Here is a 114,361-nt window from a genome sequence, read left to right as displayed (position 1 = left end):
GAGAGCAGCAAGTCAGAGAGCGAGGAAGACGTTGTAGATCCAGATGACAATTTCAGAGGTGGAGCTGAGGAGAGAAACCCATACAACCCCAACCAAAAACACCTCAACGACTTGATCAGAGATCTTGGTTTCATCAAGTCCAATGCCGAGCTTTTGACGTCTAGGCTCAAGCAGTGGAACTTGTTGGATGAAAGTGTGCAAGTCGCAGATCAGAGCACGCGTCACCAACCTTTTAGCAGTGTTCCACGAGTGATCGATATTCGAACCGGGTCAGGATGAATGCCTCGCCATTCAGTGTCAGTCACGGGAGTTATTTGCCAATATTTCTGCACAATGGTCAGTGTGGTTTGGTGAAGTGAGGGCCCAGGATGGGTTCAGATAAGCCTCGCCACTGATGTTAGCCGTGGCTTGGAATGGAACGCTGGTCGCTGGTATTCCATGGCAGTGCGTGAACCACTTCTTCACCGCCAACCTGGGTTAGTCTACATACGTGCACCGTATATAATGTGGATTAACACGTTTTTCTATCTTTCAGAACACTGCCCAAGTAAATTGAGGTCATTAAATATGTTTTTTTCTGTTGGAATGTATATGTTGGACTTTTGCACCGTACGTAGCCAATCGAAGGCGCAGGGGGGCAAGGACAAAAAACTAAACACAAAAAGTAGTGATAAAGAAATGAGCTTTAAATCTAGATGATTTTAAAGTGCATATTTCCAGTGGCTTCCTAATATCGGAAGGAAGAGCATTCCAGACGGCCGCGGAAGCGCATCCGGAAGCGCGATGCAGCGACCGTCATTGTTCAATGACCAGCCAAAAAGCGGCTGCCAATATGAATTTCGAAAAACAATTTGGAATGCGTATTATACAAAAGGGGAATGAAAGCTGAAGAGAGAATTCTGGCGGGGGTTGGGGCGGGGGGGTTAAACACGAGTTGGGGGGGGGGGGCGTTACTCGCCTCTGCGTTGCCACCGAGGCCTCGCGTCCAGGGTGACCAAGAGAAGGGAGCGCTCAAACGAAGCTCCTCTGGCGTGAGCGCACGCGCCTGCCTGGACGACCAAAAACCTGAACCCTCGTGGCTCTGGTTCTTTCGGTAAAGTCACGTGGGTATAAAACAAAATAAATCACGACGTTTCCATCGCAACACAAGCGACCTGCAGTCACGAAAGTTTCGAATCAAGACTGAACCCTCGTGTTTACAAAACCGTGAAAAAAAGCGAGCAAAAATCCTTCTTTATAGCAGGATAATTGCTCAAAACATCGCCTCCTTATATATTTTCTTTTTACGGCAGTGTTGTTGAAAAATTGTTGGATCTTGCTTAAAAATGTTCGTTCGTCTAAGACAGTAAATACATAGCTAAAGCCGTGCGCTGATTTTCTAAGCAGTTAAAGACGGCGGCGTGAGTTTCATTGAGTTACGCACCGTGCTGAACCTAAACTCAACGGAGCGTGAGGTCTCCTTCCCTCCCATGGACTTGTCAAGGCTTGCGACGCCGCTGTTGCTTCACAGACGTGGCTGGCCTCTGTGTGGCCGCTACAAACCAGGCGCACGTCCGTGCCGCCACAGCGCTCGCCGTCACAGCCAGACACGTGTTTATCCTTCGCGGTTCAAGGTGGGATTTACCGCACTGACAAAGTTTGAAAGTTCTATGGCAGTCGCCCGTCACAATCCGCAGGCGTTAAATAAATCACCGGCTGCCGCTCGGCAAGGGGAACAAATGACTTTCGGCGTTAACGCGCACTCTCTATAGCTTAGATGTGTGTGTGTGTTTTTTTTATTTCGGCGGTAAATTTATCATCAGCAAGTTGAACGGCGGGGAGTTGCCTCGACTTGCAATGTGAATGGCACAATCGGCCACCGAGCACAATACACGCATTGTTTTGCGGCAATCGCGAGGCAGAGAGGGTTTCCGTGCGAGGTCCCAAGTGGGGGATTGCGTGGCGAAATGGTTATGCCATTGTGGAACTGCACCACGGTTAATAACTGCGGCCACGATTACGTCCCGCGTAACTTTTTTTTGGGTGACATTTAACAGTGTAAACCTTAAACGTGTTTCGACAAACTTTTACACAATGCTCTTTACGAACGTCATTTGAGTCCACGATTTCTGTGACTCCCCCCGTGACCTCCTTGGAAATTTTTTTTAGCTTTTATGATTTAAAAAAACGTAAGGGAACACAGGGTCCAAACTGTGAGATGAATGGAATACTGACATTTAAAAAAAATCTGGAATGTTGAATTGTCAAAATTGGATATATTGTATCTGCATTACATTGGACGTTGTCTTGCCCACTGCTAACTCTCACTCACTATAGCAGCGAGATCAAAACATCTGAAAATATGCAACCAAACTAAAAAGTTTCATCCTGATTAATGTTTTTTTTTCTTCTTCCATCATTTAACCAAAAAACACACAAACGTAACTTAAAGGCACCTCCTCGTTGGTACACAACCCACAAATCATTGTGATGGGCGCTGTGCGTCATTAAGTTTGGCAGGCCCTGGTATTCCGCCGCGTATCACAACACATCTCTTCAAAAGTTTGAAACGTTTGGCCTTTGAAAATGTCCACGTGCCCGGCAATCACAATAATTCACGTGAATGTCAGAATAAATGAATTAAAAAATAATAATTGTGCTGCCGCTGACAGTGTACGTCAATGGTACTCCCATAGGATTGGCATAACATACTATAAGGATTTCAAGTGTCATTAAAAAACCCAAAATCGATAAGAGTTGTCATTGTGCAGTGATTGGTAACTCGGCTAAAATCATCAACTCCATCACGACACGTTGAGACCCTGGTTAAATCACTGGCACCCGCAATCCAGATTCGAACCCAGAACTCAGCAATGCTTGGGGGCAGCACTGATTTCTGAACGGAACCTGACGACCTCCTTTTAATTCTTGACACATTGTTTTGCAGTCACTGGTGACCAGGTGGACACCATTAAGATATCTGTACTCGAGTCGATAAGAGTTCAACCCACAATCTCAGTTCCTCTGATGGGGACATTAGCTCTGTGTATTGTGTCATTTCGATAGGGACACTTCAATTGCTGTATATTTTCTACACGCACCGCACTTTGTATCATTTATCCAGCATATTTTCACAAGCCACACACACACATAGCAAACAAACGCTGGAAACTTCAACTTTTCACGATTAATTATATAAAAAACCGAGGTTTTTTTTAAATTAATGGAACACATTCGAAATTGTTCTACATTTGAAACTGTCAAGGTAAATAAACAAGACCGTGTTTTTGTACAAATTTAAGTAAAGTAAATAGACGTGTAATGGGCAAAGCTGGAAAAATTAGAGTTTGGTAAACACTGTTAATGACTTTGAGGTTTGCATAGTGGGAACATGTCCCCGTCGAAGTGGCGCATCGTAAGCCAGTATGGATAAGCACGGCATGTCATGAATCACTATAACTAATTAAGGTAACGCACCTTCGTTCACAATGTTACGTGGTTTTGTTGTAGTTATTGTTAGCGTTGTTCCATTCATCATGTGCTGCTATTGGTTTCATGAACTTGCACGCGGGAGCATACCTTTGTTTACAATTACAGTCACGTTTTGTTTTATTCCACAGTCGTTGCACCTGTAGCGGTGCTGTTATTAGGTCACATCGGTCAGCCCACAGTGGCTGATGGGTCGTTGGGTCGAGAGCGTGCGGCCTGAACTCCGTGCTGCTTGGCTCGCACGCGTTACAGGATATCACGACACTTTCTGTCACAGTTTGATGGCAAATCTGTCACGGTAGTTGCTAAGCCATCGATGGGCCACCATTTCGAATATCCTACGATGTAGCACCGCGATACACCGCCCCGAGCCAGACCCTCCACCTCCTGGAGAGGCACAGTTCGTATGTGTGTATGTATGTATGTACGTTGAACTTCTTTCGCACCGTACGTAGCCAATCGTGCTAATCGGAGGTGCGCATCGAGCGAGTTCTTTTTCGTCACGTCTCCCGTCCGACCTATATTGTCATTCCCCAGTATTCTGCACAAAATATCGAGCTCGTCGATGGTCCGTGAGCGACATCAGGTCGACAGCGAGCGTCCTGCTCAGGCGAGCCCGAGTCGGTGAGTGTGCTTGGGCAGCACGCGGCAGAATCGGAATATTTATTCATCCTGGGAGAATCCGACGAGCTTTGAAGCTCTTTTTCACAGAGGGACGATGGCCGATGGTCAAGAATAGTGACGTGGTGGCAGCCAAGGAATGGAATGCATCCAGGAGAGATGGAGCGATGGGATCGGCCTGTGTGTGCAGGTGCTGGGTGGAATGAAAAACGTAAATAAAATGGCTGGCGGATGCCTTAATTTAGCAGTGGATTGAGCATGGCAGATGATGATGGCTTAAAGCTAATTTTTTTGTAATGTTATGAACAACTGTACTTCAGAGATGGACGAAAACAGGAAAATGAAAAGTATGTAGTTGTTGTTGTTGTTTGGAAAAACGGAAGGAACCGGAAAGAGAGGATGACCTAAAAGAGAACGACTTGATGACGACACCAGTAGAGATTGGTGCCAGAAACACGTGGCCACTGCTTGACCACATTGGCACAGGACAGAGGGGAAAGTGGAAACAAATGACGGAATATGCAGTGGACATCTACGGGCTATCTGCCCACGGATCGTGATGAGGATGAGTTCTGAGAAATGCACTATTCCGGAATGACCATTTTACGATTGTCGTGTGTGCCCGTTCGTGGAGCGGAGGTCTCGAAGGGCTCCACGCATGGCTGGTGTCACTTTCAAGCGAATAGTCAGGACAATATGAACCGCAAGCTGAGATAGGGCCCGCCCGAAGTCTCGTCACCAACTGGACCCCAGCCTATTTGGCTCAAACCTGCAGCATCCCGGAAAACCACTGTGGTGTAATTACTCAAGAAGAAGCAGGGACAAAAAAAGTGATTTCCGCATCCTGTGTATAAAAAATGCACGACATTTTTCGTAAATAAATTCCAACACCCATGCATTCATCAGCCGTATGCTGCAAACCAGTGGCTCTTAACCTGGGGGTGCACGCGCCCCTTGTGAGTGTGGGATGCCCTTTCTGGGGGTGCGAGACGTGGCAGATTTTTCTAGAAGGTAAATAATCGAAACACAAATTAAGCGCGGGCACGTAAGTACAACTCCTCTGTTTCATCAAGCCTACGTGTTAACATTTTTTTGACGATTGAGAACCAAATGGGTGCCAGGCTGCAGTAAAGGTTAAGAACCACTGCTGTAAAAGGAGCGAGCGTGGAACGAAAACATCCACACGGCAGAGTCATTTTACCATCGGTAAGGGGCTCTCCGTTCACTTGTGCGCAGTTGTTGCTGATGTGCGCCTCTAATGGCTGAGACGGCTTCGTCTAAATGCATTTACTACAAGCACAATATTTATTAACGAGATATCCGCAGGCTGGAAGAAAAAAAACACCCATTCGTGAGTCTTCCTGTTTTACATGACCGAAGACCAATTGCCATTATCTGCGACAAACTGAAAAGAACGAACAATGAGACAAACTGTGCCACAGCTCACAGACAGCTAAGAAACAAACCACGGAAACATTGGGAGGCAAACTTGAGTCCGTCGAAGGGAAACGTTGACTCGTGCGTGGATAATTCAAACACTTGCAGAGCCATTGCAGTTATAATCAAGGTGACACGTAAAGCCACTGAAATACACAACTGTCCGACGTTTTGCTCCACATGCCGGATCCTGCTGCAGATGCTGAACTGGCTTCCGCGCAACTGGCAGTGCAGTACAACCCGAGAATACACACCAGAGAGCCGTGGTCACGAAACCGATTGGCTCCCAGCACGGTAAGCGGAACGGCAGCCTTCACTCCAAACAAACACGTATTGCACAAGCCGCTCCGAAACGCATCCAAGGAATCCACCACAGAACCACGAAGACTCGCGAAGTGGCATCACGCCAAACACCAGCGCCCAACCCAAGGCATTCATATAAACGATGCGGTAGGCGCGCTCTAAAGTACGCTTATATTAATGGTATTTCAGGTTGCGGTAAACATTCCGCAGAGACAACGGATTATATTTCAAATGACACGCGGCCATGAGCGCGCACTAAGTGAGCCTGTGTTAGGGACGAGGCCAGATGGTTTGACTGTTGGGGGGAGGGGTGGGGGGTGTCCACCACGTGTCACGGCGATGTGCATCTAATCATCGCTGTGGATCATTTTCAAGAGTAACGTTACACTTTATCCTGAGGAAAGAAAGAAAAAAACTCCCCACAAATATATATGATATTAAATTCTGTGGCCCTACGGCGAGCCCTTTCCAAATGTGTGCGAAGTTTCGCAAAATTAAACCGATCTGCAGATGAAACCCATGAGAATACCCCTAGCGGCCACACTGCCTACCTTTTTTTGTGCTCCGTTTGGTATCGGTGCCATTCGTGTAGCCCGAGGCTATGACGCAGGCGCTGTGTTCGCAGACGACTACAGTCGGGCAGGAGTTGTGCAGTAGGGGGCGATGTGGCTCGGTGGCTCTACCCAGATAGGTAATTTGCGGTGTTAATGTTCACGCTTGGACCGTGGCGCTGGCAAACAGCTTCCCACTCATTTTCGAACGACGTCACGGGGGGGGGTCTTTAACGTCGACGGCGAAGCGGACGGCGCGGATTATCTATGGGTAAGGGGCCGTCCATAAATGACGTCACGCACCTGAGGGGGGGGGGGGTCAGACATTTGTAACGATTAGTGACGGAGGGGGGGGGGGGGAGTTGAGAAATGTGACGTCACATCAAAATGCGCAACTTGAAATAAATATAGACTTGTTATATCAACACTAATTGTGATAACAGCACTCCTACAACATCAGAGTGCAGCGCCACATAAAATACGCACTACAATGACAATCGTTTAAAGCGATTTGAAGCATTTTTAATTTTCATAAATAGAAATATGGTTTGGGGGGGGGGGGCAGAGCTTTATGACGTCATATTTGAATCCACCACAGAACCACGAAGACTCGCGAAGTGGCATCACGCCAAACACCAGCGCCCAACCCAAGGCATTCATATAAACGATGCGGTAGGCGCGCTCTAAAGTACGCTTATATTAATGGTATTTCAGGTTGCGGTAAACATTCCGCAGAGACAACGGATTATATTTCAAATGACACGCGGCCATGAGCGCGCACTAAGTGAGCCTGTGTTAGGGACGAGGCCAGATGGTTTGACTGTTGGGGGGAGGGGTGGGGGGTGTCCACCACGTGTCACGGCGATGTGCATCTAATCATCGCTGTGGATCATTTTCAAGAGTAACGTTACACTTTATCCTGAGGAAAGAAAGAAAAAAACTCCCCACAAATATATATGATATTAAATTCTGTGGCCCTACGGCGAGCCCTTTCCAAATGTGTGCGAAGTTTCGCAAAATTAAACCGATCTGCAGATGAAACCCATGAGAATACCCCTAGCGGCCACACTGCCTACCTTTTTTTGTGCTCCGTTTGGTATCGGTGCCATTCGTGTAGCCCGAGGCTATGACGCAGGCGCTGTGTTCGCAGACGACTACAGTCGGGCAGGAGTTGTGCAGTAGGGGGCGATGTGGCTCGGTGGCTCTACCCAGATAGGTAATTTGCGGTGTTAATGTTCACGCTTGGACCGTGGCGCTGGCAAACAGCTTCCCACTCATTTTCGAACGACGTCACGGGGGGGGGTCTTTAACGTCGACGGCGAAGCGGACGGCGCGGATTATCTATGGGTAAGGGGCCGTCCATAAATGACGTCACGCACCTGAGGGGGGGGGGGGTCAGACATTTGTAACGATTAGTGACGGAGGGGGGGGGGGGGAGTTGAGAAATGTGACGTCACATCAAAATGCGCAACTTGAAATAAATATAGACTTGTTATATCAACACTAATTGTGATAACAGCACTCCTACAACATCAGAGTGCAGCGCCACATAAAATACGCACTACAATGACAATCGTTTAAAGCGATTTGAAGCATTTTTAATTTTCATAAATAGAAATATGGTTTGGGGGGGGGGGGCAGAGCTTTATGACGTCATATTTGAGGGGGGAGTCTGACTTTTAGTGACGCCGTGTGACGAGGGGGGGGGTCAAAAATCGTCCAAAATCGCGTGACGTCATTTATGGACGTCCCCATACAATGCGCAGCCCCCGCAATAATTAACCAGGGCGGCCGGTGCCCCCCCCCCCCCCAAGCGCAGCGAACCACGCGCGGCAGGCAAAGCAGGAGGAGGACGCCTCGGCCACTCCGGTGGTGGCTTGGTGGTGTTCGTGAAGGCGAGAGGGCACGCCCTGTAATCGTCCGGTTTTAATTGTCAGCAGTAATTCTATGAAATTGAAGCTGCGCTAAGACGGCTGGCTGATTCACAGCGCGAGGGCGAGAATTTGGCGCGTGCGTTTTATTGTTAATTTACTTCGCGTGGGTGTGTGCGTGCCTACCACACGCACGCCCGAGCTTCTTTCGCACCGTACGTAGCCGACCGTGGACATCGTGCGAGAGAAGCCATCGCTCGATACTTGTGCCATGCCTCTTACGGTACTTGTCAGACCACTGCCGGACGAAAAAGCCCTCTCCGTGCCACGTCGATCATGGGGATATTTTGACCCATCGCTCAGTCACCGCTGGTCGGTGCGGGTTGATCGAGCGATGGCCTAGGACGGGTTCAGCTGTCACATTAACTGTGGGAGTTGTTTTTTGTTTGTTTGCACCTGTGCTAACCACTGCACCACCGTTCCACCACCATATGCACGTACACCCATGAACAGAACTTGGATGCAGTTTCGGAAAGCGATGGAATCGTGCACCAAAGTTTTCTATTCAGAGCCCAAATGTCTTGTTACATTTCGATTTAAAGCTTTCGTGACTGCAAGGATTCATCTTCTTTGGTTCTTTCGGTAAAGTCACGTAGAATGAGAATAAAATAGTGAATTAATAAAATAAAATAACGCAATAAAATTAAATTCTCACGACGTTTCGGCCACAACACAAGTGGCCTTCTTCAGGTGAAAGGAACAGACCTGTCGGGACGACAGAGCTTCAATGAACGTTGTTAAGATTCGTAGCGTCTTTTAAGCTGGTTTAGAGAAGTGAGGCACCTTGACAAAGGGGTTTACATCACTCAGCTATTTCAATGCTAAATTCTCCTGCTTTATATGTAAACCCCTTTGTCAAGGTGCTTCACTTCTCTAAACCAGCTTAAAAGACGCTACAAATCTTAACAACGTTCATTGAAGCTCTGTCGTCCCGACAGGTCTGTTCCTTTCACCTGAAGAAGGCCACTTGTGTTGTGGCCGAAACGTCGTGAGAATTTTATCGTATTATTTTATTTTATTAATTTCTTATTTTATTCTCATTCAACGTGACTTTACCGAAAGAACCAAAGGAGATGAGTCTTGTTACATTTTTGTCACGACTAATATGATGATGTATTGTGATTTGTGTAATGGGCTCTCCTTAAAAAAAATCATTCTGACAGGTGCCTCCTTGTTCTTTGAACACAAAACAAAATTCCTACACATTTCCCATAAATAGCCTTAGGTGATGTCTTCAGACTCACACACCCACAACTATTACATACCATAATTAATCCGAATACATTTTCTGTAATTCGCTCGTACCGGAACAACAATGGTACGCGCGAACTCGTGAAGAGGTTGCAGCTGCATAAGGAGATATTTAAAAACACCGAGATGAAAGGGCAGTGAGGAGGAGGCTGTGAGAGAGTGAGTGGCAGGGAGACGGACTAAAGGAGAAGGGCCCTGTGGAACGCACGTGTGGATCTTTGTCTTTCCTCACATGCAGGATCGGCTGTTTAATTCCAAGCCTGGTACGAAAGAAAATGGAATGAAGGCTTGGGATTCCTTGGCAAACGCAAGCCAGATGCGAGATGGTGTGCGTCAGCACTCAGCGCAGACACTCACCAGCACAATGAGAACGAAGCCCGAGACGTAACGGTGGAGTTCAGTGCGAGGCTGTAATGAGGAAAATGTTGGTACCTTGAAGATGTCATTTTCGAAATGACTTTTGTTACTTTGGCGTGCAACGCGGGACAATTTGTTGAGGTTGTGAAACATTTGACGTTTTGGCGTTTGCCCACATTTTTCATTGTCTTCGTCGGTAGCCCACTGCCGGACGGATGACTCCCCACACCGTGTCGGTCTGATTTGACCATACTTCACCGCCTTGGTCAGCGCAGGTTTGGTGAAGGGGGTGCCCAGGACCGGTGCTGATATCACTCGCCACTGATGTTAGCCGTGGCTGGGAATAAAATTCGGGTCGCCGATTTCATCGTGCAGTCAAACTAACCACAGTGCCACCACTCGCAACCCACACTAGATTATATACAGAAAACATTGATTGAAAAACAATTTTTTTTGTTTAAATCGAAAGTATTTTCATTAGCCAAGTTACACACAACTGCTATCACCAAAACCCGTGACTCTCCGACCCCATGTAACGAATTAGCAGAAACAGAAGCAGCCTCTTCGTGCTTCACGTTGGCTTTCAAGATCCTTCAAGCAATTTTTTTTTACATCGCAAGCACGAACAGATATCGAACCGTACCTTCACGAAGAGCAAAGGCAAATGTGAAAGCTCAAGAAACAAACACGTCTAACGTTTTACGACGTCTCAGAGGAGTGTGTGCTGCTCCCTGCCTGCACTGCCGCGGTGGAAATACACGAGTGGCATCGAACGCGACACTTAGAGGGCTTTATTATTCTTTATTATCCAGGAAAGCCTTCAGAGTCTCGAGAATCATTTCCAGAGGGCCGCTTCTTTTAGGCTTCGCTCCCATCTGTGCGCTTGTGGGCCACGTGCGTGCATGCGTGCTTGTGCACACCACAAGATGTTGTATTTCCTTCGGGAAAACCAAGTGCAGAGGACCGCGGTGTGAACGGTGACCAGGGTTTGAAGGTGACCAGGGTGTGAATGGTGACCAGGGTGTGATGGTGACAAAGGTGTGAATGGTGACCAGGGTGTGATGGTGACCAGGGTGTGATGGTGACCAGGGTGTGAATGGTGACCAGGGTGTGAATGGTGATCAGGGTGTGATGGTGACCAGGGTGTGAATGGTGACCAGGGTGTAATGGTGACCAGGGTGTGAATGGTGACCAGGGTGTGAATGGTGACCAAGGTGTGATAGTGACCAGGGTGTGATGGTGACCAGGGTGTGAGCGGTGACCAGGGTGTAATGGTGACCAGGGTGTAATGGTGACCAGGGTGTGAATGGTGACCAGGGTGTGATGGTGACCAGGGTGTGAATGGTGACCAGGGTGTGAATGGTGACCAGGGTGTAATGGTGACCAGGGTGTGAATGGTGACCAGGGTGTGAATGGTGACCAAGGTGTGATAGTGACCAGGGTGTGATGGTGACCAGGGTGTGAGCGGTGACCAGGGTGTAATGGTGACCAGGGTGTAATGGTGACCAGGGTGTGAATGGTGACCAGGGTGTGATGGTGACCAGGGTGTGAACGGTGACCAGGGTGTGATGGTGACCAGGGTGTGATGGTGACCAGGGTGTGAATGGTGACCAGGGTGTAATGGTGACCAGGGTGTAATGGTGACCAGGGTGTGAACGGTGACCAGGGTGTGATGGTGACCAGGGTGTGATGGTGACCAGGGTGTGAATGGTGACCAGGGTGTAATGGTGACCAGGGTGCAATGGTGACCAGGGTGTGAATGGTGACCAGGGTGTAATGGTGACCAGGGTGTGAATGGTGACCAGGGTGTAATGGTGACCAGGGTGCAATGGTGAGCAGGGTGTGAATGGTGACCAGGGTGTAATGGTGACCAGGGTGTGAATGATGACCAGGGTGTGATGGTGACCAGGGTGTGATGGTGACCAGGGTGTAATGGTGACCAGGGTGTAATGGTGACCAGGGTGTGATGGTGACCAGGGTGTGATGGTGACCAGGGTGTGAACGGTGACCAGGGTGTGAATGGTGACCAGGGTGTGATGGTGACCATGGTGTGAATGGTGACCAGGGTGTGATGGTGACCAGGGTGTGATGGTGACCAGGGTGTGATGGTGACCAGGGTGTGATAGTGACCAGGGTGTAATGGTGACCAGGGTGTGAATGGTGACCAAGGTGTGATAGTGACCAGGGTGTGAATGGTGACCAGGGTGTAATGGTGACCAGGGTGTGATGGTGACCAGGGTGTGAACGGTGACCAGGGTGTGATGGTGACCAAGGTGTGAATGGTGACCAGGGTGTAATGGTGACCAGCGTGTGATGGTGACCAAGGTGTGAATGGTGACCAGGGAGTAATGGTGACCAGGGTGTAATGGTGACCAGGGTGTGAATGGTGACCAGGGTGTGATAGTGACGAGGGTGTAATGGTGACCAAGGTGTGAATGGTGAACAGGGTGTAATGGTGACCAGGGTGTAATGGTGACCAGGGTGTGAATGGTGACCAGGGTGTAATGGTGACCAGGGTGTGATAGTGACCAGGGTGTAATGGTGACCAGGGTGTAATGGTGACCAGGGTGTGATGGTGACCAGGGTGTGATGGTGACCAGGGTGTAATGGTGACCAGGGTGTAATGGTGACCAGGGTGTGATGGTGACCAGGGTGTGATGGTGACCAGGGTGTAATGGTGACCAGGGTGTAATGGTGACCGGCTGCAGAGGATGGTGATGGAGCAAGCGAGACCGGAAGATGCTCGGGGAAGAGGAAGACCACGATCTGGTTGGACGTCAATCACAAAAACCCGTGTGGTGGTGGTGGTGGACACGCGACACGTGCCTTTTGGCTGCTCGCCATCAAACAAAGACGCTCACCGCATCGAGTGCATTCAGAAGCGCTTCTGCGGCCGTCTGGAACGCTCTTCCCTCCGATATTAGGAAGCCACTGGGGCTCTGCACTTTTAAATCTCGACTGAAAGCTCACTTCTTTCGAACTGCTTCTTGTGTTTGGTTTGTTGTCTTCCCCGCGCACGTCCGATTAGCGCGGTTGGCCTTGTACAGCGCGAAAGAAGTTCAACATACATGCCCTCTCATCCAGCACTGAGGGTTGGTGGGTCACCACATGCACGTTGTGAAACTCCCTTCCCTCGGGGCATCGAGGTGCCACAACCCTGGCTCGCCGGGAGAATACAGTACAGCAAGTGGACCAATCGCCATCTCGTTCCATCTGTACGGAGATAGAGCGTTGCTCGCCCCGCAGTGCGTTGCTTATCTACGGTTTCCTCCCACTTGTACAAACGCTCGCTCGGTCATTGGCTGAAAACATTTCAAAAACAAAAAAAATCCCAATCCAGGGACCCTCCTGACAAAAGTCCGACGACTCAGTGTGGCGCTCCTGGTGGAATAAGTAAAATATAAAATCACACTCGTCCAGGTGTGTCTGTCGTGGGGGTTGTATGGCCATACTTCGCCAAGTTGGTCAGTGCGGTCCAGGGCAGTGGGAGAGGGCCGGAGTCGGTCCAGCTGTCCCCATTGTTGGTGACGCAGACAAATATTGTGGGGGTGGAAAGGAAACGTCTCACTCCTGGATGGTGCCCGCTGCTTCGCCACACTCGAACGAGCATCAGAGCGGCGTTCATCGCCACCGATGTCTCCGAGCGAGCGGAAGGAAATTCCACATTGCTGTAGCACGGACCGTCTTCTCGATAGCAGGGAAAAAACCCCCACACACACCACGCACTGTCGCCTTTCCTGCAGCAAGTGGTAACAGGGCCAGCGTCAGTGGCGGGCCCTACCCTACCCAGTGTCCTTGTGGCACCACCCAAGTTCTCTCTCTTGAACGGTGAAACTGTTATGGTCGCACCAAAGACAAAGATCCCCCGTATAGCCTCAACAGACTGTTGGGGCAAGCGCTGTTAGCAAGCACCTATGAAGGCCAGAAGGGCACACGAGGCGGTGGTTGGCCAGCACCACGCCCGGCCGCTTTTGTCTCCCTGGCTGTGATGTTTTTACGCACCGCACCAAGGCCGGTCGCACACCCCCCCCCCCTTCCCACGCACGCACGCACGCACCAGTTTTACTGGGCCCCAACTCCCGTCAGAGAGGAGATGGAGCCAGGCCTGCGTGGGTTTTCACTTTAATGGGATGATAGGTCGCGTTAACCCCCCCCCCACGCCTAGGGTTTGACGCAATGTCCTTCTGTTGGTGAGTCAGGTGCTCTCACGTAGAAGATCGTAACATTGTGTGTTTAAATGTACAGCACGAGGCTGCAAATAATGCCCACAAATAAAACAAAAAGGCACGCAATTGCGAATTTTCACACGAGTGAGTCATGGGCTATTGCCACGATGTCCCGGTACGGCCCAGAGACGCACTCCCACAGACAGCGCCGCAAACAGCACTGCCCACTGTCGCCCCAACTGCCCACATACGTGCAGATCCAGGAGATGTGTATATATATGTACACGTAACATCAGTGGAATAAGAATCACATTTCAGTGATTTATAGCCCTTTCCTACCTCGCTGCTGGATCAAGGTCCCCTCCTCACACGTGTCGGTTATGTTTGACCATACTTCACCACACTAGGTAGTGGGGGTTATTGAAGTGGTGGGGTGGGGGAACCGGTACAGATTTGACTCTCCGTTGACGTGAGTGAGCCGTGGTTGGAAATCAAACGTGGGTCACCGGGTTCACGGTGAAGTGCGCGATACCGCCGGGCCATCTCTCCCCATCTCTTGGCGAATAAACATTATTGTCAGCAGCTGAGTATATGGCGAGTATACGGGCAAGGTGAAATGGCAGTCCTGCAATTGCTCGCTGCCACCACTGCGGACGAAAGGGCCTCCACCAGAGGGAGCCCGAAGGGGCCCTCTTGCGACTCGCAAGGCCAACAGCGCCGTCTTTATGAGCGTGGTGGTCACCCATCCAAGCACTACCCAGGCTCAATGCCCGCTAAGTTTTGGAGGTCTGGAAGAATCGGTTGCATTTCGGGTGAAGTTGTTTGTATGTGTGCAATGTGCTTTTTGTTTTGGTGCCATTTCTTCATTTGTAGTGGTTAGCGCTACGCTGCGTTACGAACCCAGTGGACCCGAGTTCGATTCCCGCTCACGGTCAACACCAGTGACGATTATCTGAATCGGCCCTGGGCCTCCCCCCTATTTCGACTCAGCCTCAAATGAGTACCTGGTGCGATGTGTAAACATCGCTACTAAGGAGACGAAGGCGGCCGGGCGTGGTGCTGGCCACCCACCTCCTGGTGTGGCGTGCCGGCCTTCTTAGGAGCTCGTTAACAGAACTTTCCCCAACAGGTTAAGGTTATACGGAGGATCTTTGTCTTTGCTTTTTGTTTTCGTGCAATTTCTTAATTTGTTTATTGGTTTTAATTTGCTTGGTAGTTGCTTATATGCGATTTGGTCCCTTATATATATAATTAACGGACAGAGTTATGGAATGTTAGTAGAAATAATGACGCTGGATAAAATCAAAGTATGAGTGAGAATAGGGTTTCCTCTTTTTTCTGGCAACAAAACAGGTGTTAAGATGTTAAGACACAAAACTGAAACCTTTACAAGGAATAATATCTGCATTAACCACAATACTTGTGGTCAGAATGCAAAAAAAAAACCTCTGATAATATACGCATTGTCTTTTAAACTGATTGGTCCACACCAGAGACAGCTTTCTTTGGGGCCTAGTCTCAAACGGTGTTAGACCAGAGGACGCCAAAAAAGGAGAAAACCTATTATCATATTTTGGTACTGGCAAAGGAGGTCCCATGATGTAAAAGTATGAGTATTATGTTGAACTTCTTTCGCATCTTACGTAGCCAACCGTGCTAATCGGAGGTTCGGATTGGTTGTAAAGCTGTGAATACATTATTTAAACATTTCAGGGATTTTGATATTTACGGGTAATTGACGATCTTTTTCGGAGTGCTGTGTTTACATTGTACGACATTTCACCGTTTGTTTGTGCTAAAAGCGACGTCGTCTGATGGGAAATGATTTTATCTTTCGGAAAAAAAATCACAAATTTGGATCGGGGCCTGATTTTTGTAGATTTTTTTGTTGGACGAACTAGAAATTGTAGTGCACATCCCATGTGTAATTTAAATGAGAAGTGGGTTTGTCTGTGGTGTAGATTAACATCTATTGATTGGTAACGATCACTATGAAAGTAATGGAAGGATGGACAGAAGGATTAAGTGATTCCAGACAGCAGAATCAGCAGAAGAAAAGAAGCAAACACCCACAAATCAGCTCAGTGCATGTATTTACTTCAGTAATCCGAATGCGTAGGTTTATATAGCGTCATCGTTCATGTCAAGTCCATCTCCCAATCGCCGAGGAACCACAGAACCAAGCTGGAAGGCAGCAGCCAGGCGGTAAGCTGGCGCAAAAAATTGCCTAAGATCTGCAGACCTCGCTATATGAATATGTTTTCGCCAAATTCACGAGTGTTTATCACACGTGGGCAGAAACCAGGGGACCTGGAGAAAAACCACGTGTGTATGGGGCAACACAATATCCCATTGAGAAGGAACCGATGGTTTTCATCTGCACCTTGCCTTATCGCCTTCTCCTGGCGAGCCAGGGCACATCTCCTCCTCGACGCCCACGAGAGTGTCACACCATCTGTCTGTAATCCACCAACCCTCGCTGATGCTTGCCTCCACCAGCGCTCGATTTCAGGCCACGTGTTTAGCCACCACCGCCGCCCTGAACCAAAATAGCTGTCATGGACATCGTTACACACATTTTAATCCTGCCAGCAGCCACATCTGTGTGCGATTGTAACGTTTTTGTACCCACCCATTGCCTCATTCACATGCCAGGTAGCTCGCAGCCAATCGATCCGGCTGACTTTCTTGAGAGAATCTTTAAAATAAAAAAAAAATGTTTTGTGGCTTCCAAAAATTGTATCCAGGCTGTGTTATCGGCATCACGAGACTCGGAGAGCAGTTTAAAACTCATCGTGCTGATGGCCAGCAAAAGCGGGCATCAAAAGGGAACCCTTAAATTTCCATGCTGCTCTTTCCCACCCGCTTTGCCACTGAGAGAATACATTGTTCATCGCATGACAGTCACCCCGCCCCCATGTGTTTGTGTGTATGTGTTTTTGTGTGTGTGTGTGTTTTTGTGTGTGTAGAAACATTTAGGCTAGCCTGCCTACGATTCATCTTGGGTTTAACCAGGCTGGATTGTGTGAGGAGCTCACAAATCCTTGAAAGATCTGGGCAAGGTCCCATCGCTGAGCTCCTCCGGCAGGCAAGGCTGCGTTGGCTGGGTCATGTAGCCCGCATGCCCAGCCACCGCATGCTGAAACAGCTTTTGTTGGGCCGGATCGAGGGGGTTAAACGGGTGCGGCACGGGCTAGAGAAGAGATGGAGTGATGTGGTACAGGAGGACGTGGAGTTGAGTGGACTTGCCGATGACTGGTACCAGCGGTGTCAAGATCGGCCTCTGTGGAGGATGCTCGTGAAGGACGCTACTGGGCAGTTGGAGGCAGTCGCCCTCCAACAACAACGGAGGGCGGAGGAGCGACGCTCACAACAACGAGCGGAGCGCCGGTTGGCTAAAGCACAGCAGGTTGGCACAGTAGGGGGCACAGGTGGTGCATCAGCCAGTCATCTCAGTCATCTTAGTCAGTCGACCCGTGGCACTAGGGTCTGCCCCGTGACCTGCCAGCGGGCGTTCGACACTTCACGTGGCCTCAAGGTGCACATAGCCTGGCACAAGCGTCGTGGTGACGTCACCGCCATTTAGTGGCGAATGGCGGTTGTTGTTGTGTGTTTTTGTGTGTTTGTGTTTGTGTGTGCAATCAGTCATTGGCGACTGGGCTGAGACCGTGAACTCACTGCACTTTCCAACTGGGTCCGATCACGGACGGCTGTCTGGATTAAAGCCCAGGCTTTCTGCGGTTCAAGGCCACCTCCGTTCAGCCACCAGACCACCTCCTCGTTTGAGGAGGAGGTTTTTACTGAAACGTGGCCTATAGTTAGGGAATAAGCGTTGTGATTTTAACTCAAAGCAAACACACATTTAACAACCCCCCCTCCACGCCCCAACAGCTTAAATGAGCACAACATATCCCTCAATCATCACAAACGTTGCGATGAACCCAGATAACCTCCGACGAGATGGCCCACAAATCAACTTTGTTGACACCATTAACCGCACGCGCGCACACACAGGGCGCTTCCAGGGCTCGACGAACGCACGATTAATGAACAGGAACAACAACAAACCCCCCACCGCGCGCGCGCCCCGCTTCGAGATCCTGCGACGCCACTTTTTGTTTGAACCTAATCCAGCGGGATGCGGCGGACTAAAGTGGAGAACGAGTGGCAGAGTCGTTCCAGTGAGTCGTTGTCCGGCGACGTCACCGGGGAGTGTGGATGGGGGGCACTGGGGACCCGGGGCTGGCTGCTTCTGATTTCACTTTGTTGGCGTGCCCAGGTGTTTTGTTCCATCGGAGGACACGGCGTGCTTAAAGGGGCGATGTCTGGATGCGGTTACGGAGTTGATTGCCGGCAGTGTTTCAACTTCGGCGCAGGAATTTTCATTGTCTGCAGATTGTCTTGACGAGAAAACACTTTCGACGCGGTGCCTGCACACCGCTTTCTTGTTTTTTATTCAATTGCATTGCGGAGCGATACATGCATATTGCCATGGTATGTTTGTATTGTCTACAGGATTATTGATTGGGTAACAATGTCGTCGTCGTCGTCACCAGCCACGATCTATCGACTGTTGAACGGAGGCATCTCCGATTCCACCGCACGGTTGGATACGTACGGTGCGAAAGACGCTCAACACGCATACACGAACAAGGCCTTCCTAAGCCGTTGCCATCTCTCACGCCCCTGCGATGCCACGATCCACCCAGCCCCTTGCTCACGAGGCGAGCTCGTCGCTCCATCTCCTCGGCTGACGTCCTCTCGGGCGCGTTTCATCCTTTTGGTAGCCGCCGTTCCCTTTTTTTAACTCGACCATCGGCCCTCGTCCCTTCGAACGACGCGCCCTGCCCAACTGGACTTACTTTTCCAAGCAGTCGATGCGACGTCTCGAACTCGCATTCGTTCTCTGTCCCGACGTCTCTTCCTGTCCCTCAAAAGTGCGATTCCATGTATTGCACCCGTCCATGCTTCGTTGCACATTTTTCAGCTTTTGCTTTATACATGAGAGGTGTTTTTTTGGGTTAGATCGTGTGAACATATAAATGTGTCGTTAAACCCGCCACCACCCGACACAGGCAACTAGTAAGGGTTGTCATGTAAAGAGAACTTGCCAATTCGTCACGAGTACAGCACACCGGTGTTTTGGAGAGCCAAGCTACAAGATTTACAATCTAAGTACGACGTTTCGCCAGTAATTACAACTAGCTTCATCAGGCGACAACCAGATTTGTGGGGAAGTCCACCTGTTTCGTTCCTTCTATAGAGGCGTAGAAGTGGTGCGCAAAGTGGGCGATTAATGAGTGAACATACATTATGCATGTGCATTATGCGAGCCCATTGATCATGTCCATCCTGTCCATTGTGTGCTAAAATAGCCGTACCAACCGTATTCCCTATTGAAGTATGGTGACCTGTATAGGCACGCAGGTAAACAATGTATTATTCGATTATTCGCTTCCACGTGGCAATAAGTTGGTAGCTATCGGAACGGTTAAATTATTTTCATCTTGATTTGAAGCTTTCGTGACTGCAGGAATCTTTGGTTATTCGGTAAAGTCACGTAGACGCTTGTGTTGTGCCCGAAATGTCGTGATTTATTTTATTTCATACTACGTAACTTTTCCGAAAGAACCAAAAAGTATTATTGTCATCTCTTTCAATTTCGATAGATTATCTAATTAGCATTGGCCAGTAGCAGCAAGTTTTGCACAGAACTTCAACATTATCAAAATCAATTGAGTGTCCTTGTTGGCACGCGTGTTCTGCTACTGCTGATAGTTGTATATGGGAGTATTTAATATTTCTTTGGTGTTCTTTTAGTCTCGTGCTGATCTTTCGTCCTGTTTGCCCAACATAGCATTTGCCACAAGTGCAATTAATCCGGTACACACCTTCTGTTGTTTTATATTTTATTAATCAGTACCACTTTCTTATTCTGATGTGTGCATTCGTCACAGCGGCCAGCATACACGGATTGGGGACCATCTGCTTTGTGCACGTTGGTTACGGTGCTTTACATCATCAAGTTCATGGACAAGTTCATGATAAAGTTCGTGATCACGTTCATCAGATGGTGGGCAACTCCCAAAGCCAGTTATTAGAATTTACAGTCGAGATTAAAGCGAGGATTGTAGAGGTGGCCGAGAGGAGGCTGGAGTGGTTTTCAACAAATTATAACGGTAAACTGCAGTTTAATTACAATTAATTTACAACGCTACGTATTCACACTAACATGGTGGTGGCGGGTTTAACGACACATTTATATTTACACGATCTAACCCAAAAAAACCCCACTCTATTACGGATACTATTGGTCGCGAAAGCCTACGTGTTAAACTCACACTGACATGTTAAAAAGGTAAAGTACGCGCCGCAAAAATAAGTTCGGAATGCAAATTGCTTAAACGATCACGTCACTTCCATTGCCGTTGCTAAACTTTCATGTCAGCTTCATGAAATGCGAATTCACGAGACGGCTCCAAGATGTGTAACAACATTGCTGGCGGGTGTCCTATCGTCACGTCTCTCATTTAAGAAACGTTGCTTTGATTTGAGAGGCTCAACAACTTAGAAAACTAGAATTAGGGGACCGAACGGATCATACTTAAATACGCCAAAAGTGGAGACTTTAGTGGAGATCAACCAAGCCAGCGTTGCACAACGTATGATAAAACACCTTTACCAACCATCTCATAAGCACGTAATTGTACCTTTTATGTTTTTTTTTTTTCTGCGCTGGCGAGCCTACAGTGGCACATTGTTTTTTTCGTATGGCTCACTTTGATGTCGAGCTACGACTGTGATGCTAGACAATTGCGTCAGGAGTCATGAAGGGTATCGCTGTGATGATGCCACCCTCACATAGAACTGTGCGAGTCTAAGGGTCTCAGTGTGAATATCTGGTTCTCAGTGTGAATCTATGGGTCTCAGTGTGATTCTATGGGTTTGGGTGTAAATCTATGGTTCGCAGTGTGATTCTATGGGTTTGGGTGTAAATCTATGGTTCGCAGTGTGAATCTATGGGTCTCAGTGTTAATCTATGGGTCTCAGTGTGAACCTATGGGTTTGAGTGTAAATCTATGGGTCTCAGTGTGATTCTATGGGTCTCAGTGTGAATCTATGGGTCTCAGTGTGAACCTATGGGGTTGGGTGTAAATCTATGGGTCTCAGTGTAAATCTATGGGTCTCAGTGTGAATCTATGGGTCTCAGTGTGGACCTATGGGTTTGCGTGTGAATCTATGGTTCACAATGTGAATATATGGGTCTCAGTTAGAATCTATGGGTCTGGGTGTAAATCTATAGATATTGGTCTTCTTTGTACAGCTGACGTTGATGTACTGGGTGGTTCAAATGTCTTGTGACCCTCCCCCCCCCCCCCCCGATTAATTAAAACTGAATATATTTGCATACCAATGAGTGTGAAAACATACATGAATAAGCAAAAAAATTTAGGGGTCAATTCAGTGTGGGTTACAAGACATCTGGACCAACCTGTAGGACGACAGCTAGAATTTGACATTGAGTTGGTTGAGCCAGGCAATTAGGTAATGAGTAGCGGAGAGGCGCATCACTGTGATGACGCCTCAGGGTCGCCACGGTGGCTAGGAGATGTTAACTACCTCGCTTGGTATGCAGGAGGTCGTGGGTTCCATCCCAACCCTGACGCCTGCTGTATAATTGGAGTTTGCAGTGTCTCTCTCTTCCGGTGGTGGTGTGGATTTTTCTCCGGATCCTCTGTTTTTTCCCTCCACATTTATAAACATGCGTTTAGAGTATTTAGCTGCTCTACATTTCCACGTGATGATAAGGTACTCCGTTCAGCTATCATATGTGGCCAGGTCGCTTCTGAAAAAGAGCTCTATAGCTAAGTGGGCCTTATCTCGTAAAATAATGTATATTGTTTGTGAATTGGACATTGAGTCGTTATACGTTCCATAGTTCTGTTCTGGGTGACCACAATCGCACACGGGAGAGTTTGTAATGTTCCATTTGTGCATCAAGTATCCAAATCTGACGCTAACACGGTTTGTCCTGCGGACGCGGTTCAGGGGTTGTGCCCCGCAAGCTTTACGGAATGTCAAAGGTCAGGGAGAACCGTTAACCACATCCGCATAAACCCACTGACGAACAGTCACATTTCCCAGACAGGTAATTATTGACTCCCTCTCTGCTACGTGAAGAATTATAAATATTCAGGGTCACCATTCCACTCAGAAATCCGTTCTATCGGGGCGCCCATGGTGTATTAGTGCAGTCTTCAATTGTGAATCGCTCGATATGTCTGGCCTCTCTCTCTGCTACGAGGAAGAGCCCTTGCCCCTTAATGAAGAGCGTTATTGAGAAACGTGTTAACATGTTGTTGCTTCTAATTGGGTTGCCTCTCCAATGCAGGATCACAATAGTTCCTTTTGTTGGTTTATCATTTGTTATCTCGCTTGCGTGATCCGATTTGTTGTCCTTTATATATATAAAAAAAACATATATTGAATCATATAAAATGGGAATTAAACTAAATACACGCGAGTAACATATCAGCTCAAATTGATGAATCCATTAATTGGCGCGGAGATCTTAAGATTAGACAAGGAAATCATGGTTGTGGAGGTAGTTAACATCACGGTGGCGAGATGTTAACTACCTTCGCCTGGTATATGGGAGGTCGTGGGTTCGATTCCGACCATAACGCCTGCTGTATATCGGGAGTTTGCAAGTTCTCACCGTGGTCGCGTGGATTTTTCTCCGGGTCCTCCGGTTTTCCCCTCCACATTTAGAAGCATGCGTTTAGAGTATCTGGCTGCTCTACATTTCCACATGATGATAAGGTACTCCGTTGAGCTATCATTTGTGATAGCCAGGTCGCTTTTGAAATAGAGCTACCATATAGCCCAGTGGGCCTTACCTGGTAAAACAAAACAAAAATAGTTGAAATAGTTTCATAGAACGCGCGTCTAAGAAGACGTCCATCGAGTGTGTAGGTGCTTCACTGCATCGGAGGATCGCGAGAGATTTCCCTGCAGCCTGTGCGAGGCCTTCATCCAGCAGTGGATTGACCGTGGCTTGAGGATGCGGGATGTATCACGGAAGGTGGTGATGATGAATCGTGTGCTCGGTGAGCGGTTAAAGAATTCCATCAGCCTCCAACTCCTTTAAATGCACAATCTGGAGGTCACGGCCCTCACTGCAACTTGATGTTGGCAAAGGGGTTAATCGAGAGGAAAATAGAGATCATATTGCGGTTCATATAAATATTTCTAACACACAGCAGGCGGACATTATTGCGTCTTCTTGCCTCTCAATTACGTGCAGGCAAGTTCAACCTTTGCATGGGTCGCATTGCCACGTGGTTTGAAAGGCATATTATTTTGTAAACAGACAATATCCAAGGAAAACCATTAGCCAAGCGAGACGTGGATAGGCAGCCTCAAACAAGAACTTTAAAGATATGCCTTCCACACAAACAGCATTGTCATAAACTTTTGCCAGTATTCATAAACACTCAGTCGATGGAAATACTGAAGGCAGTAGATGAACCGACACGCAGGTTTACAGGATACTTGGTTGTACAAATGTGACGCCAATGCACGACATTCACATGCTACTCGGCTCATTCCGCGGATTAAACCGGCATAGAGATCTTCGGTCAATTGCAATACTTATGGAATGTGTTGTTTTGTGTTACAAATGGGAACAAACTGGATTCGGCAGAAATATAAATATTCCCCGCTCGCACCCGAGTGTCTGCCGGACGTGTTTAAGCGCTGGAGGGGTCTCATCGTGGCCTTGGGCCGTAGGAAACGAAGTTGTGGACCGTTGCTGCCGCCTCCCCCAGCCCTGCCATTCATATGGTGGGGGCAACACGGTGGCTAGGAGATGTAAGCTCCCTCGCGTGGTATGCAGGAAGTCGTGGGTTTCATCTCGACCTTGACGCCTGCTGTACAGTTGGAGTTTGCGTGTCTCTCTCGCCGTGGTCGCGTGGATTTTTCTCCCCGTCCTCCGGTTTTTTCCCTCCACATTTAGAAACACGCGTTTAGAGTATTTGGCTGCTACACATTTCCACACGACGATAAGCCACTTCGTTGAGTTATCATTTGAAGCAATTGGTGGGACCCCGAGGTCCCATCACTGCCCCGGGGTGGGAAAAACCGCGTAGCAACACGAGTCTTGCCTTACCGACAACAAAACTAGCGTCAATCGATTGGCTACTCGGGGCACTAAGTTTCGTAAAAAGTTGAAAAATTACATGAACACGTTAAATTCACTGCCTGGGGGGGGGGGGGGGGGGGGGGGCGGGGCTCGCCTTGGCAAAGAAGCTGAGGATCGACGGCTGACCGGAGGGCGTCGTCGCCGCGCGCGACTGCGGCGGACGCCCCCCGGGGCTCGCGTTTGGCCGGTGGGATGGCGCCCATCGTGTTGATCGCCGCCTGCTGGCGCTTGTTGGCGCGAGTCTGGGCGGGCGGCGCGTAGCTGTCGGGGTCACGAGTGGGGCGGACGGAAAAATAATAATTATTGACCTGATTTTTGTGGGACCCCGGGGTCCCGCCAAATGATTCAATTGTGGCCAGGTCGCTTCTGAAAAAGAGCTATACAGCTTAGTGGGCCTAACCTGGTAAAATAAAAATGTTTGTAAAATTATTAGTAGTTTACATTCAGACAGGTGACGAAGTTCGTTCTTACGATGGTCGCTGAAATGTCTCGGTGTCCCCCTTAGCTTGGGACATCGGGGCTTTAAAGGCCTCCACACGTCGTCACGTGACCGATTTTAGGGAGTTGCGATGAGCTGGAAGTTGCGACGATTGACCTCAGGGCTGTAGTCGGGGACTACACTCTGCATGGAAACTGGCAAGGACACGCGTCCATGGAGTCGCAACTGTTTTAACACTGAAGATCCAAACCCGTCGCACGTCTCACGAAATTGTCGTGGTCAGGTACGCTATCTGGGTGGGGAGATGTTAACTACCTCGCCTGGTATACAAGAGGTCGTGGGTTCGATTCCGATCCTGACGCCTGCTGTTTGCTTGTCTCTCTCATCATCATCACGGTGGCGAGATGTTAACTACCTCGCTTGGTATACAGGAGGTCGTGGGTTCGATCCCGATCCTGACGCCTGCTGTTTGCTTGTCTCTCTCATCATCATCACGGTGGAGAGATGTTAACTACCTCGCTTGGTATACAGGAGGTCGTGACTTCGATCCCGATCCTGAGGCCTGCTGTATATTTGGAGTTTGCTTGTCTCTCTCTCCGGTTTGTTCCATCCACATTTAGAAACATGCGTTTAGAGTGAGTGGCTGCTCTACATTTCCGCATGATAACCCACTTCGTTGAGCTGTCATTTGTGGCCAGGTTGTTTCTGAAAAAAGAGCTTCATTGCTCATTTTGGACCTTACCTGGTAAAGTAAAATTATAGTTTATTTCAACTTGCAGCCCATTCGGTGGGGGCAGTGTCAGCCGCATTCGTGGCGGGGGGACGGGTCAAGATGAAACTTCGCCCCGCGGAGCCAAATCACCGTCAGCTGAGGCTCTGCGCTCATCGGCCATGCATCTGTAGACTTAGTGCAGGGGTCACCAAACTACGGCCCGCGGATGCGGCCCGCGACGTCAGTCCATCAGGCCCGCCGACGGTACTTGGATTTGGTTGATAAAACGTATGGAACACGAGACGTTGTGATACAATTTATTTTTAAATATTATGTTTAGAATACTAGGAGATATTCGCGCGTGCGGAGACCTTTTAACTGCTATGCGCCTTAAATTTAATATTTTAAATTATTGTATCTAGATTTTCTTGTTTATTGTAATGTTTGCTTATTTCACGCCGTCCCAAGTCCTTCCCCGGCTCGTGGTAGCTCCGTCTACGCTCTGACGTTATCATGGTTTCCATGTCAACACACACAAATACGCATCTTTCCCACCCCCAAGTATTGAACAGAATGATTATGCGGCCCGCGCTCGTCATTCTATCAGTTATCCGGCCCGCTGTGAAAAAAGTTTGGTGACCCCTGACTTAGTAAAATTGGTGTAGGGGGGGGGCAGATGTACGCGTGGGTCGGGGAAATATCGGACGCAGGGTGCCGATGATCATCCGAGAGAGAGAAGAATGGGTCAATCTTGCCACATGCTGCCATCTATTGGTGGAGTTGTGCAGCATGATTGTGCGTGTGGATTAAAAGCGGACAATCAAAGTATTCCGAATTTGTCGCCGCAAATTCGGAGTTTTTGTTTCACGTACGGCACCGAAAGGAAGGGCGGCCGCAAAGTGGGTATCTGTGCTCTGAACGTATTCATCAGCTATCCGTGATATCTCAACCAGTACTGGATCACCCAACCCGCACCAACACAGCATGGCGAGGCTATTGTACAGCGATCAACCCGTCACGGACGTTGTTTGGGAAGCCTTCATCCAGCAGTAGATTGGCACTGCTCTGTAAAATAGTGATATCACTGTCAACACAGTAATAATAATAAAAAATACGTGAATATCGACTTTACATTTTAAGTTTTTTCTTTAAACTATTACTCCATGCGAGAACGAACACTGACCGTTACGGTCTTTATTTCGTGAGAAATGACCTCTGTGATGTACGGGGTGGTCCGGATGCTTTGTGAACCCCCAATTAATCCTCTAAAACGTACAGTTATGGCTTATTTTAAACAGACATCGATATGCAAACGGGGAAAAAATGTGAGGGGTCAATTAATTGGGGGGTGGGGTCACAAGACATCTCGACCACCATGTAGATCACGTTAAATTGTTACGTCTGTCAGGATGTTGCTCATACCAGGGCTGAGCTGAGACAAAAATAAAACAAAACTTGCTTGCCACAGCTTCCTCAGACCTTTACTTCCCTTTCTCTGCGGCCAAACGACCACGTGGTTGCCTCTGAAGGTCTCTTGGTTCTACCAAAACATGATCTTGTTCCAAGAGCACCTGTACAGTCCGGATGGTTCGTAATCTTCTTGTCATTTGTTCTGCAGCCGATTGGTTGGTCAAGTTGGTCGATCTTTCGGTGGCATCGCGAACCACTTCATGACGATGATGCAGTGAGAGGCGCTGCAGTGGCTAGGAGATGTTAACTGCTTCGCCTGGTATACAGGAGGCCGTGGGTTCGATCCACGACCCTTGACGCCTGTTCTATATTTGGAGCTTGGGTGCCCCTCTCCTCCCCGTGGTCGCATGTATTTTTCTCCGGGTCCTCCGGTTTTCCCCACCAACGCTCGTTTCAGAGTATGTGACTGATATACATTTCCACACGATGATAAGCCACTTTGTTGAGCTATTGTTTGTGATGGCCAGGTCGCTTCTGAAAAAGGAGCAATACAGCTCAGTGGGCCTCACATGGTAAAATAAAAACATAGTTTAATAGTTTTAGTTTATCATACGAGTGAGTTGAAACTATCTGAATGTCCAACCAGACGAATGTACAACTCGTTTCAATCTTTGTACGAATATTTAACCTCCCGCCCTCCAATAAGTTTGTCGCGAAATATATTGGGTTTCACGAGCGAGTTTGGCAGGTGTTCCGTGCGGCAGAAGCACTTTGCGCATGATTTTCCAGTTTTCGAAGAAGTGGGCCCACGGTGAAGACAAGATGGTCTGACTGGTTTGACTCATCACCAGACTACAGGGAGTCGATTGCCTGGCCATTCTTATGGCCTCATTGGGAGAGCAGAGTAGGCACCTTTGTATGTTGAACTTTTTTCGCACCGTGCATAGCCAACCGTGCTCATCAGTGGCGGATGATTGAACTGCTGCTGCTGTTGGTGTGGAGCTTCTCTTGCGCAGGCTTGGGCAAGAAACTACACACAAGAGTCCTTTTAAATCCATGGAATGGTCGCAATATTTAGTGCTGCGTGCATTGGAGTTTCAAAGGTAAATTGTAAAATGCACTCTTCAGTTACAGGTATTTTACCCAGTGTAAACAAAAAAACCGGAACTGAAAGTAACCAGAACATGAATTCCTGAATTGCTGTGCACAGAAAGTATTGCAACTTACAAGAAGTGATATTTACGTACTATTTGTGCAATAAATTCATTTCTTTTTTGGAGTCCGAGGAGAGCGATAATCGGTCGCCGCGTTTGTGGCAATCGTCGTGATTTCTCACTCACCACGTGGAGGCTGCTGCTAATCTTCTTACTCGTGTGCATAAACCACGGGAAAACCATGGAAGAGTTTGCATGTTCTCAGACTCTTTTTGGCTTATTTGGTGGTTTAGTGTCGCCGGCGAAGGTCGGGTGGGAACCCGAAACGTCGCGACCTCCCCGTGAGCCTGGGCGAGCCGAGGGAGCTGGGAGACTACACGAGACGAGGCTCCGTCTGTCTCAGTGCCGTGCGGGACGCTGGTGGCAGCCACACTCGTGGTGTTACATTTGGCGAAAGGTTGAGACCTGCAGGCTCGGCAAACCTGCTGTTCTGGAGCAGCATGCGGCTCTTTTAAAGTACTGCCTCGTGACGATTTTTATCCAGGACCACCGTTTTCTCACCCCCCCCCCCCCTCGCCTGCTCTGATGAGTCCGGTGTGCCTGACGTCGATGCAACTGGTAATTCCGTCCAGAATGTCAGGATGTTGCAGTGTATGTGAGGATGTGGAATAAAAAAAATATTTCGTAAACTAAAAGAACCACCGTCTCGTATTCACATTGCATTGCGGCTCTTGAAATATTGAGGATTTTTTTTCCTTCCGAATTTGAAACAAATGGCTAATTGTTATTTTTGTTACCGACGCCTGGGTAATTAACTTATCTTATCCGTAACAGTGCAGACATAATATGGTGTGAGCGAGAGACTCAACATTAATATTGTTGTGTGGCGTGGGAGGGCGTAAATCCTCGCCACACATGCACAGTAAGGAGTTGCCCAATGCTGTACATGCATGGGAGGATACATTGTTTTGGACATGTCACTGTAAGATTATTTTAAGGGTCCGTTGTTGGGTCTTTTTGAATTTGTGATTTTAAAAATTGCCTGTCACCTCAATACGACTGTACCATTAAAACCACAGCGTGGCCTTTAAGCCCCCGATGCACTACGAGTCTCGTGCGAGCGTCGCTTGGAGTCCTCCTTGGCTTCCACCACCCCAGCCAACCGATCCAGGAACCCGGCGACTCCCACGTTGGGACTTTTTCAAAAGACGTGCGCGGTGCTCCGGACGTCTTTGGAAGACGATGCGGCGACAAGGAGCGGCCCGATCTCGGCACAGCAGCGCTCACGAGTTCGAGAGACAAAATTGCACGGTGAATAATTATTTGCACCGCGAATGTAAGAGAAGCAACATTTATTTTCGTTTGTATTGAATGAATGAAATGTCAAAGGGAAAACTCGGTTCACTGAAATATAAAAGGTTCAGCTTAACACGTAGGCTTTCGCAACCAATAATTCGTAATAAAAGGTTTTTGGGTTAGCTCGCGTAAGTATACATGTGTCGCAATTCTCCACCGCACATAAACAACACACACCAACAAGTTACTACTTCAGCCCACCGGTGTGTTGGAGAGTAAATCCACCGGTGGGCTGAAGTAGTAACTAATTGACACTTTTTGTTTTACGTGACAAACATTACTGGCTGTGTCGGGTGGTGGAGGGTTACGACAGATTTACCAAACAACTTTATTAGGCATAAAAGGTTCACTGAGATATAGTTAAACACGTCTGCCCTTCTTCGGCTTACAAAAAGAGTGCACGGCCTCTCAACAGCAGTATTCCTTTCCAGTACTCTAAGCTGAGGTCTCCAGTCCGAACTGCGTGCAGGAATTGCCAACTACGCCCATGATGGGGTATTCGAATCTTTGGGAATAGGAGGATAGAGTTTCCCGGCCGAGATCAATAATAATCAACTGCATATATCAATCAGCATTGCAAACCTTACTGAAACATACACACGGATACAGAGCCTAACCGTACGAAACAGGACATTGCGACTGAGAAATAAGCATAACAAAAAACAAATTGGGACATTTACCATGGGAACACACACATCACAAATGAAATAATTTAACTTCTAAAAGTGCAGGCCTGAAATGGCTACAACAGGCGGTTTCACGGGCAGGAGCTTTTAGCGAACCGTTCGAACAGCTACCACGTAAAAGTGCGGCCCTGCAAATTCTCGTCCACTGTCACTGCTGCCAGAATGGCCTCAAACTCGAGGGAGCTCTCGAGCAGCAGTCGGGCAACCTGCGGCTGTCTTTGAGTGACCGCTTCGTGACCGTTATTTATGAAAGGGCCCACCGGTCTCGTATTCACCACAGTGCATTTCGGCTCTTCACATTATTGAGTTTTTTTCTCTTCACAGGACTGTGCTGAAATGGACAAAATGCAGGATTCTCGAGGTAAATAACCGACATTATAAACACATGCAAGTGTAAATAATCGTCACTATATACACTGATTATGAAAAAAATGTGTATAAAAAACCCCTATACAAATAAAAAAAAGCCTTCAGTTTAAAAGCAAAAATACGCATCGTGTTTGTGCGAAGGTGGCAACAAAACGGGCTCCTGGAAATTCTTGCAAGGAGCAGGAATATACATTCTGAGCAGCATAAGCGTTTAACTTGTTGTAACTGTGCATTTATTGTACGCGATAGATGACGAGAGATTTTATTTATTAACTTGGCGGGATGGTCCCAATTAGGGGCCATGCATGGAGCTGGGGAGGGTTAACCCAAATGCGTACGCTTGCGTATGGGGGGGGGGGGGGTGAAGCCTCGATACTAATTTGTCTACATTGGCCTTCAAATGAGTTAGATAGTCCGGCGGTGGACTATCTGTTTGCTTTAACGCGTTAATATTATTCATCCTTGATCGTTTCTGCGTGGATTAAATATCGGCCGTTCTATAGGATTCGGGGGGGGGGGTGCGTCAGGCGTGCGTACGCAGGTGGGGGGGGGGGGGTGTAAAAAGTTCGCGTGCGTACAGGGAGGGGTGGGGGGATCAAGTTTTGACAGACTTCTGCGGTCCTACTCAATGGATGGCCCCTGAGCAGTTGGGCGAAATCTGCACGGGCGTCCGTCACGCGACGGTTGCGATGTTGTCGCAAGAGGACAGATCGTGGTGACGATCACGGCTACGTAACAGCGTCACGCGTTACAGGAGTTAGTAGAACACCGGGTTAGAGCGCTTCACATCTCAACACATTTGAACGGGCACCCCCAGTGGCAGCTGTCCCTGTGGGCACAAAGTAGGCATTGGTCTGCCAGTAAGCGGGGAGGGGGGCGACGATTGCCCCGCATGATCCCAATTGAGGAGTTGGCGGGCAGCTTTCGAATTTGGCAACTTTGGACCACGACGCCGGCCCAACGTTTGTGGGCAGCTTGCGAATAACGTCAGCGAGCCCGATGCGAATAACGTCAGCGAGCCCGATGCGAATAACGTCAGCGAGCCCGATGCGAATAACGTCAGCGAGCCCGATGCGAATAACGTCAGCGAGCCCGACGTCCATCCGCGTGCGAGACGGTGTTAATCGGAGAAAATTTCATCAACAATAAAAGGAGGGCCTTGGGGGGGGGGGGGGGGCGGCGGGGTGAAAGGAAAATAAATTCCTGTTCATAACCAAAACACCTCAGGGTCGGCCGGCCGCCGGATTCACGCCGTTAACGTCTACAACGAGCGGCGAAACCGCTGCCGCTGGGCCGCGTTTTAACCCCTCCCAAGCGTGAAGATGAAGCCGAGGAGAGTTCCCCACTTAAGACAAATGTCCTTTGAAGTTGTAAAAGCAACCCCACCCCCCCACCACGCCCTACGAGTTCTCATTGTGGAGCGTTTCTCTTTCTCTTGGACCGGTGAATTAAGAGGCGCTTCAATAAATTCAACCCTCTTACACACGTGGATGCATTTTCACCATTTGGAGGTGGCTCACAATTAAGTCTGTTTTCCCTCTTAGACTCTTTTCACACACATTCAACCCGTACATGTTTACCATACTTGACAACTGGACCGAGTTAAGCCGTAGGCTGCTGTAACACCGATATTCACAGCTAAGCTCGAAAAGAATATACCGATGAATTTTTTTTGCTTTGTTTTGAGCTTAAAAGGGTGTAAAATGCTGCAGCCAAACCGCTTACATCAGTAGGGTTGGCAACTACGCTACCATCTACTTGTATGATGTCTGCATGTATTACCGCTACATGCACCTGAAGACTTGCAAAACATACTGAAGATGAGGAATGTACTGGAATGAAACCTGATAACTCGCAAATATCACTGTTTGTTGTAGACATTCGTAGGTGGATGACGTGAGTGAATGGAGTTCATCGTAAGGGAGATTGAATAAAAACGATGAAATGTGGATTGTAAAGTGTTGCGATTAAATGAGTATAGTTTACATTTAATATAAGGTGATAAGGGGGCAATTCATCTTTAAATAAAGACGCCCCCCCCCTCTCATGTGCAACAAATTATTGTGCCAGCACTACGTGATGCGTTGTACCCCGAGCGTGCACACCGAATATACTTTGACGAAGCATCACACTTTTCCGCAGGAGCGATCGTTTTACGTAAAATGTACGAACAGCCACCGTCGCTGCCACTGGGTGACACGGCGTCTGCCACCATCACACACAAACACCGCACGACCACGGGTTAGGGGTCAGGGGTCACGGGAGCACTACCGTACACGACACGCAATCCGATGATTGAGTGGAGGACACTCTGATTGGATTGGTGTGGAGAAGGATTATATAAGGGCAGAAAAAGTCGAGAAGGTGATTGGCGGGATAGTGGCGAGATGGGCTATAAGAGGAGACTGAACCTTGACTTAAAGCTTTCGTGACTGCAGGAATTTTTTCTTCCTGATGACGAACGCTTGTGTTGCGATCGAAACGCCGTGGGTTTTTTTGTATTATTTTGTTTTTTTTTCTTCTAAACTATCCACGTGACTTTACGGAAAGACCCAAGAATATAAAGGAGACTGAGTTGGAGAGTTTGGGGTTGGCTTTGGATGACGAGTGGAAGTGTGAGCTGGCGTTGAGAATAAAAACCCTTCTCGACCAGCTCAAGCCTCCTCTTCACACGGATGAGAGACGGAGGCGGATACTGGGCGCGGGCTAAGGTTTGCTCAGCTCGGCCGCCGTATTCTTACTCAGGACGTATCGGTTCCCATTCGGCGCCGTGCATTTGGAGTCACCGTCAGGGACTGTCTTCATCGCCTTTGCGCGATCGTACTTAGCGCACTCAAAACACGCCTGCTGTCTGCATAGCAGCACCCCTAAGACTAAGGCGGACAAGGCGGACAAGACAAAAAAGATCCACCCGGTCAACATCTCCTTGTGATAGCTGTTGCACGGGTTTCCTGTCTGCCGCTCCAGGTGGGTCACTTCTTCCTCTGCTCCTGCAAAGCGACAGGGTTCAGTGGAATGTGAAACCCGTCAACATCGCGCTTTCAGATTTTACATTTTGAACAACAGAGGAGGAATTACTCTGGGATGTTCATCAGTGGACAATATCAGTGAATGCTGTTTTTGTTTTGCTGCCTTTCCCAAGCTTGCATTTAGTGTCCGGCAGGAAATTATGTACTTATGCAATTTGTACTCATATCCATGATTAATATGTTTAGTGACTTACTGACCCGCCCCCCTTTCTGGACATCCGTGAAAAAGAGCTTCCTACAGCTCATTGAATTCCTCATGCTGTATAAATAAACATTCGCATTGGTTCTGAACGAGTTGACCATGAAAAGCAATGAAGGCGAACGGGCTTGGGCAGGACATCACCCGACGCGGCGATGGCCTCTGAAAGAGTGGCGGCGGAGAGTGGAATCCAACAGAGAGAACAGATGCGAGGTGACCACCATCGTGGAGATGGAGCTACGAGATTAGTTCATGTGCAAGAGGGAGATGAAGGTGCAGGGGGGAGGCCTTCATCCAGCAGTGGATCGACAATGGCTGATGATGATGATCAATGACAGAGGTCTGTTGGGCACACTAGCTTTAATGCCATCACACTTAACAATTATTCTATTTGGGTGAAAATAAACTGTGAATCTATTTATTTCCCCTGATTAGCATTCCCAAGGCGAGGCATTTGGGGTCTCACCACCGCAAGCCTGGGCATCTTCATGCGTCAGGTTCTGCAGCAGGCTCCTGCAAAACAACAAATGTTGACAATAATGTTGGTGTATCACTCGACAGCATTCCCTTTGTAACACCACCAAAATACCACAACCAGCACCACTACACTACGACCATCACATTCAGTTATAACAACAGTTGCCATTGTATACTAATTGGCGTAAATGTCACAACAGTGCTCGTGCCAGGATAGGTGCACTATGAAGCAACCTCGGCTTGACAGCTTGCCTGGGTAGGTGGCCTCAAAGTGCATTGTTGTACAGTGCCAGGTGCATTTTGAGAGATTTTGGAATATTGAAGGCTCGATGGCAGGAGGTTGGCTCTGAAATCACGCGTGTCATCACGCGTGTCATCACGCGTGTCATCACGCGTGTCATCACGCGTGTCATCACGCGTGTCATCAACTGCCAAAACCTCTTTTTCTATGTATGTTGAACTTATTTCGCACCGTACGTAGCCAACCGTGCTAATCGGACATGCGGGGGAAGGACAACAAACTAAACACAAAAAGCAGTGAGAAAGAAATTCGTTTAACATTTTTCTTTCATCTGAGGGGTATCGCCCAGGTTAAACCATCGGTTCCATCTGCTCACCGGTCCACGGCTCCGTGGCCACTCCCCTTGACTTGACCACTGCAACTCCCTATACCCGTGACCACTGGGGGTTGATGTTCGTCGCCTGGAGCTAGTGCAAAATGCGTCTGCCAGGTTATTGACTGGTACGTCTCGGACCGGTCAATAGGAACACCTGTTTAGATGATTTTGATTATTTGGCTGCGAACATTTCCATATGATTAGACACTTTGTTGAGCTATCATTTGTGGCCCGGTCCCATGTGAAAGAATAAGCTAATAGCTTCGTGAGCTTTATCTGGTGAAATAACAATAGTTTAGTTTTACTTATAAATATTTTTTTGTGATTTGTTGACCTTTCTCGTACTTTGCACTCCTGTCGTGTTTTTGTGCTGTTTGTTGTTGTGACGTTCTGACCCCGTGCTCCTACTGGACATCTGTGACAAAGCTCATCGGATTCCTCCTCCTGTGTTAATAAATATTCTGATTCTCAACTCCCTGTGACTCGGTGCACCGCGTTGCTGGCTGCCTGTGCGATGACTTTCAAGGTCGGTCTCTTCACCCACAAAGTTCCACTTGACCAGGGACCCCACCAGGGACCCCACCGTTACGTGAAGGTGGCGAAACTTCCCCAGGGTGCCACCGTGGCGATCTCGGACTCGTTCCTTTGCTCACACGGGCTCCTGCACCCGTGGAATTCCCTACTTCGTCACATAAAGGACCGCCCAGCCGTCCAAAGTAAAAAATAAAATGTTCCCTGTTCTGCCTGGCTTTCACAGATGAAAACAAAAGACATTCTACACGTTGCATGGTTGCAGATTAACCGAATCGCTATTTTAATTGCATGGGGATAACATTTGAATGGATCATTATTTTTACGTGCAGCTGTCTTGGTTTCAAGAAATTTGCCTTTAAAGAAATTAAGTTTGATTAATTAATTGACAGACCCAGGTGTTATGAATTCAGTTATTGCGATGTGGTGTATCTTCTCGGCACTCTGCTCACTGTGGGCATTGCTGCTCTTCCACCACTCATTTGATCGGGACGGTGGCTGCGTCAAACTGTCGAGCGGTGTGTTTTTCTGATCCTCCGACACACCACCACTCCCATCACCACCACAACCACCAGTGCCACATCACAACTAATGAACGAAAACTCGGCTGATCCTACAGGGGAGGTCAGGGGAAAGGTGGGGGGGGGGGTCACCGTGTGGAGTCCCCTGCTCGCACGGCCGTGCAGAGGGATCGCGATGTGTCCCAGGCGCAGAAGGGGTCTCGGGCCAGGAGGCAGCGCTCACAGCCCCCGTGCATGGCACAGCCGTGCAGAGACAGCTGGGCCACGCCTGAGGAGGCCGCCACGTACAGCATGCCCTGTACGCACAGCGCGGGCACAGCGCGCACAGCAGAACCAACACGTTCACCTACGGCCAGGATACACAGCACACACGTGGCACAGCCGTACAAGACAAGGCTGCCACGTACAGCGTGCCCTGTACACAGAGGCACACACACAAACAGCACCACCGCCAGCACGTGCATGCATGCGTACACACGGCAAGACAACACAGGACGTGATGATGGCAACAATGATCATCGTGATGGTGACGATGACGATGAGCTCGGACCGTTCTCTCCGCGTTCCCCCGGCGGTACCGTGCTGGCTGACACGACGATGCTGAGGATGGATTCGTTGTGAGCGAAGAGCTGGGTCTGTGAGACGATGTGAGTCTTCCCGTCCACACGCACCGCCTTGTGTAACGACCCGTTTCCTGGCACAGCGACACAGGCACGCGCGGTGAGGAGTCACGGCGGCTTTGGCAGTGATGGTCGTGATGAGGATGGTGGAGTTGGTGATGATGATGGCAGGGTTGGTGATGGTGGCGGTAATGGTAATGTTGGTGATAGTGAAGGAGGTGATGATGATGATGATGGTAGTGGTGACAGTGGTGATAGCTGTGATAGTGATGTGCTAATGGTGTTGGTGATGGAAGTTATGATGATGATGATGAAAGTGGTGTTTGCGATGGTGATGGTAGTGGTGATCCATGGCGATGCTCTATGGTTACGGTAGTAATTGTAGGGGTGTTGATGATCCATGGGGATTTTTTAAAGTGATGGATGCTGCGACGGCAGCCGGTGTTGGTGACGGTGGCGGTGATGTTGCCGACGAGAGCACCGCCGATGATCGTAACGTCGATGCCGGCGCCGCACTTACTGGTGCCCAGGTAGAGCACCAGGTGCGTGCGGTTGTCCAGCGCGGTTGCCGTGGCGGTCGCCACCCTCGTGTACGCGTGGCTGCGGCTCAGCAGCAGCGGGAGGCCTTCGCGAGGCCGCAGCGTCTCCTGCAGCCTCGGGTTGTCTTTGATCCACGCCAGGTATTCTTCCGGGAGGTCTTCGGACGAATTGATGCCGAGATGTCTCAGCTCAGGAGTGATGCACTGTCGCGCGGAGAGAGGGGGGCATGTGGGGAGGTCGTCTCAGTGCTCGTTTAATCAACATTTTTATTTGAGTCTAGGTCTCAATCCACGACAAATGGTGGAATTTGTCGAGTCTCAGTCCGTGCGTTTCATGCCGCCATTCCCTTCGTGCAGTCTACGAAAGCTGTCAAACGTGCGGTCCACTCTGATATTTTTTTAATGTTGGTGCGTGGGTCACGCAACTTCTACCCCCAGTATTGTCAAGTCAGCCAATCGGTGAACTCATTAAATGGTGTTAATATACGTATTTAGCCTTTTACTATGCTCGGTCTCTCTCGGTGCACCGCAGTCGATGAATGTCACTCAGTCATCTCGGTAGGCGTCTTCGTTCACACTCGCGAACTTCGTCTTCCCGGTCGTGGCTCTGGTCTCCGGTGAGCGGCGGCAGTCGTCGTAGTCGTCGTCACGCTCGACTCGCGGTCAGCGTCGACTCAAACAAACAAAACGTTGATGTTTAACACGTAGGCTTTCGCGACCAATATCATCCATAATAGAGGTTTTTTTGGGGTTAGATCGCGTAAATATATAAATGCGTCGTTAAACCCCGTCATCACCCGAGACAGCTAACTAGTAAGGGATGTCACTTAAACAGAACATGCCAATTCGTCACTAGTACAGCTGGCTGTCGCCTGATGAAGCTAGATGTAATTACTGGCGAAGCGTCGTACTCAGATTGTGAATGTTGTGGCTTGGCTCTCCAGCACACCGGTGTAGTGCTGTACTAGTGACGAATTGGCCACGTTCTGTTTACGTGACATCCCTTACTAGTTGGCTGTGTCGGGTGGTGGCGGGTTCAACGACAAATCGTTGATGGATATTTTCGTCACTCATTTCGTAAACGTAATGAACGCCGCGAGAGCCGTGGCTGAGGAGGAGGCGGGGCGAGCGGTGACCCCACTCGCTCCCCGCCGCGTAGGGAGATCGCGGCGGCAGTGGCGAGCTTACCGTGCCGGGGCTCAGAGCGACGGTTCTGGTGGAGCCTGCCGGCCCGATGGTGAACGGTCTTTTAGGCGGCCGAGCGAAGGCCTCCTCCACGTCGCTCAGCGTGTACTCGCAGACGGCCGAGTACGGGAGGGCTCCCCTGCAGGGAAACAGAGACGGCTGCTGGGACATGCAGGGAGAGACACTGGGGGGTGAGGGGCAGTGCAGGGAGAGACACTGGGGGGTGAGGGGCAGTGCAGGGAGAGACACTGGGGGGTGAGGGGCAGTGCAGGGAGAGACACTGGGGGGTGAGGGGCAGTGCAGGGAGAGACACTGGGGGGTGAGGGGCAGTGCAGGGAGAGACACTGGGGGCGAGGGGCAGTGCAGGGAGAGACACTGGGGGGTGAGGGGCAGTGCAGGGAGAGACACTGGGGGGCGAGGGGCAGTGCAGGGAGAGACACTGGGGGGTGAGGGGCAGTGCAGGGAGAGACACTGGGGGGTGAGGGGCAGTGCAGGGAGAGACACTGGGGGGTGAGGGGCAGTGCAGGGAGAGACACTGGGGGCGAGGGGCAGTGCAGGGAGGGACACTGGGGGCGAGGGGCAGTGCAGGGAGAGACACTGGGGGGTGAGGGGCAGTGCAGGGAGAGACACTGGGGGGTGAGGGGCAGTGCAGGGAGGGACACTGGGGGCGAGGGGCAGTGCAGGGAGAGACACTGGGGGGCGAGGGGCAGTGCAGGGAGAGACACTGGGGGGCGAGGGGCAGTGCAGGGAGAGACACTGGGGGGTGAGGGGCAGTGCAGGGAGAGACACTGGGGGGTGAGGGGCAGTGCAGGGAGAGACACTGGGGGGTGAGGGGCAGTGCAGGGAGAGACACTGGGGGCGAGGGGCAGTGCAGGGAGGGACACTGGGGGCGAGGGGCAGTGCAGGGAGAGACACTGGGGGGTGAGGGGCAGTGCAGGGAGAGACACTGGGGGGTGAGGGGCAGTGCAGGGAGGGACACTGGGGGCGAGGGGCAGTGCAGGGAGAGACACTGGGGGGCGAGGGGCAGTGCAGGGAGAGACACTGGGGGGCGAGGGGCAGTGCAGGGAGAGACACTGGGGGGTGAGGGGCAGTGCAGGGAGAGACACTGGGGGGTGAGGGGCAGTGCAGGGAGAGACACTGGGGGGTGAGGGGCAGTGCAGGGAGAGACACTGGGGGGTGAGGGGCAGTGCAGGGAGAGACACTGGGGGGTGAGGGGCAGTGCAGGGAGAGACACTGGGGGGTGAGGGGCAGTGCAGGGAGAGACACTGGGGGGTGAGGGGCAGTGCAGGGAGAGACACTGGGGGGTGAGGGGCAGTGCAGGGAGAGACACTGGGGGGCGAGGGGCAGTGCAGGGAGGGACACTGGGGGGTGAGGGGCAGTGCAGGGAGAGACACTGGGGGGCGAGGGGCAGTGCAGGGAGAGACACTGGGGGGCGAGGGGCAGTGCAGGGAGAGACACTGGGGGGCGAGGGGCAGTGCAGTGGTTCTGGACCCACGGCTCTCAGCAAGTTGGATCTCGAGTCCAGGGACAATGGTGGCAGCACCAGGGTGTCGTGGCACCGGGGGAGACACATCGCCGCAACGCGACTCACCACTGCAAGGAGAGCAGGGCGTAGAAGCGCGTGTCTTCACGCCTGTCCCCGGAGCGCAGCGGACGCAGGGTGGAGACGTCGTGCAGGATGCTGAACGGCAGCTGCAGGTCGGCCACTGAGCACTCGAGCTGCAGCTTCACGAAGGAGGTCCACTTATTCTGCAGCATGTGGCGCCCCCCCTTGTCGTCCTGCACGCAGCTCGTGGCAAAGCCAAACAGCGACCTCCCCGTCCGTCAAAGCGAAGTGAACGTGACCCTTTCCCATTGCGATGACGCACGTGTTCAGATTTCTCCGGTATAAATAAATAAGTCATCGGAACGGAATCGGAAGTAAAAGGCCACGCAGGACAGCGTGCGGCACAGATTGGCGCCAGCTATTGCAGAGAATGCGGTCGTGCTGATACAGTTCTGGGCGGTGAATAAAGTGTCTTTAAAAAGAAAGTGTCTTTAAAAATAATGGCGCTGCGCCTCTCTAAATAAAATTAACACCGAACCACTTGCACGTTCCGAGATTCAGCAGTCAACGGGACACCCACCCTGCAACTTGCAGACCCATCGGAACGGGAGAGGATTAAGTTGGATTTATCGATCATCGAGGACTCTCTTTAAATTGCCTCATCTTGACGATATTATTAATGTCCTCCTCATTATAGACTGACGCAGAGTGAATAAGTGAACGATTATAAAAGCCGTCTCGGGTGTGGACCAATCAATTTCAAAGACAGTGCATATCATTATCAGAGTTGTCTCTTTTTGTTTGCATTTTGACTGCTTGTGTTGTGGTTATTGCAAACATGATCCCTTGTAAAAAGGTGTCAGTTTTGGTGCCAGATAAAAGGGTAAAAACCTATTACTAGATTTTAACCGTTGTCTGGAAAGAGGTCACACGTATTGAATGTGCGAGCCACGGCTTCACAGCTGACGGTAGGGGTTGGCTCTATTGCGGTGTCCGTAGACTCTCCTTCGCAGGGGCTAGGACACACGCCTGTTTACGTCGTTACGAGCAGCCACCGCCTTTGTGAACTTGCACTTTTGTGCAGAATGCAAATACGTAACATTCCTATTCTTAGCTCTTTCGGTAAAGTCACGTTGAAGGGAAACAATATGAATTACTGCAGTCACGAAAGCTTTAAATCAAAACGTAACATTCCGCTTACAAACATCAGGATACGCCGGTTATAATCTTTAAAATTTAATTATTACATTGTATCATTCTCTCCGTGGGACCATGCCTGATAATCAGCTGCCATTGATGCTGTCCATCAAATTATAGGAAAGACAAATGAATACCATTGTCTGGCTTTTGTAGATAATGAAAAGGAATTTGATTTCGTGAGGAAGATTATGGCCGATTTCTCCCACCCTGGACACTCTCTGTTTCAGCTACTCCCCTCCGGCAGAAGGCTTCGGTCCATCAGGACCAAAACCTCACGCCATAAAAACAGTTTCTTCCCATCTGCTGCTGGCCTGTTAAACAAGGCCAAGGGCTAACACTGTTTTTAACATTTGATCTACATAACGACACCTTGCCGATATTAACTATGTTACCCTATTTGTATTTTTTATTTTTAAATTATATCTTAAAGCTATTTTATATTCGATATTTATTTAATTTTATATACTTCAGCCCCTTGGTGTTAGACTTTTAACCCTTATTATAGTAAGACTTGTTTAAAACTTATTTAAGATTTTAGATTCCTTTATGTTGAATGTATGCACCATCCTGCCAAAGTAAATTCCGTGTCGGTGTGAACTTACATGGCGAATAAAACCCTTTCTGATTCTGATTCTAAACTATACAATTTTTTTTTATTTTACCAGGAGAGCCCCATTCACCTACAGTGAGGGAAATAAGTATTTGACCCCTCTGCAAAACATGAATTAGGACTTGGTGGCAAAACCCTTGTTGGCAATCACAGAGGTCAGACGTTTCTTGTAGTTGGCCACCAGGTTTGCACACATCTCAGGAGGGATTTTGTCCCACTCCTCTTTGCAGATCTTCTCCAAGTCATTAAGGTTTCGAGGCTGACGTTTGGCAACTCGAACCTTCAGCTCCCTCTACAGATTTTCTATGGGATGAAGGTCTGGAGACTGGCTAGGCCACTCCAGGACCTTAATGTGCTTCTTCGTGAGCCACTCCTTTGTTGCCTTGGCCGTGTGTTTTGGGTCATTGTCATGCTGGAATACCCATCCACGACCCATTTTCAATGCCCTGGCTGAGGGAAGGAGGTTCTCACCCAATATTTGACGGTACATGGCCCCGTCCATCGTCCCTTTGATGCGGTGAAGTTGTCCTGTCCCCTTAGCAGAAAAACACCCCCAAAGCATAATGTTTCCACCTCCATGTTTGACGGTGGGGATGGTGTTCTTGGGGTCATAGGCAGCATTCCTCCTCCTCCAAACACGGCGAGTGGAGTTGATGCCAAAGAGCTCCATTTTGGTCTCATCTGACCACAACACTTTCACCCAGTTGTCCTCTGAATCATTCAGATGTTCATTGGCAAACTTCAGACGGGCATGTATATGTGCTTTCTTGAGCAGGGGGACCTTGCGGGCACTGCAGGATTTCAGTCCTTCACGGCGTAGTGTGTTACCAATTGTTTTCTTGGTGACTATGGTCCCAGCTGCCTTGAGATCATTGACAAGATCCTCCCGTGTAGTTCTGGGCTGATTCCTCACCGTTCTCATGATCATTGCAACTCCACGAGGTGAGATCTTGCATGGAGCCCCAGGCCGAGGTAGATTGACTTCTTTTGTGTTACTTCCATTTGCGAATAATCGCCCCAACTGCTGTCACCTTCTCACCAAGCTGCTTGGCAATGGTCTTGTAGCCCATTCCAGCCTTGTGTAGGTCTACAATCTTGTCCCTGACATCCTAGGAGAGCTCTTTGGTCTTGGCCATGGTGGAGAGTTTGGAATCTGATTGATTGCTTCTGTGGACAGGTGTCTTTTATACAGGTAACAAGCTGAGATTAGGAGCACTCCCTTTAAGAGTGTGCTCCTAATCTCAGCTCGTTACCTGTATAAAAGACACCTGGGAGCCAGAAATCTTTCTGATTGAGAGGGGGTCAAATACTTATTTCCCTCATTAAAATGCAAATCAATTCATAACATTTTTGACATGCGTTTTTCCGGATTTTGTTGTTGTTTCCCTTACTGTATATATGTATATACAGTGAGGGAAAAAAGTATTTGATCCCCTGCTGATTTTGTACGTTTGCCCACTAACAAAGAAATGATCAGTCTATAATTTTAATGGTAGGTTTATTTGAACAGTGAGAGAGCTCTTTTTCAGAAGCGACCTGGCCACAAGTGATAAACCAACGAAGTGGCTTATCGTGTGGACATTTATCGTAGCCAAATACTCTTAAACGCATGATGTTTATTCTAAATCTGGAGGGGAAAAACTGGAGGACCAGGAGAAAAATACGCGCGACCACGGAGAGAACACGCCAACTCCAAACATACAGACGTCAGGGTTGGGATCGAACCCACGACCTCCTGCATACCAGGTGAAGGAGTTAACATCTCGCCACCGTCGCGTATCATAAAAGTAGCCAGTATATCCATGCTTTCACAAACCAAAACCTTAATCAAGAATTAACCCTAAAAACTATCAAATCCTCGAATAAAACTGAAGAGGATTGTCATAGCAACACGATAACATATGTTCGAAAACTTGAAATGGAGAAATAAAGGTGTTAAGCTCGACGGTGAAAGTGTTTATCTTATATTTCACTTTACGTGTAGGTTTTCATCCATATTTGTCTCTGCTGATGAGACACTGCATTTTTAAATTAATTCCAGAGTTTGCATGTTTGGCAATAATGCTGCTGAGAATGTGCACTCAGAGAAGGCTGTGCAGTTCATGGTTCGTGTCAGAAATACCTTTTTTTTACGCAGAGAAACGGATTCATCTTCTTTGGTTCTTTCGGTAAGGTCACGTAGAATGAGAATAAAATAATAAAATAACACAATAAAATTCTCACGACGTTTCGGCCACAACGCAAGCGGCCGCTTGCGAGCGCTTGCGAGCGGCCGCTTGCGTTGTGGCCGAAACGTCGTGAGAATTTTATTGTGTTATTTTATTATTGTGTTATTTTATTATTTTACTCTCATTCTACGTGACCTTACCGAAAGAACCAAAGAAGATGAATCCTTGCAGTCACGAAAGCTTTAAATCGAAATTAAAATAGAAAGGGATATGTGAAGGAGACATTGTCGGCTTCTTTATTTTTGGGTTGATAACGACAAGTCAATGCACCAACGAATGGACATGAAGCAGGATCATTAAGACGAAATGACGGATGACGATGAAGATGTTTACACCGAACCAACCGTGCAGACGCGAGCGACGCGTGCCACCCGCGGCTGGAAGATGTAGTTGTACTCCATGGCCGTCTCGGTGAAGAAGAAGTACACGTGGCGGCCGCCCCCTCCCTTGCCGGGCTCCACCACCTCCGAGGCCACGAAGGTGGGATCTGTAACATAGAGCCCCCCGCGCCCGGGTTTAACGCCCGTACCCCTTCTCCACTGGCACATCCTGGCCAGCGTAAGGTCCTCATGGGACGAGTGACTTTCACCTGGCTATTTCCCCAAGCCAAGACAAAACCATGACACGCTGGACTCACGAAAAAATGATCGAATTCTGGGTCAGGGCCAGGGAGAGCCAGAGAATCAGAATATCAGAAAGAGAATATTCATTCAAATACTGGAGGAATCCAAAGAGCTATAAAGCTCGTTGCCACAGATGTCTAGGAGGGGTGGGTCCCAACGTTACAACAACAAAGAGTACTAAAACACGATAGGAGTGCACAGTATAGGAAAGGTGAGGAAATCACTTTTTTTTACTATTTTAATTTTTACAGGTAAAGCCCACTAACCTGTTAGCTTATTTTTCAAAAGCGACCTGGCTATCACAAATGAGAGCTCAACGAAGTGGCTGATCATGTGGACATTCATAGCAGCCACGGCTAATGACAAGTTAGTTGCTTGTGACGTCAATCAGAACGCTGGGATAGACAGGGTCACTTGGCCATGCACAGTAGTCTGTTGTCCTGTATGGATGTGAAAGCTCGAAAATTACACAGACCCTACAGAGATATGCATGAGACAAGAGGGGAACAGTGTGGGGGGGGGGGGCATATCGAACTGCATTTTTTATATAGAAAAGCGATGTTTAACTCATAAATTACCATTGAGGGTAGCAGCGCTTTTCTCTATCATAAACATTCTATGAGATCCATCTGCCCGGAAGATGCTGTTTTGCTTTGCCTGGAAATCCTTGCTTGTCGCCAAGTACAGGCTGTTATCTGCAAAGAGTGGGCAGCAGTGAACGGGTACTTGGCACAAGACACGAGGCTCCCAACACAAACAACGCGGACCCGCTCATATGCGACCGACCCCGATTCATACACTTTGTGACTCGTACTTTCACTACACGCATGGGGCAGGAAGCCGAGTTACATCACTCCCGCCCGCCATCCCGCGGACGTGGATTTGACGGCGGAGTGTAATTATCGCCCATGCAAGAAACGAGTCCAAAATAATATTGCGTGCCATCCGACCGGGATGCCACCGATGATTAGTGGAATCATTTAAAATGTTTATCATTGGTGCTTGAACATCTTAACACCTCCATGTGATTGCCAGAAAGGGTCAAACCTATTCTTCTTTTTTCACACTTTGATACTGGGAAAAAAAAGATCGCACAGATAGAGCAATTGTACTCTCACGGCAAACCCAGTGACGGTAGCGCCACCAGGTGGACATAGCAGGCCGTCGTCAGAGGCAGGTCAATCAAGCTTGACTGCAGATTCCTGCAGGGATGGCATCCACACTAAAATCCAGGCACATCTGCACATAAGTCCGGGCATCTACTTCAGAACACATACATGTGCCGTAAAATGTGAATGAAAACAAGTTACTAGAATTAAAAAAAACAACTATTTGGACTAACTCTTAACAATTTCCCCCCAAAAAAGGATAATTTAAGAATTTCAATTGCACTTAAATTTTAAATAAAAGAGAATTGTAATGTAATTTGTGACCCGCTCGTACTGGACACCTGTGAAAAAGAGCTTCATAGCCCATGGGTTTCCTTTAGCCTTCAAAATGATTCTGACTAGATTGGACAAAAAGAGAGCAGTGGCAAAGAGTAACTTTAGCGGCAACCCGAATTTGCCGCTCAGTCAGGAGGCTCGGTATCACTCACTGATGAGCACGGATATGCATGGGTTCGCGGGGTCGTACACGAACTTGCTGATCATTTCCACTGTGCTGAGCTTTGTGCCATTGTCAGGGTCCTGCAAATGGAGAAAGTGATGGCACGCATACATGTCAATCCCTTATCAGTGCCTTTACCTTATTACAGACCAATTCAAACCGTATTGGTCACCCCGTACCCTTATAAATCTCAACGTTCATCCTACAATGTCCCATCACAAGGGAGAAACACAAACAAATAGACAAAAACATGTTTTTTTACTCAATCTCTCTGTACAAGACCACAGGGTAAACCGTATGGTTTTTTCCCTCCACATTTAGAAACATGCGTTTAGAGTATACGGCTGCTATACATGTTTGGTAGCATTATCTCAGCAGTGTGTGTTTTTTTCAGCCGTGTGTGGGTAAGTAGGCACGCGCATGCATGCAGGCAGACGGGGGGGGGGGGGGTGCCCGGAGGTTCCCACTCACAAAGTGCGCGCACAAAGGGCTGAAGGCGCCGGTGCCGCAGGCCAGCAGGCGCGAGCCGTTGAGGTGCAGCGCCCGCACGTGGTTGTGGCACTCGTCCTGCGGGAACACCAGCACGGCGTGCGTGGCTCAGACCGACCGGCGTGGCTCAGACCGACCGGCGTGGCTCAACGGTGGCGTCACGTAGACATTAAAAAAACACGGGGGTGGTGTAATTTCCACGTCGATTCTGCGTGTTGTTTCTAATCATGATAGAAGTACTGTAATTCTTATGACGTTGCTGATGAAGCTTCTTCACTCTCCGTGATTTTGGGTTTTGGTCATAACCAGAAATGCCGTTATGGTGCAACGATGAACAAACTGGCCTGACAATTCAGAAAACACAACACATTTGTCAATGGCCTTAAAAGAAAAACAAAATAATCGTGATGTTTCAAACAATGTACCTTCTTCACAGCATACACATAGAGAGCACTGACCAATACATTACTTTTCCCCCCTGCTTTAGCACGGTCATTTCAAATAATAAAACAATGCTAAATATATGTTACGTATAATCGCAAACACTTTTATACAAGAGTGTGTTTTCGTCACGCATACCGTTTGGGAGATTGAAAGCGTGACGGACAGACACTTGTGAATCATATATACATAGATCTATACAGTAGATGTATATATATAGACGATTCTCGCCGGGTTACTTCTGCAACGCAGTTCAGTTAAAATTGTCACTTCCACCACAGGGTTCCGGCCAATTTCCACCCCATAAGCCACCTGCATCGTGTAAAATGTTTGTTTCGTGAATGGCTATAACCTTTCATGCTTTACAGAATTACATAGAGCCCAAATGTTCAATTACAGTAATGCTCCGATTTAAGCCCTCCCGTGGTACGTACTTTCGCTATAACATACAGTAGGACCCCTCTTCACGACGGCAATTTGGTTCCACGAAAAGCGAGTTAAGCGATTTTAGGAATTACACGTCAAAGACTTAATTCGTTCTGATGGCATCGAAAGTTACTTCTTTTTTGCCACAAAAAAGTACCTGATAATATTTAAACAATGTATATGAATACATAAAGATAGCAAACAACATTACAAGCACATGGTATTCAAATAAACACTGTTAATTAATGTGTTAATTAATATTCACTGTACCTAGAACAGCCCATTGTTAACAGGGGAATGGTCGATAAGCGAATACATTGGGCTCGATGGAGGCACTACACTATACACTACACAATAGACTACACTATACACTACACTATACACTACACTATAGACTACACTATACACTACACTATAGACTACACTATATATTACACCATATACTACACTATACACTACACTATAGACTACACTATAGACTACACTATATACTACAATATAGACTACACTATACACTACACTATACACTACACTATAAACTGCACTATAGACTACACTATACACTACACTACGCACTACACTATAGACTACACTATACACTGCACTATAGACTACACTACACTATAGACTACACTACACACTACACTATACACTACACTATACACTACACTATGCACTACACTATACACTACACTATACACTACACTATAGACTACACTATACACTACACTATACACTACACTATAGACTACACTATACACTACACTATAGACTACACTATACACTACACTGTAGACTACACTATACACTACACTATACACTACACTATAGACTACACTATACACTACACTATAGACTACACTATACACTACACTATATATTACACATTGGGCTCTATCGAGTCCCGTCGTTCAGCGATTAGCCGTTAACAGGGGTGTTTGTTAAGAGGGATTCTACCGTCCCCCACTTATTGATAACCCAATCCCGTTTAACATACTGTGTGGTTACCTCGCCATGACGAACTCGACGTTCATCAACTTTGACCATTTAAGACCCCCAGCATTGTTGACTTTGGGGGGCGACATTCGCACACCTGTCAACCCTTACGGTTTACATGTATTCTTGAACAAGAAAATTGAGCAGAAACATGTGTTTTGTCTCTTTGTGTTTCTCCCTTGTGATGGGACTTTGTAGGATGAACGTTGAGATTTATAATGGGGCACGGGGTGACCAGTAAGGTCTGAATTGGTCTGTAACAAGCTAGGGCACTGATAAGGGGTGGACAGGCATGCAAACTCCAAATATACAGCAGCAGTCGTCACTGTCGGGATGGAACTCACCAACCTCCTGTATACCACGCGAAGTAGTTAACATCTCCTAGCCACCGTGATGATGATGAGAGATGTATAAGGGCCACGGGGTGACCAGTAAGCTCTGAATTGGTCTCTAATAAGCTCGGGCACTGATGAGGGGTTGAGAGGTTTGCGTTCGTGCGGCAGGTGGAAGCAGTATCTGTGGTATGTACACATAGTACTCGATTCATAACCCCCCCCACCCACATACCGCCTTTATTGCGACTATATTAACACAAGTGTAAACGGCTTTTTTATAATAAACGACTAATAAGAATACATATTGTATCATAAACACGGGAATGTTTCTTGATGCATCGATAATATCCACTTTCCACACCAACGGTTGTACAGTACAGATGCACAATGGGTTATTGATCATCTTCTGTTTAGGGTTTGTACCAGGTTACGATCCAACATCTCTCATGGCAGGTAGGACCTACTACTACCTACAATTACTAGATACTACCTGCAACTACTAGATACTACCTAAAACTACGAGTACCTATTACTTGTAGCAGTACTATTACTAGCAGTTGTAGTAGTAGGTTCTGTGTCACGTTATGATCCACCATCCCATCTCCTTGCTTCGATTTACACTCCGGTATTGGGGAACGCATCCTAGGTATGTATGCCTGGACATTGGAAGCTCTGTACAGACGTGTTGATGAATCTCAACAGATGTAGAAAGTCGGCGAGCGACTCACCACCGTCTTGCCTTTACCGATACATAATTGCCTGGAGGATTCTTCAACATCCCAAGAGATCTGTGGGCACACGGGAAAGAGCAGGGTCGTATTATCCAATATGCAGTGCCTGCAAGGGCCTAAGAAAACTAAAGGGCCTACAAAAGCATTTTTAACCATTTTTTTCTTTGCATGATAAAACATTTTTTTTAACCAAAATATCTTCTTGAATACATATACTGTATTTATACTAGCTTGTTTGCCCGTCCAAGGACCGGTGTATTTTGCAGTAAATCTGAAATATTCAATAGAAAAATTGTTCAGCTCATGATTATTCATTAGGGCGGGTGGTAGCCCCAGCTGGAGTTACATCACCCGCTAAAGGTTATTGGGGAGGGGTGCGGCATGTGGACTCGGGGTGCAAAGCTGCAGTAAAGGTGAAGAACCACTGCCCTATAAGCAGTCGGCGGTGGAGCGGGGATAGTGGGGCTGAGTGGGGCGTGGGTGGAGCCGCAATACAGGAGGGTGGAGGTGCGAGGGTGGAGCTGTGATACAGGAGGGTGGAGCTGCGATACAGGAGAGTGGAGCTGCGAGGGTGGAGCTGCGATACAGGAGGGTGGAGCTGCGAGGGTGGAGCTGTGATACACGAGGGTTGAGCTGCGAGGGTGAGGCTGCGATACAGGAGGGTGGAGCTGCGAGGGTGGAGCTGCGATACAGGAGGCTGGCGCTGCGAGGGTGGAGCTGCGATACAGGAGGTTGGAGCTGTGATACAGGAGGGTGGAGCTGTGATACAGGAGAGTGGAGCTGCGAGGGTGGAGCTGCGATACAGGAGGGTGGCGCTGCGAGGGTGGAGCTGCGATACAGGAGGGTGGAGCTGCGAGGGTGGAGCTGCGATACAGGAGGGTGGAGCTGCGAGGATGGAGCTGCGATACAGGAGGGTGGCGCTGCGAGGGTGGAGCTGTGATACAGGAGGGTGGAGCCGCAACAGAGGGTGGAGCCGCTACAGGATGGAGCTGTGTGATGCGTTACAGGTGGAGCTGCGTTACCTCGAGGCTAGGATTCAAGCTGACGTTGGCGGCCGTGAGGCGCAGCACGGCTCCACGCGCCCCCACGAACAGAGCTCCACGCTCGGGTTCCAGCAGCAGCACCGAGGCAGCCAGGCCCGGCTTGAGGAAGCGCTCCACCCCCCAGCTTCGCAACTCTATGCACACGCAGCGGATATTTGGGTTAACTTCAGTTACATTTTGATTTAAAGCTTTCGTGACTGCAGGGATTCACGTTCTTGGTTCTTTCGGTAAAGCCACGTAGAAGGGAAACAATAACGTAATAAAAATATAAAACAATAAAATTCTCACGACGTTTCGACTGCAACACAAGCAATCATCATCAGCTGTGAAAACCACCTTAAAAAAACCGCCACTTTTTTCAAATTTTCTTGCTGTGGTTTTCACACCTGATGATGGTTGCTTGTGTTGCAGTCGAAACGTCGTGATAATTTTATTGTTTTATATTTGTATTATTTTATTGTTTCCCTTCTACGTGACTTTACCGAAAGAACCAAGAATATTAACTTCAGTTGTTACACGCGTGAAGACCGAATGCGACAGACCACTTTGGGGCCGTCCATAAATGACGTCATGCACCTAAGGGGGGGGGGGGTCAGACATTTGTGACGATGTGTGACGTCACATCAAAATGCGCCACTTTAAATAAATATAGACAACACGTTCTACTTAATTAAATATACTTTTTAATAAATGTTTTCTCCTACAACATCAGAGTGCAGCGGCACATTAAATACGCACTAACAATGACAATAGTTTAAAGCGATATATATATTTTTTTTGGGGGGGGGGCTGAGCTTTGTGACGTCATATTTGAGGGGGGTCTGACTTTTTGTGACGCCGTGTGACGATGGGGGGGGGGGGGGGGGGTCAAAAATCGTTCAAAATCGCGTGACGTCATTTATGGACGGCCCCTTACCTGACATGGTGCACGCGCAAACGGACAGTCGGCAAGTGTGTCAAAGGCCTCGGATTGCTGCAGGGAGGCCTCAAAGGGGATTGGTCAGGGTCAGGGAATTAAACCGACGGGAGGAGAACTTCAAACGTAATAAGTAATTAAAAATACTTTTTTTAAAACACTCTTTAATGAAATGTACCGTACGAGTAATGGAATAGCTCCAGGAAGTGGCCCCGAAGCTTGCCATAACGTAAGGGATTTACAGCCAACGTGAGTTGAGCGTGGACAATTAGACCCAAGCCGAAACATAACATATAAAAAAAGATTGATTAAAAATATATATTATTTTTAATGATATAATATAGTATTGTCATCAGTATGACATACGTATACCAAGTTTGCAGTCGAAACCACATTGGGAAGTGGGTTAAAATTGAGTTACAAGATTTGAGGATACAACAACAGACAGAGTTGAGGATACAACAGACAGAGTGAGTTAAATAAACGCGTCTAAATAATGATAAGAAGCGTGTAATAATAATAAAAAGCGTGTAATAATAATAAAGAGGCGGGGAAAGCGAGGGGTTGACTGTCAGTCGAACGGTTGACAACCGTGGTAGGGGGTCAGGGATTGGCTGAGGAAAATGGGGTGAGCGAATCTTCGAGAAAGGGGGCTTGAGAGATCTAAAAGGGGATCTCCTTCGTCGTATCTCCCGTCCAACCTCTATCATCTTTCCCTAATATTCTGCACAGGCCACCGTTTCTGGTGTTGGCATTGCCACAATCTTGAGTGCATTGTGGCGCTGACGACCACATTGTTCGTTCGCGCACAAGCCCCCCCCCCCCCCCCCCCCATGATTTCATGAGAGAGAGAGTTGCATCTGCCGAAAGCCACTCTCAGTCTGTTTAGGCTCCGCCATGCGAGCCATTTGGAATTGGGAGTCAGACGCGAGCTCCTCGCTGGGGACGAATTCTCCACCGGCTCCATTCAGCAGTAAAAGGGGACTGCAAGAAGGGGAAGAGACGGTTGGGAGAGAAGACGAAATTCGGGTAGCGTTCGTGTCTACGGCTATTTTCCGAGGGAGCTCCGTGGGTGCGTGAACGTAGCAGCAACGACACAACAAAGCAAGGCCGTAGCCATGGATTCAACATTGGGGGGGACCAACTCTTCCAGGGTGTCTGGGGGTCCCAACCCAGACAAATATCGACATTTGAAATCTCATTTCCTGCCTAAAATATTAAAAATTTCACTAACACATGGGATGGACTTTTTATTTTATTTTTTACAATAATGTCTAATAGTGCATTGTATTACATTGCTCTGTTTTTACTTTTTTACTATTTCTTGTTTCATTGTATGTAATGGCAGAGATTAGGGATTAATAAAGTACATCCGTAACCACAATCATGTAAACAGAAATCTACGCATTGATTTATATGAAGACAAGTTCAGATATTGTGGCCAAGGTTTAGCAAATTCTTGTTTTTATTTACATAGCATAACAATTTTTGTATAGCAATATATTGGGGGGGGGGGGGGGACATTTTGAGCATATTTTAATATTGCAACCGCCGGTTGTGTTACGCTTCTGTCAAAAAAAAGAAACCCAGCATGAAATTTTGAACGTGCACCACGAATGGGTGTATTAGACGTGGTCAACACCTATATTACACAGCATCTGTATCCCGTCTGCACCACAATCACGACTGCCAGTTTCACTGCAGATTTTGATCAACACGAGGCAACCCACGTGTTATTGGCAGTGTACTTGTAAAACCTTGCCCAATGCGGATTCACCGTATGCGTGTTTTCGGCGATTATTGTACACGGGCTAGCTCATGAGGTCTGTTTTCCGTAACGCTGGGGGTGATGTTCTGGCTCTATGTGGTTTGACGCCACTGAGATTCTCGTATCCGTGTTGAAAAGAAGTGCTGTGGGAGTGCTGCATCCGCTGGAAGGTGCGAATGCATCGAACCGTGAGCACAGTTTCTTTACCGTGTGCATTTTCCATGACAGAGGTTTTTGGGTTAGATCGCGTAAATATAAATGTGTCGCGAAACCTGTCACCACCGACACAGCCAATTATTAAGGTTTGTCACTAAGTTAAGGTTTGTCACTAATTGGCTGTGTCGGGTGGTGGCGGGTTTAATGACCTCTGTTTTAGATATTCGTCCCGAAAGCCTACGTTTTAAACCGTGTGTGTTTTGTGTGATTTTGTGTACAGTGAGGGGAAAAAGTATTTGATCCCCTGCTGATTTTGTGCGTTTGCCCACGGGGTCGTGGATGGGTATTCCAGCATGACAATGACCCAAAACACACGGCCAAGGCAACAAAGGAGTGGCTCAAGAAGAAGCACATTAGGTCCTGGAGTGGCCTAGCCAGTCTCCGGACCTTAATCCCATAGAAAATCTGTGGAGGGAGCTGAAGGTTCGAGTTGCCAAACGTCAGCCTCGAACCTTAATGACTTGGAGAAGATCTGCAAAGAGGAGTGGGACAAAATCCCTCCTGAGATGTGTGCAAACCTGGTGGCCAACTACAAGAAACGTCTGACCTCTGTGATTGCCAACAAAGGTTTTGCCACCAAGTACTAAGTCATGTTTTGCAGAGGGGTCAAATACTTATTTCCTTCATTAAAATGCAAATAAATGTATAGCATTTTTGACATGCGTTTTTCTGGATTTTTTTTGTTATTCTGTCTCTCACTGTTCAAATAAACCTACCATTAAAATTATAGACTGATCATTTCTTTGTCAGTGGGCAAACGTACAAAATCAGCAAGGGATCAAATACTTTTTTCCCTCACTGTATGTCTGTGTTATAATGTAACACACTCAACACGCACATTGATCACATCTCAGAGAAAATAAAAAATAAGGTTTTTATACAGAAACATTGTTTTCCCATTTGATTGCGCCTGCAAATTGTTGAAGCTATCATTCTACCATTTTTTGACGACTGTGGCACTGCTTAATGATCAGCTAATCATGACATTTTAAACAAACTAAACCCGCTTCATCATTCTACTCTTCGATTTGCACTTGTGTACCATACAGGACCCACCATTGCGACATCTACATAAAATGCAATCTCACATTACTGGATACAAGAAGAAAGCTACATTTGACCCTGTTCATCCATAAAATCCTTATTAGCAAATCTACACAATACGGGCAGTCCTCGGGTTACGAACCGAATTCGTAACTCGAACGGTTCATAAGTCGGAACACACAGTAATGCCAACGTTAATATGCTCATACGGTCAGCGTAATGCAATCCATATGGTAAAAAAAAAATGAAGCATTTTTGAACTCATAATTAACAAGAAATGTTGTACATTTGCATGCAACACTGTAAAACATACTGAGAAGTAAATGAAATATTAAATAAATTAATACATAGAAGAACAAGTTTTATTTTCATATACCTTGAGCCTTGATGCTAGCTTGTCGTCGGAAGGGGAGCAATAAGTCACCACAATTGCGCGCACACACGGGGCACGCGCGTGCACACAGACATACACACAGGAGCACGCACAACCAAGAAAAAAGATCCCCCGTATAGCCTTAACAGACTGTAGGGGCAAGTGCTGTTAGCGAGCACCTATGAAGGTCAGGATGGCACACGAGGGGGCGGGTGTTTCTATGCACCACACCAGGTATTCATTTGAGGCTGAATCGACCTAGGGGGAGCCCAAGACCGGTTCAGATAAACGTCACCGGTGTTGGCCGGGAGCGGAAATTGAACCCGAGTTGCACACACACGCAAACACTCACTCCTAGCACGAGGCCGACTCACTACACTTCGTAGAGGATCGCTCCTCTGAACAAAATAGTTCCGCGGTTCAGTTTGCAATTGTGAGTTCACGTATTAAGGTCAATGTTATTTTTAAAAAAATATTTCATGGAAGCTGGTTCGTAAGTACGGGCGTTCGTAAGTCGAGGACTTTCATTTGCCCCAATATAAAACCCAAGAAACCTAAGATATCTATCTAATTGCCTTTTAACTATCCCAAGAATAGAAATAGGTAATAAAAAAAAGCCTTTGCCGTTTTGGAACGAACTTATTTCCTCCCTTCACGTCGTAAATATTCCTTCACAAATACTCTAAAGCACACGATTTGGTGCCGGATAAAATTGCGTTTGAAAATGTGATTTGTAACTGTCATTCTTACCCATGGCCTCCGGGCGACGAAAGAAAACCGGGGGAGGCCAACAAACCCACCTGGCGAGGAACCGTCACCAAAGATCTTGGTCGGATGAGCCTCTCATGGGGAGAGGCTCAGCATGCAGCCAAGGGCAGGGCAAGATGGAAAGCTCATTGTAGCCTTGTGTCCCATAGGGGATGAAGAGGAGTTAAGTAAGAATACTTACCCATATGTAATAGGTTTTACCTTTCATGGCATTGAAACATCATTAGACCTCCTTTGCCAGTTCCAAAATGTAATAATAGGGGTTTTCCCCTTTTTTTGGCGTCATGTGGTCGAGCACCAATTGGGTCGAGGCTCAAAAGAAAGCCGTCCCTTGGTGTAGACCAATCAGTTTCAAGGACAATGCATATATTATCATAGTATGTTTTTTGTTTGCATTTTGACTGCAGGTATTGTGGTTAATGCAGACATGAATCCTTGTAAAAAGGTTTCAGTTTTGTTGCCAGAAAAAAGGGGAAAAACCCTATTATGGCATTGAAACAGTTGAGTTAAGATGTTAAAACACCAAACGGAATCCTTGTGCATGTTCACCACAAGCAAGTGAGGCTAATGCAGACATGATTCCTTGCAAAAGGTTTCTGTTTGGTGTTTTCACATCTAAACACAAACTGTTTTATTGCCAGAAAGGGTAAGACCTCTTCTTATATTTTGATATTGGCAAGAAAGGTCCCATGCCTCTTACCCATGTATCGATAGTTTACTTTTCATGTGCAATTTTATTGAGGGATTTGGTGTCGTCTGGGACTGTTATTGCTGTTATTTTGTTGCCTTGCCCGAGCTTGATCATTGGTATACTTAAGCAATTTTAACTTGAACACTTTCTATATTTTAGTTATTTATTTTTAGTGATTTGTTTACCTTTCCTATTATTTGCACTTCCATCGAGTTTTTTTGTATTGTTTGTTGTCATAACTGACCTGCCCCTACTGGACACATTTCCTTAAAGGAATTTATATCGCGCCTTGTCCAAGGCCCTTTACTCAAAATTAACAATGCTACATATGGATGTAATGGTGGAGACGAGGTGAATTTAATATATGAACGGAAGCAACGGGCAATTTTGTGATGCGTGAATTCGGTGAAAGTGAAATTGATGGCGGTAAACGACGAATGAATGGATTGAATGAATCGGGAATGAGTGAAAGCCACATAACGAGAATATGAAGAGGGAAAGAAATAACGGTGACGTTTAGGAGGCGGAGATTGAGGGGGTCGCGGGGTGAGCTCTGGAAAATAAGTGAGCTTTGAGTGCGGCGTGGAAACTAGCGAGCGAAGGTGACTGCTTCATCTGGTGGTGGGGAGTTTTTTCCAGTGTAGAAGGGAGGGGGGGGCGATAAAATAAAAATAGCGAAAGCGTGGATTGAGCTCATGGAGACGGAGGAACAGAAGGCGAGACAGCGAAGATTGAGAACGTACAGGGCGTGAAGGCGACGTAGAAAGATACAAGCGTGGCAAGTTATGGTGCGGCAACACCATCAAGGGATTTGTATACCAGGGTGAGAGATTTGAACAGGCAGCGGTAGTGGACAGGAAGCCAGTGCAGTTGTGCGAGGAGGGTCGAGGAATGGGAATTATAGGGAAGGTTGAATATGATCCGAGCTGAGTTGCTTTGGATTTGCTGAAGGGGAGCAAAATAGTAAACGAGGAGACTGAGCGTGAGAGAGTTGCAGTAGTCCAGACGGGTGCGGATAAGGGATTGGATGATGCAGACCTGGAAATATGCGGTCGGACTTTGCGAATTTTTAACGAATTAAACCGGCAAGGACAGGTTAGTCGCGGGGATGTGATCGGTGAGGGAGAGGGAAGAGTCAAAGATAACGCCAAGACTGCAGGCTGAGGAAATAGGGGAAATCGTAAATACAGAGAGGGAAAGAGGTGGTGGAACAGGGTGGAGGGGAACGGGATGTAGGGAAAAAGATAATTTGAGTTTTGGAAGGGTTTACGTGACACGACGTTCAAGTTTGGATAGGAACCAGGCAGAGAGACAGGGTCTCTGTGCCGAGACCCTGTCTCTCTGTGTCCCATACGTGTGTCTCTCTTTGTGTCTCTGTGTTAACTCCCTCTACTTAGGTGTCTGTATATATGTCTATGGTTCTGTGTTTCCTCTCTCTCTCTTAAATTTAGCTCTTCTGTGCCTGATGATGATTGCTTGCGTTGCAATCGAAACGTCGTATGCTATTATGTAATTTTATTATTTCTTATTTCTACGTGACTTTACGGAAAAACCAAAGAGTAATTCCTGCAGTCACGCCAAATCAAGTTTTAAGAGTAGGATGGTCAACCATGTCAAAAGCTGAGGACAGATCGAGGAGTATAAGAATGGAAGAGAGGGTCAGCATGAGCAGAGTTAGCTCATCGAAATTCTCCAGGATAAACAAATATTCCGATTCGGCGGGGAGGGGGCTCCCCAGAACGGGCGGTGTGGACGCTGGCGCCGAGCTTGATATTTTAATGAGGCTATGAACTAAATGGTTCTTATTGTGTTTTTCTCTTTTCGTGCTGTCTGATTGCAGTCAACCGGCTTCCCGAGAGCAATGTCAGATTTGAAACACGGTAGCACAACTTAGATTTGATACACGGTAGGACGAATTCTTCTGCCGTGGCTGATCATTGCTGTAACGCGGTGGGTTCTCATGATATTTTTTTCTCTGATACCAAAGTGCTCTGCAAGCCGTCTGGATACCACCAAAGATTTGTCCATGAAGCCATACAGATATACATAGACATAACTTCAACCGAGAGGATGGATTCAAATTGAGCAATCATTGGAAATATGCTATTAACCATGTTAAACTTTAGCTGCCTTAGGGTTTACATTCATATCCATATATCCGGTCTTTTACTCCCAGCCTTACACACCACAATCACTAGGATATTTGACTTGCAATGTTTCAATCGTGCCAAGTTGTCTCCCATCCCAATCTCCCCCCCCCTCCCCCCATCCGTGGGCCATGGGTACCATGCCCAGTCCCCACTACTCATCCACACCCGCCCACTCTGCATCCGTCCTCCCTGGCTCCTCCCCCTTTTCTTACCCTATATAATCTCGTGTCACAAACAGCTCTCTCTCTCTCTCTACTCACCACAGTAATTTTGCTGTGACCGTTGCCACCTGATGACGGAAGCTTGTGTTGCCTCCGAAACGTCGTGATTTGATCAACTTTATTTTTACCTACTTAACTTTACCGAAAGAACCAAAAGGGTATAGAGAGCAATGACATCCAGCAGAATTTGTTTAAACACGCAAAACCCTCCCGACGTGTTTTGTATCGTACCGTGTGTTGCTCGGCACGATGTCCGACGTTTCCCTCCATAGGCTGGGAGCTCATTTAGGAACTTAAATAATTTAATGAGAAGCTTTTGGCTACCGTGGGGCCCTAAAACACATCGGAGAGTTTTACAGCACAAGTCGTGAAAACCTAGGCAGTAGAAAATGCAATCTCTGGGCCAGTTTCGACCATCGTGGTTTCATCAGTGGATTAAGCCTGCTTATTTTCTGTAAAAATGTGATTTTGCTTTGTTTGGGAGGTGATGAATTTGGGAGATCAAATGTCAATTGACAGACCAACTAACCCCCCGTGTAGACCGTGTCCAATTAAAACCAGCACGTCCTCGATAATGAAGGTCAGTGACATTCTAGTAATTGGTATAATTTTATAAAAATAGGCTTGTATTAGTTTTTGGGGCCAATAAGTGTCACGTGAATTATTATAAAACAATAATATGTGGTATATTTTTTGGTCACGTTTGAGCAAACATTTTATTTTATTTTTCTTTCAAACTGTATTAAACGTACCACGTTAAACCCAGCTTTACTGTTAGAGCAACAATATGCTCTGGTTTTAATTTTATGAACACAAATGATCGTTGTGCATGTACACCCGTTTGTAAATCCACTGCTGGATGATGGCCTCCACACAGCGTGCGGGTCGTGTTGTTATGTGACCATAAACGCAGACACAACTTCAACCGAGAGGATGGGTAGAAACTGAGAAATCATTGGAAGCACGTTATTAACCAGGTAAAGTCTTAACTGACTGTGATGTTTCTGTCCCACCTGCCTATGTCAGCTGTTATTTCCGACTCTCTCTCTATGCCTCTCTCTTTGATCTCTCATGCTCACATGTCCGTTGGATTGCGCTCTCATGCCTTGGGATTGCACTCTCATGCTCACATGCCCTTTGGATTGCACTCTCATACTCACATGTCCTTTGGATTGCACTCGTTGGGTTGCACTCCCTCGTCGAGGAGGCCACTTCTATCTTACAGTCACATGCTAATTTCTCACATTAACATCACCAGCCCCGGCCACTTCTTTATGACCCTTGGGCTACACCCATTTCAAACCTTTTAAAACAGTCTGCCTCAGCAGCAGGACCATGCTTTCCCACCTGATGACGGACGCTTGTGTTGCGCCCGAAACGTCGTGATTTATTTTATTTTATACCTACTACGTGACTTTACCGAAAGAACCAAAGAGTACAGTACGTGACCATACTCCACCGCATTGTTCAGTGCGTATAGTATAGTACAACAATTGTTCTGCACTACCTTCTGCTCCCCACCCTGTCATCTCGCAGTCTATAACAACCTAATATGCATGGGGGTCACTCATTTAGACACTGTCCAGGCCAACTAAATCAGCTTCTGCGATGTGACATGATCCGATGCACTTCAGGCAATTTGGTCATTTAGGAAATGTGAACTTTAAAAAGGGTTTGGCAAGGAAATGAGTAATAAATTAGCAGTCTCTTTGCTATGAAGGGGAAGGAGGGGGGCATTGTCTGAAATGTTGCATGTTGTATACATGTTTTCTATTTACGGCAGTGTTATTGAGGAGCGTATTGAGTTTGTCTGTACTTTTGCACCACTGCCAACGCAATCTCACACCTCTAAACGAAGGGCATTATTGCTGTGTGCGTGTATTTCAATCTCACACCTCTAAACGAAGGGCATTATTGCTGTGTGCGTGTATTTCAATCTCACACCTCTAAACGAAGGGCATTATTGCTGTGTGCGTGTATTTCAATCTCACACCTCTAAACGAAGGGCATTATTGCTGTGTGCGTGTATTTCAATCTCACACCTCTAAACGAAGGGCATTATTGCTGTGTGCGTGTATTTCAATCTCACACCTCTAAACGAAGGGCATTATTGCTGTGTGCGTGTATTTCAATCTCACACCTCTAAACGAAGGGTATTATTGCAGTGCATTTCATATGACAGTCGTGTCGCTGCCCAAGAGAACAATTGACGGCACTCATATTTATTTACAGCTTTCAACCCGAAAGGGGGCACTTTCACATTTAAATGGCATTGTTCAGTTTGTCAATGGAAAATAACCGCTATTGGATTCCCAGGAAAATCTACCAATCTAATCGACCTTTCACAGCCGATTAGCCAAGTCAGCATCCAACCGCAATTTATTTCTTCATGTGAAGCAGAGTCTAACCACAGCACCCTGCCCCCTGTATATTACAACACTAAAATATTTAATACATGACAGTTGTTTCACCATAGCCATCAGTCCCGCCGCCCATCCCACCGCCTGCTCCTCCTAAACCCAGAGCTGTAGCGGGGGTGAGATCTTAACTACCTCGCCTGGTATGCAGGTCGTGGGTTCCATCCCGACCCTGACGCCTCTATATTTGAAGTTTGCATATCTCTCCACGTGGTCGTGTGGATTTTTCTCCGGGTCCTCCGGTTTTTCCCTCCACATTTATAAACACGCGTTTAGAGGATTTGGCTGCTAGACATTTCCCCACGATAAGCCACTCTGTTGAGCTATAATGTGTGGCCAGGTTGCTTCTGAAAAAGAGCTATATCGATAGCTCAGTGTGGGTCTTACCTGTGGCCCCCCAGACCCGCTACTGCGACCGCTGGCACCGTCCCACCAAAAATATTTGCCACCAAACGCCGCTGCTTGCTTCTTTAGTAGCACTTCAACACACTCGGATTTGCGTGGCTGCCGCCACGACCGATCCACCCCTGCTACGGCACATTTCACCACCCCCCTCAAACCCGCCCCGCCACGTTACCTTCGTCGGTGTTGGGATGTCCGCTGCTGGGATCCGGGGCTTGAGAGAGACACACCTGTAGCCAGGTGCCCATCAGTAGCAGGGCAGTCGTCACCCTGGCGGTGAGTGGTCCTGCCGGGAACAGCATCTCTCAGCTGCTGCTGTAGCTGTTGTTGGTCTTGCTGCTGCTGCTGCAGCCTCTGCTGCGTGGTCAGTAGCACCAGTCGAGGATGAGTGGTCGGAACACTTCCTCAAGCGAGTTTAGGAACGCCCTACGACGCTCATCCACACTATAAATTATGAATCATCCATTAAAGAGAGTAAAAATGATTGAGACCCGTTCGCCAGTGTCAGGATGTTGAATGTTAAAAAGGCGTAAATACCCCAACGGATTGGCATGGAATGAACATTGTTAGATCATTATAATTATTGTGTACAATCCCTTATCAGTACATCGGTGGATTGACTCAGGCTATGCAATGTTAAATTATTCAAAGTATAATTCTTTTTTTTATGATTCATAATAATGTACAGCTCCGTGTCAATCCATTGATGGGTGAAGGTCCTTCCAATGCAGTTTCAGTCATGAGGGTTGTTTGACCATACTTCACCTCTCTGGTCAGTGCAGGTTGTCGATGTGACGCAGTGCAGACTGACGGTTACAACACACGGAGAGGTTTTTAAAGCAAGCGCAGCCGTCTCTTCTTAACGTTCTATTGTTAAAGGGGAAACCCTGCACGCTCAATGTCGCCCCTCTTTGAGTAACCGCGCGTGTGTGCGCAAGTCCACATTCGTGATAATTGTATTAATACGATATGTGAACCTTACAAAACTGATGGGTGACCACTGTTCGACATAAACACACCTCCGGCAGACCGAAACACTTTGAGACAACGTGCCAAATGTAAAAGTGTACTCTATATACACTGCGGCAAATAATTGTGACCTCAGAAGTCAAGAAAAGTTGACCATGGCAAACACGGGTCCGTTCTCCGTTAAACGCAGTAATTGCGTTCCCGGGGAACACCACGTCATGGAAAAATCTCGTTTTAAAAAGTAACATCTAACGTGGGGCAAAGGGGCCGTCCATAAATGACGTCACGCGATTTTGGACTATTTTTGACCCCCCCCCCTCGTCACACAGCGTCACAAAAAGTCAGACCCCCCCCTCAAATATGACGTCACAAAGCTCTGCCCCCCCCCCAAAAAAATGCTTCAAATCGCTTTAAACTATTGTCATTGTAGTGCGTATTTAATGTGGCGCTGCACTCTGATATTGTAGGAGAAAACATGTATTAAAAAGTCTATTTAATTAAGTAGAACGTGTTGTCTATATTTATTTAAAGTTGCGCATTTTGATGTGACGTCACATTTCATCAACCCCCCCCTCCCTCGTCACACATCGTCACAAATGTTTAACCCCCCCCCCCCCCAGGTGCGTGACGTCATTTATGGACGGTCCCAAAGCACAGTCCGCGATGGTGCTTGAGATGCGTACGCAGGCCCGAACAAAGACTGAGGAGCGTGGGTAGGCATGGAGAAGCATCCAGCAGCATCCCACCGACTCGCACGACGCTTGTTCTGTCCGCTCAATCGCGTTACATCCAATTCGCATCCGCGCCATAAGGCACGTGTTCCCGAATACATCATTCGTCGCGTTGCATACAATTCGCGTGATGAAAACGACACGTGGCGTTGTAGGAAAACAGCCTGTACCTGGCAGGGAGAATGCCTGTAAATACTAATGACTGTAAGCTTGAGATGTGAAATGGATTGTACAGATCGGTCCAGGTGTCTTTTGACCCCCCCCCCTCCCCAATTAATTGTCCACTATTTTTTTTCTTTGCAAATTATTTTCTGTTTTAAATAAATTTCACTTCAAAATATTATGCCTTGGAGATAATTAAATGGGGGGGGGGGGGCGGGGGGGGAGTGTCACAAGACATCTGGACCACGCTGTACAGTGTAACCTTGTGATGTTTGGCTTTTTGTCTGGGTACGCTCGTGTAGCCTCCCACATGCAGCACTCGCATTAAAGGCCTTGGTCAAACATTCCAATGGAAGAGCCCTCCCTGAGAAGGAGGTCTTCCTACTTCATGAGGCTTGGGTAAACAAATGGCAGTATCATTATGATCAATCTTTTGGGGGCCGTCCATAAATGACGTCACACGATTTTGGACGATTTTTGACCCCCCCCCTCCTCGTCACACATCGTCACAAATGTCTGACCCCCCCCCCCTACCCCCCTAGGTGCGTGACGTCATTTATGGACGGCCCCTTGTCACTTTTGCGAGCACTGGGCATTCTATCAGTAAATTGTAATTATTAGCATGGTCGACATGGCATTTACAAAGAAAGAAACGTGGTGTTGTTGGCGGAAGCAAGCAAATAGATGTTCCTGTTTGTGGTGGTGTGATAGAAGTCCGTTAAGGCTATACATTGGGAAACTTTGTCTTTGCAGTGCACAAAATCACGAACAATGAACACAGCTAGCTGAGCAAAATAGTCATAATAATGTGAAGTTTTGTGTTATATTTTACAATGCATCTCACATCTCAAGCTTTTGTGCTATAGTTCACTGCTGCACAAAGAAGGCCCCATCAAGCAGATATATTCGTACGGGGCTGCGTGGCCATACTTAACCGCGTTGTGCAAACTTAAGGGAGGCCAGACTCAGCTGGCTCAGGTATAACTTGCCACCACTGGTGATAGACGTGCCTGGGGTAATCAGATTCGTGTCACAGACGACTTATTGTGCATGCTGTGCTCAGCTCACCGCACAGAACTACAACAGTACCACAGTGCTCGCAGTTGGAGCTGAAATGGCACATTTTGTAGTTAGCACGCGGTAGATCTGGCCCCAGGTCCGACGTGATGGGGATGCCTCGATGCTGGTGTGTAGAAATGTAAGGAAGGGTGACGCAACGGATGGATAAGTGGTGGAGACGTGGTGGGGGACAGGGCAGTAGGCGTGTTAAAGGGGTTTACATTGAGGAGTGGAGACAGGGCTCGGTGGAGTACCCCTTGAAGGGGTTTCGTTTGGGGTCCCGATTAGGATGCTGGAGTATGTACAGTCTGTTCTCATGTAACGCCGCGGAGTTTCGTAACCCCAATTGGATATACAACGCGATGAATGTATTATGGAACGGATTTTTTTTTTATAACGCGGATGCGAATTGGATATACATCGCGATGGAGCAAACGGAACTACGTCGCGCGAGTAGGAACAGGCGGTCGTGCGGCTGCCACGGTGAAGCGTCGCACGCTGCGGTGGGATGCTGCTGGATGCTTCTCTATGCTACCCACGCGCCCCAGAACTGGCAACCCCGGGAATTGAAAGTCCAGTGAGAGAACCGTGACACCATTGTGGCAGCGCGTCCCGGTCTGTCTTGGCGTGACGCACACGCAGAAACAAGTTCTGCATCACGAGAATTTTGAGCATTGGGAGAGAAAAAAAAGGGACAGTGACCCTAGGATCCCAAGCAGATTATGCGTGATTACTCTAAATGGAGGAGATGACCTGGCCAGGATTAGCGATGGGTTAGCGATCCGCGGTACGACGGGCTTGGGACCGGCCCTGTGCGTGTATACATTGTCTCGTGAATAGCAGTCACTTAGGTCAGGGCTGCTTATCGTCAGCTCTGATGTCATGAGGATGTAAGAATACAGGAAGCTTTGTATATGGAACTATATAAGTGTCGGTGACAGGCAGGATTAATATGTAGTTCCAAGGAATGCGTTGTTCACAGGAAATGAGTGGTGATGTTATGGAGGGTGCGGGTTCAAACAAAAGTTATGCCCAGAGGCGCGTCCTTTCCGTGACCAGAAATGGCATTCTGTGATGTATGTATGTATGCTGAACTTTTGTTCGCACCGCACGTAGCCAACCGCGGCTAATCGGATGTTATCAACGTGAATTCTCCTGACGTCATCCATCGTCGTCGTCATCATGACCAACATCGGCCACGATCTATCCGCTGCCTCCCCCAGCCGCGACCACAAGTCACAGGCTGGCGATGCAACGTCTGGCGAAATTTTAAGCATTCACCACTACACGCGGCTTGGTGCATTTTTTCCCTTTAAGCAATCGTATACGTGCCATTTTGTTTGAGCAATGGGAAAAAATGTCAATTTGTTTGACCAGATTATTACGTGGCTTAACTCAAAAATCTATTAGAAATTAAAATGTTGAATAAAATAAATTTTGATTTAAAGCTTTCGTGGCTGCAGGGATTCATATTATTGGTTCTTTGGGTAAATTCACGTAGAAGGGAAACAATAAAATAATAAAATATGAAACAATAAAATTCTAACGACGTTTCGACTGCAACACAAGCAATCATCATCAGACGTGTAAAAACCACAGCAAGAAAATTTTAAAAAAGTGGCGGTTTTTTAACGTTAGCACCACGGAGAGCCATTTGACAGTTTGTTCAGATGGACGAGTCCATCTATGTTCGGAAAAGAGGAGGGGGGAGACGAAAAATAATGGATGCGGTCTAAAAGCCACCTTAAGCGTGATCAATCAATTAAGACCCGAAATGGTTTATCAAATCCTTCCAATGATTGCTAAGCCAGAATCCATCTTCTTGGTTGAAATTGTCTCTGTGTTTGTATATGTGGATAGCCTCATGAACGAATCTCTCATGGTAGCCAGATGGCTTGCAAAGAACCTCTGTCTTGGAGAAGTCAATGTCATGTGAGCCTACTGAATTATAACAGTGATCTGCCACGGCCGAGGTGTTGGTCCTACCGTGTTTCAGGTCTGCTTTGTGTTCACGAATGCGGTCCGAGACATGTCGTTTGGTTTCTCCAATGTAACTACTACCACAGAGGCAACTTAGTTTGTAGACGCCAGGGTACTGTATGTCCGGAATCACATATTTTACAGACGGCAATCATTGGAAGGATTTGATAAACCATTTCTGGTCTTAATTGATTGATCACGCTTAAGGTGGCTTTCAGACCGCATCCATTATTTTTCGTCTCCCCCCTCCTCTTTTCCGAACATAGAGGGACTCGTCCATCTGAACAAACTGTCAAATCGCTCTCTGTGGTGCTAACGTAAAAAAAAACGCCACTTTTTAAAAATTTTCTTGCTGTGGTTTTCACACCTGCTGATGATTGCTTCTGTTGCAGTCGAAACGTCGTGATAATTGTATTGTTTTATATTTTTATTATTGTATTGTTTACCTTCAACTTGACTTGACCGAAAAAACCAAGAATATTTAAATCAAATAGTGCAATATTTTTGGGAATAAAAAGTATATTTTAAAATATGCATAATAGTTATTTTTGGCAAGTATGACAAAATATTACTTATATTTAACAATCACACTCATATATTATTACAAAAACAAGAGTTATCGAATTTGACTTTTTGTAAAAAAAATTCTTCCGATTTAGGTTTCAAACATAAACAAAATAAATGGAATTGGTCAAACTTCCACATCTTGCTGGGCCCTCCGAAAACAAAGGGTCCAATTCTTGTTCCTGACGTTGTTATTGTTATTATGGCTAAGACTAGCTCCCAGAGCGGGTGAACAGCTGCAAGACTGATGTCACTGGCATAAGCTTTGTAATGCTTTGGGAGCCTCCACCAATTAGCATGGTGTGTAAGCTCTCTCTCTTTCTCGACATCCCACTGGGACACCACTCCTTGCTCACCCCCTCACTGGAAACCAGGACTGGAACACCATGCTCCACGCCAGGCCTGGCAAAGCTCAAAGACTGCTCCTCAAGGGGGTTGCTGTGGAAACGGTCTCACGGCCCCACCGTGAGGCCCCAAAGCTGGCCATGATGAGCCCGGAACTGGGTTGTCTCCCGAGTAGCGACGTTTACACATCGCTCCAGGTACTAAGTTAAGGCTAAGTCGACCTAGGGGAGGCCCAGGACCGGTTCAAATATTCGTCACTGTTATTTGCCGTGAGCGGGGATCGAACTCGGGTCGTCAGGTTCGTAGCGCAGCACGCTAACTGCTACACCACCGCTCCCCACATGGGACATACACGGTCACACATACACGTACGTGCAGATCATCTATCTTCACTTGATCGTACACGCTCGACGTCACGTTGATGTGTTTAGCAATCATCAGGCGCGTGTGTCGCGTGTAATAAAATGTGGTCAATGTGAACAAATAGGATTGAAAACATGGGAAGGCAGACAGCGGTGGGTTGCGAGGACTTGTGTTTTGCGAAACCCCAATTTATGGCATTATGTACAGCAGTAAAGCGTCTGTCAATGAATGGATTACAAGACTTGGCACTTTGATTAAAACTTCCCTGATTTTCAGAATTTTCCCACACAATTCATTTTCAAAGTCCCTCATCTAAAGTTTTCCCGCATATAACAGAATTTTTGGCTGGTCACCTTGAACATTTTTTATTTACTGTCTGCTGAAATCTTGATTTGAAGCTTTCGTGACTGAAGGAATCCATACTCTTTGGTTCTTTTGGTAAAGTCACGTAGGTAGAGAAATATTTTATTTTTCTCCCTACATGACTTTACCGAAAGAAAGAAAGAGTATGTATGCTTAAAGTGGAATATTGCTACAAAAATGACATATCTTTTGTTAAAGTCAAAGTATCGTCCCTACTTTAACCAGCTTTTGGTTGGCAGTTAAATTCCACATTTACACGGTGAGGACCAGAATCATCCACCAAATCAGCTGCTCTTGACGTCCTCGAAAGTGGCACTCGGTTATGAAATTAAATAAGCCCTATTAGGGGCCGTTCATAAATGACGTCACGCGATTTTGGACGATTTTTGCCCCCCCCCCTCGTCACACGGCGTCACAAAAAGTCAGACCCCCCCTAAAATATGACGTCACAAAGCTCTGCCCCCCCCCAAAAAAAAATTCAAACATGCTTCAAATCGCTTTAAACTATTGTCATTGTAGTGCGTATTTAATGTGGCACTGCACTCTGATGTTGTAGGAGAAAACATTTATTAAAAAGTCTATTTAATTAAGTAGAACGTGTTGTCTATATTTATTTAAAGTTGGCTCATTTTGATGTGACGTCACATTTCTCAAATCCCCCCCCTCCTCGTCACACATCGTCACAAATGTCTGACCCCCGCCCCCCCCAGGTGCGTGACGTAATTTATGGACGGCCCCTAACGTAACGTGGTGTATTTTTAAACGTCGCCTTTGATGTTGCAATTTCCCACGCCACCTCGCTCAGGCTGCAAGCGCCGCTAAAATGTGATATCACCGAGCAAGTCACAAGCCGCGTGCTGCGCCGCTGGGAAGCTCACCTCGTGTTGCAGCGTTGCCAGCTCGATGTCAGCTGCTCGCCAACGCTCCGTCGTCCGCGGCAGGCGCGGTCCAATTTTAGTGTCTAAACTGATCCCGCTTTACTCACATTGCACTTGAGACAGACACAGGGCCCGCACCAAGGGGTCGTGTGAAACACTCACAATAACAGCTCCAAGCCCTCGCTGCTAATGGAACGGTCGATGCCCACGCAGGGAGCAATTTAGGATGGAAAAATAAGGCGACGCCGCGATATATGGGTTGACGATCATATTTCACGGGGGGAGGGGGGGGGGGACACACTTCTCTTCTTTGTTACGGGCGCTCAGAGCGAGCCGTGTGATGCTGAGCACAGCACACGATGTTCCTGATGAGTGCTGCACGACGCAGCGCTACGGGCATATGAGCAGGGTAAAAGCGTAGCTGCCAAGGCAGTTTCATAACTGCAGCATCATTACATTTGTGGCACGCATGTGACATTTGAACGAACCATAAAATGCAGCCACTCGCATTTAAGGTTCGCCTCTGCATGGCCAAATGTGCAGGAGACACATTGCATAATGAACATTACTTTTCGGCGTGTAATGGATTAAAACAAGGACGCATGTTATGCACAGCCCTTTGTAAATTCACGGGAGTCGAACTCAGCTCACCGGGTTCCTAACACAGCGAGCTAACCACTGCACCACAGTTCCACCCAATATGCATGCATCAGAATACAACTAATCTCAGCAAGGGTATATCATGAATTAAGAATTTAAAAATAACTCGACATCAACATTTTAGATTCAATCATAACCATGAATATGAAACAATTCCCATCGCCTGATACGCTGATCAAATAAGGATGAATTTTAAAATGACAATTCCCATTTTCAAATATGTGGCTAACATCAAACCCATCCTAACAAAGCCCACCGTGGCGTCATAGAAGCTATGGTCACCCAATGGCCAAACCCAGTTCAAATAAGCCTTCGCAGCAGTACTCAGCAAAACAAAATTGACAATGCTGCAGACAAACAACTCCCATCCCTTCTGGGAAGAGAGTTGCTTGGTGGTGGGGGGATACTGCGTGGAAGGGAGTGGGGAGGGATTAGTGGTGGGTGGGAGGGGGAGACAAGGCCGAGGGATGAGGAGGAGAGAGAGGTTGGGGGGGGGTGGGTAGTCGGGCGCGTCCCTACTGGAAGGGTGAGATACCAGCGCATGAGGCTCTTCGGCTCTCCACATCCAGGAGCGTTCGTCACTTTGTGGGTGGTGGCCTGTTTTAAATTACCGTAAGCGGATGACGTCTGCGTCTTAGTCGTGCGCCCGCGCGCGTGTGTATATACGATGCTCAGAACAGCGTCAATTGCGTATCCTGTATTTTAAAACGAAATCGCTGCAGCGGAGCGATCGTTCAGTTTCTGCGTAAAGGGGGACCAGCTCGGCAGCATCGATCTGCCATCCGTCATCGCGTGCACATCTGGCGTCAAGACGACAGCCGACGTCCTCTCGCCTATTGAACGCCGGGAAGAAATCCGCGCCCCTTTGTTGCACGTCTCTCCTTGCCTTCTCGTAAAAGACACAGCCGCACAGTCAGGGAGGCTTAAATAAATTCATCCTGCCACTGGTCTTTGTTTTTGGTCGATGGGATTCGAGCCTTTGTCCGTTTTTTTTTGCGGGGGGTCTGTTGCTCGACGGACGTGGAACAATAGCCACTGCCATCGGGCAGCACGCTGCACACTCACCGAAGGAGCGCCCTGCCTGGACACTGTAACACGTCGCTTCGCCAAGGTACGTTCACAATTTTCCGTACCCTGCATGCTCAGCTACCACCGCGCATGCACGGCGAGACGCGCTCCCAACACGGGCGATGCTCACGGTGCGCTCGCATCACGGGCGCCGGCGAGCCCTTGCTGCGTGCGTCCGTACGGCCATCGCTGACGACGGAGCAAGAGGACGCGCGCGTGCGGATTAAATCACGGGGGCGAAACCCGTCGCGTGAGAATTTGCCACGGTCACATGGAGCTGGCCATATTTTTTTTTGCTGTGATTGTTTCGCGGTGCGGTTAAGATGCGGGGGGGGGGGGGGAGAAGGAAAAAATAACAAAGCCGCGATGAGCGGAATATGCGCGCGCGCTTTCGCATTAAATATTCATGCGCTGGCGCTAATAGAGCACGGCACGATTGGGGAATTATCCGCGCGTCGCTTGGCACGGGGCGTTGGCAGCGGTCTCACCGGCCGGGTGGCGATGTCCTCTGTGGCAACTAATCGCCGGGCCGCCTTCGAGTCGGATTGGGCGACCAGTGTTCGAGGTCCCTTCCCTCGCCTGCCTGTAAGGCACCACGGCGGCTTTGCGAAATGTGTTCAAAATAAAACGGCTCAAGATGGACTGGATAACAAAATCCCGCTCCAGATTTTCGCATCAGGCCTCCTTTCATGTTTAAAATAAATAAAATATAAAGGATCTGTCAGTACAAGGATTAACCACACAGAGTACTTGTGGTGAACATGCAAACAAAAACATGATCTGGTAGTACATGATGATGCATTGTCTTTGAAACTGATTGGTCCACACCAGAGATAGCTTTCTTTAGAGCCCAGTCGCCTTTTGGCGTCCTCTGGTCTAACACTGTTTGAGACGAGGCTCGAAAGAAGCCGTCTCTGGTGTGAACCCATCAGTTTCAAAGACAATGCATCATCATATACTACAAGAGCATGTTTGGTTTGCACGTTCACCGCAAGTATATAGGTTAATGTAGACATGATTCATTGCAAAAGGTTTCTGTTTGGTGTTGTAACATCTTAACACAAACTGTTTTATTTCCAGAGAGGGTAAGACCAATTCTTATAAATATATATGTTGTTTATCAACCTCTGTGAAGCAGTGCTGGTGTAATGGAATTAATACTAATACATGCCTGACCTGAGAGCTTTTAAGCCCAAGCACTCAGTGGCTTGCCAGGGCTTAATTACCAGAACACAGAGATGGACTTGGCAATGTACGTGGCTCACACAGTGTACAGTGATGACATTATTTCAGCGCTGAAGCTCAGAACCCGACATTCAATTCAACACGTGTTCCACATGTAACGGCAATTATCGATGTAATTATCCCGGCTCTATATAATACCAATATTTACGACACAAGAGGCATGTAACAATGTGAATACCTTGCAAGTAGACAAACTGTCACAATTAGGGGTTGCGATTCAATTCGAGAATCAATTATTTTACCTTCCGTGGCGAATGTAGAACCTCTAGTGGCTGTAGGGGTCACGTGAACCAATTACATCAAATGCTTACAACAACAAAAATAACCAACTCCTACGCACACGATTCAATGCACGCATTGTGCATTATTTTTTTAAAAACTGCTGAATCGATGCATCGCAACATAATTGTTACGTATCTTTTGCTTCTTACTGCGGCGATAAAACGGCGAACCCCATGACAAAAAAAAACCATGTCGAACAGCGGCGTACAGCTCACTCATTCTCCACCGCTCGACGCCAGAGGAACCGCGTAGCCGCGTCTCTGTCTCCCTCCACAATGGGGTACTGATGGCGTCCTCGGCCCGTGGCTCTGTCGGTAATTTGAGAACAGGGAGGCGATTGAGTAACGGAACCCGTGATGGAGCGGGGGACATTCAATAGCCCCACTGATCTAAACCGTGAGAATCACAGACGACGGCTGTGCGCGCATCGCCGCAGAGGGCACACATCGGCGTGAGGACACACATCGGCGTGAGGACACACATCGGCGTGAGGACACACATCGGCGTGAGGACACACATCGGCGTGAGGACACACATCGACGTGAGGACACACATCGGCGTGAGGACACACATCGGCGTGAGGACACACATCGGCGTGAGGACACACATCGGCGTGAGGACACACCTCGGCGTGAGGACACACATCGGCGTGAGGACACACCTCGGCGTGAGGACACACATCGGCGTGAGGACACACATCGGTGTGAGGACACGGCGTTAGCGCAGCGAGATTTTAGAATCAGGATTATTATTTATACTGGAGGAATCCGATGAGCTATAAAGCTCTTTTTCACAGATGTCCAGTAGGGGCGGGTCAGAATGTTACAACAACAAACAGTACAACAGCACGGTCGGATTGCAAAGTATAGGAAAAGTAAACAAATCACCAAAAATATAAACAAATATAACTAAACTAAATTTTTATGTAACCAAGTAAGGCCCACTCAGGTATTAACTTTTTTTCAGAAGCGACCTGGCCACAAATGATAGCTCAACAAAAGTGGCTTGTCATGTGCAAGTTTATACCAGCAAAAAATAATCTAAATAATCTCAATGCACGTTTCTCAATGTGGAGGGAAAAACCTGAGGAAGAAAAATTCGACGCGACCACGGGGAGAGAGAAGACGCAGACTTCAAATATTTGAACAGCGCATTTGCTCTGCCATCACATCCTGAGTGAGTGATTGCCTCAAGTGCCCCATTGCTCTGGCGCCTCGAGATATTCCGCATTGGGAGGCACAGTATCAACATTGAAACAAAGATAGGACAACAACAATTTGTTACATGGTATCATTGAGGAGAATTTTGCAGATGTTTCAAATAATTGATCTAAATTACTGATGGTGCATTTACGAATTTGCCAGTATTGTTTTCAGGTCAAAGGTGGAATGTCAATGTCACGAAACTCCTCAGGCATGCGGCTGACATGAGTCTTCATTTCCGCTGAGTCCTTTGATCATTGAGGACACACTTAGCGGAGATGTAAGCTTTTAGTTGTGGATAATGTTGTTTTAGGAGCATGGGTAAGTGGCAATGAGGCATCGTTATCCCTCGATGGATCAATTAATTAATGAAAATAGATTATTTAGCTCACAATACTTGAATTAAATAATGTGTGTAAATAATCTACTATTTAAGTGCTTACAAATTCCACGATGATTGTACATTTAGTCTCATGGAACACACGACGCAGGCAGCACAAACAAGATAGGCTGCACACATAAAACAGACTGCATGGGGCAGACAACACTTACAAAGATAGAAAGTATAACTTGGTGCAACGGAGACCCAATGAGTCAATAGAAATTAAAACGGACAGCGCCGATGCTTGCACAGATTCCACATGGGACAGACGGACCGCAGGCATGAGTCGCCCATGACGCAGGAGACCGACGTTGCAGACCGCAATATATTAGAACAAAAAAAAAAGGAATCGATGCTTTCGTTAAACAACTGAAAAAAAATATCACGCTCCGAATTGTGACGTATTCATCACGTCACTGGGTGGTTGAGTAGTTACAGCGATCACTGCAAGCTATTGCTGCTGCCGGATGCCGTAGCTGTAGACATAGAGGGGTCTGTGCGGCGTTATGCGGCCTGATAAAGGTTACAAAATACCAGGCAGTTGAAACCGACACTCCCACCCAGAGTGATGAACGACACTCCCACTCAGAGTGATGAACGCCTACCCGTTATTGCAAGTGAAATACCCTGCTCCATGAGGAAATATTTGCGTAGCAATGGCCATGATACCGTGACTCCTAGCCCCCATCCCCCAGCCAGGGCCAGGCCTAACCTAACCCCTATCACTACTCCATCCCCGATCACTACCCCATCTCCTATCACTACCCAACCCCTATCACTACCCCATCCCCTATCACTACCCCAACCCCCATCACTAGCTCATCCCCTATCACTACCCCTATCACTACCCAACCCCTATCACTACCCCTACCCTTATCACTACCCCAACCCCTATCACTACCCCAACCCCTATCACTACCCCTACCCCTATCACTACCCCAACCCCTATCACTACCCCTATCACTATCCCAACCCCTATCACTACCCCTATCACTACCCCAACCCCTATCACTACCCCAACCCCTATCACTACCCCATCCCCTATCACTACCCCAACCCCTATAACTACCCCAACCCCTATCACTACCCCATCCCCTATCACTACCCCAACCCCTATCACTACTCCAACCCCTATCACTACCCCAACCATATCACTACCCCAACCACTGTCACTACCCCATCCCCTATCACTACCCCAAACCCTATCTCTACCCCTATCACTACCCCTACTCCTATCACTACCCCATCCCCTATCACTACCCCAACCCCTATCACTACCCCTATCACTACCCATATTACTAACTCTACCCCTACCGCAACCCCTCCTTAACTCCTCCCCATCTGTTCTCCTGTCACCATAACTACACCACCACATTTAATAACAACCCCACTCTTTATCTCAGCCACTATAATCTTAAATACAATTTCATCATTTCTGAAAAGTGCCTTGGAATAAGGCGCTATATAAATGCATAAAATATATATTTTAAAATCTGTACCCAGGTAAATTTCATATTTTGTACATCATAAGACGAAGTATCTGATTGATTCTCCTGCACAACAGTGCGACCCTTCGTGTTCGACAACAACCCACGGAGCATACACTGCAGAGCTACCTCTGACATCCATTCAATTGACCTCTGGTCCACACGATACAGGGCACAAACTTGACCATCTGCTATGCATGGGAGTCATGTTTGTCACCGGACATTCCAACCGATATTTGAATTCTCAGAGCTGGAATTTAGCCAAAAATCCAGAACCAAATTTAAGGAAAATTATGTTATTTGTCACTGGTGGCGAGGCTGAGTAACACGCAGCTGCCACAAATCTTAACCCAGGATCTCAGCGGTGCCAGCTCAGCACTCTCACCTCCTGCCCCCTCACTTTTTATTTTATTTGATCAGAGCTGAGCTTGCAAAGCCATCTCGGCACCAACGCAGCTCCTCCGCGCTTCCCTCGAGCGAAGGTGAAGGCGCTTCAGGACTTGGGCTCTCTTTGAGCCGTCGCTCCACCGTGCCGACCGCCAGACACCGACCAACTTCCGCGTCGGGGATTTGTTTTTTATCGCGTCACGACCTTAAAGGCATTCTGTTCTCCTGTAACGCCGCGTGGTGTTTTCACGACGCCAATTGTAACACAACGCGATGGACTTTTGAGGGAATGCATTTTTGTTACAACGCGGGCGAGAATCGGATGCACCGCGATCGAGCGAACAGAACTACGTCGCGCGAGTAGGAATAGGCGGCTGTGTGGCTGCCTCGGCGTAGCATCCCACAAGGCGGGATGCTGCTGGATGCTTCTAGATGCTAGCCACGCACCTCGGTCTTTGTTCAGTCTGCGTATGCATCTCATGTGCTATCGCGGACTGTGTTTTACCCTACGTTACACATGATTTTTTATAACGCGATTGTTCCACAGTGCGGTGTTATTCAAGAACGCAATTGCTTCCGCGTTATAGTAGAACGGACTGCACGTTTCCACCCGGTTTTGCGTTTTTTGTAGTCACGCGAGATTTAGTTTCCCTGATCACGCGGAAATTCTAAAGCAGCCAAATGCGCTACCAAATTGAAGGCAGGCCCAGCAGCACGAGGACGATGGGACCTTGTAGGCTCCCCTTGGCCCCGGCGTTCATGCCGGATTTATCGGCCGTGTTAAGGCCCGTGGTGTTGGGTGGCAGCGAGGTCGTGCGGATTGCAGCGCTCGCTGGAAAACCCAATGCTGGTTAACAAACCAACGCTGCCCACTGCCATCTCATAGTTCACGGCTGGAGGTCGACGCGACTGCAGCGGAGCGGCAAGCTTCCTCGCTCACGCGTCCGTGGCTTCAGAAAATAGAAACCCCTCAACGGGCCTCGGCAGGGTTAACAAAGTCAGGGCTTCGTTATTCACCGAATGTTTCTTTTTTGGGGTCGCTGGTAGAGTGGACTAGACGGCGCTGTCATTACAGAGCAGCCGCAAGTCATAGCGGGCAGCGCACCGGATGTGGTGTGCCGAACAGAACCCGTTGCAACTGCGCCCCGTGTATGGTGCGTGTGAAGTCTCTTGTAGGGACAAGAGTGTGCAGGTTTCTCGATGTACAGTACTGCACAGGTATGTATGGAAAATATAAAAAAAATATCTGGCAACCCGCACCTCCGATTAGCGCGGGTGGCTACGTAAAGTGCGGAAGAAGTGCAATGAACGTAAATACCGTACACCTCTTTGTCAATCGACTGCTGAATAAAGGCCTCCCTATACAATGTTTTTTTGACCGTAAGTCGAAGACGGGGGAGGGGGGACCCAAGAACTAAATTTGATAATACTCCCCCACTAGCTTAGCCAAGACATAGACTTGAACTCAGGTGGCCATGTTCATAGTATGACGCTTGCCACTGTGCGACCGCTACATCCCCTGTGTGTACAGACTCGCACGTGTCACTCTGTTCTTTCACGAAGTCAACCGCTGTTAATATTCTATCGTGTAGCATAAAGGGATTGACAGGGCTACAACATAAGCCAAACGTTAGGTTCAATAAGCATGCTTTGAGTGAGCAAAGGCCCCAGTCACGGACCCCGTCCATTTGTAATTTCATGGCAAGACAGGATTAGCCACACAGCAGTCAGGGAGAGAATAACGTGGCAGTGAGTCGTGTCGATCCTGCGACACGTGTGCAGGGTGGAGGAAACACTGGAGCGGTCTCCGTGAGTTCAGCGAGCAAGGGGGAGAGAAGACCTAAGAGCAGATGGTGGGATACCGTATGGGTTGATCTTGGAGGTCACGTGTCACTTAGCAGCAGCTGCGGAATCTGGAATAAGGGTGGCATCAGCGGCGTTGGCCACGATTGCAAACCTGCTCATTCTCACATTGCGTGTGTGGCGTTATTTGAAGTGTACATCCATGTTACTGTACCGTAGTTTGGTTTTGTTCCATATTTAATTCCCAAACGTGCTCTCCGCGTCAACATTGACGGCGTGTCATCGGGAACTCTCACAGCCAGCAGTGCATCACACTTTGTCATAGATTACGTCAGAGAACTACTCCTGAAATTACTTCACTAAACCCCTCTTATTCATATTCTTAGTTTTTTCGGTAAAGTCACGTTGAAGAAAAAAAAACTAAAAAAAACTAAGAATATGAATTACTGCAGTCACGAAAGCTTTAAATCAAAATTTAAACCCCTCTTGTCCACACGAGGGGTACTCTCTTTACATGCCCTGCAAAGTGTGCTCATCAAAAGGCAATAAAGCCAACATTTTTTATACGTTCCGAGCCTCAATTTCTAATAAACTGAGTCAAAAACTGCGTTTAACGTGATGCGGTTTTCAATGTGAGTTGACAATCATAGTAGAGTGGACTGAGACCATCAACTCGCCACGCGCGAGAACCCAGTTGAATCACGGGTGGCCCGAAATACGGATTCAAACTCAAAAGGATATTAGCAGCGCTCCGAGCCACTGGATCACCCGGACACGTGCATTTCACACATTCTACATAGCGAGTGGCCTGCACGCTACGCAACGCACAATGTGCCTCACCGTGCTGCAGCCAGGTTCCGAGTTCCCTATGTTGGTTGGCCTGCGGCCCCCACAGTGCCACGAACACAGCTTTCGCATTACGGTTTTCTGACAGTGGCATATGTGCGTCGGGGAGTGAGATAATGCATTCCGTTGACGTCACCACGACCAATAAATCTATTACGGCTCTGTGCGGGAGAAGGGAAATATAAATTGAAGCTGCGGTTTGTTTAAATAATTTCCCCCCCCCCCCCTCTTCTTAGCTCTTTCGATAAAGTCACGTTGAAGGGAAACAATAAAATATATATAGCTTTTTATATATTTTATTATTTTATTGTTTCCCTTCAACGTGACTTTACCGAAAGAGCTAAGAATATGAATTACTGCAGTCACGAAAGATTTAAATCAAAAGGAACATTGTTAAATTAGCAAAACCATGTATGGTTACATGTGTAACAGATGACGTGGAGGCCGGTATCATGACTGACTGTAGGAGGGTCTAACGAAGCTGCGAATGAATTCTCCCACGTCCCACCAACTCCAGGCGGCTTTTCACCCTGGACAATCAAATCCAGCCAATCGCGCGTCGGAGGATGATTCAGTGGCGTTCCGTTTTCCTATGCCTACTCACCCGCCGGATAAAACTCACCCACGGCGGATGACAATTTTAATGTTTTTTTCTCACGGTTGCTGAGAGCACAGGTGCCCAAAGGGTCCAAAATGCCGAGTGGCCAGCAACAAACGAACAATAACAACCAAGCGTCAGCATTGAAGATTGCGCTTCCATGAGAGCGAACACGCTGTCGCGCAAGTCAATACATCTGGCCACGACCTCACGCTGTGTAACTGACACGCGAGAGTCCCGACTCCCCCACACGTCACAAAGGGCGCTCTGGCCAACCGCGTGAGGAGAACAACAACCGGCCCCCGCTCCCCACCGGGGCCCACGGCGCCAGAGTTTGACAGCTCGATCGGGCTCCAGCTGCTCCCGTTCATTCCTACGGGGATGCTCTCTCGCCAAAGCTTGCCATCTGCTCTCGCCGTGACGGCACGCACAGCGGCAGTCGCCGCGAGGAGTGGCCGGGTTGCTCCGGGGTCGGAGCAACTGAACCGGCAACGTTCAGAGCCTGGGTGTGAATCTGGCCAGCAACCCCTTGGTTAAATGGGGTTCTCACGTTGTTGGAAGTTTATGGTCTCGGCCGGCTAAAGAATAGCCGTACAGCAGAAACATGTCAAATTTGATTTCGTTAATTTATTGATCTAATTTCGAGCTCTGTAAGAAAAATAAAACATTCCGCGCGACGGACATTTATCTCTGTATAATGATGTGTGCAGCACCCGGTAAGGTGCACAAATAGGTCACTTAAATGGATGTCAGAAAGTAGTTTATGATACCTTCTTCCACAGGCCACTCTCTAACACAGGGTGGGACACGTCATCTTATAAACATGGTGCCAAGAGCACAATTGTAAATAAACATGTACGAAAAGGAAACAAAAAAGTAGCCGATTGCACTTGAGCCCAGGTCCAACATGTAAACATTTACAACTAAACTGCATCATCACTCTATTTGCTGATAAACAAAAGCTCGCTGAACGACTGTCTTGAGTGGTGGCCCGGGTCTTCCTTTGCGAAAGGAAACAATGTAAATTAGCGACCTCTCAGCTGCTTTAAATACAAAAAAGGGTCACCGATTGATCCATTGATTGATTTGCTCGCCGCAGGATGCCAGGAAGCTGCCCAATGTAAAACGGACACCCTCACGCCAAGCGACCGATGGCGCGTGACGAGGGAACGTTGCTTCTAAAGAGGCCGTGCTGTCGCCCGACTGCAATAAACTCACCCCCGCCCCGCCTCTCTCTCTCTCTCCACAACCCCCTGCCCGTTCCTCCCCACCGCCCCACGGCTCCAGGTCCACCGTCCTCTGCCCGCGTGCTTTTCTGCTCGGCCATGGCGGCACCGTCCGTAGCTGCGTGGGTGGTGCTGGCGACGGCGGCGACGCTCGTGATGTCACACGGGTTCAGCGACATCGAGGTTCACCCATCGGCGCAGCACCAGCAGCAGGGTAGGCTGCCCCCCCCCACCCCCCACCCCCCACACTGCTGCACCCCCACACCACAAGGGAACACGTTCGCCCATCTCTCCGTCACTTCACCGTCCGGAGACAAAGTTACCGCACAGCGAGCCAGATGCAGTTACGGTTACGTACGTTTGTTGAACTTCTTTCACGCCGTACGCAGTCAACCCGTGGTGCTGCTGTGCGATCCAGGGAGTGGTAGATCACACGAAGATTGATCAGCGTGCGATGGCTCAACGTTTACTGTTGGCTGGCCGTCGAACAAAGTCGGTGGTCACAGCACCGCATGCTTTCAGGCGTGCGGTGCTGCGGCCGTCTGGAACGCCCTCGCTTTCGATATGAGGAAGCCACTGGAGCTATGCAACTTTAAATTTCGGTTGAAAACCCAATTCTTGCGAACTGCTTTTTGTGTTTGGTTTGTCGTCCTTCTGCCAAAACCTCCGATTAGCACGGTTGGCTTCGTACGGTGCGAAAAAAGTCCAACATACAAACGTACAGACCTCTGACGTGGCCAGTCTTTGACAATACAGCAAGTAGGTTGCGAACACATCTGTGTATATTTTGTGTTATAGGCTTGTGCACACGAGTTTTCCTTGGTAACTACACTCAAGTCTTTTTCCTACGAGTAAAATGCATCCAGGAAGTTCATGGGCAGGTAAAGGCGCCATGGTGGCGAGATGTTATCTCCCTCGTCTGGTACGCGGAAATATGTGGGTACGATCCTGACCCTGACAACGCCTGTATGTTTGGAGCTTGCGTGTTTCCTCTATCCCTGTGGTTGCGTTCGTTTTTTTTCTTCCCCCGGATCTCAGGTTTTGCCCTCCACGTTTAGAAACAAACGTCTAGATTATTTGGCTGCTGCTATAAATTCCCACATATGATGGTAATTGATGATATACGCCACTTCGATGAACGTGTGGTCAGGTCGCCTCTGGAAAAGAGTGAATTGCTCAGTGGAGTTTATCGGGTAAATTTTGAAGAAAAAAAAATGTTATTCATAGGAGTTTTTTGTGTGTGTTAAGCCACGTAAATTACCGGCGACATGTCGTTCTAGAATTGTAAATTTTGTGGGTTCACTCTCCAACACACCGGTATGCTGAACTAGTAACTAATTGGCATTTTTATTTACGTGACGAAGCTCATCAATTGGCTATGTCTGGTGAAAGCCTACGCGTTAAACCAAAAAAAAAGGTTGCATGTGGTAGAGGAATGTGTGGGTCTATTTCAGCAAGATGATGAAAAGTTAAGGTAGTCCCACCTCTTACACGACGTCTCGCCAGTGCGGAAGAGTAGGCCAAACACACTCTAGGTGGGGGGATCTCTATAACTCGCTCTAGTGGAGGCCGTTACGTCAGCAGTGGAGCGAGAAAACAATTGTAGGGCTGCGCCTTTACATTTTTTTCCCTTCAGTTTCCTCCAACATGTAAAGTTCTCAGTAAATGGACAAACACCAATGATGACTTCCCAGTACGTGGAAGTTCATGATAACTCCCTTTTAACAGGGGCAATACTTGGTCTTCTGCGACCCAATCAATCTGATGTGCCATGGCATGCCAGATCTGACAAGCTAAGCGGGGATTATTTGCCTGGTAAATACTGGCATGAAGTCACTGCCAATGGGAATTCCAGGCACGGGGATGTAAGGTGGCCAGGAGATTGAAGCACAGTAATGGATTTAATGGATCTGAGCGGAAATTTGATCATTACACCCCCCCCCCTCCCCGAAATATTAAGAGTATTTCTCCGGGCACTCTGGTTTTCTCTCACAGATCAATACTCTTGAATGACATTTGGCAAACATCTCCACACAGGACCCTCCTGATAACGAGTCTTGAGACCCAGCGAGGCTGCACTGGATAAAAAAGTCATAATTTAAATGACCGAAAAGCCGAGTTTAACAGGCTCACATTTGAGGATGTCTTGCGCATGTAAAACCCCGACTGTAAATAATTAATCGCGCAGATTACATTTGCAGCCACTCGACGAGCGTTAGTAATTCGCGGAAATATTTTAAATAGCGAGTCAGGGTTACATTTGAAATCGTTAACGACTTCCTTTAAAATGCAGTTTTTTTACCGCACTCTAAGTGAATGTCACGGAGCTGTTCTTGATTATAATCCAGTGCAAAACACGCGATTCGTGCATTTCTCTATGAAGCCAGTGACCTGAGGCCCACCCACCTCCACCAAGCCACACGGAGCAGCGTGGTGCAGTGTGGTCAAAAACCCCCCGTGACCAACACGGCGTTGGGGCCTTGATCCAGCAGTGGGTTGACAAAAGGGGCTGCAGATGATATTCGATCATTCGTTTAAAACAGATACAGAAATAATTAATGTGCAGCTTGAAAATGTCTCCTCCATGCAAATACATATTTTGTATATTGAATGTTGTTAGCAGTACACATTGAAAACCTGTCACAGCCCAGCAACACTGAGTCATCTTTATTGTGACTCACCCATCACTCTCCCCGCTCTCTACCCAAGCGTTTTTTCTGATTATTCACCCGTAAGTGGAAAATGGTCCCCCGCACGCTTTTTTTTCCAGCCCTTGTTTCCACTGCCAGAGGAAACACTTAGACAGCCACGCTAATACCATCCGCAATGAGGTTGAAAGCACTTTTAATGGTTTTATAACGAAGTAAAAACTATTATTCATAACCTTATTTTGCCAATTTACGACCTGATTGAAGGCCTCCCCCATGGCCAAGAGGGAGTACCGAATGGATGATCCACATTTTTCATCCGTACTCTAGGTCCCAGGACTGGATCAGACATCTCTCGCCACGGCTGGGAAATGAGCTCACTTCACTGGGTTTCACGGGGTACTGCGATAACCACTGCAGCAACAACACCACCCCCCTGCCCCAGTAACCGAATTATTCCGATTAATTAATTAAGTTTCGATTTAAAGCTTTCGTGACTGCAGTAATTCATATTCTTAGCGCTTTCGGTAAAGTCACGTTGAAGGGAAACAATAAAATAATAAAACATATATAAAACAATACAAATTCTCACAACGTTTCGACCATAACGCATTTTATTATTTTATTGTTTCCCTTCAACGTGACTTTACCGAAAGAGCTAAGAATATTATTAAGTTTAATTTAGTAGGTATAGCCCTGTGAGCCATGCGGCTCTTGACTCGGGTGCAACCGCAACAAACAAAAACGTGAACAAGAAACATCTTAAAGTGACTACGCGCAACAGAAAAATCCAGGAAAAAACAGCAAAAATCTTCCAGAAAAACACCGTATTTCAACGCTGTGTGCAAAAATCCCAGTGGGATGCAAGTCAAACAATAACAACCATAAAAAAAAATTAAAGTTATCAGGCTAACTCTGTACTACAACAAACAAACATGGCTAAGCCAAAACGTTTTCAAAATCACCAAAATAAAGCTATAAAAACAATGTAACAGTGATCGACATAGGTGAGGCCATAACCGATTCAGACAATCGTCACTGGTTTTTGCCGTGAGTGGGAATCTAACTGGTTGGCCGAGACCTCCTTTGCCAGTAACAAGATATAGGAATAGGTTTTACCCTTTTAACTGATGCCTTGAATAAAGGTGTCCGTTTTAGTGCCAGTTAAAAGGGTAAAACCTATTCCTATATCTTGTTACTGGCAACGGAGGTTTCATAATGTAAATGCTCACCCCGAGCCCTCAAAACTCTGATAGTGCGCTGTTTTTGAGTTGTACGCCTTTTGGCGTCTTCTGGTCCAACACCAATGGAGACTAGGCTCTAAGAAAAGCCGTCTCGGGTGTGGACCAATCAAATTCAAGGACAGTGCAATATTATTATCAGAGTTGTCTTTTTTGTTTGCATTTTGACTGCTTGTGTTGTGGTTATTGCAAACATGATGCCTTGAATAAAGGTGTCAGTTTTTGTGCCAGTTAAAAGGGTAAAACCTATTCCTACATCTTGTTACTGACAAAGGAGGTCTCATAATGGTTGGCCGACTTCGTGGCCAAGTGTGTTCATCACGACACTACCGCTTCTCACATTTACACACTCACGCAAAGACAAATATCCCGCAGCACCTGCCCCGACAGCCTTAACAGACTGTTGGGGCAGGTGCTGTTAGCGAGCACCTGTGAAAGCCAGCATGGCTTGGTGAATGAGTTATTGTGTGTGTGAGAGCTTGACCAAAATAATGATCACACAATTCTGTGGATGACTAACGCCATGGCTCGAGCAGGCGCGCTTCTGAGGACAGAAACGAAAGTGACCTCTCATGATCTCCTCTTGTCCTCCGAACGTCTGATTTTGTGAATTAAACGTACCCTTAACAATTTGGCTCATACACCACTTGTGTGAAAACTGTGCACACGTGCAACAGAACTCACCAGGTTTCCATTGATTTATATTAACTGTTTAAACGTGTTCATTTGGCCACTCGAACAGTTTAAGGCACTAAAAAAACACGCAATATGATCTCCAACTATACGCATACAATATTTCTGCTTTCTGTACACTCTGATATGTTAGACTTTCATGTAGGTATTGAAGTGTTGACAACGAATGCAGTTATTATGTTATTTGTGCTCAGCCACAAATGCCAATGGAGTTCCTGATTATATATATTTTTAACTTTTAAAAAACAAATATGTTGTTATTTTGTTGACGGCGAAGACAGCGGTGGAGTGCAGCGACAGCCATCGTTGCGCCGTACTTACGTTGAACTTCTTTCGCGCCGTACATAGCCAACCTTGCTCATCGAAGGTGCTGTGGGGAGGACCAAAGCAGACTAAACAAGCAGTTCTAAATGACTTCTCTGCGCAGTACACCACGTCTGGGCTCCCCGGCTTCACGCCGAGCGGCACCGGCCTGCCAAATCTGGGTCCCCGTAACCCCCACGGGCCGAAAACAGAAGTGGGCGAGGAGGCCCTCATCCAGCAGTGGATGATGACAAACGTGCTTCACCCGTGACAGTTTGAGATCGCAAAGGCAATAGATTCCCCCCGTATAGCCCGAAACAGACTGTTGGGGCAAGCGCTGTTAGCGTGCACCCCTGAAGGTCGGCACGGCACATGAAGGGGCCGGGTGGCCAGCCAGTCACGCCCGGACTGCCTTCGTCTCCCCAGCGGTGATGCTCACACACTGCACCCGGGCACCACCCGTCTAAGGCTGAGTTGACCTCGAGGAGACTCAGGATCGGTTCAACTTATTACGTCGGCCGTGAGCGTACATCAAACGGAGGTCGCCAGGTTCGTATCGCCCACCGCTACGCCGCCGGGGACACGGACACACGCAGGCGCGGTGTGCGATGAAATTTGTACCCCCCCCCCCCCCCCCGCTCCCACCTCCGTGTCCCGTGCGTCTAGAATCTCGGGGGGTGGAGCGCTTCCTCAAGCCGGGCCTGGGCGCCTCGGTGCTGCTGCTGGAGCACGAGCGTGGAGCTCTGTTCGTGGGGGCGCGTGGAGCCGTGCTGCGCCTCACGGCCGCCAACGTCACTTCCAAGCCCAGCCTCGTGGTAACGCAGCTCCACCTGTAACGCATCGTACAGCTCCACCTGTAACGCATCGTACAGCTCCACCTGTAACGCATCGCACAGCTCCACCTGTAACGCATCGCACAGCTCCACCTGTAACGCATCGCACAGCTCCACCTTTCACGTCTTCAGTCGCCAGTCTCGGGTGGAGCACTGCTCAGAAGGGCTCCACAGAGCACCGCCCTCGGCGATGGCGTCCGCTTAGGTGGGACTCCTGCTCGGAGTTATAAATACGGCTGCCACGAACTCCTAGATCTGATTAGCACGGTTGGCTACGTACGGTGCGAAAGAAGTCGGCTCTACGTAGGCTGCAAAATAAGTTCAACGTGCGTACGTCAAAGGCGAGCAACATTCATGAGGCTCAACCAGGACACATTGGTGAGCCGGCAGCCCCTGCCTCTGTCAACCTGTCTGCTGCTCACTAGGCCTTGCCTACTTACTAATCTACCCACCAACAAAGACAAAGATGCCCCGTATAGCCTGTAACAGACTGTTGGGGGAAGTGCTGTTAGCGAGTAACACCTATGACGGCCGGCACGTTACACAGGGGGGGGGGGGGGGGTGAGTGGCCAGCACCACGCCCGAAGTCTCCCGAGTGGCGATGTTTACACACCGCACCAGGTACTCTTTTAAGGCTGAGTCGATCTCGAGAAGGCCCAAGATAATCTCCACTGGTGTTGGCCGTGAACCGGAATCGAACCTGGGTCGCGGGGTTCGTGGTGTAGCGCGCTCACCGCTCCACCACCGCTGCTCCCCACTCCTTGAACCGTCACGAGGGTGGCAACACGTTCCACTCGGGAGAACGAGAAGACAACTCGAGTCCACAAGCGAGCGTGCCCCCCTTTGCCGTGCGCCCACAGATCCCTTGGGAGGCGAACGATGCCTCCAAGCAAGACTGCAGGAGTAAAGGCAGGACGGAGGTGAGTCGGTCACTCGCCAACGCAGCCTTCGAGGTTCACTGGAGCCCCTACGACACAGGCAGCATCGCATGTAGGGTTTTTATCATTGTGAAAAAGTATATTTATTTTTACATACGCTATTACTTTGTAAATGCAGCAATTCATGTTATTTATTATCTCAATATGTTGTTTTATGCGCCTCCTGACACCCGCCTCCCCGTCCCCTATTAATGCGATTCCGTGCCCATGATGAATCTGCTGCCGAGAACCAGCGTTTAATGAACTGGGCGTGTTTGGGGGGAAGCCGAGAGAGACATTTCGGTGGTGTGGTGTGGTTGGCATGGGCCCTCGTGCAAGGAATTCAGAATCGGAACATTTGTTTGTACTGGAGGAATCCAATTAGCTATACAGGAAAGCTCTTTTTCACAGATGTCCAATTCAATGGGGCTCCCAATCTTCAATTTTCTCCCTCGTCTAGGTCAGCCCCTGGGCTCCTGGGCTCGTCACAGCCCGTGGGGACTGGTGCAGCTGCACTGCCTACACACTCGGTAGCAGAAACTGTTGATGTTTTTTTTTTTAAAGTGGGAAAAAAGCCAGAGACTTAGGTGGACATAAGCGATTGTAAATGTAGCGGGGAGGATGGTATACCAATGTTATAGCCAGAGCTTCATTTCAATTGTATCTGTACCCGGCACACTAAGTCTAACATACCCCTAACTAAAGCTCTGGCTGCTTGCCACGTGCTTATTCACAGAAAAAAAATAAGCCCTGGTTATAGCCACAGATGAAAATCATCAAGCACAACGACTACAACTACCCACGACTGACTGCGAGATTAAATTAATATGCAGACTAAGATGATGTCGCAACGTTATTCGAGACCGAGGGAAATGCACGGACCACAGAGTGAAATATAATTCGTCGACTAGACCCAAGACTAAAATCAAGGGCGCCGACTAAATTGACATTAGTCCCCGCGCGTCATCACCCCCGTGCTGGTGTTCCCGCAGGACGAGTGCCACAACCACGTGCGGGCGCTGCACCTCAACGGCTCGCGCCTGCTGGCCTGCGGCACCGGCGCCTTCAGCCCTTTGTGCGCGCACTTTGTGAGTGGGAACCTCCGGGAGCACCATCTGCCGCATGCATGCACGCGCCTACGTGCACACACGCGCACGAATATATCGGTGTCTGTGATCGCTGTGTTGAGCAAACCGCGTGTGGCTGCGGTGAGCAACGGCGTGTGGTTGCGTTGGGTAACGGGGGTCGGTGTTGCCACGTCCCGGTGAATTTCCTCACACCCAGGACCCGGAGAGCGGCCACGCGTTCGGCATGGAGAGCGGTAAAGACAAGTGTCCGTACGACCCGGCGCAGGCGTTCTCCTCCGTGCTCGTGGGTGAGAGCATCTGCTGTGCTTCCCTCCCCCGACATCCGCCCCACTGCGCCGATTTAAACTCTAACCAGCCGCCCATGCCACTGCCCATCCCCACCCCCGACCGGTCTGCGTCGCGCCCCGAGTCGTTTACGCGCTGCTGCAGCTGCTGTCTCGCTCGTTCGTCACGCTGGGGACGGCGGGGGGTGGGGACCTGACAGCCGATGGACACAACAATAATTCTAGACTGAGCCTCGCTCTTCCGTCGCCCTTATGCCACTGTCACTTAATGGAGTCACCATGCCCCTTGATTTAGTGCCGATTAATGGCCATGCTTGTGGGGAGTGTTGGCGCAGTTATTAGCACGCTGCGGTATGAACACAACGACCATTGTTCGATTCCCATCTATAACTAACTGCATTGGTGAGTGACATGTGACCAACCCATTACTCACCAGCATGGTGAAATAGTGTGTGATCAAACGACCCTGAAGGCCCACCGCTAACTTACACAATGCCGTTCGTTCTTGCAGACGAGGACCTCTACTCGGCGACCATGAGAGATTTCCTGGGGAGGAACCCAGGCATCTGCCGCAGCTCAGCTTCGCAAACCCTCGTCCGCACGGAGGACTCAGCCAAGTTCCTCAGGAGTACGCCGGCACCGCCTGTCCGTCTTTTGTAGTCTTTTTTTGTTTTCCATGACTTGCTGGTACCATTGTTTCAAAAACTACAGGGCTGCTGACGGCAGCAAAGTGCCGACACCTCCGATCTTCATGCGTCAACGAATGCTGCGCCGCGTCTATGCCCGTTTATGCATCGTAACACGTTTGGGAAACATCAGGCCGGCACTTGGCCCGTCTGTGTCGAATTAAATCAGCTCTGTAGAAGAGTATGGACGGTTATCTGTCAGGGCCAAACACGTTTGCAAATAGTTATCTTTCTTTATATTTTTTTGTCTCCCAAGTATTGGTGAACTCTTTGATCAATGTGGCTGGTTTTTAATAGGTCACATGCCTCAAAGCAATTATTTCCATTCATTCCTTTGGGTTCATGCGAGAATCTCTAAAAAACCTGCCACACACCTCTGAGCCACCTCAGCTCCAGGCCTATAACCCCTGGCAAGCTCTGTTGGTCATCCAAGTACATAACCCGACTCAACCCTGCTTGGCTTATGAGATCCGACGAGATCAGGTGCATTCAGGGTGGTTACATGCATCTCAGATAGGGCGATACAATCAGCTCCTGTGCAGGGGCTGATTGAATTGTTGCATTGCTGGACCACGAGAGGTGGCGATGGCTTGGGGCGGCCTTCATCCCGCAGAAGATAGGTCATGGCTGATGATGATAATCATCATCATCATAATGCAGGGCCATTGATAGGACGCTCTTGAAATGTAAACTAAACTATTTTTTTAAATTTTACCCGGTAAGGCCCCACTGAGCTGTATAGCTCTTTTTCAGAAACGACCTGGCCACAAATGATAGCTCAACGAAGTGAGAATGCCGAATGCCCATTTTAACAAACATTCGCAGGTCCCCTCATAGAAAACAAACAAGCTTGCAGGACCCTACTACGATGACATTGAGAGTGGAGATTGAAACAACCGTTCTGCGTGCTCCACCCGGGCGCGGGGGGCTCTACATTACAGATCCCACCTTCGTGGCCTCGGAGGTGGTGGAGCCCGGCGAGGGAGGGGGCGGCCGCCACGTGTACTTCTTCTTCACCGAGACGGCCATGGAGTACGACTACATCTTCCAGCCACGGGTGGCGCGCGTCGCTCGCGTCTGCACGGTGGGTCCCCTCCACCCAGCCACCTCACACCCCCTTGGTTCCAAGTCTCAACAAAACGTGAAACACTCGTGCACATTAGATCTTGAAAGAGACCATTCATGCGGCGAATTGAATCATCTTCTTCCTTTTGAGTTTTCTGCCTAAGGGCAGATTCTTGTTTCACTCCTCCGTCAGATTGTGTAGCCTGTTCTTCATTTTGTGTGGGTGTTCGTATGTTGAACTTCTTTCGCACCGTACATAGCCAACCATGCTAATCGGAGGTAGTGGGGAATGGACAACAGACCAAACACTGAAATCAGTTCTAAAGGCGTTTGTGGCTGCACTTTCAGCAAGTCATCGTGCAACGCATGTTTCTACCTCGTTACCTTTTCCTCAGCATCCTTTCCTTTGAAATCTTCGATTCAGCAAGGCCTCCCCTGCAACATTACGTCCAATCAGATCGTTTAGCTTCCTCTAAATTTATCAAATTATAGAAGATGGCAGTGCAGAAAAAGTAGTTGTTCTTATCCACACCATCCGACACCGGGCAAGTGTGGTGAGGCTTTGGCCAAATATCCCTCATGGCCTACAAGGTGTAAGGAGTCCCTCATTCAGCAGTGGATTGACAAAACGGGCTGTTCAATGCCTATGTTAGATGTCTAACTGGTACAAGTTAGACAACTTCCTTCATTCAGCAAGCCTTCCCTTTTGTAAATTTCCCCAAGCCACATATGTTTCCTTCTATGAATTGATTACACATCTATCCTCCTGCCCTTCTTCCTTGTTCTTCATGACTCGAAGATTTTCTCCGACTGATGTCACAACGCTCACACGACCTGGAGCTTAAAGGTTATGGGTCAGAATAACTGGAGAGACAAATAATGTTGTGCAATGTACAAACAATTTCGAAGGGATCCAGCATGTGGCTTTGAAGAGGGAAACCACTCAGAATATACCATTTAAGACGTATTAATTGAGACTGTGGAATGAGTTAATTTCGAAAAATAGGATTTATATGAACACATACAGATGCTGCCTTGCTGATGTATAGGGTGGAGTAGAGGTCTTTATTGTGCAGCTGAGTGATTCATGGCAATTCAACCGGTTGGACCTCAAAAAAGGGCTACTGCCAACTGCCGGCACTCAAGGAGGACCCACAAAAGACCATCACCGCCACGACACAATGCGGCCCATACCAGTTTAAAGCAATGCCTTTTGGGGTGGTAAATGCACTTACAGTATTTCGCCAAATGCCACAGTGGTTTGTGGAGGGATATCTCAAGCAGTGGACTACATTGACGACAGCCTAATCCGCACAGGGGCTTTGGGCGTGTGCGCTTGCAAGTATGTAGAGCTGCAAAATGGGACTTTCTTGCCAGGATCAAAGCATAAAAAATACGAATAGGTTTGACCCTTTGTGGCAATAAAACAGGAGGTGTTAAGATGTTGAAACACCAAAAAGTCCACAATAACCGCACGTACTTGTGGTGAACATGCAAAGAAAACATGCTCTGATAATATATACATTCTCTACGTGACTTTACCAAATAGAACCAAAGAGTATGGATCCTTGCAGTCACGAAAGCTTCAAATCTAGAATATATATTGTGTCTTTGTTCACCTTTTGGCGTCCTCTGGTCTGACACTGGTGAGACTAGGCCCTAAAGAAGGCTGATGTCTTTGGTGTGGTGTCGGAAAATCAGTATCAGAGCATGCTTGTTTGCATGTTAACCACAAGCACCGGATGTCCCAACCGTGCGCAGGGGGACAGTGGCGGGCAGCGCGTGCTGCAGAAGAGGTGGACCTCCTTCGTCAAGCTGCGGCTGGAGTGCTCGGTGGCCGAGTTGCAGCTGCCGTTCAGCATCCTGCGCGACGTGTCCACCCTGCGTCCCGCGCACTCCGGCGGGCACGGGGACGCCAGTGACGGCGACACGCGCTTCTACGCCCTGCTCTCCTCGCAGTGGTGAGGCCCCGCCGTGACGACTAGTGCCCGGGTGATGTAGGAGTCCATTCTTTACCTCGCTGATCTTGTCAAGGAGCGTAAATCATCGCGCGACACTCCGGCGGTCATCCTCGCAGCGGCAGTGGCTTTTTGGCTGCTGGCAATCGAACAAAGACGGTCACCACATCGCACGCTTTCAGATGCGCTTCTGCGGCCGTCTGGAACGCTCTTCGTTCCCATATTAGGAAGCACTTTTCAATCATCTAGATTTAAAACTCATTTCGTTAGAACTGAGTTTTGTATTTAGTTTGTCCATCCCCCGCACCTCCAATTAGCGTGGTTGGCAACGTAGAGTGCGAAAGAAGTTCAACATACATACACGCATTCAACGTCGATACCGCCATCAAAAGCGGCCGAGTTGAGGGCAGTCGGACCCAGTCGCCAAGCTAGGCGAGGCACAGGGTCAGCCTTGATGATAGGCATCCCCTTCCTGATGATATAAGTCAAAATGGGGAATATTCAGTTGCCGTATAGTGCAAATGTGTTATTGATTATACTTCAAAGAGCCACCTGCATTTGGAACTCCGCAAGCATTGCTTCGTACAAACACATTAACGGCAAGCTTGCCGTCATGTTGTGCGCTATTCCGATTGCACTATTGGCACCAAGTCTCGATAACCCATTTAGATCTTACTGCAGAGCAGTGCAATTCCTCGTGCTAGAGGATATTCCATGCAAGCGATATCGTAGTGCTACCTCTGAGATCCCTTCAGGTGACCTCCGGTCTACACAATAGAAGGCAGGACTGTTCCCAATCTACTTTGCCATTTGAGACTCACATTAATTATATGGCAGTGAAACCAATATTTACATTCTCAGAGCTGCAATTTGGTCCAATTAAGTAGGGAACCAATTATGTGGTTTTTAGGGTAGCCATTGGTGACCAGGCTGACACCATCAACTCTGCGACCCTTGAGAATCCGGCTTAAATGCAGGAGGCAGCTTAGATTTGAACACAGGATCGCAGCAGTGCCGGTTCAGCACCTGACCACTTATCCCAGCTTCGACCCCAGTGTCTCTCCTTGCACTGCCCCTCACCCCCCAGTGTCTCTCCCTGCACTGCCCCTCGCCCCCAGTGTCTCTCCCTGCACTGCCCCTCGCCCCCCAGTGTCTCTCCCTGCACTGCCCCTCACCCCCAGTGTCTCTCCCTGCACTGCCCCTTACCCCCCAGTGTCTCTCCCTGCACTGCCCCTCACCCCCCAGTGTCTCTCCCTGCACTGCCCCTCACCCCCCAGTGTCTCTCCTTGCACTGCCCCTCGCCCCCAGTGTCTCTCCCTGCACTGCCCCTCACCCCCCAGTGTCTCTCCCTGCACTGCCCCTCACCCCCCAGTGTCTCTCCTTGCACTGCCCCTCGCCCCCAGTGTCTCTCCCTGCACTGCCCCTCACCCCCCAGTGTCTCTCCCTGCACTGCCCCTCGCCCCCAGTGTCTCTCCCTGCACTGCCCCTCGCCCCCAGTGTCCCTCCCTGCACTGCCCCTCACCCCCCAGTGTCTCTCCCTGCATGTCCCAGCAGCCGTCTCTGTTTCCCTGCAGGGGAGCCCTCCCGTACTCGGCCGTCTGCGAGTACACGCTGAGCGACGTGGAGGAGGCCTTCGCTCGGCCGCCTAAAAGACCGTTCACCATCGGGCCGGCAGGCTCCACCAGAACCGTCGCTCTGAGCCCCGGCACGGTAAGCTCGCCACCGCCGCCGCGACCTCCCTACGCGGCGGGGAGCGAGTGGGGTCACCGCTCGCCCCGCCTCCTCCTCAGCCACGGCTCCCGCGGCGTTCATTACGTTTACGAAATGAGTGACGAAAATATCCATCAACGTTTTGTCGTTGAACCCGCCACCACCCGACACAGCCAACTAGTAAAGGATGTCACGTAAACAGAACGTGGCCAATTCGTCACTAGTACAGCACACCGGTGTGCTGGAGAGCCAAGCCACAACATTCACAATCTGAGTACGACGCTTCGCCAGTAATTACATCTAGCTTCATCAGGCGACAGCCAGCTGTACTAGTGACGAATTGGCATGTTCTGTTTAAGTGACATCCCTTACAAGTTGGCTGTCTCGGGTGATGACGGGGTTTAACGACGCATTTATATATTTACGCGATCTAACCCCAAAAAAACCTCTATTATGGATGATATTGGTCGCGAAAGCCTACGTGTTAAACATCAACGTTTTGTTTGTTTGAGTCGACACTGACCGCGAGTCGAGCGTGACGACGACTATGACGACTGCCGCCGCTCACCGGAGACCAGAGTCACGACCGGGAAGACGAAGTTCACGAGTCTGAACGAAGACGCCTACCGAGATGACTGAGTGAAATTCATCGACTGCGGTGCACCGAGAGAAACGGAGCATAGTAAAAGGCTAAATACGTATATTAACACCATTTAATGACTTCACCGATTGGCTGACTTGACAATACTTGGGGTAGAAGTTGCATGACCCACGCACCAACATTAAAAACATATCAGAGTGGACCGCACGTTTGACAGCTTTCGTAGACTGCACGAAGGGAATTATATTCTATTTCTGTGCATGACGGTAGCGATACGCTAGCCACAAGAGGGCTTCAGGAGAGAGTTCCTGTAGTTTTCCTTTTCCTCCATTACCAGAGCGCATTCCACAGTAGTTTACTTTCACGTAGTTTGGGTATCGTGACAACAGTTACACTGTGGCCTTTCTTACATTATCCGTTCGTAAAAGATGTGCGCATCGGCCTGTTAATGTTCTGACAGGGTCGATAGTTCCACCAGTGTCTACGAGAAGGAATGTCAAAGCCAGGAGGTGCAACGTTTCCGCCTCGAATGACAAGTTCCTTCTGGATGGTCCGCGTTCTTCCACAATTGTTCGCGAGCGTTCATCCGGATTCTGGGCGAGATTCTAGGACGGTGACAGCGCAAACCTCGAAAGGGAGGAATCGGCACTCGAGTTGGCAGCGAGGTCCGTGGCCGAGGTCTCGCTTGATGGGTGGGTGGTTGTCGTGGGTAAGTAAGCACGCCAACTCCCTTGGTGCCCCCCCACTGCCCCCCTCTCTCCGCGCAACAGTGCATCACTCCCAAACTGAGGGCTCTCGGTATCGAGTCGTCCCAGGACCTCCCGGACGACTACCTGGCGTGGATGCAGGACCACCCGAGGCTGCAGGAGACGCTGCGGCCTCGCGAAGGCCTCCCGCTGCTGCTGAGCCGCAGCCACGCGTACACGAGGGTGGCGACTGCCACGGCAACCGCGCTGGACAACCGCACGCACCTGATGCTCTACCTGGGCACCAGTAAGTGCGGCGCCGGCATCGACGTCACGATTATCGACGGTGCTCTCGTCGGCAACATCACTGCCACCATCACCAACACCGGCATCACTGCCATCGCAGCATCCATCACTTTAAAAAATCCCCATGGATCATCACCACCCCTACAATTACTACCGTAACCATAGAGCATCGCCATGGATCACCACTACCATCACCATCGCAAACACCACTTTCATCATCATCATAACGTCCATCACCAACACCATTAGCACATCACTATCACAGCTATCACCACTGTCACCACTACCATCATCACCACCATGATCATCATTATCATCACCTCCTTCACTATCACCAACATTACCATCACCATCAACAACCCTGCCATCATCATCACCAACTCCACCATCCTCATCACGACCATCACTGCCACCGCCGCCGTGACTCCTCACCGCGCGTGCCTGTGTCGCTGTGCCAGGAAACGGGTCGTTACACAAGGCGGTGCGTGTGGACGGGAAGACTCACATCGTCTCACAGACCCAGCTCTTCGCTCACAACGAATCCATCCTCAGCATCGTCGTGTCAGCCAGCACGGTACCGCCGGGGGAACGCGGAGAGAATGGTCCGAGCTCATCGTCATCGTCACCGCCACGATCATCATTGTTGCCATAATCACGTTCTGTGTTGTCTTGCCGTGTGTACGCATGCATGCACGTGCTGGCGGTGGTGCTGTTTGTGTGTGTGCCACTGTGTACAGGGCACGCTGTACGTGGCAGCCTTGTCTCGTACGGCTGTGCTACGTGTGTGCTGTGTATCCTGGCCGTAGGTGAACGTGTTGGTTCTGCTGTGCGCGCTGTGCCCGCGCTGTGCGTACAGGGCATGCTGTACGTGGCGGCCTCCTCAGGCGTGGCCCAGCTGTCTCTGCACGGCTGTGCCATGCACGGGGGCTGTGAGCGCTGCCTCCTGGCCCGAGACCCCTTCTGCGCCTGGGACACATCGCGATCCCTCTGCACGGCCGTGCGAGCAGGGGACTCCACACGGTGACCCCCACTGACCTCCGCCCAGTCCGGCACAACACCTACACGCACCCTTGGCTCCTAATTTCATTGCATATCATTCCGTTCTCTTTTCCAAAATTACATTTGCATTGGCTAAGCTGATATATCTCCCAGCATATTAGAATTAAATTCCGAATTTATTTTGGAGTACAAACGCTTTCATTCATTTAGTCAATTACGTTTTTTTAATTAATACATTGATTAGTGATGTCATGGAAATAAGACATTTCCACATTCAGAACTCTGTAGCCCTGCATTGCATCACCCAGCGTCAGAGAATGTTTCTGGAAGATGACGTTTCAGATCTAGCTCTTGAGGTCACTTTGATCGGTGCCCTCTACCCACACTCGGGACAAACCTGAGTGTCATGGTGGCGAGATGTTAACTACCTCGCCTGGTATACAGGAGGTCGTGGGTTTGATCCCGACCCCTACATATTTAGAGTTTGCATGTCTCTCCCCATGGTCGCGTGGATTTTTGTCTGGGTCCTCCGGTTTTTCCCTCCACATTTAGAATTAAGGCGCATTTAGAGTAATTGGCTGCACTTCATTTCCACGTGATATGGTTGCTTCCGAAAAAGATCTATATAGCTCAGTAGGCCTTACCTGGTAAAATTGAAAATAGTTTTTAACCTTGTATCTGCCCAGAAAAAGGTGTTCATTGCACACCAATCAAACTGGAATGTTTAAGTCTCAAATATGGAATGTCGCCATCTTAAGTGACAATCCAAATGTCACGTGATTTTTTTGTGTGCAGTCGTTGGTGATGGGGCTGAAATATCTTAAGCATATATTATAAATGCCTCATTTATCTGTATGATGAACATGTGCCACTGTCTTGTACAGCATCTTGAAATGCAGTTGCATTTTGATTAATAAGATTTGAAAATCCAAGGCTTTCCATCAGATTCTTCAGCTTCCTCCCACATAGCTGAAACAAAGGCAAGCAGTGTAGCCAGTATTAGCCAAATGTCGCATTGCTAAAAAAAAAAATCACCTTCAAATTACTCAATTGGGATTACAGCAGCAGCATCGCCCCCATACAGCTAAAATCTTTGGCAGGACCCTCCTGTAAATGATTCTTTGAGACTCAGTGAGGCTCTACTTGGCGAACGAGCACAATAATAATAATAAGTATTGCATCAGATTCTTTATTTAGACTGCAGGAGGAATCCCATGCGAAACTCTTTTTTCACGTAGGTGAAAAAATTTAATAAGAAATAATATAATAAAATAGAAATAAATAAATCACGTTTCGATTACAACACAAGCAATCATCATCAGGTGTGACAACCACAGCAATAATCTTTTTTTTTACTGACGTGGGAGAGATGCCGGAGTTAAGAGGGTTTATATAGGTCAGAGAGGGTGGTGGGGGGTGAATGAGGAGATGGTGGGGAGCGTTGCGTGTGCGATAATGTCTGAGATCATGAGACTGGGCAGAGGGGGGGGGAGTGGGCGGGGCTGTAACTAACCTGACGTGGTGTCAGGTGCGGAGAGGAGAGCAAAACGGCTCCAGTAAAACCTTGGATTGCGAGCATAATTCGTTCCGGAAACGTGTTTGTAATCCAAAGCACTCGTATATTTAAGCACTCGTATATCAGTTGTGATCACGTGACGCTCGACAGACAAAGCGTCTATACTACTACTCATATTGCAAGACCCTCGCTCGTTTATCAAATTAATATTTAAAATGTTTGCTCGTCTTGCAAAACACTCGAAGACCAAGTTACTCGCAATCCAAGGTTTTACTGTACACGATTGTTGATGTGAAGCAATTTTTCACAGATGTCCAGTCGGGGCAGGTGACCGCTGTGGAGTGAATGACTGGGGAGAAGTCTCCTCTTAAGCTGTGTCACTGCCGGTCCCTTGTGATGACTGCACCCACACCGATTCATTCGGTCAGACGCCGCCGAAGCGCTTATCCATGTCATTTCAATGTACTCGTCTTGGTTTCCGCGTTTACAGAGAGCTGCTTCAGAATCTCACGATGATGGAAAGCGACGTCGGTCTCAAGTGTGGCAGGAGAGGAGGTACGCACGTCCACGCAAGCCGTGTTTCCGGTGTCAGAGAATGCATGTATGTTGTTTGTATGTTGAACTTCTTTTCCACCGTATGTAGCCAGCTGCTCTAGTCGGAGGTGCAGGGGAAGGACAACAAACTAAACACCAAAAAGCAGTTCTAAAGAAATTAGTTTTCAATCTAGGTTTAAAAGTACATGTCTTCCTAATATTTGGAAGAGCGTTCCAGACGGCCGCAGAAGCGCATCTGAAAGCACTCTATGCGGTGTTCATCTTTGTTCAGTGGCTTGCCAAAAGCCGCTGCGAGGATGACTGAAGTTTGCGTGATGGTTTTAGCTTCTTGACAAGATCAGCAAGTTAATGCCGTGGAAGTTTGAGTAGATAGGCCAGATAATTTAACAGCAGTACCTTTTAATTTTTTTATTATTTTATTATTTTATTGTTTCCCTTCTATGTGACTTTACCGAAAGAACCAAGAATATAGCAGTACCTTTTGTTTACAATCATCACCATCGCCATCATAATCATCATCATTTACAGCTCTTAGTCAATCCACTGCATTGCTGGATGAGGGCCTTTCCAGAGCATCAGGGTTTTCGGAGTTTTAACCATACTTCACCACACTGGACAGTACAGGATGGTGAACTTACTCCATTCGTTATAATTGTTATGAAGAACAAAATTAGAAAGTTGTGAGCTCGAATCTGGTGGCAGGTGACTCAGCCAAAAATTCCAATGCAGTCAATGAACATTACGTGGGAAGTCAACGGTGGTTGTTCCCATGGACAGACTGGCTCCCGCCATAGTAACGGGGACATCGCGCCACTGGCTCTGGAGAGGCCGCCAGCAGACCAAACGCCTGATAAACCGCAGGGCTACCCGCCGAGCTGACATTCATTATCAAGACACTCGACACGCTCGCGCTGCCCGATAGAGCAAAATGTTCAGGGCGCCGATGTTCCAGTGGCCCGGAACGTTGGGCTGGAGTGGTGGAGTGCTGGCACGGCGGTTAAGCTGGTCAGCATTGGTTCGCGGCACTGCGCTACGAAACCTGCGAACAGACTTTTGATTGCCGGTCACGGCTAACATCTGTGGCGAGTGATATCTGACTTGGTCCTGCGAACCGCTGGCCGTGCTGCTTTTAGGATCTAAAACGAAACTTTTTTTTTATTTTACCAGGTAAGGCCCCACTGAGTTATGAAGCTCTTTTTCAGAAGTGACCTGGCCACAAATGATAGCTCAACGAAGTGGCTCATCGTCATCGTGTGGAAATTTAGAGCAGTCAAATAGTCTAAACGCGTGACGTTTCAAAATATGGAAAGGAAAATCGGAGGACCCGGAGAAAGAAAAAAAACACACGACCACGGGGAGAACACGCAAATTCCAAATATACAGCAGCAGCAGGCGTCAGGGTCGGAATCGAACCCATGACCTCCTGCATACCAGGCGAGGGAGTTAACATCTTTTGGGGAAAGCGGCACGGCGCCAAGCACCCCCCAGTCACCGTCGTGGTCCCTGCTTTGCAGGCGTTGCAGCTGCTGTCCCGCTCGTTCGATACGCTTGTGAGAGAAAGTGACAGCCGGCGGGGAAGTGGGCAATAATTCCAAACAACTTCGCCCTCCCCCACACACGGCTGTCCCTCAATGCCCCAGCGGAGTCTCCATGCCATGTGACTTCATGGTGATTCACAGGGACAGGCGGCGCGGTGGTTAGGGGGCGCTAGTTTGAACCCGCCGACCTAAGGTTGCATCCCGGGCGCAGGCAAACACCGGTGGCCAGCGATATCTAAACCGGTCCAGGGGCAACCCCGCCTTCACCAAGGCACACCGGCCCTTGCGGAGAAGTATGGTCGAACAATTGTCGAGTCCGACAGGTTGCAGTGAGGCCTTCAACCAGCAGTGCATTGACAAAGGGGCTATACATTTAATCAAATGTGATTACCTTTAAAAATAAAACTGTAAATCTAAAAATAAGCACCACCGCCAAATCTCTCCCTCTATCTCTCGGTCGGCCGAGTACCGATCGGCATACTTGCTACGTGCAGTGCAGAGACGTATGCAGTATCAATTCCATCACAATTACTGGTGCCGTCACCACCAGGAGCCATCTGCGGCATTTTCAACAGCGCCACGATCATAATCGTCGGTGCCGTCACCAGCCTGACCGTCCCCCCCCCCCCTCTTTATATAATATTTATATTATAATTGTATTATTCATATTATTATATTATTATGGTATCTATATTTGTATCATATTATCCAGGTTATTATTGTATGTTATTTATATCATTATTAGATTATTTACACAACTCTTTTGTTATCGTACTACCAATATTATTATTTTATGATTATATTATTTGTTATGGTTTAAGGGTAATATTATTCATATAACTATTTTATCATTATTTTTTTATTTTACTGCTATAAATATCCACGTGATAAGCCACTTCGTTGGGCTATCATTTGTGGCCGGGTCGCTTTTGAAAAAAGAGTTACATACCTCAGTGCGCTTTACCTGGTAAGATAAAAATTCGTTTCGTTTTATTTGTGTATTTTTTTAAAGAGTTAGTTGTTCACCTTTCCTAAACTTTGCACTCCTATCGTGTTTTCCTATTGTTTGCTGTTACAACGTTCTGACCCTCACTCACCGGACATCTGTAAAAAAAGAGCTTCATAGCTCATTGGATTCCTCCAGCCTAGATAAACATTCTGATTTTCTCGCCAGTGCCGAAGACCGGCCGGAGCATGGTGGCCGCAGGCGGAAGCGGCGATGTCGCGAACGCCGCCGACGTAGACGGCGGCCGCCGGCGGCCGCTGTCGGAGCGGCCCGCGCCGGGCGCGCTTCTCGTCGCGCTGGGCGCGCTGGTCGCAGCGTCGCTGTGCGTGCCGGCGCTGACCGCGTGCTGGTGCTGCCTGCGCCCGGGCGGCATGGCGCGCCGCCTGGGCAAGGGCGTGAGCCACGAGCCGCTGGACCAGCAGCCGCGCGGCAAGGGCGCGGCGACCAACGGCCACGCCGGCGTCATCGCCGCCGCCGCCGCCGCCGCCGCTGCCGCCGCCGGCGGCGACTCCTCCTCGTCCTGCTACGACCGCGACGCGAACGGCGCCACCGTCGCGGAGAGCTCCAACGGCGTGACGCGAGTCGCTCCGCTGGCGGGGGCAGAGGAGCTCCTCTAGACATCGGCGTCGCTCTGGCGCAGATTTTGAGGTTTTTTTTAAATTTAGATCTCCGAAAGGTTTTTTTTTCTTTCAAAATTCCCCCCCTCTTAGGAGCGTTGCAGACCTTCTTCGCGGACGGGTGACAACGCCAGTGAATTGCACCGCCGAGCCCGTCGCAGCGTTGAAGGTAAAAGTGCGGCCCTGCGATTTGATGTCTCACGTCGCCCCCCCCCCCCTCCACCCCCCCCCCCATCCCCCCGACTGGTGGAAGTGCCTCCTCACACTCTTTGAGGGAGCTCTGAGAAGGCGCCTCCAGAGGCCCCTTCGCCTGCTCTTCCACACCTGGCCCAACGTCTCGTGTAGGAGGGGGCGGGAGTAGACACACTTCACCCCACCGCACGCGGCCTGCCGGGCGACTCACTGCCGCGTGCCCATTCAGACCGCCGAGTGGACAGAGACGGTGGCGGAGAGCGGGCAGGGAGGAGGGGTCGGGTTCGTGAAGTTGCCTCGTTGTTTCAACTGGCGCGCCGTGAGATGGAGCCGAAGTGGGGACCTGTGGATGCCGAGTGCGGTGACCTGAGCGTGACACCGAAGCAGCAGCAGCAGCAGCAGTAGCGCAGCATGGAAGGGTCTGCACGACATTGGACTGCGGCTCGAGGCACCGCGAATGGAGGGAAGATGTGTGGATTATAACAACTTGGGAGGAAAGTGCTCAGGGAAAGTGTTAGATTTGTTTTTCACCACCAATCAGCCGGTGTGGTTGACCCGATGCCTTCACTTTCAAGAAAATTATTCGGGTATCCTGAAAATGTGCGTGCGCATCACTGTGCCCCCCCAAAACCCAATGACTTGAACATCCGTCGAGGACGGATAACGAAGAGGATCCCCCACGTGACATCGACGACGATGACGACGATGATTTTCATCACAAGTCCCAACATGATCCGTCCCTCTTAGCGCACCGCACGATGCTCCCCTGCCCTCCACATGCCGGCATCGATGCCGGCCACTTTGCGATCCATCGCCAAGTCCAAATCTATCGGACACGCGTTCTGTACCGGCAGGCAGCACATTCCGCACCAGGGCCCCGCGTCCTGCAGCGCTTCCTACTGCCCCGACATCAAGTCAAAACTTAAGAACTTCGCTTGTCACCGATGTCGGTGCATCTTCAAGGCTACGTTGCTCGCCGAACCTGCAGCGCGGCGCAGACGAGCAAGCATCCCTTGGCGAGCCCCGTGCGGGAAGGCACCGGCGTCTGGTCGCCGTGCAGCTGACGGTTCCTTGAGCTGGGCCGCATGGGCGTTGGGGACATGGGCTCCGTGTACGGAAGCCTCCCGTGGCACCAGATCGAGTGGTGCGCGCGCGTCTTGAGAGTCGTGCAGCAGCAGCCGCCGCCCCTCCCTTCGGCCTGGCGGCTCCTGCTGCGGCACCCTTTGGTCTGTCCGGAGCTGTCTCCATTTCTCTCCAGCCATCTCCTTCTGGACGCTGCTTGCTTACTGCCTTTTTCTACAGCTGTCACCTGCTGTCACACGCTGTCCACTCTTATCTGCTGCGCACTGCTTTTCCCGCTATATCCTTTTGCCATTTGCTGTTCCGTCCTCGTCCTGCTGCACCCCTGCCATCCCGTCATTGGCTGCGCTGCTGTACCATGCTGCACGCTGCCATCCCTTGCTGTCTCCAACTCTCTCTTGCTGTCCTTCTCTATAACCTGCACTAATCCCTGCCGTCCCTGGCTTCCTGGTGCTGCACTGATGTTCGCCCCTTGCTGTTCCCTCTTGGGCCCCATGTAAACAGGGTATTCCTGGCCACCCAGTACGTCGCTGTATCATCTGTCATCGATGCTTTTGTCTGATATTCTTGAGCCGGGGTGTATGTTTGCGCCACTTGGCGGGGGGTGGGGTATTTATCTCGCGACATGTCACGTAATGTATTTCGTTGTTCGTCTCATTGTATTTATTTATAATTCCTTCCAAGTGTTTGATTTCGGTGCCTTAGTTTGGGCTTCCCCCCACTATCTCCGAGCCCCATTTTTGGGACCACCTCTCCGCACATTCGCCGCCGGTCGGCGGGGGTCGCCGTGGCGAAGTGACCGCCCGGCGGTCGAAGCTGATCGCCGGCCCTCCCCGCGCCTCCGCCACGCGTCCCCCGGACACCGCGCGGCGAGAGACCAAACAAAAACACTTTGGGTAGCGGCGAAGTCGCCGAATGATTCGGTCGCGGCCGGCGGCGCGCCACCGCACACTCGCGACCTCGCAGACGTCTGCGAGCGCTCACGCGGGCCTGCGGAGTATTTATTGTGAACCTCGAATGTGAACGATGCTGCCACCCGTAACCGCGACGCTCCCGCGTAGGTTTTCTCGCTCGCTCCCGACGAGCTTCTCCGGCGCGTGGCGACGTTTTGCCGCGCGCGCCAGGAGCACCTTCAGGAGAGATTCAGTTCGGGATTTAATTCCCGAGGAAGCTCCCGGCACGCGGAGCGATACGCCGGGCTTTAGGCCGAAGCGTACGGGCGGTTACGAGCCGAACAACACATCGGAGAGCTCCGCAGCCGCTGCGTGACAGAAGCCTCCCAATCGTCTCTGCACGAGTTGCAGATCCGCGCCGGCGATGTGCAGATGCTGCCGCCTCGAGCCCTTCGCCGTGGCTTTCCCCGACGTTTAGAAACGCGACCGCCGGGCGTCCTCCTCCATCGCGTGGGGGAGGAATCGGCTGGGCGGCTGAGTCACTCGCAGAGATTCACCTCGCGCCGGTGTCCTTTCGCTTAACCCGGGAGGCGATCGCACGCCTTGGCGGGGTCAGGGGTCAAGGCAGCCCACAGGCGCGCTCTTGGCTAAGCGCCGGAGCGTCGTTCCGCACCAAGCCGGCGACGTTTCGCTCCGCCGGCTTTGTTGACGAGCCCCAAAATTCTTCTTTGTCTCTTGCAACTGAGCTCCGTGAGAGAAATAGTTGCGAGGCGTCATTTGAAATGGGTTTTCGACTCGACTGGCTACACAATTCCAACGACGTCACGGCACCGCTAATGAATTATATCTCTGTGACAGCGGGCAGTGCAGTTTAGTCATAATAACACTTCCCACATAGATAATTCTGGGGGGGGGAGGGGGGGGATTTTAAAGCTCTGACGTCACGCCTGGCCTTGGGGGAGTGGGCACAATCATCAAGGCCAACTCGGTCACACGGATGAGAGGAGGCGCCAGATATTTGTGAACATGGGGAAACTTCGTATCTGTTTACACAACTTTTACACACGCGTCATACGGCATGTGAATATAATGAGCTACACACGAGTCGCTGATGCACAGCACGTCGGAAGTCGCGGCACACTATTATGAATCGCGAGTTATGTTTTTGGGGCTGCGGCCACGTAATCAGCCCAATTATTTGTGGTGTAACCTTCAAGCGCTGGACACAGTCAAAACAAATGAAAAAATGTCGCGCTGCGTACAAAGCGTCTGAACCACCGGAGCTCTCACTGCCGAATGTAGCAGCGATGAAATGTGCAACGTTTAGCCTGGAACTGCGTCAAGCCATCCTCGGGTCAGATCCCAGCGAGTGAGAGTCACTGCGCCACCTGTCCTGGCTTCTTAATTAACTGTTCATGACCTCACGGGAATAACCCCGATTTCAACTGGATATTAACCATTACAAATGAATTTAATCTAATTTCATCATAATTTACCCAGACTGACGATTAACATTATACGCGTTGCTCATTGTAACCACTCGCGAATATACTGTACTCGTAAGCCTGTGGCAGAGGTTAGCAATATTGGTCGGAGTCAATTTGTGAAGGAGGCGAGCATACACGCGGGAGCACACACATTAGAGTGCAACCAGGGATTTGGCGGTGTCGCCCCCTTGCTGTTCACCACGCCACCTCGCCCGTTGTTTGCGCACGGCGGTCACCCCCCCCCCCCCCACCGCACGAGCACTGCCCAGCCTCGAGCCCTGCTCAGCTTCCGAGATCCGATGGGGCCGCGCCGCATTTCAGGGCGATTGGGTCACCCGGTAGGGGTCGGCACTCTGTGGCTAGGGAGCCGCGTGCGTCTCCTTGCGGACCGCTTCGTGACGCCGTGCGACGAACGCGACGAACGCGCGCGCGCATCGCGGCTCTTGGGATATTGAGTGGTGCACCGAATTCGAAGGAAAAAAAGATGTCTCTGCTTGTTATGTTGGTTGTCGAGCCCCACCGGTCTTAGGTCACATGGGGACCCGAGTTTGAGGTGGGGGGGGGGAAGAATTTCACGCCTGAACAGGGGTGCAAAATGGTACGAAAAGTCGGGAATTGGCATCGGCTTCGCGTGTCCGTCTGTTGTGTTGGGCCACGTTTCACGGTTGGCCACGTACGGTGCGAAAGAAGTTCACCATACATACAACATACATACATACATGCAACGTACACAACACGTTCATTGGTTGCATTTCCTGGCCTGTGCACCGAGCTCGCAAGATGTCGGTGCGGAGTGACCCCCACTCGTCAAATTCCACTGCATGATAAAGAAATGAAAACGTGTCACCGTGTCTCTGCATGCTTGCCCACCGTGTGTAACGCAAGTCAGGCCGCATCCCCCGATGTCATGCCGCTCATTCGATGATGTACAGACTCGATGGGCGTTGTGTTGGTCGACCGCAAGCTACACGGACGTTTGCGGTGCACTATTTAGTCTGCCCACTCCGACTGCAGAGGACATCGTGAAAGCCGGACTTGTTTTTCGTATATATATAAAAAACGTTATCGTTCAGCGTCATGGATAAATTTGCTGCCTTTTTGTTCTCAAATCAAACGGCCGCGAGCACCACGGAAGGAGAAGCCCGTTACGCGCGAGCGCTCGCTCGTGGGTGCGTATCGCAGTGTCCTCGTGGCTCAGACACGGAATGGAAGTGGGGTTGGTGTGGTTTTTGTGTGCGGTTGTGCCGGTGGTGGTGGTGGTGTTGCCGGTTGTGCGCTGTCGTATGTGGTTGTGAAAGTAGGTCCCCTGGTTATTGTTGCTGTTGTTCATCTGCATTAAACATTCACGACGTTTGGAGTCGGCTCAAGGTTTCGTTTCCCACCTCCTCCCGAGTCACAGGAAGCTTGCGCCGAACAGCTTCCTTATCCACAACGAAGGTTACTTAGGGTTAGATCGCGGAAATACAAATGTCTCGTTAACCCACCACCACCTGACACAGACAATTGGTACCAATTAGTTCAGCACAACGGTGTGTTGGAGAGTAAATGATTGTCACGTTTTGTTTACGTGGCAAAGCTTTCTAATTGGCTGCGTCGGGTGGCGGCGGGTTTTACGACGCATTTATATATTTTACGCGCTCTAACCCAAGATAACCTCGACCGTGAATAATATTGCTCGCGAAATCCCTGCCACGTGTGGCAGTGGGCCCCCAATGGAGCAAATGAAACGGTGGGGGTGCCCATGCACCAATTTCCAGCCACCCCACACCCCTCCGTTTGTAGCCCGGCACCTGGGGCCCGGTGCAGTTGCGCCTCCTGCGCCCTCGATATCCACGCCACTGTCCGTAGCAACAGTGAGAAGGTCTATGCCCGACTTTAGAAAGACCAACGAACTTGACATTTTTGGGTTGACTCCCACCTCGGTCAGAAGTCACACGCGCAGGCGCAGAACACATCTCTGGATTGGAAACAAATGCGACCATTGGCCACAGACCGCGCAGAACGAGAGAGGAAGTCGGCGGCCCAGACACAGAAGGCTGCCAACTCACACACACAGAGGCAAAAAAATATCCACCGTACAGCAATCGTCAGACTTGGGGGCAAGTGCTTTAGCAAGCACCGATTAAGGGATGGCACAGCGCACAAGGGGGTGGGGGCACCACGCATTTGTCTCCTCAGTGTTGATGTTTTACACACCACACCAGGTACCGATTTAAGGCTGAGTCGACCTAAGGGAGGCCCAGGACCGGTTCAGATATTCGTCACCGATGTTGGAACAGAGGACACACTATCCGAGATACACAGAACTCACGAACCTGTGGCCACAGAACAATGTACGTTGAACTTCTTTCGCACCCTACGTAGCCAACGGTGCTAATCGGAGTTGCGAGGGAGGGACAACAACCCCTCTGTATGGACAACACGCACAACCCAAGCGGCACAACCCAAGTGGCACGAGACACGGGGGGACAAGCCCGTGGGAAGGCAGGCGAGAGGGCAGCAGTGCTCGGCGCAAGCAGCGCGCAAGGTACAGGAGCTCCCTCTCGAGGCACGGCCGCTGATGTGCAGCGAGCTGGGTTCAGAGACGCCCCGGGGACGAGTGGAAGAGGCTGGTGTCGGAGGGGAGAGGCTGTGGCCACCCCACGCCACTCTGGCAGCCCCTGCTGCTCGGGACATGCGCAACCCACGATCAACTATATTTTTTTATTATTTAACCAGGTAAGGCCCACTTGAGCCATATAGCTCTTTTTGAGAAGCGAACTCTGGCCACAAATGATAGCTCAACGAGGTGGGCTTATTATCATGTGGACATTTCTAGAATCAACGCAAGTTGATTCTAAATGCGGAGGGAAAACCCAGAGGACCCAGAGGAAAATCCACACGACCACGGGGAGAGGGAACAAGCGGACTCCAAATATACACAACCTCCTGTATACCAGGCAAAGAAGTTAACATCTTAGCCACCACGACACAGCGACCTTCCCACAGATCACCGCGCCTCATGCTAACATCTGCAGGTTTTCTCGGCACCCCCGTCTCCAGTTCCTCTCGGATGGGGGGGGGGCAGTAGAGCAGTTGTGTGGGGAGGCCACCGTAGCAGCGATCTACCGCGAAGGGAGAGAAAACGTTTGGTGGTTCAGGGCTGTACGGCCCTCCGATGAATTTTGGGGCTGTTACCGCGTGTTGTTCGCCACGTTGTCCGATGTTTCACTCCACGGCGCGGCGGAATAACGCATCTGCCAAAAATGCAATTATTCAGGACGGAGCTCGCTCCCGGCACCACACGGCGAAACGTCGGACACGGGGCCTAGCGAGACGGGGCGCAACCCGAAGTCGCCAATTGAGAGCGCGTGCATCACTGGTTGAGCGCGAGTCTCCACAATCTGTGGTGCTGTGGACAAATTAAGCGGAGAATCAGATCAGCGGAATTGTGGAGTTTTTTGGACGGCGCAGAGAACAGATGTGGGCATCCTTCAGGAGCTGTAATGGGAAATGATCATTGGAGCTGTTGGCCAAAACGTGGCCAATCAATTACGCACGCATCGTACACACATTATTTCGCTAAATTATGGCGTGCTTCCAAGAGAACAGCCAAACTTACCGCTTCATAATCATCATCAGCCATTGCCAATCCACTGCTGCGTGGACGAGGGCCTCCTCAAGCTATTGCTATCGCTTAGGGGCCTGGGTTTGTAACACAAGTCTCACCGCACGCATTGCAAATTGCTAAAAAAAAGGCACTCGCATCGTACGGTCTGGTATATTTTTGTTGTTTACAAATGATCCAACAACGCCCGCAACGGATTACTCCATTCGTACACATAAAACGTTTTTCCCCATGGCACACCTCGGGGGAGGGGAAAAGCAGCCAAGGATTGAATGTATGGAAAAGGAACGTGAAAGGGAAGTGAGATAAGGGCAGACGAAGCAGCAGAAGTCTTCAAGATAAAGAGGGCGCACCGCACTCGAGTTGAGCAGTAGCGAAGAGAGAAGTTGCCCAGTGGGAGAAGGAACGACCGGGGCCACGATGTTGGGGATGAGAGCGTGACGATGGGACGGGTGGGAAGAGAGGGAGACAGCGAAGGAAGGAGCGAGCAGCAAACGAGCAGCGCGGAGCAGCGTCTGCAGAGGAAGGGTGGGGAAGGGATTCGGAGTGGTGGCGGCCACGCGAGTCACGTGACAAGCGTACGCACGCTGAACAAAGACTTGGGGCGCGTGGGTAGCATTTAGGATCATCCAGCAGCATCCCGCCTTGTGCGATGATACGCGCTGGCAGCCGTACGACCGCTTGTTCCTACTCACGCGACAGCAACAGGAACATTCAACAGCGTCTTGTTGTTGTTGTTGTTCGGGGAAATGGAAGGGACTGGAAAGAGAGGAAGACCTCACGACGACATCGTAAGTGGTTGGTGCCAGAAAGACGTCCCCACTACTTGAGCATGTTGGCACAATACAGAGAGGAAAGTGGAAACAGATGACGAAACGTGCAGTGGACACCTTCGGGCTATCTTCCCACGGATCATGATGATGATGATAGAGCACACAGCCTTTGTGCATTATGCAAAGACCATCAGCAGTTCCTCGACATTCGCACTGTGCTCCTCTTGTCTTTGGTCACAACAACATAATATTTTCGCAAATGTGACCGACTGACACCAGTAGTTGCCTCTCACCGCTGCAGTCAGTCGGTAACAGTGGCTCGAGTCTATTTTTAGAGGACCACAATGCACTTCTTCAGGGAGTGCTGCCGGTTCTTGCACTGAGCACAGGCGCTGGGTGCGTTTGACACATTTCTGTTGTTTGAATCTAGCTCTCTCAGAACCACCATTTGTGATTTTACCAAAGTCCACGTTGCTGCTTCCATGCTCCCATTCCTTTTTTCTGACATCTTGAAACGTATTTGCTTTGTTTTGACGTCGTCTTCTCCAATTGATAATCTCATTATTCTCACAATGAGGTGTCCATCTCCTTACGTGCTCTGTGTTGCTAAGGGCAGTACCGTCCGCTGCCCTTCGACCTCTCGCCGCCCACTTGGAGCGCTCGGTCCGTCGCCCCACGCGAGCTATTTCATTCCGTGAAGCGGTGATGTGCGCGCGTATTAATCCCTTCTCCTCTCCTGGACATTACATCTGTTGCTTAGAATGGGTCTAAATTCTCCAGTCTCACAAAGTGCGCGCTGGGATGTGATGGACCTTCGTGGACTCGTTTCTTTGTTGTGATTACTTTTTGTTGTTGTTGTTGTTTGTGCTTTTTGGTGTCCATTTCTAAATTTGTTTATTCATTTGTTAGATTTTGCTTGATAGTAGTCGGGGTTTCCTTTCCTTCGGAGTAGCTATACATGTGATTTGGTCCTTACATATAATGAATGTACAATATTGTGGGATGGTCGCACATGTTTTGTATATCGTTTATTGTTAAATTTGAATCACAGTTCCTATGATCACTGTTACATTGTTTTTATAGCTTTCTTTTGGTGATTTCGAAAACGTATAGTTAAGCCATGTTTGTTTGTTGAAGTACGGAGTTAGCCTGATAACTTTAAATTGTCTTATGGTTGTTATTGTTTGACTTGCATCCCACTGGGATTTTTGCACACAGCGTTGATATACGGTGCTTTTTTCTGGAAGATTTTTGCTGGTTTTTTTCCTGGATGTTTCTGTTGTCGTCACTTTAAGATGTTTCTTTGTTCATGTTTTTGTTTGTTGCGATTGCACCCGAGTCAAGAGCCGCATGGCTCACAGGCCTCTACCTAATAAATGAAACTGAAATAAATGAACTGAAAGCTATTAGCATGGATGACGCTATTTCAATTCAAAGTATTACGACTATCAGTCTACGTTAACGCTCGTGTTTCTCGCCGGCAGTGCCCACGTGCAGCCGGCTCGGCCATCACTTCCCGTGCCGAATTCGCCGAGGAAAGTGACGTCTGTGACGCAGCGAGCTTCCCCTCTGAGAATCTATCTCGGATACAATTTTCTCCTTTTGTGGCAATGCACTCGCCAAAGTGTGCGGGCCTCCATTTCTTTCGCGAGGGGTGTTCATTGCCTTCACGTCGCCGCTGGCTGCTAATCCCCCATATAGGCGATCGCGTTCTTCTCTCGGTCCTCACCCCCATTTGGCAAATTTACCGATCACTCTTCTCCTCTCTGCTCCTGTCACCGTTTGCATCGCGGGCTCCCAAGTCGTCACGTTGCGGGCTGGTTTATGCTCCCGTTTAAAAGTCGATTTAACTTCTTCCTACGTTTGATCTACTCTTACATGTGCGTCGATCTGTTGTTGGTGTCGTTGTTTAGTGATGCATTTAAAAAAACACACATTTGAAAGTGAAACAAGGATTTAAAGAAGTACAGATCCATTAGCTAGCCCGCTGTCGTGCGGATATAAATCTCTCAGGGAAATCGGAGGAAATAAATACGGATAATTTAGAGGCCAACCTAAAACTAAACTATTAACTATTGTTATTTACCAGGTAAAGCCCACTGAGCTGCATAACTCTTTATTCAGAAGCAACCTGGCCACAAATGATAGCTCAACGAAGTGGCTTATCATGTGAAAATGTATATTAGTCATATACTCTAAACACGTGTTGGTAAATGTGGAGGGATAAACAGGAGGGCCCGAAGACAAATCCACGCAACCACGGGGAGAGAGACACGCAAACTCGAAATATACAGTGGGCGTCAGGGTCGGGATTGAACCCATGACCCTCTTGCATACCAGGTGAGATAGTAAACATCTCGCCACTGTGGCGCCTAAGCAGGTGATAGAGCTGGGTTTATTAAAAAAACAAATCTCAACACTTTCTTCAATAACACCGTGGTCGTAATATAATAAATATGTAATCAGCGACGTTTTAGGCAATAGCCCTTCTTCACAGTTAAAGATATAATCGTGCACACACACACCATCAAATTCTAGGAAACGCAAATGAATTTGAAACACCAATTCGGAGCTTTGTAGATGATAAGGCATTTGATTCAATAGAAACCTATGCAGTCATTCGAGCTCTGACACGCCAGGGCCGAAATACAGAAATATACAGAAAATAATTAAATGAATTGTGAAGATGGAACAGCTGTACCCGAGACGGCACAAAATAAATGACCAGGATCCAAACCTCGAGAGGAGTCGCGGGCAAGGAGCTACGCTCTCGGTGACTCACGGCAAACTTTGGAAGATATTTTCTGGAAACCGAGTGAGAGGAGTAACGTCGTGAACATGAACGCCGTCAGGATGACCCATCTCAGATTTGTTGACGACAGTCACCGACGGGTGCGATCGGGACGAACCGGGGGGGGGGGGGAAATTGTTGAATTACTTAACAAGGACGGGCCAAAAAGATGGGCTCAAGAGGAACGTGAGCAGAGCTGAAGTCGTTGTGAAACGACCCAGGGTTCCCGGGTGCATTCTCCGATTTATCGAGTGGCATTTCTAGAAGTTGAATATTCATGCGCGGGCCCCCTTGTTGGGCTTGTTGGGGTGGGGGGGGGCGTCTCGGACGTTTAACGGGCTGCGTGTTGGCAGCTTGTTAGGTTGTTTTCATTTGGGCAATTATATTTAAAGTTTTTGGTTTCGGTATTTTTACCGTCATGGCTTTATTGTGATTGCCCTATTTTCCAGCCGACGTTTTGCATCGATACATTGCCAAGATCCTTTGAGACTGTGTCGCCTTCTATGTGTTTAGTGAAGAGCCTCGAGATTGCGATGGCGTTTAGAGGCTACCTAAAATGTGTATCTTGTTGTACAACGGAAAATATGTGTCGTGAAGACGCAACTGGAAAACGCGAACGAATACGTGTACATGGCGATTATGGATGATACACAGGGGTCAGCATAGCAAAAAAAAAGACGAATTCAATAAGGCCGTCGCCACCGCCACCACCGCGCGCTCTACAATCGTTTGGCCCGGGCCTCGTCGCACGGAATCGTGGCGTGGGGGGGTTGCCCGTAGCGGAGGAGGAGGCTGCGAGAGCGCCCGTGTAGCTCTTCGCGTTACTGTATTTCCTTTGGCATTTTTGTCTGTACGCATCCATCTCTCGGAAAGGGCATATCAGCCCGATGTGTCTTTTCATCTTTTGTAGTGAGCCCTTCCCCACCCACCCAACCCCCGTCACCACCATCCCCCTCCGCCCCTGTACTTCTCTTTAAAAAAAAGCCCTTTTTGTCTCTCGCACTGCAGCGTCTCGCTTGAGCGTGTGCACACACACAGATAGAGCCCCCCCCCGGTATAGCCTCATCATATTGTTGGGGCTAGTGCTGTTAGCGAGCACCTATTAAGGCTGGCACGGGCACACGAGCGGGCGGTGCGGCAAGCTCCGTGCCTGACCGCCTTTGTCTCCCCAATGGTGATGCTTGCACAATGCAACCCAGGTACGCAATCGTGGCAGACTGGACTCATAACAGTCAGCAATAATCGTGTTAAGGCTGAGTCGACTTAGGGGAGGGCCCAGGGTTGGTGTTGAAATCACTTCGCCATTGATGTTCGCTGTGGCCAGAAATTGATATCAGGTCGCCGGGTGGGTAGCGGAGTGCGCCAACCACTGTGCCACCACTCCACATGCACTCAAGTACGCACACCAATGCCTACTGCAAAGGGCCAAGACAAATGTGCCATAGAAAATCCAGCAAGCTACGCGCACGCACGCAGGTGCAAGACACAGACAAAGATCCCCCGTACAGCCTTAACAGACTGTAGAAACAAGTGCTGTCAGCGAGCACTTGTGAAGGCACACGAGTGGGTGGGTGGCCAGCACCGCGCCCGGCCGCCTTTGTCTCCCCAGTGGCGATATTTACACACCGTACTCATTTGAGGCCGAGTCGAAAAAGGGGAAGAGGCCGGTTAAGATAATCGTCACCGGTGCTGGCCGTGAGCGGGAATAGAACTCGGGTCGCCGGGTTCGGAGCTCAGCGTAGCGCTAACCACCGTACTGCCTCTCCCCACGCAGGTGCAAAAAAAGACAAAGGCCCCCCCATATAGCCATAACAGACTGTAGGGGCAAGTGCTGTTAGCGAGCACCTATAAAGGCCGACACGGCACACGAGGGGGTGGGTGGCCAACACCACGCCCGGCCGCCTTTGTCTCCCTAGCGGCGATGTTTACACATTGCACCGGGTACCCATTTGAGGCTGAGTTGACCTAGGGGAGGCTCAGGACCGGTTCAGATAATCGTCACTGGTGTTCGCCTTGAGCGGGAATCGAACCCGGGTCGCCAGGTTCGTAGCGCAGCGTAGCGCTAACCGCTACACTACCGCTCCCCATAACACAACCGCAGGCGCGCGTGCTGCACACACTCCCATCAGCAATGTGCGTGGTGGGCTGCAGGGGGCAATGCAGCAACACCCATTGTTGACAACAGCTACATGCCACGCTGCACTTTGTCCAGGAAATCCTGAGTTGGTTGGCGCAGAATGCATAGAGGATGCTGCGTTGCTCTTCACACATTTTGCATGTTGTTTGAAGCTCATGAGATTGTTGTGCCAAGCA

At 48.9% G+C, this 114,361-nt stretch overlaps 2 protein-coding genes across 5 annotated transcripts; one reads left to right on the top strand and one right to left on the bottom strand.

Annotated features, from left to right (window-relative positions):
- Positions 1-29,341: 29,341 nt before the first annotated feature.
- LOC116950790 (semaphorin-4D-like) lies at positions 29,342-72,304 on the bottom strand. 3 transcript variants are annotated; one of them, XM_076073138.1, is made up of 16 exons: positions 72,005-72,304; positions 68,790-68,902; positions 61,551-61,732; positions 50,389-50,543; positions 49,364-49,423; positions 46,420-46,515; positions 45,938-46,028; positions 44,919-45,035; positions 44,062-44,204; positions 39,725-39,912; positions 38,137-38,272; positions 36,930-37,152; positions 36,368-36,483; positions 35,922-36,085; positions 34,110-34,156; positions 29,342-33,405 (listed from the first exon to the last, which is right to left on the bottom strand). In XM_076073138.1, the coding sequence occupies exons 3-16, from the start codon at positions 61,675-61,677 to the stop codon at positions 33,122-33,124; spliced, it is 1,947 nt and encodes a 648-aa protein (XP_075929253.1). In that variant the 5' UTR covers positions 61,678-61,732; positions 68,790-68,902; positions 72,005-72,304; the 3' UTR covers positions 29,342-33,121. The 3 variants fall into 3 exon arrangements, with proteins under 3 accessions (XP_075929253.1, XP_075929252.1, XP_032824750.2); XM_076073137.1 differs by lacking the exon at positions 72,005-72,304 and having other exon boundaries at positions 68,790-69,835; XM_032968859.2 differs by lacking the exon at positions 72,005-72,304 and having other exon boundaries at positions 61,551-61,661; positions 68,790-69,835.
- Positions 69,959-106,234, top strand: LOC116950789 (semaphorin-4D-like). 2 transcript variants are annotated; one of them, XM_076073136.1, is made up of 16 exons: positions 69,959-70,560; positions 72,481-72,585; positions 80,037-80,189; positions 85,527-85,675; positions 86,554-86,613; positions 87,603-87,698; positions 87,895-87,985; positions 88,494-88,610; positions 89,610-89,752; positions 91,495-91,694; positions 93,266-93,401; positions 94,773-94,995; positions 95,453-95,568; positions 95,851-96,014; positions 98,000-98,064; positions 100,777-106,234. In XM_076073136.1, exons 3-16 carry the CDS (start codon positions 80,075-80,077, stop codon positions 101,223-101,225), a joined length of 2,124 nt encoding a protein of 707 aa, XP_075929251.1. In that variant the 5' UTR covers positions 69,959-70,560; positions 72,481-72,585; positions 80,037-80,074; the 3' UTR covers positions 101,226-106,234. The 2 variants fall into 2 exon arrangements, with proteins under 2 accessions (XP_075929251.1, XP_032824745.2); XM_032968854.2 differs by lacking the exon at positions 72,481-72,585.
- The last annotated feature ends 8,127 nt before the right edge of the window (positions 106,235-114,361 follow it).

Source organism: Petromyzon marinus, chromosome 40 (genome assembly GCF_048934315.1).
Source record: "Petromyzon marinus isolate PM22_M1 ecotype Great Lakes invasive population chromosome 40, UKy_Petmar_22M1.pri1.0, whole genome shotgun sequence".
NCBI lineage: Eukaryota > Metazoa > Chordata > Hyperoartia > Petromyzontiformes > Petromyzontidae > Petromyzon > Petromyzon marinus.
This window is presented reverse-complemented; position numbering and strand designations above follow the sequence as displayed.

Bases quoted from the DNA above. Each gene is read 5' to 3' on its own strand.
- LOC116950790 (XM_076073138.1), bottom strand. From the start codon at position 61,677: ATGCTGTTCCCGGCAGGACCACTCACCGCCAGGGTGACGACTGCCCTG. The intron at 49,424-50,388 runs GTAACGCAGCTC...GTGTGCCCACAG, and splicing joins GCTTGAATCCTAGCCTCGAG to ATCTCTTGGGATGTTGAAGA. The intron at 34,157-35,921 runs GTGACCCCCCCC...GTTGTTTTGCAG, and splicing joins CGAGCAGGGGACTCCACACG to GAGCCTGCTGCAGAACCTGA.
- LOC116950789 (XM_032968854.2), top strand. From the start codon at position 80,075: ATGGCGGCACCGTCCGTAGCTGCGTGGGTGGTGCTGGCGACGGCGGCG. The intron at 80,190-85,526 runs GTAGGCTGCCCC...CCGTGCGTCTAG, and splicing joins GGCGCAGCACCAGCAGCAGG to AATCTCGGGGGGTGGAGCGC. The intron at 87,699-87,894 runs GTGAGTGGGAAC...CCTCACACCCAG, and splicing joins GCCCTTTGTGCGCGCACTTT to GACCCGGAGAGCGGCCACGC.